Source organism: Geotrypetes seraphini, chromosome 4, assembly GCF_902459505.1.
Source record: "Geotrypetes seraphini chromosome 4, aGeoSer1.1, whole genome shotgun sequence".
In the NCBI taxonomy this organism is placed as follows: domain Eukaryota; kingdom Metazoa; phylum Chordata; class Amphibia; order Gymnophiona; family Dermophiidae; genus Geotrypetes; species Geotrypetes seraphini.
The window spans coordinates 23,230,789-23,374,967 of NC_047087.1; the positions used below are offsets into that span (position 1 = coordinate 23,230,789).

The 144,179-nt window shown below is 44.7% G+C and overlaps 4 protein-coding genes across 16 annotated transcripts in view; 2 read left to right on the plus strand and 2 right to left on the minus strand.

Moving 5' to 3' along the window:
• Positions 1 to 7,368: 7,368 nt before the first annotated feature.
• Positions 7,369 to 35,977, plus strand: C4H16orf46 (chromosome 4 C16orf46 homolog). 6 transcript variants are annotated; one of them, XM_033942030.1, is made up of 4 exons: positions 7,985 to 8,102; positions 13,243 to 13,452; positions 23,859 to 24,854; positions 35,323 to 35,977. In XM_033942030.1, the coding sequence occupies exons 2-4, from the start codon at positions 13,279 to 13,281 to the stop codon at positions 35,341 to 35,343; spliced, it is 1,191 nt and encodes a 396-aa protein (XP_033797921.1). In that variant the 5' UTR covers positions 7,985 to 8,102; positions 13,243 to 13,278; the 3' UTR covers positions 35,344 to 35,977. The 6 variants fall into 6 exon arrangements, with proteins under 6 accessions (XP_033797919.1, XP_033797921.1, XP_033797916.1 ...); XM_033942028.1 differs by lacking the exons at positions 7,985 to 8,102; positions 35,323 to 35,977 and adding an exon at positions 7,369 to 7,390 and having other exon boundaries at positions 23,859 to 26,129; XM_033942025.1 differs by lacking the exon at positions 35,323 to 35,977 and having other exon boundaries at positions 23,859 to 26,129.
• A 4,240-nt stretch (positions 35,978 to 40,217) lies between these two features.
• On the minus strand, positions 40,218 to 82,104 carry ATMIN (ATM interactor). Its single transcript, XM_033941162.1, has 4 exons — positions 81,839 to 82,104; positions 70,329 to 70,454; positions 66,526 to 66,725; positions 40,218 to 42,398 (listed from the first exon to the last, which is right to left on the minus strand). Exons 1-4 carry the CDS (start codon positions 82,025 to 82,027, stop codon positions 40,583 to 40,585), a joined length of 2,331 nt encoding a protein of 776 aa, XP_033797053.1. The 5' UTR covers positions 82,028 to 82,104; the 3' UTR covers positions 40,218 to 40,582.
• A 6,082-nt stretch (positions 82,105 to 88,186) lies between these two features.
• Positions 88,187 to 141,021, minus strand: CENPN (centromere protein N). Of its 3 annotated transcripts, none has more exons than XM_033941165.1 (11): positions 140,892 to 141,021; positions 135,398 to 135,613; positions 128,371 to 128,416; positions 126,727 to 126,786; positions 121,328 to 121,404; positions 120,223 to 120,393; positions 117,956 to 118,057; positions 117,050 to 117,107; positions 116,286 to 116,398; positions 103,642 to 103,768; positions 88,187 to 90,461 (listed from the first exon to the last, which is right to left on the minus strand). In XM_033941165.1, the coding sequence occupies exons 2-11, from the start codon at positions 135,569 to 135,571 to the stop codon at positions 90,373 to 90,375; spliced, it is 1,017 nt and encodes a 338-aa protein (XP_033797056.1). In that variant the 5' UTR covers positions 135,572 to 135,613; positions 140,892 to 141,021; the 3' UTR covers positions 88,187 to 90,372. The 3 variants fall into 3 exon arrangements, with proteins under 3 accessions (XP_033797056.1, XP_033797054.1, XP_033797055.1); XM_033941163.1 differs by having other exon boundaries at positions 140,773 to 140,911; XM_033941164.1 differs by lacking the exon at positions 140,892 to 141,021 and adding an exon at positions 140,639 to 140,773.
• CMC2 (C-X9-C motif containing 2) overlaps positions 140,998 to 144,179 on the plus strand; it is a 17,898-nt gene continuing 14,716 nt past the window's right edge. Inside the window, exon 1 of one of the 6 annotated variants that reach the window (XM_033941171.1) lies at positions 140,998 to 141,134. The gene's annotated coding sequence lies outside the window, so the exon portion shown is untranslated. Of the gene's footprint in view, positions 141,271 to 141,482; positions 141,662 to 144,179 lie in introns of those variants that run through there. The other 5 variants (XM_033941166.1, XM_033941169.1, XM_033941167.1 and 2 more) reach the window with 5 other exon arrangements.

Sequence of the window (144,179 nt, forward strand, 5' to 3'; positions counted from 1 at the left end):
CTCAAAAGGAGAAGAGCAAGAAGGAATTTCTAGACAAGGAAGGATGATTTTGTCAGACTGGAGGAATTTGCATGAAGCTAAACAGGAATTACAATTGAAATTAGAAGAGCTGGAAAAGAAAAGGTATAATCAACAGCATGCCATTAAAATGCTACAATGTCAGAATAAGTTGTTAATGGATAAGGTAGACTCCTATCAAAATGTAACAGGAAAGAAAGCTGTGCAATGTGCACAATATCAATACAAGAAACGGAGGTGGAAAGTGAGTGACAGAAAAGTTAAAATCTTAATTTATCATCTGCCGGATAATTGGAATCCAAACAAACGGGATGGGGAAATTTGGGATTCAAATTATAATAACAGTGAGGAGGATATATGTGTTGAAGGAGAACAGGCAGAAAGTTTAGAAGCAGAGCCTGTGAGGAGACAAAGATTACAGGGAAGTCTACAAACAGGAGAAAATCTAACTAGAAATAATGTTATGGAGGATGTTACTCCACATGAAATCATGGATACGATGGCACGTTTTACACTGCAGCCTGGGGAACCACTAATACAATGGGTAATTCGGGTGCAGGAGATGGGCGCAGCAGGGATTATGTGGGATGCCACAGATGCCCCTAAATTTGTTAAAATTAGTCAAGAAGTAGTACAAAATGCGTTATGGGAGGATCCTTATCCTGCAAATAATGCCCAATGGTCTTTATTAGAGATAATTAGTAGGGGTGTCACGAAGCGATATCCACTTGAATCTGATTGGCCCTCAAATGATAAAATTTGGTATACATTAAAAGATGCTCAAATGAAAATTAAGGAGGAGACTATGAAGGTAGCCTTAGTAATAGGTCACACTGACATATATATGTCATTACCTTTTACTGTGTCCATGAGAAATAAAATTATTAAGTATGCTGCACCAGCATACAAACAGGTAATGATAACTTTGTTGATCAATCAAATAGACAGGACTATTTTGGAAGCCTTAGAAGCGGTCCGACAGTTAGGAGATTGGGGGGACTGGGGACCTCAAAATACTTTTGATAAAAAGAGAAAAGGACAATCCAATTCAAACAGGGCTAAGCGGGTATCTCGGAGGAATATGTTTTTGGCATTAATAAAAGATAGTGTAAAGAGGGAAGAAATAGAAGGAAAAGATACAGGGACATTATGGGGAATGTACAAAAGTAGAGGACTGGGAAAGAAATCTATGCCACAAGCACAAGTGAACAAAGGAGAGAGGGAGGATATTTTGGTGCCAACGGCCCCCCCTGAGGAAACTGCTTCCATTCTTTATCCTGATTTAAAAGGGTGGAAGTGTTGGGAGGATCAATAATGTGAATGCCGAGCCTCAGTGTTTGCCTGGACCAAATTAGAACAGCGTCCACAGGTAGAGATAAATATTTAGTAGAAATCTGGGGAGCAAAAGGTACAAGCTGTAATGGACACTGGGGTGGAGGAATATAAATATCAGGATTGGGGGGAAAATTATACAAGCAGGAAGAATATTACAAATTTTAAAGGTTAACATTACAGCTTTCCGATGGAATCTATAGTTTTGGTAAATTGCCAGACATTCCTATGAGAACCAATGCATTTTTACTATTCCTATAGTGGAGCAATGTCCAGAACAATTTGCATCCACTTGGCAAGGGAGGCAATATACATCTACCAGACTACCACAAAAATACTTACATAGTCCCACTTTCTATCACAAGATTATAGCAGAAAGTGGGCAAAAGGATGCCGAGAGGTGATAGAGAAAGTTAAACAGAAAATTGTAAACTTCCCTTCTCCCCAAAGTAAAAAACAGACTTGGGCCTTTTTGGATTGTGGAGGCAACATATTTCACATCTGGGGTAACATATGGGGTAGGTTGGACAATAAAAAAGTAGAAATATTGCTAAGTGACCTTTATAATGTATAAAGTTTTGTTAGATAGTATAAGGAAGTTGCACTCCAAGTAATTTTGCAAATGTGTCTTTTACCTCAAACATTGTGAACCACTGTACCTGCACGTAAACCTCTCTTGTATATTTTATAGATTAAAACTTCCCTGCTTGCATTCACTTACGATTGTGTGACAGAGCTTTGAAATGGAAGAAAATAGAAAAGAAGACCAGTAAAACTATATAGAGCAATTAACTTAAGTTTCTATCTCTCTTTCTTTTAGAAGCTTAGTATCCAGACATGGTCCGGAGAACCAATTTCACTGTGCCACATTTAAAATACTTCCAGCACTGTGACCTGATAGTGGGAATCCAATGGATACCAAATTTGTTTATGACTCTTTTGATTAATAGTGTGCTTATTTACAGATTAAATTCAACCCTGAATCATTACCGATGGAAGAAAGCATGCCGGAGCTCTGTGTTTATCTGTTTCTGTTATGTGTTGTCTGTTTTAGCTTATGGGGTACCCCAACATTGCACATTGGCCATTTCCAGAGTTTATTCCACCCCTTCTATTAGTCCAAATGGTACCATATCCCTTTCCAAAAAAGATTCCCCCACATACAAGAAAATTTCTTATGAAAACCATGCTCGCAATGATTTTATGCTATAGCTCATACAGCCCAATGATAATTTAGTTAGGGGTTATATTATAAGAGGATATCTGAAGAGAAAAAAATTAGAAAGCTTTATACCTGGTAAAATGGTGTTCATTGGTATTTGATATTTGCTAAATAAAATAAAAAAATGGTCTCTCTTTATTTAACTTACCAGGTATAAACAGTGCAGTGCACATCTCTGACATAAGTTATTTTGGTATTACAATCAGTACGTGTGTATGGTCTCTCTTAAATGACATAATAATTATGTCCAGAACATAAAAAGGTGTATTTTCTGAATGTCCTACAGAATACCTTTAAATGCATTAGTGTTGTTTCTCTTATCTCACACAAATACTACCTTACACACAAGTATTGTGTCAAATGTTATCACATTCTGTACGTGTGTATGGTCTCTCTTAAATGACATAATTATGTCCAGAACATAAAAAGGTGTATTTTCTGAATGTCCTACAGAATACCTTTAAGTGCATTAGTGTTGTTTCTCTCATCTCACACAACTACTACCTCACCCACAAGTATTGTGTCACAGGTTATCACCTTCTGTACATAAAGTGGTTTTTCTCCTTTTTTTCTTATCTTCTCTTTTACCACTAGGGGTGTTTATTGTAACTAAAGCATTGAAGCTAAACAGTCATGATGAAATATTTTCCTTGAAAAATCACGTACTGGGAAATGTTATTCCATATAGACTTTCATCCTTTTGTGATAAAATTGGTCAGCTCTGCTCTCTCGTTCTGATGATTTGGCTAACATGCTAGATTAAGAGAAAATTTCACCAGATCGAGAAGATGACACGCAACCAGACATACAGTCCCGTGCCATGACGCTATTATGTGGCACCGACTTGGGAATAGAAGTGAGCCTATATCCTGCCACTTCACATTAGGGCTGGTCTCTGGGGGTGGTGCACGTGAATCTTACGTGAGTGAAGGCATGTGAGTGGCATAGCAAGCCTATTGAAAATGGAGCATAGCCAGACCCTAACCAAAGCTACTAAGAAAAACGGGATACCAGATAACTGCAGTGATCGATGGTGAATATGAAGCTACCCTAAATGTATGTAAGCCATGAGTAAGAGCACAAATATAATATTAATAAGATTATTAATTTCCATAATTCCCGAGCAAGAAATATTAGAGAATGCAAACATACCAGTTGATGGAAAATTAATTTTCCTATTTTACCTAAATGTAGATAGTAAATACTATTGTTTCTGAAATACTGGCTGGCAAACAAGCATATTTTGGCTCCAGAGGAACAGATGTGTTTAGATGGGAAGGTGAATGGGTGCCAAATACTGCACATAATCATGAACTAACCCTACGATATGATCAGTTAATGTTACGTGTTGTTAATGATACTATCATACAGCAATATACTTTAGATAGTAATGTTTCTTCAGCCTTACAGTGGACTATTTGTGAGATTCGTGTTTTGTCTTTTATTGAATTTTTGATTCCTGCTATGCAAGCTCCCTTTTCAGTATGTTTACAGAATGTTAGTGTGTTGCAGTGGGCAAATAATGCAACTTATCATTTTTATGATTAATTTTTCTTTTGCCGAGGTACTTACTCCAATTGTTTTATTGCTACCTGTAAAGAAAGCCTAGCAATTCTACTAACTTGCATTCTGTGGCAGATCATATTGAAGCTACCACTGCACTCCATGGGTGGGATGCTATTACTAGAGGCAGTGATATGGCACAAAAGGTGTTTCTTCATTTTGTACTCTATAATTTTATTTAGCTATCTTTATGTTAACATTTCTTAATTGTGGGTTTACCTCTTGTATATACAAACGGACACTCTCTCCCTTAATTCGGAGGACTTCTTAATTTGGAGGAGCAGACTTGAGTATCCAGGGGTGGAATGTTATACCCAGGGGGTAATCAGCATAATACGTGACATGTCTCCTCAAGTCTGCTTATCTGACCTCCGTGTCCTGAGTGTTACCTTAATCTCAAAAGGGCAGTAAAGTTTGCTCATTTGAGAGCCTGACTTCCTTTGCAGGCAAGCCGCTCAAATAACATCAGTAAAGACAGATGGGAAACTACATCAAAAGGAAGGAGACAGTGACAAGTATCTGCTAACTTGACCTTTTTGACCTAGGAGTTGCCCAAACAGCATCAAAGGGACAGTGACAAGTATCTAACATCCTGACCTCCTTGATCTCCAAAGGGACAGTGAAACCAGTCTCATGGGAAAACAATCTCTGCAAACACCTCCACAATAACATCAAAAGGACAATAAAGACAGATGGGCCGGTCTCTGCCACACCTCCTTGACCTAGGTGTTGTCAAAACAGAGAACAAAGGAGCAGGACCAGCTGTATTACTAATAGCAGGACCAGCTGTTTATGAACTCCGCAGTTTGCATCCTATATAAGACCGGGATTCTGACCCTGACAGACAGAATCCATAACGTCTGAAGGGAGAAGCCACGATGTCTAAAGGGACAGTCCTTTGGTCCCCCCGCCTATCAATTGCAAGGATTCCCAATTGTGAAGGTGGTCTGTGTATGGGGTCCAGGTGATGCTATTTTATTCTTATATTTATATATATATATATATATATATATATGTATAATAAAGTGTTATTGTTTATGCTTTATATTGTCTGGGTGCTTTTCTGAGTGTCACTGATCATCCCATTTGACAGAAATTAGTGGCGGAACAACAGACAAACAGGATGTCATGGACACAGTTAAGGAAAACGGTTAATCAGCTGACTGGGTTGGAGGGCAGAGGAGTAGGGTTAAGGACTGAAAGCTAATTGTTTTCAGGCTATTCAGGACTGGATGTGCGAAAATCAGTTGAAGTTGAATACGGCAAAAACAGAGGTTTTGAGCATTGGCCGAGAGAAACAATTATTGGCATGCCCTTCTGAGATAGTTTTGGTCAATGTGGTGGTGACAGTACTTCAGCAGTGCAGATATTTGGATGTAACTCTGGACTCAACATTATCATTTAAGCCACAAGTAAAATCAGTGGTGTCGAATGCATTCTTAAAGATTGCTGCGTAGATTAAGAGACGATGGGGCTCATAATCAAAACTTTAAAATGTCCAAAATCCAGCCTATTAGCAGGGACGTCCAAGTGCCGATAATCAAAACTAACTTTCTGGACGTGCAGTAGCACTTCTAAGCTGCTGTGCGTCCAGAGAGCAAAGGGGCATGTTGAGAGGTGTGTTAAGGGCGGGAATCAGGCAGGCTTCAACCTGGATGTACCCCAGTCATAATCAAAGCCTTTCCTACAGGGAACTTAGACACCAGCAATTAGACCTGTTTGAACTGCATCTAAGTTCCACAAAGGTGCCCAAACTGACAAGATGGCCACTGGAGGATTTAAGACATGACCCGCACCCCCCCTTACTTCCCCAGTGGTCATGACCATCTCCCACCACCCAAAGAGCAAAAAAAAAAAAAAAAAAAAAAAACACCTCTGTAGGCTTTCCATGAGCTAGGAACCCCCTTCCCCTGTACCTTTGGAAGGGCAAATGGCAGGAGGGAAGCTCACTGCCTCCTGCCTACATGGCCGCGTGCTATAAATGATGGGGCTTCCCCCTCCAAATGCATCTTGGGATGCAGTGGGAGGGGGCCTTCAGACTCCTGCCTCCCTTCCTTGTACTTTGTTGTGCCGTATGCCTGGAACAAACTGTTCAACTCAGTAAGTCAGGCTTCATCTTTGCCAGTATTCAAATCTGTACTAAAAGAACTGTGTTTAAGTCCTATCCCCAACCCACTTGTAAAGCATCCTTATGTCACACCTTCTATAATTTCCTACTCTACTACGTATAGGGTTACCATATGGCTCCAGAAAAATGAGGACGGATTAAGACATCCGGGTTTTACTTCCATTGCATTCAGTGGAAGTAAAACCCAGATGTCTCAATCTGTCTTCCTTACTTCCATTGCTTTCAATGAGCTTAAAACCCGGAAGTCTCAATCCATACTCCTTTTTCTGGAGCTATATGGTAACCTTAATTATGTGGTGCCAATGGATAGAGGTACTGGCGGAATAGAAATCCCTAATGTAATGTAATTTACCATACAGCTCCAGAAAAAGGAGGACGTTCTGAGACCATCTAACCCTACCAATGCATGGAACAAAATACACTGGCTTCTAAGAAGGTGGCAGCCACAGATAACCCCTTTGAACATCAGCAGGAAAGCTTTCTTCTGCAGCAGTAAGACTGCTTTAACGAGTCTTACTGCCACGAAAGCTTTGGAGCATCGAGGCCCGACATTTTGGCGTCCTTATCACCAATGGCCAAGGGGGCCTCACGTGGTTACATAAGTCATCTATTGAAAATGCCTTGGGGAACGGGTAAAACGCGGACCTCATAGATCTAAAACCGCACGTCCTTAAAAAGCTGAGGTCCGTGCCCCTTTCTGGCTCTGACAGACCTTGATGACAATTGAGCTCTGATGGAACCGTCTCACATGCCCATCGTATATTCCTCATGGTTGTAATGTATCCACATTATCCTAGGGTTTTCATGGGTCCTTGTTTATGTTCTGTATTGGGTATGTTTTCACCCTTTTTTTTTTGCATTTAAATTCCTTAAAGATACCCAGACTTAAACAAATGAGTACCCGCACTCTGGTTCTCGCTTGCTAACATCCTGCTAGCTGTCATTATCTGCTCCATTTCTTCCCACTCCTTAGATCGAATTCAGCGCAAGTCCTTCTAAGGCTGCGGACCTGGGAGAGCAAGGGCTGCAGGTGCCAGGGGGGAAGAGAATCAAGGGTGGCGGGTAACGATATTAAGCACGCGCATTGGAGCCCCCAATCGGGGCAGAGATCGGGTAGCTCGGAGCAGGTAACGGAAGCGGTTCCCTCGACTTGGGCAGATTTCATGGACTGGATGGTGGGGTGGGGGGGAGCCCTAGAAAAGCGAGGCGGGCAAAACTTTTCCGATCCACCTTAAGCGGCGGCAGTCGATTCCCCCCCCCCCCCGCTGGGATTCTCCCCCGCTGGTGACGCAGCGAGGGTTCTGCGGTGAAAGTTGCTGTGTCGGGGCGGGAGCCTCACGTGCCACTTGCATTTGCGCGAGCCTCATTAGCGGATCTGATGGATCCGTCAGAGCTCAATTGCTATCGAGGTCTGTCAGAGCCAGAAAGGGGCACGGACCTCAGCTTTATAAGGACGTGAGGTTTTAGATCCGCGAGGTCCATGTTTTACCCCTTCCCAATGCCTTGTCCTTTTAGCATGTGGCTAATCCCCCCCCCCCTATACGTTTCTCTCTTTCTGTCCTGAGCTTTGGTAGAGAGACAGGGAATAACAGAAAGAGTTCCCCTCCCCATCATAAATGGCGACCCAGGTCCGTTGCAACACCGACAAAGCCTCTCAAAACGCTAACGCCATGCCTATGGGGTTTTGTTTTTTTTCCCCGTCCGCCAGGAGCACGTGACCGTGCGTCACTTCCGCGCGTGCGCCCCTTCACCCCGAGGCGTCAGCGTCGTAACCCCTAGCAACGGTCACGCTTTGTCTCGCTCTCTCCCTTCTCCTCTGAGTGAGTTCCGGGCGGGCGGGTGAGTGAGACGGAGAAGGGGAAGGGGAGACACTTGGGTCTCGCGGCGCCTTCAGGATATTCCGTGGCTGTGCCTCGAGGTCTGCTTAGTGTGTTTGGGAGGCAATTCAGTAGCAGCACCTGGAGCATGGGAAGATACCGCCATTCTGCCCCCCCTCCTTCATTCAAACTGGATGAGATTTCCAAGATTGATGGAAACGGTTGAGAGATTTCATTAGATAGATGCAGGGCGGTTGACTGAGCTGCGCCCTAAAGAAAGCATGGGGGGGGGGGGAGCCTTTTGGCAAGTCTCAGTGCCCCCCAGGTGTGGTGACTTCATTAGGGGGCAATCGGTCTTCCAAAGCAGAAGCATATTTACACATTTCATACCTTGCTAGTAATTCTCCCCTGCTCAACTATTGGTTCTGTTTGTCCGGCTGTATTTAGTTTGTGATTGTATCAAAATTGTTTGTACGTCCTAATTTTTGTAACCCCCCCCCCCCCCCCAAATTGAAGATCAGCAGGACAGATGCTCACTCCCTTCTGCCCCAGTGACCTGCCCCCACCAAACTTAACCCCCCATCCAACCCTTACCCTTCATTAAAAAAAAAAATTGGCAGGAGGGATGCCACTCACTCCTCAGGGGGCATCTGCCACCAGATGCCCCCTGAACCTCCCCCATACCTTGTAATTTGATGACAGCAGGAGGGATGCCCAGACTCTCCTGTGCCGCAGATTGCCATTGAAAAATGGCAGGCCTTCCCCTTCCCAGTGCATCCTGGGAAGGGAAGGCTCACCCTTTTTCAGTGGCGGCCTGTGGAGTAGGACGGATTGAACATCCCTCCTGCTGTCATCAAATTACAAGGTATGGGGGAGGTTTTTTTTTGGGGGGTGGGAGCATCCTTTCTGCCAATTTTTTTTATTTTAACAGAGAGAAGAGGACGACTCAGGGAGGGGCAGTCCTGGTGTGGGGAGGTCATCCCTCTTGCCAAATTTGGCTGGCACAGGGATTTTTTACAGTGGCAGGAGGGAGTGGGCATTCCTCCTGTCTTTCTGGGTGTGTCACTTTCATGGGGGTGGCCATCGGGTTCGTAGACCCGCAGTTGTCATTATCGGGGTGGGACTTGGCTCGTGTGAGTTTTTTTTTTTAGTGGAGCAGATATTACGCATGTGTAACATAGGCATAGCATCTATGACCATTAAAAAAAGGTACGGTATGTTATATTAATTTCAGGGCTGAACTATGGGTAGAACAGGTAAGCGACTGATCTTGACCAGATGCTTTTTTTCAACTCATTAAAAGCGATCACTTTTTTGTGTATCGGGAGCCATGTTAGAGTATCAATCGCTCTGCTAGTTTACATAACCATGGCATTTCATTATTAACAACCTTATTTACATGGCTGGATCAGAGAATGAGCGATCATGCACAAAACCACGTGGTGAGCTGTTTTGTGCATCAGGTCAGCAAATCCAATCATTGCTAAACCAGTTAAAACCAGTTTAGCAACAATTGCTGACTTTAGTGCATCTGGGCCTTGATGTTTTCACATAGGCGCTAATGTGCCAGACCTCTGTTCAGGAACACTTGTTATTTTTAATCACAGTTCTTATACTCCTACCCTTTTGTTGGGCTAGAATCTAGAGAGTTTACAGATCCAAAGTGATCTTAGTTGATAATTTACAAACTGTTCAGGTCCTTGCAAAGTTCAGGTGTACTTTTAATGCTCTTATAGCACATTTTCAAAGAGATACTGTGGTGTTTCTCCTTTGGAAAATAAGCAAGTAGAGAGGATCCATGTACTTTGGACTGTTACAGGTATCTACATGCAGGCTATATTTCTTCCCTGCTCTAAATATGCTTTTTAATATGGCAAAGTATGTTTGCTGTAGATGTACATTTACTTTAGCTATATTGTATTTCAGACTATTTTACCCTGATAATGATGATAATGTCTGTAGAGAGGGTGTTGGTTAAACTTCACCTAGAATGGTATCAAATGCTGAAGGAAGTGGGAACGGACAATGAGCACTCCACTGAAGAACACTGATGGAAAACCAACTTGTTTATTTCATAAAAGGACACAAGCAGAAGAAGCTGTGGACCCGACACAGTACTGTGTTTCAGCGTCTGAGGAACGCCTGCATCGGGGGTCACTAAAAATGGAACCAAACTTGTGGCGTATATGTTCACAGATGACAGGTCTATGGAAGCTTTTCAGTGTTTTTGGTTACTCTGGTATGTTAGTTGAACTGAGCTTTGTTTTATCCCAGACCTGTCATCTATGAACATATACGCCACAGTTTGGTTCCATTTTTAGTAACCCCCTGATGCAGGTGTTCCTCAGACGCCGAAACACAGTGCTGTGTCAGGTCCACAGCTTCTGCTTGTGTCCTTTTATGAAATAAGTTGGTTTTCCATCAGTGTTCTCCAGTGGAGTACTTATTGTCCGTTCCCACTTCCTTTTGTAGTGTTTATACCCATGGGTTCTCTGTCCAGTTGGACTATCAAATGCTGAAGGCCGGAAGGATGCTAAGCTAGAAGAAGAGATTTGTTAATGCCCTCTTCAAGTCTTTGATTAAGCCCTATATGGAGTATTGTTCAGTTTGGAGGCTGGATCTTGCTAAAGACATGAAATAGTTCAGAGAAAAGTGATGTCTTGTAAGACTGCTGCTTTATTCATATTCAATATATTAACAATATATTAACAAAAAAAGCCCCAGATTATAATTTCAATGATCACAGAATAAGCATGTAGCTACATATTCCCATAGAATTCCCTAGGCTCCTCTTATATCCCTAACTCAGCCTATTTCCCTCTCTCCCACCTCCCACTACTGCATCACCAGGTATTATCACTAAGGTTCATAAAAGTCTTGAGGACAGGACCTCCGAAGTGCACACTGTGCAATCAGTCCGCTAGCCCTCCAGTTTATTTTTTGCCATTTCTGGAATGGCTGCCACATTTTTAGAAGAGGCAATTTGGTTATGTCGTAGTTCTGTTAGCTTTGTCATCAGATACATGTAATGCAGTTTAGCCAAAACATGTGCTATCATTGGCAACAGTGAGTGAGGATTGCTCATGCCCCGACTGCACTACCAGACCATCAAAGCTTGTAAGGTAGGCCCTGGAGTGAAGAAGTTATAAGTGATGGTGGGGAGTTGCTTCTGCTCAGGGAGAGGGGCACCTCACTGATTGGGGGGCAATCAGTTACTGTTACTGCTGAAATAAACAAACAAAAAAGTTTTGATCGTCCCCTAAACTAGGATCTTTAATGTTGTGCTAGGATAGAAACTGGGCAGAGTAGACAGATGATAGGCTTCTCGTATACCATCATGTTCTATGTTTCTGTTAATATAATTGGGATAATATTCAGTCGGTAGCGATCGATGTCAATGTTTTCATAAGTTATTACTGTTTGCTGATGCTTTGTCAGCTTAAATTTGTATTTTAGCTAAAGTCTGTTTTTATGATTTTGTACACCGCCTAGGTTGATTGGGTGGTATAAGAAATTTTAAATAAACTTGAAACTTGAATGTTTTGTTAAGAGATGGCTGAATTATGTCTACATATTCAGTGCTAGGTCCTCCTCAGGGTGCCAGCAGTTGCTGGGGAGTTACCCAGACACTACTGCTATTGAATGGTGGTACCTGGTTAACTTAGGACAGCCTTTTTGCTATCCTACGTGTTGATAAGTTGATAGTTATATAAGCACCGCAGCTGAATATCAGCAGTGCCTGGCTAACTCCCAGCTCCATCCATACTCTTACCTTCAACCACTCTGGCACTATGTAAATAGTGCTGCAGTGGTCTGCCTGGATTTTCAGTGGCAGGCTGTAAACAAACCACTGCAGATTGTCTTAATATCCAAGACCTCAAACACCCAAGACACTACTAGAACATATTTTGTGTCCTTGCTGGGGTGAAGTGTTCATCATCGGTCTTGTTTCAAAATTTATTTATTTAGTGCAGGCAAAACCCAAATTCACCTATGTGGTGCTATAATTAATATTAAGAAGAGCACTTAGCTTGTGGCCCGACGGCTACCCAGCCATTTCACTGGCATGTTTCCTCAGGGGCTGATGCTCTTCAAAATTTCATTTATTATCTTTACTTTTCTAAGCCGGTATTCATGGAGGCTCTCCTCGCACTGGGTGGTCTTGGATACTAAGACATTCTGCAGCGGTTTGTTTACAGCCAGTTATCTGTTTATGTACAAGTTGAACAAACTGTTTTTCCATTAATAATCTGGAGCATCCAATTAAATGCCATTAAAAATGTAGTTGGCACTACTTAACCATGTAAGAGTGGCTCCTACAGAAGTAGGGCTAAATATCAGGTCCAGTAATTTTACATAGAACTATGACACCAGATAAAGGCCAAATGGTCCATCCAGTCTGTCCATCCTCAGCATCCACTCTCTCCTCCTTTTTCCCTAAGAGATTCCACATGCCTGTCCCACACTTTCAGTCTTTGTCTCCACCACCGCATCTCTTGCGTAGAATAGTCTCCCGGATCTACCACCCTTTCTGTAAAAAAAGTATTTCCTTAGATTACTCCTGAGCATATCACCTCTTAACTTCCTATGCCCTCTTATTCCGGAGTTTCCTTTCAACTGAAAGAGACTCGCCTCATGCGTATTTATGCCACATAGGTATTTAACTGTCTCTATCATATCTCCCCTCTCCTGCCTTTCCTCCAAAGTATACATATTGAGTCTGTCCCTGTACGCCTTATGACCATTTTAATAGCCTTCCTCTGGACCAACTCCATCCTGTTTATCTTTTTGAAGGGGTGGTCTCCGGAACTGTACATAATATTCTAAATGAGGTCTCACCAGAGTCTTATACAGGGCATCATTACCTTTTTCCCTACTGGCCATTCCTCTCCCTATGCATCTAAGTATCCTTCTAGCTTTCACTGTTGCCTTTTCAATGCTGTTTGGCCATCTTAAGATCATCACATACTATCACATCCAAATCCTGCTCCTTTGCTTATCTGCATTCAACTATCATATTTAATCATTTTTAAAATGCTCTCTAAAGCTTTAAAAACAGATGATACCAAAATATATTCAGTTGAAATGAAGTCAAATTTTTTGACTACAATTTACTTGTTGATGTTATATACTTTAAATTTCTTAAATATTTTGAATTGCAGCTCAAATAATAAACTGAAAAAGAAGTGAAAACCATTATGAAATCCTGTGATGGAAAAGATGAGAGTCAACAAGAAGAAATTCAGTGGAAAAATTCTTATATAAGTGAAACTGGAAGAAACCTTGTTTTTAGTCTTCTAAGGATTAGTGAAAAAAATTCAGAGGAAGATGAAAATTGTATGGAGTCTATTGAAACAGGATGGGAAGGAGCAGTAAGTTTGTCTTAATATCTTGAAGCATAGCTTATTAAGAACAATTTCTTGACAACAATTTAAATCTAGCTGCATATAAAATAAAGTATATGTATGTTTCCTATATGCCTCCTCCTCCTATTTATTATTTCTATAGCGCTACCAGATGGATGCAGCATTGTACAGTAAACATGCAAGAGATGGTCCCTGCTCCAAAGAACTTGCAATCTAATTATCACAGGACCAAGGGTGAATCAATATATGCTGTTCATGAAAGGAAATATAAAGGGATGAAGAGGTAAGAGAGGGTAGGGGCTGCAGAGGGAATGAGAAACAGATTTAGTGTATTACAAGTTAGAAGGGTTAGGACCTAGACACAATTTCAAAAAGCGGGCTTTGAGTACCTCCAGAGATAGAGCCTAGCGTATTGATTCAGGCAGGTCGTTCCAGGCATACGGCACATCAAGACAGAAGGGGCGGTGTCAGGAGTTGGCAGTAGAGGAGAAGGGTACAGATAAGTGAGACTTACGTGAAGAATGGAGTTCCCAGGATAGGATGTAGGGAGAGATGAGAGATATTGAGGAGATGAAGAGTGAATACATGTGTAGATCAGTAGGAGGAGTTTGAACTGTCTGCAGAAACAGATAGGCAGCCAATGAAACGACTTGAGGAGAAGGGTAACGTGAGTATAAGAACACTGGCGGAATACGAGGCATGCGGCAGAATTCTGAACAGACTGAAGTGGGGGGGGGGGGAGATGGGTTAGCGGGAGACCTATGAGAAGCACATTGCAGTAATCTAGGCGTGAGGTGATGAAGGCATGGATAATGGGCTTGGCAGCATGTTTAGAAAGGAAACTTTGGATTTTAGCAACGTTGTGTAGAAAGAAGCGACCATGTTTTGGTGGTTTGTTGGATATGCAAAGAGAAGGACAGAGACAGATGAGTCAAAGATGACCCCTGGGGTTGTGAGCTGACGTGACAGGGAGGATGAGAGCATTATCCACCAAAAAAGAGAATATAGGGAGAGGAGAAACAGGAATAGGAAAAAAGATAATGTTTAGTCTTGGCCATGTTTAATTTTAGATGGCAGAGAGACATCCATGTAGAGAACGTAGGGCGAGGAGAGGCTGTTTTAGGAGGAAAGATAAAGAGTTTAGTCTTGACCATGTTTAACTTTAGAAGGTAGCGAGACATTCATGTAGCATTGTCAAGACTGGATAATTTCTTCCTTTATATGACATTCCATATGTGGAATTTCTCTCTTATATGGCAAACTGGCCCTGCCTGGTGCATCCCCAGGATGCATCAGACTGGGCAGAGGCTGCCATTTTGGAAATGATGGTTTTCATGCAGGAACAAGTAGTCATTGCTCCAGTCTCGTTCAAGGTACAGGGGTCTGGGGAGGGCTTGGAAAGGGGGTTTGGGGGAGTGGATGGGGTATCACGAAGGAAGGGAGGGGGATGGCCATGTTGTGGGATACTTTCTTTTTTTTTCTCCAAGGACAAGCAGACATAATATTTTCACAAATAGGTGATGTTGTCCGACGGAGCCTGATGCAGACATTGTCGAGTGCACTGTTTCTTTAAATCTTTGAGGCAGTGCCCACACCACTCACATACAGCTGCCTTCCTGCCTAATGTCTCAAGTTTTCTGTGGAGCTAAGAGGCTGCAGCCTTTGTCTCTCCGTACGTCAAACCTTATTTTTGTGCCTTCCCAGTATATTTTCTGCTTTTCATAATTTTTCAATTTGTTATATTAGCCTTTTACTAGATTTTGGTTAATTCTTTGACAACTTTTCATTTTTGGGCCTTTCCTTTTCCCATGCCTGTGAGCCATCAACGTTTCCCAGGTTCTTTGTCAGCCGTTTTTCCTTCTGTCTAGGAGGTGCTGAGAGGCTTTAACAAATGTACGAGGGTAAATCAAAAAGTAAAGACAAAATAAATTTTCAGTGCAATAGGTGGACAAGCAGGCAATCTCCCCATGGCTGCGAGCTTCTGCAGAAAGAATCCACTCTGGAATTTTTCTGTAATCTTCCTACTTCATAGAGAGCTCTACTGCCACCTACAGTTTTTCCCTTCTGCATGCGAGCCGGAAGGAGTGTTTCTGTTCATCTCTGCCTTTTTCTTCTTTATTTTAGTTGGTCTTTCATCTTTTTCTTCGGGTTTCGGTGCTCAGTGCTTCCCATTTACAGGGTTCGACTCTGCCTGCATGGAGAAGCAACAAACTGTGCTCTGCAGCTGACAGGCCAATCCTTTGTAGTACCTGTTAGCCAGCCTGCAGAAGTGTAGATATTTTTGGGAGCTCGGGGCCATCCCGGTTAGTATGGCTTACCTACTGCTTTGCATGAGTTGGAGCACCGGTTGTTAGGCATCTGAAGGAGGCTCAGCGGTGTCTCACAGGGTGCTGGCTGCGTTTTTGCCTCTCTCCTTCTGGTTTGTGCATCCATCAGTCCGTGGGGGTACAGTCAGACGCCATGTCCGACTGGCAGCCCGAAGATCAGCATTGGAGGAGATATTCTTCATGAGGTAGTGATTTCTTCTCCCTTCCAGCTACTGTTGAGGGCTGGCTGCAGCACATTGCCAACACAGGTCACAGTAAGTAAGGCTCAATCGGGGTGGGGGATGAATGTCCTTGCACCACATGCCAAATGGAAAGAAGGGATGGAAGCATCAGGCTTAGCCTTTCCTTTGCGCTCTCGGGCTGAAGAACAGCCATCCTGGGTCAGACCAATGGTCCATCTAGCCCAGTAGTGCATTCTCATGGTGGCCAATCCAGGTCCCTGGTACCTGACTAAAACCCAAAGAGTAGCAACATTCCAGCATCTCAAAGAATAGCCAGATTCCGGAACCCCAATGAGAGCAACATTCCAGAGCTGAGATTGTGATGTTATAATGCCTCAGAGCCAACCTCATCAGTGATGTTACAATGGCTTGATTGTCCTATACTTGGCACAGATAAAAACAGCCATACTGGGTCAGACCATCTAGCCCAGTAGCCCGTTTTCACGGTGGCCAATCCAGGTCCCTAGGACCTGGCCAAAACCCAAGGAGTAGCAACATTCTATGCTACAGATCCAGGGCAAGCAGTGGCTTCCCCCATGTCTTTCTCAATAACAGTTATTTACATTACATTACATTACATTAGGGATTTCTATTCTGCCATTACCTTGTAGTTCAAGGCGGATTACAAAAGAATTATCCAAGATGTATTACAACAAGAGCTTACAAAAAAAAAAATTGGTCATTTTCAAAAAGAGTGAGAAATGGGTAAGGTTATTTGTTTGGGGTAGTTGGCTTTAGTGAGAGGTGGAGTTTGAGACTTGCGGTATTATTTCATTATGTTACTGAATTAAAGGCTCTTTTAGAGATCCATTTAAAATAAGCAAAGACACTTTATTAATTTAGAGTCCCAGTAGAGAGTTTTCAATAATGGTGAAAGAAAGCCAGGAGGGTTTAAGAGGAAGGCAGAGTGAACGATCCAAATTTTCCCTGTCATCTCAGCAGTCTGTAGTTACAAGAAAAAAAACCAACACAATTTGAAGTGTCTGTATACAAATGTTAGAAACCTAAAAAATAAAATAGGAGAGTTAGAGTATATAGCACTGAATGATGAGGTAGATATAATAGGCATCTCAGAGACTTGGTGGAAGGAGGACAATCAATGGGACACTGTATTACCTGAGTACAAATTCTATCGCAAGGATAGAGTAGATAAAATTGGAGGGAGGATTGTGCTATATGTTAAAGAGGGAATTGAATCAAATCAAATAAACATTCTGCATGACAAAGATAGCAGTGTGGAATCCATATGGATAGAATTCCATGGGTAAGGAAAGGAATATAAAGGTAGGGTTATACTACCGCCCCCGGGACAAAATGAGCAGAAAGATGAAGAAATGTTTTCAGAGATTAGGAAAGCTGGAGAATGGGTGATTTCAATTAGAACAAGTAAGTTCGCAATAACAATGTAATCTATCCTTACTTATATAAATAGAGCGGCAAGAGGCTTTTTACTACTTTAGAGACCGTATTTCATATCTGCCTCAATAATCTCAAAACTCAGAGCAAGCCCAAACATGAAATGGTTGTATCAAAAACAGTCAGATATGTAAAAAACGGCTCACTGTAGAAAAATTCCCTGCCAAATATAATGGCACTTAGTAGCAAAACTAATGTCACTTAGCTTTTGTTGATGATTAGTCATTCTCCGTTAGTACTGCATTGGCTACACTCGCAGCACTTCTTTCATCTACTTATCATCTTCCAGTGTGGAGATCCCACTTTTTTCTTCCACTTTTGGGTGTGTGATGTTTGTGCTTGCTCTGAGTTTTGAGATTAGTGAGACAGATATGAAATACGGTCTCTAAGGTAGTAAAAAGCCTCTTACCGCTTTATTTATATGGATTATAGATTATATTGATTTCAATTACCCCAACATTGGCTGGTTTAATGTTACATCAGGGAGTGTTAGAGAAGTAAAATTCCTAGATGTACTAAGCCAAATCGACAAGTTAAAAAGTGATAAATCACCTGGACCGGATGGTATACATCCCAGGGTACTAAAGGAACTCAAACATGAAATTGCTGGCCTGCTTTTAGTGATCTGTAACCTACCGCTAAAATCATTTGTAATACCTGAAGATTGGAGGGTGGCCAAAGTTACACCAATTTTTTAAAAGGGTTCTAGGAAGATCCGAGAAATTACTTCCCGGTAAGCCCAACTTCAGTACCGGGCAAAATGGTGGAAATAATTATAAAAAATAAAATTGTGGAACATGTAGACAAACATGATTTAATGAGACGGAGTCAGCATGGGTTCAGCCGAGGGAGATCTTGCCTCACCAATTTGCTTGACTTCTTTGAAGGTGTGAATACACATGTGGATAAAAGTGAGCAGATTGAAATAGTGTATCTAGATTTTCAGAAAGCTTTTGACAAAGTTCCTCATGAGAAGCTCCTGAGAAAATTAAAGAGTCATGGGATAGGAGGCAAAGTTCAGTTGTGGATTAGGAATTGGTTATCGGATATAAAACAGAGGGTAGGGTTAAATGGTCATTTTTCTCAATGAAGGAGAATAGATAGTGGAGTGCCACAGGGATCTGGACTGGACTGGTGCTATTTAACTTATTTATAAATGATCTGGAAATTGGAACGAGTGAGGTGATTAAATTTGCAGATGACACTAAACTGTTCAAAGTTGTTAAAACACATGCAGATTGTGAAACATTGCAGGCAGACCTTAAGAAATTGGAAGACTGGGCGTCCAAGTGGCAGATGAAATTTAATGTGGACAAATGCAAAGTGATGCATATGGGAAGAATAATCCAAATCACAGTTACTGGATGCTAGGGTCCACCTTGGGGGTTAGCGGCCAAGAAATGGATCAATATGATGAAACCTTCCGCCCAATGTGCGGCGGCAGCAGCAGCCAAAAAGCAAATAAGATGCTAGGCATTATTAAAAAAGGGATGGTTAACAAGACTAAAGATATTATAATACCTCTTATCACTCCATGGTGCGACCTCACCTGGAGTATTGCATTCATTTCTGGTCTCCTTATCTCAAGAAAGATATAGTGGCGCTAGAAAAGGTTCAAAGAAGAGCGACCAAGATGATAAAGGGGATGGAACTCCTCTCGTATGAGGAAAGACTAAAAAGGTTAGGGCTCTTCAGCTTAGAAAAGAGAAAGCTGAGGGGAGGTATGATTGAAGTCTACAAAATCCTGAGTGGAGTAGAACGGGTACAAGTGGATCAATTTTTTACTCCGTCAAAAATTCCAAAGACTAGGGGACACTCGAAACTGCAGGGAAATAATTTTTAAATGAATAGGAAGAAATATTTTTTCACTCAAAGAATAGTTAAGCTCTGGAACGTGTTGCCAGAGGTTGTGGTAAAAGCAGATAGCGTTGCTGGTTTTAAAAAAAGGTTTGTACAAATTCCTGGAGGAAAGTCCATAGTCTGTTATTAAGACATGGTGGAAATCCTCTGCTTGCCCTGGATCGTAGTAACATAGTAGATGACAGCAGATAAAGACCCGAATGGTCCATCCAGTCTGCCCAACCTGATTCAATTTAAATTTTTTTAATTTTTTCTTCTTAGCTATTTCTGGGCAAGAATCCAAAGCTCTACCCAGTACTGTGCTTGGGTTCCTACTGCCAAAATCTCTGTTAAAACCTACTCCGCCCATCTACACCCTCCCAGCCATTGAAGCCCTCCCCAGCCCATCCTCCACCAAACGGCCATATACAGACACAGACCGTGCAAGTCTGCCCAGTACTGGCCTTAGTTCAAGATTTAATATTTTCTGATTCTAGATCCTCTGTGTTCATCCCACGCTTCTTTGAACTCAGTCACCGTTTTCCTCTCCACCATTCCAGGCATCCACCACCCTCTCCATAAAGTAGAATTTCCTAACATTGTCTTTGAATCTACCACCCCTCAAACTCAAATTATGTCCTCTGGTTTTACCATTTTCCTTTCTCTGGAAAAGATTTTGTTCTACGTTAATACCCTTCAAGTATTTGAATGTCTGAATCATATCTCCCCTATCTCTCCTTTCCTCTAGGGTATACATATTCAGGACTTCCAGTCTCTCCTCATATGTCTTCTGGCACAAGCCTCCTATCATTTTCGTCGCCCTCCTCTGGACCGCTTCAAGTCTTCTTATGTCCTTCGCCAGATACAGTCTCCAAAACTGAACACAATACTCCAAGTGGGGCCTTACCAATGACCTGTACAGGGGCATCAACACCTTCTTCCTTCTACTGACTACGCCTCTCTTTATACAGCCCAGCATCCTTCTGGCAGCAGCCACTGCCTTGTCACACTGTTTTTTCGCCTTTAGATCTTCGGACACTATCACCCCAAGGTCCCTCTCCCCGTCCGTGCATATCAGCTTCTCTCCTCCCAGCATATACGGTTCCTTCCTATTATTAATCCCCAAATGCATTACTCTGCATTTCTTTGCATTGAATTTTAGTTGCCAGGCATTAGACCATTCCTCTAACTTTTGCAGATTCTTTTTCATATTTTCCACTCCCTCCTCTGTTACAAATCTTGGTATCATCTGCAAAAAGGCACACTTTTCCTTCTAACCCTTCAGCAATGTCACTCACAAACATATTGAACAGGATTGGCCCCAGCACTGAACCCTGAGGGACTCCACTACTCACCTTTCCTTCCTCTGAGCGACTTCCATTAACCACCACCCTCTGGCCTCTGTCCGACAGCCAGTTTCTAACCCAGTTCACCACTTTGGGTCCTAACTTCAGCCCTTCAAGTTTGTTCAACAGCCTCCTATGAGGAACTGTATCAAAGGCTTTGCTGAAATCTAAGTAAATTACATCTAGAATATGTCCTCGATCCAGCTCTCTGGTCACCCAATCAAAAAATTCAATCCGGTTCGTTTGGCACGATTTACCTTTTGTAAAGGATCGGTAGCATGGAATGTTGCTACTCTTTGGGTTTTCGCCAGGTACTAGTGTCCTGGATTGGCCACCATGAGAACGGGCTATTAGACTTGATTCTTATGTAAATATAAATATCCCAGCTGATGAGGACCCTCAAGCTATGTCAGCAGAGGACTTACTCTGAAGGTTGGTGGGGGTCCATTTTGCCAAGCTTTGCAGGCAGTAGCAGAATCCCTGAGTCACAGATGCTGTCAGCGACTGCTGCTATGATTTCCCTTCCCCCCAAGGGCCTTCCTTGGCACCGGGTCCAGCGGGGAAATCTTGGGGGCAGGAGCATGGCCTTCTGAGTAATGCTGCCAGCTCAGCCCTAAAATGCCCTCGTCCCCATTCACTCCACCATATTTAAGGTAGCCCCCACCGGACCTACCGAGGTACCTGGTAGTCCAGCAGGGGTCTTTGAGATAGGAGCATGGCTCTTTTGCTCCTGCCTCCTCAGGGCTGCCTTCTAAAATGGCTGCCAGAACCTTTCCCGGGTGCTTGCGGCATTTTCAGTAATACAGCGAGAGGTTGTGGCAGCCATTTTACAAGGCAACCACGAGGAGGCAGGAGCGAAAGTGCCACATTCCTATCTCGAAGACCCTCACTGGACCACCAGATACTTCAGTAGGTCTGGGAGGCAGAAAAGATGTAGGTTGCTGATCCTGCCCTAGCCCATAAAGCAACTCTTCCCTTCTGCCCCACACCCCTTCCCAACGCATACAGCATCTTTTTTTTTCTTCTCTTCCTACCCATTCCGAGCCCGTGCAGCGTCTCTACCGGCACATTGCCTTCCTCTTTTCAGGCCACTGGCAGCGTTCCTTGCTTCTCCACTCTACTGGCAGCTGACCCAAAGTCTTCCTAGAGCAGTGTTCTCAAACTTGCGGCCCGGGGGCCACATGCGGCCCGCCAGGTACTATTTTGCGGCCCGCGGCTTCTACTAGTGCTGCTCGCTCTTTGCAGTGTCCTCTGGCCTCCCACTCTTACCTTCATATAATTACCGCGGCCTGCAGAGAGGATTGCCGGTGCTGCAGCGATCCTTGCAGGCTGCGTGGTCCTCGGCAGCATGTTCCCACTGCCGCAATCCTGCCCCTGACGTCAGAGGAGGGGCGGGACTGCGGCAGAAGGAACGTGTTGCGGAGGCCGATGGCAGTCTGCAAGGAACATTACAGCACCGGCAATCCTCTCTGCAGGCTGCGTTAATTAGCTGAAACTAAGACTGGGAGGCCAGGGGGAAGCTGGAGGATGCTGCAAAGAAGTGGAGAACATGCAGGCCTTCAGGGGAGGGGGGGAAGATTTATAAACTTTAATAAGACATTAACTATTTTTTCTGCGGCCCTCCAAATACCTACAAATCCAAAATGCGGCCCTGCAAAGGGTTTGAGTTTGAGACCACTGTCCTAGAGGGAGTGCTTCCCACTGATTGCATCAGAAGGAAGCCCTCCTCCATCTGACGCAAAATGTGGCAGAGGGAAAGTTTCCAGGTTAGCTGCCGGTAGGAAGGAATGCTCAGAGGAAGGAATGCTCCCGGCGGCCTGAAAAGAGGGAGGGAGTGTGCTTGAGGTGGGATCCCCAAACAGAGACCCATCCCCACAGGGGGTCCCGCAGGATCCTTGAGGACCTGGAGTGATTCCCATGGTCCCCGTTCAGCTCTCTAATCTAAAACCAACTTTATCCTGCAATCATACCCTTTTATGTTCAGTCAGATCAAAGGTGATGTAATCTTCCATTCTTCTATAAAAATCCATACACCCAGGATGCAGGAATTCAGGTCTCAAGTGCCACAAAACATGTCAGGGTTTCAGGATATCCCTAATGAATATGCATAACACATTTAGAAGAACTGATACATATATGCACACAACATTAATAATTTATTAATCAAGCTTACTTTTTTCATAAATATTATAAATATATTGAATTATACCACCCTCTGACTTATAACAAACACCTATTTCAACAGACATCCCAGGCAAATGCCCTTGTTGCCCCGAAAACCTGGATAATCAGTTCCACATTGTCCAGTGTTTTATTTAAAATGTCCTTGCCAAACTGGTGCTGCTAGACCAGAACGTACGCAGGTAAGACTAGACTCAGTTAGGGCTCAGGGCCTTGACCTAGGGCTGCCGCGGGAGCGCATTGCTGGGCACGATGGACCACTGGTCTGACCCAGCAGCAGCAATTCTTATGTTCTTATGTAACTCACTCTTAAGTAAATGTTTGTGGATCTGAACCTGGAGTTATGTATTAGAAGAGGTTAATTATTATGCCAAGATGCAGTCTTCACCTGCCATATCTTTGTATTCCTTATGCTCCTTTCAGCCTCTTCCTGCTGCTTTCTGTTACCTTTAACTAGGAGATGTTAGTGATTTAAAGCCATCCACTAACAGAGCAGAGAGGACCTGGTCTTCAAGCCAAATGAGGGTTTATAAATTAGCAACCATACAAGTAAAAATCAAGCCAGGGCTCAGCATGGACCGTGTTTCTTCCAAAAGCCTGCTTCAGAAGTCCTGTAAATCATCCATTATACAATTAATGAGAAAAGGATGCAAAATGAAACCAACACAGCGTCTAGGCGGCAAACCAATGACACAATGATGGTTCAAACGTCTGAACCATCATTGTGACATTTGTTTGCCATCTAGACGCTTTGTCAGCTTCATTGTGCATCCTTTTCACACTAGTTGTTTAATAGATGTTTTACAGGATTCCTGAAGCAGGTTTTGGAAGAAACACGGTCCATGTCGAGTCCTGGTGTGGTTTTTACTTGTATGGTTGCTAATAAAGACTCATTTGTCTTGAAGACCAGGTCCTCTCTGCTCAGTTAGTGGATGCCTTGCTCTTGGGCAGAGATTGATACTTCCTTTATTGTGGGCTGATTTAAAGTCAAATATACTGTGACTAATATAAGGAAAACCTAAATCATTTTGATTTTCTTTTTCTTCTGTTGGTGGTAATGTAAACTGCTTTTGTGTTCACAGGTACAAGGCTGGGGAAGAGCCTCTCCATTTGCTTGCCTTCAGCCCTTCCTCAAAAAAGCAAGAAAAGCAAGAGCGGGGGAGATGGTCAACAACTGCATATTGTGTTTAGATATGTTACAAGTCACGGACAAAAATTTGACTCTAGAACCGAAAGCTACAGCTCCACAATCAAAACCTGCAGGGAAGTCGCCTACTGCCACTGTGATTTCCTCACCTCAAGATGTGTTTGGACCTGTGGAAGGATTACCAGCAGAGACTTCCAAAACCAACAGCGTTCTGGTGGGTGCTAGGAAAGAAATGCATGTGAACAAATCGTTTACTAATGCCAGCCAAGGAGAGCAGAAGCAAGCAAAGGAACACAGTGTTTGGTTTCAGGAGAAGCAGAAGAATGCCATCAGTATAGCATCCCTTGCTTACAGGGACTTAAAAAAGGGCTTGAACCTTGAATCTTCCATGCCAAATTCTTCTGTAAGTTCTGATGAGGATTCACTACTTTTAAATACATTTCAGGTTCTGCCACCAGTGGGATCAGTAGTGAACAGTGATTCTTCAGATACATCACTAAGAAAGAGTAAAGGCGTTGTGATACAGTCCCAAGAGAGAGGGTTTGGCAGAGCCTTAATGGAGAATCCCTTGCCAGGCACCATGATAAAAAAGTTCGAGCAACCGAGTGAAAGAGGAACTGCCGAGAAAAGAACTGATCTATCGAGCAAAGAGATAAAAGTGCAAGAAATTGCACCTGTTTGTGCTTCAGGAATATCAAGGGCCCCTGGGTTGCGAGAAAATGAATATTTTTACTGGCAGTGCTCTTTTGTACCTAATAAAACCAGTCCTACCCCATCAACTGTTGGAACTTCAAAGCAAAATGATCATCTTGCTGTGAAACTGCTGCAGCCAAAGACAGCACAGAAAGGACAGACTATAAAGCTAGATGAGTCCAAACCTCACCATAGTAACAACATGAGAAGCGAGACTAAAGCACGAACCAAAGCCAAGGTAGAGATGAATTCACTTCTTTCAGAACCTAGGCTGCCTGCTCTAACTGTTACTAGAGTAGAAATACCAGTGTCCTCTTACAGAGCACTGTAATGTTTTAGATGAAAATGAATAGCTGATGGCCAAAGGCTGTAGTTTTGCATTCTGTGCAGTTTCCAGATCAATCTTTCCTGTTGTAGTAGGGTGCTGCTGCATGGAACCTTCTGAGCTGCCATCCATGCACTAGTCATCAATGCATATAGCCTTAGTCCAGTCCAGGAGAGCAATTACCTCAGCTACACACAACTGTAGCATTAACAGTTCAGCAGTTGTGCCACGAAAATGCTGAAATCAGCCTACACAGCAGGTTTTAAATAGTCCCTACTTTTAGCTAGTTGCCTTTTGAATTCCTAACTCTGCAATCTGCTTCCAGTTACTAGTAAGAGAAGACATATCATTTTAAGTCTGGTTCTTTTGAAAAATATTTTAGGTAGCAGATGAACCTGATACATTAGTATGTTATAACAGGCAAGTTCATAAAATCCCAGAGCCACACTTGCTACAGTATTGATGTGTGGCTCAGCTCCTAGTATTGCTAGGGGAGGATTTGTCTTTTGGATATTGTCTTTGACAAATTTGGAGCAACAGAACAATGGGCTAGATTCACTAACCTGACTCTCTGTGGCTGATCCGTGCAGGCCCGACCAATTCACCAAACAAAAAAATTAAAATGAGGGCGTTGGAGGCATGCGCAGACCATCTGTAGATGGTCTGCGCATGTGTCTAAGAACTGTGACTGTTAAAAAAATTTTTTTACTAGCCCAGCGAGCCTGTGGTTTTAACCGCTTTAAACCCACAGCTTAAAACCATAGGCTCGCACTGTGGGGGAAGGCCAGAGCAGCGCTTGGGGCAGAGAGCTGCGCAGGAGATTTGGGGCAGAGCAGGGCGGCAGGAGAGGAGATTCGGGGCAGGGCAACAGGAGAAAAAGGTAGAGAGTCGGGGCAAGGAGAAGGAGAGCAGATTCGGGGCAGAGAGCTGAAAAGTTAGGGTAGACAGCAGGCAGAGCAGGAGATGGCAGTCGGAAAGCAGTGAACGACTGGTCCCCAGCAGTCGCTTGTTTGTGATTGGCCAGCCCAGTCGGTGTTGAAGAGTTTTTATTTGTGAATCGCTGTCTGCCATCATTTCAATGCCGTTCCCCCTCATTTGCATGCACAGATTGGAGGATGATTGGGACAGAGGTTAGTGAATTGGGTCGGAGGGAAATTGGGTCACAAAGGGTTCGCAAACCGATTGGTACACAATCAGTTTGCTTAGTGCAGTGATTCCCAACCCTGTCCTGGAGGAACACCAGGCCAATCGGGTTTTCAGGCTAGCCCTAATGAATATGCATGAGAGAGATTTGCATATGATGGAAGTGATAGGCATGCAAATTTGCTTCATGCATATTCATTAGGGCTAGCCTGAAAACCCAATTGGCCTGGTGTTCCTCCAGGACAGGGTTGGGAATCACTGGCTTAGTGAATCTAGTCCAATGTTTCTTAAGGTGTTACCAGATGTACACATAAAGACTCGCCTTTGATAGGAAGCACCAGTTAATTCAGAAGTGGCTTCTGTTCTTAAATGACCAGTGGGGGAGTCAAGAATCCTTTTCACTCTTAGTAGTTAGACCAGGAGTAGGCAATTCTGGTCCTCGAGAGCCAGAGCCAGGTCAGGTTTTCAGGATATCCACAATGAATATGTATGAGATGGATTTGCATTCACTGTCTCCTTGAGATGCAAATCTATCTCATGCATATTTATTGTGGATATCCTGAAAACATGACCTGGCTACGGCTCTCGAGGACCGGAATTGCCTACCCCTGAGTTAGACCTTTATCTTAACTTAAACTGAATTGATGTGCCTATAGGAAGAAGAGAGTTTGCTTTTTTTAACACTTTAGAGAGCCTTTCTACGTATTTTCATAGTTTGAGGACAGTGTGGTCTATACTTATGATACTGTTTGTTATTTTCTCCAGAACAGGGGTCTCCTAAGTCCCTCCTTGAGGGCCGAATTCAGTCGGGTTTTCAGGATTTCTCCAATGAATATGCATTGAAAGCAGTGCATGCACATAGATCTCATGCATATTCATTGGGGAAATCCTGAAAATCTGACTGGATTCGGCCCTCAAGGAGGGACTTTGAGACCCCTGATTTAAAACATGTTTAGACATTAAATTGTTAGTTAAAATCTGTGCCTGATTAACGGGATAGAAGCTCCTAAGAACAGAAAGTCTCTGGCATCTCTGGTACTGCATCGGAAATAAAATGGGGCAGACTTAATGGACCTTCCAGCCCTTATATTCTGTAATATTCTTTGTATTTATATTTTGCCTTGGCACATTGTCATCAAAGCATCGCAGGAGGCCAGTGCTAGGTTACATAAGAATAGCCTTACTGGGTCAGACTAATGGTCCATCAAGCCCAGTAACCTGTTCTCACGGTGGCCAATCCAGGTCACTAGTACCTGGCCAGAACCCAAGGTGTAGCAATTTCTTAGGAAAGGGACCAAGGACAGAATTGTCATGAAAACACCACCACACACTTAGTGTTTGTTCTTGCTTCTAGAATAAAGGTGGACAACCATAGTCTTCGCGGGCTACAACCTAGTTGACTTTTCAAGGTTTTGACTGTGAAGCTAGCATAGGCAGAAGCAATTGGGGTCGCTCCTGCCCAATAGGCCTCAGCTGAAATCAAAACAAGGCTGAATTTTGAAATTCAGTCCAGGCTTGGCACCACAACTGAAAGTTAGCTGGCATCTAATTGAGGTGCCTGAGGGTTCCTGGAAGGGAATACATAAGTATTTGAGTGACTGAGTATTTCTGAGAACATTTGTGTATGTAGTAATATTTGTCAGGCTCTGCTTTCATTTTGAAATGAAAGCAAACATCCACATTGATTTTGTTTAATTTTGAAACAACTGAATCTCATTTTTCATTTTAGCACAAGCTGAAAATGCTTCTCTAATTACTAATGAAACAAGCAGTTCATAATAATGCACATTAGTGGCTAAATGCAAGTTAATAACTCTGTTCATCTGTATTACAATTATTTAGGACCTTATTTAATAAGCCTTTTTCTCTTAGTTACTGCTAGAATAGATGTGTAGACTTTTAGCACAGTGGGGTGCTGAGATGTTTCTTTCTGTCTTTCTTTCTCTCTCCCTGCTTCCCCCCGTCTTTCTCTCTCCATTCCCCCTGTCTTTCTTTCTGTCTCTCTCCCAGCCAACTGTCTTTCTCTCTCCCTACCCCCTATCTGTCTATATTTCTGTCTCTCCTGCTCTGCAACGATTTCATTTCCTTTCCAATCGGTAGGGAGGGAGGATTCAGCCTTTTTGCGTTTTCCAGCTGGTGTAATTGCGGAGGTAGATAGGATGCGTCCCTGAGATGCAGGCAAGATGTCCAATCGCAGCTTTCTTTCCTTTTACCTCCGGCTCCTTGGCTTTCCGGGCAAGCAAACTCAGTCACAACACCCGTTCCGACCCCCTTCTGCCTCTCCGCTCCTTCACACCGGGATTCTCTCTCTCCCTCCCCCCACTCACACATGCGCACTCTCACTCAAACTGTGACCATTTCTGTCAACTTCGCCCTCACAGGGCCAGTCTCATTCGCCTCTGTTCCTGGACCGTTCCGACCCCCTCTGTCACTCCCAAATGGAGGCGGTCTGTTCCCTCAGAACATGACCGATTCTCCTAGGCAGTCTCCCCCTTCCTCTTTTGCTCTCAGAAGACACAGCGGTGTACTGCACATGCGGAGGCATGGACGCAAGGAGTTTCAAGTACACATGCATGCTTATTATTGATAAAATCATTTTCCCTACCTTTGTTGTCTGGTGACTTTATTTTTTTATGCTTTTAACTATGTTTCCAGGGCCTCCTGCATGCTTCTCCTCTGGTCCTCCTTCCCTCCCCCATCTTCTCCCTTCCTTTTACCTCTCCTCCCCCTTGTCCAGCAGTACCCCTTCTCCCTTCCTTTTACCTCCCCCCCTTCCCTGCTCCTCCTGTCCAGCATCCATTAGCTTTAGTTTAGCCATGCTTTCATTAGGGTGCCTCGGGGCTTTTGCTAAGCCGGCCTGCCTCACTTCATCAACGTGGGCCGGCCTAGCAAAGGCCCCTTGGCTGCTTGATGAAACCGCAGCTACTGCCGCTGCTGGTCCGGGGGTGAGAAGAAGAGTCCCGGCAACAGGAAGTCAGCCGGTATCGGGGAAGAAGGCAGGAAATTAACTGACGCAGGCATGGGTCATCAGCGGCAGAAGGCAAAGTATTCTACTACGCATGCGCTAAGGGTTTTATTATAGTTGATAGGTTCTCATTGCATAAAATAGGATCCACTATTAAAATGTGTAGCATCTTTTAATAAGCTCTTACCACAAGCCAAAATGAAATTATTTGAAAACTCCACAAAACTCCTACTATCTTGTGCAAATACAAACCTTTCTGTTTGTTTTTCAGAGCCAAAATTAATTTGGGTGAATTGTGCCCAAGAGTTTGAACTATTGTCTTTTCTGCTGCCTGGTTATCTTAGAACTTGTCTTTTTACATTTTCTGACTCCTAACGTGGCAACATCATTTATTTCTAGTGGTTATTGACTGGAAGAGAAACACAGTGTCCATGTACTTGGCAAACCCACAATAAATATCCTAACACACACTTGCACCTACCCTCCTACTTCTGTGTGCCTGTAAAAAGCAATGATGAACCAGCATGTACTTGAATTTGCTGTGTATATTTGATTTATTTGCGCGAGTACTTATAGGACAGCTTTGAGCAACATTTACAAACACAAGACACAAGGTGGATGTTGTCTGTCATTCTGTGGCTCTATCCTATGATACTATATTATTGGAATGTCAATGAGGAAGAAAAGTCAAATTTCTGCAAATAATAATATGCTATTACTTATTATGACAGGAGTTGCCATTCAGCAGATTACATTTAATTGGAAAAACTGGAATAGATTAAATTATAGTTTTTTGGTGGAATTCATTATGTCATATGTACAAGATGGAAAGAATGTTAGCCTTGCAGAAAGGTAATTTTTAATAACTTTCAGGAGGTTTGGAGGCCATTGTATATTGTAATGAGTAATTATTGGATTATCATTTTTCCCTAATAGGTATAATTGCAAAGTATGGGGGGGTGGGATTTCTGATTTGATATTTAATGATTAGATTAATAGGACAGAATATATAATATATTATATGATATGTACTACATATGAACTTGTAGGGTTGGGAGGGAGGGTTTAAATATTATGATTTAAGTTAAATTGATAGAGAATCAAGTGATATTGTATAAGTTTCAATGTTATTTTATGATACACTTGTTGTAAGATGTAAAATGAATAAAGATTTTTTTTTAAAAAGATAAATTGTTCTTAAGTAGTGTGAATGCCACTCATAGCACATGAAAGCAGAGTTCTTATGTATTGTAATTGTATTCAAAATTCTATGTTTTAGTTGTTCAACCAAGTCTTGATGAGAGGATGTAGTTCTATATTTGTATCCAATCATAGTACCAGATTTTGTGTATTAACCTGTTAGAACAAATGTAAATTTACTAGTCTGTTATTCTGGATATATGAAGCTAGACCTTCACAATATTATTTTACATTTATTTAAACTGATTTACAGTAATCACTTTTAAGGATAAATGTTCTGTTAAATATACTGTTCATTTATTATTGTGATTTCTGCATTAAAACTGTAGCTCTCTCTGTATCAATGAGATCATCATTTATCCCCTAAGTCAGGGGTAGGCAATTCTGGTCCTCGAGAGCCAGAGCCAGGTCAGATTTTCAGGATATCCACAATGAAAAAGTATGAGATGTAATCTATCTCATACATATTTATTGTGGATATCCTGAAAACCTGACCTGGTTCCGGCTCTCAAAGACCGGAATTGCCTACCCCTGCCCTAAGTTAACCATCAAAAGTTCCTATGATTACTTATCCCACACCAATTATAAAGGTCTTCAAAAGAGTTGCTCCCTTATCCAAGATGGTAGTGCTGGAGGTAGGGTGATTTGATTTAAATCATGCCCTGTGCCATTATGAATGGATAAATGGAATTCATTTACCAAAAAATTTAAATATTGCATGAATATACAGCCTCATGCTAGATAATTAAAAGCTAATCCTTATTTCATGATGAATAACTTTAGGACTATATGGTATTTTAAATAGAAAACCTATCTATAGATCAGTTTTCCTCAAGAAAGCATTTTATCTAAAAAAAAATCCAATTTTTAAATCATTGATTTTTATAGGCCATTATTGAGATAGCTTGAAGAAATGCTAAGATAAGTAGCATAAAATCTGTTTTAATATTTTGGATCTAGCTAGGTATTTGGGACCTGGATTGGCCACTGTTGATAACAGGATACTTGGCTTGATGGACGTTCTTGTGTTATGTTCAGCCAAACTGAAATAAAAATGTAACCATGACCATAAATATCCATCCTTTGTGAAACGAAGCCTGTATAGTGTGCTGGGAGTTAAGTAATTTCGGCTTTATTTAATTCACAGAGGATAAGAAATTTCAGACTAGCTGGTTGTGCCCCAAGGGTTGAGCACTGGCCTGAAGAGGGAGGTAGGGAACAGCTCCCCTCTAGCATGCCAGGACAGTTTGCAGGCTCTAGAGTAGGAGTTCTCAACCCAGTCAGCTTTTTTCAGGACGCCTCCTTCCTCCAATGCAACGCAATGGAGGAAGGCCACATAACCTCATGCCTACCTAGAAAACCTGACTGTGCTGCTATGTCCCAAGGACTGGTTTAAGAACCAAAACCCTGTTCCAGAAAAACTGCTTCAACCTGTTGCAGTCAGTTATACTCATATCTCTCTCTTTCTGGGCAATTTCATAAAGAACGTTCCAGTATGAGCAAGGAGCTGGTGCTGGGACTAGAAACAAGCAAAATGTTTCAAATAATTGTTTGGTACAGAACTCCAGGGCTTTTACCTTAAATGGGAAGGAACACAAAGTGAATACATAGAGCAGGGGTGTCCAATGTCAGTCCTCGAGGGCCGCAATCCAGTCGGGTTTTCAGGATTTCACCAATGAATATGCATGAGATCTATTAGCATACAATGAAAGCAGTGCATGCAAATAGACCTCATGCATATTCATTGGGGAAATCCTGAAAATCCGACTGGACTGCAGCCCTCGAGGACCGACATTGGACACCCCTGACATAGAGGATTAAGGATTCTAGTTACATAGAAACATGAGGCAGATAAAGGCCAAAAGACCCATCCAGTCTGCCCATCTGCAGCACCCACCATCCTCCTCTCACTAAGAGGTCCCACATGCCTGTCTCATGCTTTCTTGAATTCAGACACAGTCTGTCTCCACAACCTCTACAGCAGTGGTCTCAAACTTAAACCCTTTGCAGGGCCTCAGAAAAAAATAGTTAATATCTTATTAAAGAAATGACAATTTTGCATGAGGTAAAACTCTTTATAATCTTTCCTTTTAGCTAAGTTTTAATAATAATATTGTAATTTATAGCTAAAGAGACATATGCTCAAGAAACTTTGATTTTACTTTTGTGATTATGATAAACATACCGAGGGCCTCAAAATAGTACCTGGCAGGCCGCATGTGGCCCCCGGGCTGCGAGTTTGAGACCACTGCTCTACAGGGAGACTATTCCACCCATCTACCACACTTTCGGTAAAGTATTTCCTTAAATTACTCCTGAGCCTATCTATCACCTCTTAACTCCTATGCCCTCTTATTCCTGAACTTCCTTTCTAATGAGACTCGCCTCATGCGCATTTATGCCACGTAGGTATTTAAATGTTTGTATCATATCTCCCCCTCTCCTGCCTTTCTTCTTCAGGTCTGTCCCCATACGCCTTATGATGAAGACCACCAACCATTTTAGTAGCCTTCCTCTGGAGCAACTCCATCCTCTATATATCGTTTAGGAAGTGTGGTCTCCAGGACTGCACACAATATTCTGAATGAGGTCTCACTAGAGTCTTATACAGGGGGCATCAATACCTCCTTTTTTTTTTCTACTGCACCCTAGGAAGAAGAAATGTACCTAACAGCTAGTCTTGTTTTCTGTAATCCATGGTCAGTGGAGTAGCTGCCTAGTGGGCTGAGAACCCAGGTAACTGGGTTCGATTCCCACTACAACCTAAACGTTAGTGCAGTGGGCTGAGAACCTGGGGAGCTAGGTTAGATTTCCACTGCAGCACCCCGTGACCCTAGGTGAGCCACCTAACCCTCCACTGCCCTAGGTACAGAACTTAGATTGTGAGACCACTAGGGACAGAAAAAAGTACCTGCATATAGTATATGTAAACCCACAGAAAGGCGGAATATCAAGTCTATGACCCTTCACCCTTCCTGAAGATCCTAAAACCAGAATGATTCCGCTTTACTTCACCATCCTATATTCTTATAAGTGCTCCTGATAATAATAATAACTTTATTTTTGTATACCGCATTACCATGTATCAAGACAGTTATTTTCTGACCATTAAAACACATACAAACAGTCCTGAAGGCAGACTGGGGGACTGACAAGGCCTTTATTTTGTATTCTCAAGTGCTTTGTTAGCAAACAAGAATATGATAATACAGTTTTGCATTGCATGTCATGGTAGTTTTAAGTAATACTATATGAACATACTTCAACACGTAGTCCTATGTTGCATTTTATTCTGGGGGGAAAAAAAAAGTGTTAGAACATTTTATCTTCCACATACTACTGTACTAAAACAGTTTCACAGCTGATGTTATAAAGAAAACATTCCTTCCTTGGCAGAGATGAGTATTTAAAAATGAAAACAACCTCCTTGCTATTTAATTGTAGTTGGACTGATTAATGATAACTTCAAGCTCAAGCACAGGCCTTAATTTTCAGTCCAATACAGTAGCGCAGAGCAGCAGGGGTCCCAAAGCCTGCCCCGGTTGTGTTTTCAGATATGACATTGGAGATCTAACATATGTAAATGTCTCCTATGCATAAAAACGCAGCTTGCTCCGAGACCAAGGGGCCAAGTTTGGGAACCAGTTTTTAGAGAGACAAAATAATTACTCTGAACGTACCAGTGGCCTTGCGGTAATTTCACATTCTGAAACGGTCATCACCAGTTCCGATTTGACAAAAATGTTTCAACCGTGATGCTGACTTGCGTTCTGTAGCTTGCAGCATTTGCACATTCTACTTCTGAAACCTGCTCACAAGGCACATGTAACGGTCCGCGATGACTGTGCAAAAAAAACAAAACAACAAATGCTCATCTCGCACCGAGAGCACAGTTAAAAAATACAAGGCCAAACAAGGAGACGTCTGGGAGTGCTCATGACAAAAATGCACGGCTGCATTTCTTTTTTCAGCATGCTAGTTCTTCAGACTGGGTATTAAGAATATAAAGGATCATTTTCATACCTATATGCAGCTGTCCAGTTAACATTTTGAGAAAACACGAGTTCTCCCTAGAGTTGTAGTGAAAGATGTGAAAAAGAAGTCGGGCCCTTCCATTCAGGAAATAGTGCCGATCCAGCACTAGTCCATGCAGCATTTCAACAGGAAAAAGTCTTTACTCTTAGTCATGCCAGCTGAGAAAAGATCACTAGACCAATAAGCATATGATGCCCAAGCAATTTAGCACTCTTGGAGTGAACACAAATGACCTCATGGTTAATACCAGCCTTCCAAATTGCTTGAGTGAGCTGCAACACTTGAAAGCCTTATAGCTGCAACTAGCTACATTACTACTAATATATTCTGAAGTTACTAACCATCAAAAATACCAGTATTAAAGCTAAAGCTGTCAAATTCACTATTCTATTAAGTTTTGAATTCTTTCCCAACCCAGGAATATGATTATTTCTGCACTGTTAAACTGGAAAATCAAATCATATGCACACAAGCTAAGGTGGGAATTTTGCTAGAGGATTAAAACAGTCAACCTTATTTCAGTGTCTTCTTAGACAATCTCTTCCTCCCTAAGAGTGTATTATAATCATAATTTCTCCATGATTAGACATGTTGCAAGAGAAGAGCCATCACCAGTCATTACCTAGTACATGCCCACTCTCAGTTTCATATCATCCCACATATGAGTGCTTTGCTTTCAACAGGACAGTGGCACCTGGTTGGTTAAAGAGGTGGGGAGGCAAGTACGAGTCTCTCTCCATTTACTCTCACCACTACCTGGTACTCTTTTGTCTCCATTGCTCTACTCCTATCAAACCCCCTCCCCAATTCATTTTTTTCTACTGCTTTTCTGCATATCTGGTCTTAAATGTGTTTCTGGTCGTGCATTTGCATTACCGAATTCACGGTTATGAGCAAACGTGTTGGCACCAATGGTCAAATTATATTTTCAATGAATCCCTGAGGGAAGAGAAGCTAATGCAACCTCTATAGAACTAAGTTAAACACATAACATCTTTCTGAAAATGCTAATACATAATTATTTGTTTATGTTAACAGATTGAAAACAATAAAAAGTGAAATACGGCAGGTGGAAAGTTTGGACACCCTTCAATTGATTCATTACTACCATTATTTCTTTAAAGTTGCTAATAAGGCCTACAATTGGTTATGTGAAGACAATTCCACAGTTCAACAAAGATCTGATCCTTTTAAGCATTTAGCTTGTGACTGTTTTGTCTACTTTCAAAACCATGGGCTCCTCTAAGTAACTGATAATTCAGATAATGTACTAAGCCTATAAGAAAAAAAACCTTAGTGCATTAACACGCTATGTCTTTAAAGTTAATTAATAAAATTAAGCGTGATTAACACAATTACCTTGTGTGCGGGTGCTCCGGTCCCTTCCCCATGCTGCCACCTACAATCTTTGGGCTGCCGGAAGCTTTATCTCTGCAAGACAGGAAGTCAAAGCAGAAGGAAAGCTTCCGGGGCCACCGAAGGCAGCTTGTTCAGCTGTCTGATGCTGCCAGCAGCCCGAAGATTACAGGTGGCAGCATGGAGGAGAAGAGAGAAAGAGAGGTACTCATCCCTTGGGGGGAGAAATGTCACAACTGATTGGGGAAAGGGAAGAGTAAAGGGGAAAGCCACCAAATTGGAAGGGAAGGAGGGAGGGAGAAAGGAAGGGGAAAAAAGGAAAGGGAGATGAGGGAGGGAAGGGCAAGAAGAGAGAAATGCCAAACCACAGGGAGAGGGGAGAGAGATGGAAGGGCAGGAGACAGAGATGACAGACCATGGGTGGGGTTGAGTTGGGAGGTAGGGATGGAGAGTGGGAAGGAAGGAAAAGAGGAGAGATGCCAGAGCATTCAGGAGAGGAAAAAGGGAAGGAGAAATGGCAGGGAAGACAGATACTAGACCATGGGGTTGGGCAGTGATGTACCAAGCACAGACACTGGCTGGAATGGGTAGAGAGAACAGTCACTGGATGGAGGAAAAGGGCAGAGAAATAGGGCAGGAACTGGATGGAGGGAGAGAGTTGCTACCTTGAGGGAGGCAAGGAGAGAGCAAAATGTTGGATTTGGGACAAGGAGAAAGAGGTGATGCATTAAGAAGGAGCAAGGCACATAAAGAGAAGAGTGAGCAAGAAAGGAGGTATGCTGTATGGGGGCATGGAAGAGTAAAGAACCACTGAACTCGGGGGGTGGCACGGTGGATGAGGTGCTGCACTGGGGGGCAAGGAGGGAAAGAGATGCTGAACTTGGGGAGCAGGTGGAGAGGAAAGAGAAAGATCCGTTGAGGGGATTAAGGATGAGAAGGGGGTAGGAAGAGATATACTGGATATGAGGCGTGAGTGGGAAAAAGAAAGAGGAGACACACTGGCCTGGAGGTAAGAAAAAGGAGAGACCAGGATAGAGCCGAGAGGGTGAGTACAGACAAAGGAAATGGAGGACTAGGTAGTAGATGAAACCTAGAGGAAACAAGTGGTTTATGCTTGATTTCAGAAATTGTTTTCTGTTTGTTGTGTTTTCTTTAAAAATATCACAAGTATCAATTGTGAATTTTAATCTTCCCACAGCCGAGGGTAGGAGGCACCCAGGGTAGTGGCGTATCCCCACCCTCTCTGCCCCCCGGCCACACATGCCTTCCCCTTTCCCCCGTAGCTCTAACTTTTTGCTGCACGAGCAGCATCTCCAACCTGCTGCTTGTGCCGACCTCAGCTCTCCCTCTGATGTCACTTCCTACTCCTGCAACCAGGAAGTGATTTCAGAGGGAGAGCCAAGGCTGGCGCAAGTAGCAGACTGGAGATGCTGCTCGTGCCGAGGGTATGGGGGGGGGGTCAGAAAGGAGGACAGGTGCCAGCGCCCTTATCAAGATGGTACGCAGGATGGTCTGCCCCCACCCTTACTACGCCACTAGCCCTACTAAAAATGTTTCCAGTTAGCAATTTTAACTGCCATAGACATTTAGTTGTAAGCAATTATGGTACATAGAATTATGAAGTTAAGGCAAGATTTGGAAAGCCATGAAAATTCTCACAGAATTGCCTAAAAATGGATCTTATCTGTAAAACAGAATCCAGAGATGAACAACTGACCTGCTGAAAAGTTTAGGGGACACTGGAGTGGACATACACAATGAAATTTATGGGAGAATTGTTCAGAAAGAAAACTTTGCTACAACTTTATCACCAAAAGACATTTTCTGAAATATGCGGGGGAAAAAATAAACCCTCTACTAAACCTGAAACTTTGGACCGATGAGACAAAAAAATGAATTGTTCAGCTACAACATAAGATACATTTGGTGAAACATTTAAAGAAGAAAACCCCCCCACAACTCTTGCCAACCATTAAGCAAAGGGGTGGATCTATTATGCTACGGGTTGTGTGGCAGAATATATATTGCATAAGTGAAGGAAAAATGGATTCAACTACCAACATATCACAGAACTTACTATCTCACAGTTTGCAAAGAAACTGAAGTTGAAATTAGGATGGATATTTCAGCAAGATGATGGATCTAAAACCTACCTCAAAATCAACCATGAAATATTTACAGGAAAGAAAGATGAATGCATTAATGTGAACTTCAGTCCCCAGACCTGATTATTGAAAATCTATGGGGATCTCTCTAATATGTGGTGCATGCGGCAAGACCAATAATACTTCTGAACTAGAGGAGTTCTGGCAAGAAGATAATTCCAAAAGCAGACAACTCTTAGCTGGCTAAAGGAAACGTCTGGAAGCTGTTGCTTCTGCCAAAAGGAGGTGTTACAAAGTAGACAATGATACGGGGACAAATTTGTCCCCGTCCCCACAGGAACTCAATTTCCCTGTCCCATCCCTGCGAGTTTTGTCACTATCCCTGTCAGCTCTGTCTTAACCGCAGAAGCCTCAAACACTTATGATTTTAAAGGGTTTGAGGCTTGTGCAGATGAGGACGGAGCTTAGGCATTGGTGGAATGAGGCATTATGACATCACAATCTGAGCTCTAGAATGTTGCTGCTTGTGTTTGAGCCTTGTGCAGATGAGGACAGAGCTGGACAGAGCTTGCAGGAGTTGGGCAATGACAGGAAAAGAACTCACGGGGACAGGAAAATGAGTTCCCAAGGGGACGGGGAAAAATTTGTCCCCACATCATTCTCTATTACAAAGTTCTAATTAAAGGTGTGTTCAGACTTTTACACCAGCCATTTTCATTTTACTCTATCATCAATACACAGTAACTATATATTAAAACTTACAGAAAGATAGATGTTGTTTCATTTTGTACAGGTACACAATCTCTTATCTGAAATTCTAAAAACCAAAAGGTTCAGAAAACCAAAATTTTTCTCAAGAAGGTATGCTCACAATTGATGCCAAGCATGTCCTAAAGTGACAGACACCAAGTCCAAAAGAGCAGCAGATTCCCCTGTGGGTAACAGTGAAAAGCAGAAAAAATGAACAATATTTACCAATTATTACTGCCAACCTGTGAAATATTTTTACAAAGCTCCTATCCTTCCTGACCACTATTTCAAAATCCCAAAAGTTCAAAAATCCAAAATGCATCTGGTCCCAAGGATTTTGGATAAGAGATTGTGTACCTGTACTATGTAGAGGAGATTTCAGCTTTCTTGACCATCCAATTTGTCCAGGTATGCTTAAACCTTTGCACACAAGTCTAACACTCAAGCTACAACTATGACACTACCATTCTAACGTATGTCATATAGTCTGACTGCAAACTGTTTACATGGTTTGGGGAAAAATAAATCCTGACTAAGGAAGGGCGGTGGTGATGTTGACGAGCTTCTTTGTAAAGTTTATCATGTCAATTGTGATTCATCTTACTTGGATTTTCTGGATCACTCATTTTAAACATTGCATAGCAAAGACACCATCCATGTGTTTGGTCTCATTCTGGACCACAGAGCTTAAAATCCAAGAAGTTAAGTGTTTTGGTCCTACAATAAACTTTTTATTAACCTGACAATTATCCAAAGATGATCTACACAGATGCTTTCTGGGCAACTGTCAAGCTGGCCCAATGAAAGATATCCTGGCCTGTACAGGATCCCAACCTGTGCTCTGCAAATGGGTTTTTAAGTTTCATAACAGTGCAAAAAAAGAGTCCTTCAGCCATGTCAACTCCCTTTAAATGCCTTTTCCATTTAAAAAGCACAGTAGCTTATTTTGACATAGAATAAAATAAATGTGTTCTCTACTAAATACTGAAAAAAAACCAGATACCCCCAACAGTTGTAAACAGAATGACGTGATCAAGGAAAACCGAGTATCATATTTGACAGGTCTCAAACAGTAAAATCCAGGTCTTCCCTGTTGATACAAAGTCACAGCTAAATGGACACCACCGCCAGATAAGGCATACTTTTCTACTTCATACTGATTGCCTAAAAAACTCAAGGCTGAAGCTGAGCTCACAAGGTTTGTAACAGATTTACATTACTTCTGTCATGTGAACGACAAGACAGCAGCACACACAAAAAGTCTTGGGCTGATTAAGCTAGCAACAGAAGAGCACAGGGCTCTCAGGCCAGGCATGACCACTAGGCCAGTGCTGTTTTAACTGCAGTCGGCAATAAGGATATTCAGTTTCCAATCCCTGCTTTTGCATACAGCTGCCGAGAGTCGCCTCTGAACCGCTTACAAATAAAAGTTGGTCAAAAGGTGACTAAACTTTGGTCTATAATCATTGGTGCAGCTCACAGTTGTGAATTCATTTTTACTGCATTTCTGTTTGGTTTGTACAAATTAAAGAACCACCACGATTGGATGGATGGAATTACGAGACCATATAAGAGAATCAGTCATCTGGATTAAGCTAAAATTGGTTCACTTTTCACTGCTCTTACTTGCATAAATGAGTCTCCTATTGGTTCTTTTAAATATAGAGGAATGTTACGTTTTTCCAAAGCCCAAAATCCTTCAAGTCAATAAAACAAAGTAAATGTCTGTCATTCATATATTAATTTAGCATAATGAAAAAAATAAATATTTCATAACAAAAGAAAGTGCTTAAGCCAACTTGACAGCTCAATCCCCCCACCAAAACACCCCAAAACAAGCATTTACATCAACCCTATATACAAACATGCATTCCTCTTCTGAGGTAACCTTTGCAATCGCTCAATACTTATAAAACTTTTACTTTCGTTAAAGCAAAACTCAAGTTATAGGTGTTTGTATCTTGTCTGTGTATAAGAGTCAAACGTGTCATGGCTCATAAGACACAGATCACTGCTTTTACCACGAACATTTTAATTCCAAGTCACTTGGAATTCATTCTTTGGGACTCTATTACATTCCAAGACGTTCAGCTGCTTGATTTGTCAGAGGTCTGAAACAAAGAGAACAGCTCGTCACTTGTCTGTGTCTCTACAGAACTGAACTGAGAGTCCATGGTGTTCCATGCTAAATCAGCCATCAGGAAGTCATCCATAGCCGTCTGCGTCTCATTGCTAGTGAGGAACAAGTTTCCAAGTGTTTCAAAGCCACTAGCCATTGTCTGCGTTTCAGCACTATTAAGCTGAACTTGGCTTTCCAGACTGTGGCTAGGACCGCTTTTGGCTGTGGAAGGCATTTCTGTTTGAGTTTCTGTATCAGAGGAATCTGTGCTCATGGAAAAGCTGGACTGCTTGAGAATACTTCCTAAAGGCAAATGAGCACCACTTGCAAAGAAGACATTCAAGTCGGTCTGAGTCTGAGTATCGAACATCTCCATACCCAGGAAGTTGGGATTCCCTCTACCACTGTATGGCTGAGCGGCACCGTCAGAAAATAAAGAGTCTGTCTGTGTTTCATTGTCTAGGGATTCACAGTTCATGTTGCCTAGCTCAGTTTCTTCTGTCTGAGTCTGAATATTGGAAGCCGAGAGAAACTCATCAATGTCAAAATCAATGCCCGTACTCTGTGCTGAGACCGCTGATAGGTGTCCTTCTGCACCACCATTAGCCTCAGACAAAAGACCATGATTATCCAGTGCCTGGCTGGGCGAGTTAGCCGATAAGATATTTGCTAGATCATTTAACAGGTCCATTGTTTGAGTCTGATTATCTGTCATGTTCTGCTGTGGCAGTATACTGTTCTGGCTATTGAAGCAAAGAAAAGGAGCTGATTTCAGTGTCTCTTCATTTAACACCTTAATGTCATTTTCAACCAGCAGTCTTTGGTCCATGCTTTCAGTAATGAGAGCATTCTCTCCTAGGCTTGTTTGTGTCGACACAGTGTACGATGGATGAATATTGCTAAAAAAGTCACTACACATCACAGCTTGGTCCACTTGTACTCGGTGGTCTGTAAACATTGGGGTTTCATTGGTCTGAGTCTCCCTAGAGACGGCGTACAACGGGCAACAGGCATTGCCAAAAACGTCGGTCTGAGCAGCGATAGACGACATCGCCTTGGAATCTGGCAGCCAAGTCTGAGTCTCAACACTGATGGGTAATGAAACCTGAGCACTGAACGTGAGGTCTGTCTGAGAACAGGATGATACTGGAGGCTCGCTGATAGGCCAAAGTTCGGGTACCAAATTCTGTGAAACGTATGGTAAATCAGTCTGCACATTTGATGCAATTCTATTTGTGTGGCATACGTTCTCTTGCAAGATGTTCTCACATACAGCTTTATCCACATTTACTTGTACACATGTGTTAGACAGATCTATAGGACTTGAATTTGCTATTTTTACGAGGGGCTTGGTATTCTTCACCCCAAATGTCTCCGTATCTAATGAGGGCATAAGAGTTCCTATAGTTTGAGGAAGTACATGAACCGGGTTCATAACAGAGCCTTGATTAGCAACAGTAACGACGATAGGCTTGAGAGAATAATCGGCAACAGACACAATGATAGGTACATGGGCAAACTGCATGACAGGAAGCTTGACCAAAGCCATTTTAGGCTTTGGGAGCAACAACTTGTGGCTGTGTTTTGGTTGGATGAGAATTTGTTCAGTGATGTTACTACTGCTGCTGCCTTCTAATGCAGCCACTGGTGTGAGCTCCGATGACCCCAGGCCCTGAGCAGTTGTGCTGCTGAACAGCTCATGGGTAGATAATCCCCCTGCTTGTGCCAAATGCTGCGTACTTTGCACCAATTCTTCCATCTTCCTTTTCTTCACAGGCGGATCCCTAAATCAAACAAAAATAAAAGAACAATTTGATACTGGTAATTGTTATTAATCTAGCTTTCCAACAAAGGCAGCATTTTATATTCTTAATGAGATTTAGAAAATGCCAATAGAAATTTGATCCTGAGATTTCTTAATTTTCCTGTATCCAGAATATTATCTCCTAGAGAACTTTTTCATTCTTTTCTGACTTCAGTTCTAAAATTTTCAGAGACCAATATGCCACCATTGCAAAAATTATACTATCTTAATATAGTCGAAGAGGATAAGGATAAGTCAACTACTCATCCCGGAGAATTAGACCTCACTGGGATGTTGGAATCCTCACGGATTGAAATTTCAGCGAGAGCTACTTTGTTAGTGACTTTCGTTTTCTTACACGATAAAGAAGCTCTTCTTCGTCTTTTTTATAGAACTGAAAATGTTGAATTCTACAATCACAAAATTGCAATTTTTCCTGATGTTTCAAAGTGGACGCAGCTTAGACGCAAAAAATTTTTGACATTTCGTCAGCCAGTTTTGGCCTTGGGAGCAACCTTTCAATTTAGGTTTCCTTGTAAATGCTGTATTACCTATCAAGCAAATAAGTATATCTTTTATGACCCAGAACAATTGCAATTTTTCTTGGAAGGAAAGGCTGCCATTAAGGCTCCCGACCCCTCTATAATTCCAACTACTTAGGCCTTAATGTAATTAACCAAAAGAACCCTGTATATTTTGAGGCATATGTTAATATGACCGAGTATAGTTTTCCTTTAATTCAACTCCCCTTGATTGTGTATGGCTTTACTCTCTTCCAATGTGGACTATGATCATTGTACTAGGAATTTGTGATTTGATAATAATTTCTTTGAGTATATTTAGTTTCCTTTATTAAAGTGTTTCTGATCTTTGATGTGAAAATGAATAAAACAGATTTAAACATATACTTAATGAGATAGTTATACATTACATTACAATGTACTTGTTAACCGCATTACCAAAAGTTCTATGCGGTTTACAAAAAATTAGTCAGTTACAAAATTAGTCAGGGGCACTATTCAGGCAATTAAGCCTGATGGGCCACCGCGGGTGCGGACCGCTGGGCAAGATGGACCTCTGGTCTGCCTCAGCGGAGGCAACTTCTTATGTTCTTATAACATATTACATAGAAAGAATGGATTAATTAGTCAAATATTTAAGGAAAAAATAGGTTTTCAACTTCTTCCTAAAATATTTGTAAGAATCAGCAATGAATGAAATTCCTTTTCATGAGAATGCTAGGACATGACTGAGGAATTTCTTACTTTTACAACCTTTTACAGGAGGGAAATTGAACAAAGTGTGTGTTTTTCTACTATTGTTATGTGTAGCTATAATGAAGCTATTAATCAGATAAATTGGGGCTGAGCCATAAAGAACCTTATAAGAAAAACAGCCCAGCTTGAACAAAATCCCAGCCTCCATAAGCAACCAATGAAGTTCATAATAAAACGGAGTTACATGATCATATTTTTTCAGTCCGTAAATCAGTCTAACGGCTGTATTTTGAATTAATGATAGTCTTGATAACTCTTTCTTAGTGACTGATAAGTAAATGATATTACAGTAGTCAAGGAGACTCAGTAAAAGTGATTGAACCAGTAGCTTAAAAGTAGAAAATTCAAAGTAAGGTCCCAACATACATAAGCAAAAAAGGAGATGCTCAGAAAACACAGAGTTTACCTTTTGTGATATATCTGCAGCTATTCCCAGGGGCAGGGAATGGACAGAATGAGAGTGGGACAGGTACTTATAAAATACAGGCTTCATTTCCAATGGCATGTACAGTTGTACAAACCTGCCCTGAAGCAGATGCAACTATGTAGCAGCTATTTGGGGTGGGGGGAGGATTTTATAGAAGTACAGTGGTACCTCGGTTTACGAGTGCACCGGTTTGCGAGTGTTTTGCAAGAGAGCAAAACATTTGCAAAATCGGCACCTTGGAAACCGATCGTAACTCGATTTGTGAGCGGCGCTCCCCGCGATCCGGCACCCCCCCCCAAAAAAAATCTGAAGTCCTCCCAGACCCACCCGAACAGGCTTCTTACTTCCATCTCAGCCTCGGCACCGGCATGTCCTGTGCGTTGGTGCCGATGCCCAAAGATCGGCCTCCTCTTCTTTGCTGGGCCTTGAGCATCTGTGCATGCTCAAGGCCTGTGAGTTCATGCTCTCTCCAAGATCTCCGAGATGGAAGTAAGAAGCCTGTTTGGGTGGGTCTGGGGGGACTTCAGATTGCGGCAGGGGGGGGGGGGGTGCCGAATCGCGGCAGGGGGTGCTGGATCGCGGAGGGGGGGGAGGGTGCAGGATCACACTCGGGGGGGAGCAATGCTGGTTCTCGTGGGGGGATAGAGCAGCGCTGCTGGCCTCGGGGGATGGGGGTGGGTGGGAACGAATCAAGCGAGTTTCCCTTAGTTCGTATGGGGAAACTTGCTTTGATATACGAGTATTTTGGTTTACAAGCATGCTTCTGCACCGAATTATGCTCGTAAACAAGGTACCACAGTATATACTGCCTACTATGAAAACTCAGATAGATGCTGTAGTGCGTAAAAGCTATTTTACTCTTTGGAAACTACAAACTATTAGATCTTATTTTGAATTTGCTGCTTTTAGATTATTGGTTCAATCACTTTTACTGTCTTCTTGATTATTGTAATATTATTTATCTGACAATTACTAAGAAAGAACTAGCAAGACTTGTATTAGTAAAGAACACCTTTTTACTGTGAGTTGAACTGGCTGCCTGTGGAGGCTCGTGTGCTTCTGTTACAAGGTTCTTTACGCCACAGCCCCTCATTACTTGCTTTACAGATTTTCCTTGGCTTCATACAGATATAGTAGAAAAACCCATTCTTTGTTTAATTCTCCTTCAATCCAGGGTTGTAAAAGTATAAAATTTCTCAATCACACTTTGGCATCCCAGGCGGCCCTCCATAAGGAGTTCCGAGCTTTGTTGCTTGCAGCTCACTCTTATAAAGATTTTAGATCTCAATTGAAAACCTATCTATTTTCTAAATACTTGACCAATTAGCTTTCTTCATCCCATTTATTATGATTTTCATTAGTAATTTTTTGTAAACCGCGTTGAACTAATGGTTACGCGGTCAACAAACACAATGTTATGTTATGTTAAAATAGGTTCAACTTATAGATCCATGAATATAAGTGTATCCCACAACATAATTTAGGCAGCAGAATTTGTGTGTGTGGGGGGGAGGGAGGGGTAGCACTAGGATCATGGCCCTATTAAGATTTTACTACACAGGAAAAAGGAAAACTCAACAAACAAACAAACGTAATGTATTAGGAACAATCATAAGGTAAATCCAAGCCTAATATAGAGTCCTTTTACTTTTATCTTTGGACCCAGGGGATGAACTTGTAATTCAGTAGATGGCGCCGAGACAATGTGTATCTAAAAGAATGACTCCAGGCTTCTTATACAGTACTAATGAACTTAAAAGACTCGATCCAAAACGGCACAGGGAACTGCCACACATGACATTGGCAACTAGGAAGCTTTGGAGGAGGGAAGGGAGGAACACTTTCCCACCCCACCAGCAGGCAGAAGTAAGTTCCACTGCTCCTAGCAAGGGGGATCCTTTCTTAGTTTCTAGAACCGCAATGAAATATAGTTGTGCTTGGGACAGATATTGACAGCAGTGGTAGAAGATCTAATCTAATCTAATGCTTAGTTTTGTATACCGAGACTTCAATCCAGGAAAGCTCGACTCAGTTTACAATGATTAAGTTAGGCCAATAAGGGCATAGAGAGAATTATCAAGAAAGATTAGTTTCCAAAACAGAATGGTTTTCAGAGACTTACGAAAAAAGGGAAGGGAGCCAGAACTTCTTAAGCGAAGTAGAAGGTCGTTCCAAAGTCAATTTAAAAGATGGAGATTGACCAAGAGTCTTGATTCTTTTAATACCTTTACTAGATGGACAGGACAGCTTGAATTGTTGATCACCCCTTGCAAAAGAGAATTTATAAGAGTTCCAAGATAAAGGAACTAGGGGAGTAAAAATACCACAGAGCAGGATTTCCCCAATGAATATGCATTGAAAGTAGTGCATGCAAATAGATCTCATGCATATTCATTGGGGAAATCCAGAAAACCAGACTGGAATACGGCTCTCGAGGACCGGAGTTCCCTACCCCTGCCACAGAGGATTTTAAAAGTGACACAGGCACATTGAAACTGGATTCTAAAATATACAGGGAGCCAGTGGAGATTATAAAGCAGTGGAATCACATGATCAAACTTGCATTTCCCAAAAATCAATCTAGATAAGACATGTGAAGGCAGAGTTTAGAATGTATAAATTGGAATTGAGACATCTAGGTCGGGACATTTATATTTCCGGTAGTACTTTAAGAACATAAGTAATGCCTCTGACCAGAGGCCCATTATGCCCAGCAGCCCGCACACACAGCGGCCCATTAGGTCCAGGACCTGTATAGTAATCCTCTATCTATACCCTTCTATCCCCTTTTCCTTCAGGAAATCATCCAATCCCTTCTTGAACCCCAAAACCGTACTCTGTCCTATCACGCCCTCTGGAAGCGCATTCCAGATGTCCACCACCCTCTGGATGAAGAAGAACTTCCAAGCATTGGTTCTGAATCTGTCCCCTCTTAATTTTTCCGAATGCCCTCTCGTTCTTGTAGTTTTCGAAAGTTTGACGAATCTGTCCCTCTCCACTTTCTCTATGCCCTTCATGATTTTGTTAGTCTCTATCATATCCCCTCTAAGTCTCCATTTCTCCAGGGAAAAGAGCCCCAGTTTCTCCAATCTTTCAGTGTATAAAAGGTTTTCCATACCTTTTATCAAGCTTGTCGCTCTCTTCTGAACCCTCAGGAGTATCACCATATCCTTCTTTAGGTACGGCGACCAATATTGGACGCAGTACTCCAGATGCGGGCGCACCATCGCCCGATACAACAGCAGGATAACTTCTTTCGTTCTGGTTGTAATACCCTTCTTGATTATACCTAGCATTCTATTTGCTTTCTTAGCAGCCGCTGCACACTGTGCCAACGGCTTCATTGTCTTGTCCACTATTACCCCCAAGTCCCTTTCTTGGGAACTCTCACTGAATGACAGCCCTTCCATCGTGTAGCTGTACCTAGGGTTTCTGTTTCCTACGTGCAAGACTTTACATTTCTCGACATTAAATGTCATCTGCCATCTCTTCGCCCACTCCCTTAGTTTGTTCAAGTCCCTTTGTAAATCTTTGCAGTCTTCTATAGTCTTTAGAAGACAATCTGTTGATATAGAGCTTTTTATAATGGAATGGAAGTATAAGTGCTATGTGCAACATTCAGCTGCAGTCGTCAAAGACTAAATCTTCAACAGCAGCAACACATGTCAAAGTGTCGGCATTTCTATGTTTCTATTTCGGATGTTACTAGTGGCGTGCCTCAAGGTTCAGTTCTTTTTAACATTTTTGCAAGCGATATTGCAGAAGGGCTGTCTGGTAAGATTTGCCTCTTTGCGGATGATACCAAAATCTGCAATAGAGTAGACATCCCAGATGGTGTGGATAACATGAGGAAGGATCTAGTGAACCTTAAAGAATGGTCTGAAATTTGGCAGCTAAGTTTTACAAGGGGGTGCTGAAAAGTTCTCAGCCCAAACAACCAAAATTCTGAGCATTATTTTGCCACTGTAGCTGTTATTTTCATTAAGTGCCAATTTGCAGAAGCAAAATTCTATGTTTTTACATTGTTTCACATCATTGATTCTCTTCTTGGATGGGCTGAGAACTTTTCAGCACCCCCTTATAATGCTAAGAAATGCAAGGTCTTGCATTTGGGCTACAAAAACCCAAGGGAACGGTACAGTTTAGGGGGTGAAGAACTTTTGTGCACAAAAGAGGAGCGGACTTGGGTATGTGATGATCTTAAGGTGGCCAAACAAGTTGAAAAGCCAATGGTGAAAACTAGAAAGATGGTTGGGTACATAGGGAAAGGCAAGGCCAGTAGGAAAAAGGAGGTACTGATGCCCCTGTATAAGACTCTGGCGAGAGACCTCATTTAGAATATTGTGTACAATTCTGAACACCTTCAAAAAGATATAAACAGGATGGATTCAGTCCAGAGGAAGGCTACTAAAATGGTCAGTAGTTTTCATCATAAGGCATATGGAGACAGACTTAAAGATCTCAATATGTATACTTGGAGGAAAGGCGGGAGAGGGGAGATATGATAGAGACATAAATGCACATGAGACAAGTCGCTTTCAACTGAAAGAAACTCTGGAATGAGGACGCATAGAATGAAGGTGAAAGGGGATAGATTCAGAAGTAACTTCAGAAAATACTTTTTCACAAAGGAAGTGACGTCATCGTGGCTGATGGCAGCCTAGAGCGATAGCTCCGCGGACCCCCGTGCTGTTTTTGGCGATCTTCGCGCGAGTTCGCGTGCCTGCACTGTCTGCCTCCCTCAGCTTGTTTGTGAAGCTGCCTTGCTGCGTCTCGATGGCGACGCGAAAAAAACAAACGGATATTAAAGCGTTCTCCTCACCGATCCCGAATGGGCCTCTTAAACCTGGCTCCAAAATGGCACCCGATCCGGCCGCGGCTGCGGAGGGCCCACCTGCTGATGCAACGCTGCCGACTCTACAGCTGGAGATGCGTGGTTGGTTCCAAGAACTGAAATCTGAAATCTCTGCAGTTCGAGCTGATATCCATGCTGTTGTTGCTGAGCTAAAACGAGAGGTGGGTGAAATCGGAAATCGGGTGGGAGAGACGGAGGTTGCAGTGGAAGCACATGGCTCTGAAATAACACAGCTGAGAGGCAGGATTGCAGCGCTGGAGGAAAAGGCTGATGTGAGCACCCTTAAGCTGGAGGATCTGGAGAATCGCTCCAGACGGTGCAACCTTCGCTTTCGGGGTGTGCCAGACACTGTTTCTGACCCTCGCTGTATGGAGGTGATTGATCATATATGTATACAGGCACTAGAGACTGCTGGCTTGCCTGTGGAAGTGGGTAATCCATTGCTGGATAGGGCACACCGCATACCTGGCCCTCGTGATGTGAACCGCCCTCGTGATGTTGTGGCTTGTTTCCATCGCTATATGGATAAGGAGCATGTGCTTAGGGCGGTGAGGCGCTCGGGGGGAACTGTGAAATGGGAAGAAGCGGACATTGATGTCTATCCTGATATAGCTCCAGCAACCCTGGCCCGCCGTCGCACGTATAGAGACTGCACCCGTATACTGCAGGAGCGCAGTGTTCGATATAGATGGATTTATCCCATCGGACTGGCTTTTACACATGCAGGCAAGACCTACACTGCAATAACTGTGGCGGATGTTCAGGCTCGAATGGTGGAAGCAGGTTTGATGGCAGCTTCAGAAATGGCACCACTTCCTCAGAGGTCTCCTGTGCCCAAATCAGGAAGAGGGCTGGGATGGCAGAGAGTGGCTAGATCGGCTGCAGCTCGTCGCCCTTTGGAGACAGCTGCCCCCTCACCCACTTGAACATTTATATTTGTGCACTGTGATTAAGAAATTTTGTGCTGTGACTGTTTTTTCTTCTCTTTGCTGAGCGACATCTGTCGCGAAGATTGTTTATAGGGCTTGTTCTGGGGGTCCCTTTGTGAACTGTTTCTCTACACTTCCTGTACCATGGTTACCAGGTGCTTCGGTGGCTGGACCATGTGGGGTATTGTTGGGGGGTTGGGGGGAGGGGGGGGTGGTGGTGCTGGGAAAAGTGGTGACCGAGTGCTTTCTTGTATGATTGTAGGGAAGAGTGTTTGTATAATGTTTCTCTTAAGGTTACGATTGCAGGGGTTGGTTGATTTGGCTGCTTTGGAACTAATGGTTGATTTGGTAATGCTGTGCTTTTTCTTTTCTGGTACAAATGGATAAACTCACTTTGCTATCTTATAATGTACATGGACTGAATTCTCCACAAAAACGACGCTTGTTATTTAAAGAAATGAGCCGCCTGAATAGTGCGGTTGGATTTATTCAGGAGACCCATTTTCAATCTCATTATGAGAAATTGCTTACACACCACAACTACCCACACGTTTTCCTTTCTTCTAATAAGGTTCGGAAAAAGACCCAGGGGGTGGGCATCTTAATACATAAACGTGTCCAGGTGGTGTTGAGAGAGGTGGTGCGGGATGTTGAGGGCCGCTACATATTGGTCAAGGCTGAGTTGGATGGCACCTTGTATAGTTTGCTGAATGTCTATGCCCCAAACGCTGGTCAGGGGGCCTTCTTTACGTTGTTAGAACGTGTGCTGTTAGATCATGTAGAAGGTACACTCCTTGTGGGTGGAGATTTTAACCTTACTTGCTATCCTCAGGAGGATAATTCAAATTCATCCATCCGCTACGCTAGAGGCGACAGAAGAGCTTTGCTGCGCTTCTTGCGTAGGCATGATTTGATAGATGTGTGGCGTTATTTACATCCAGGCACGCGAGATTACACATTTTATTCATCGAAACATAATTCCTATACTAGAATTGATATGTGGATGCTACCTCGTATTGCTTTGCCTCGAGCCCTGGCCTCCAGTATTGAGCCCCGGGTGTGGTCAGATCATGCTCCTTTGACCCTGGAGTTACAGATTGGACAGGTTAGAGGCGGCCGTCGCTTGTGGCGTATGAATGACTCTTTGTTAAAAGATCCCAATACCTTGACTCTTTTAGAGACTGATGTCGAGGAATTTTTTGCATTCAACGACATAGCTGGCATTAATGTTGCAATTCTTTGGGAAAGTTTTAAAGCTACCCTTAGGGGTTGTTGTATCTCGAGGGGGTCGTACAGAAATCAATGTCGAGTGGCACGCAGATTAGAATTAGTGTCTCGCCTTCGACGCCTAGAGAATGCTCACAAGAGAGCCCCGTCGGTGGCTGGGGGGGTTGCGTTGACGGAGTGCCGGAGAGATTTACAAGAACTTGATTTAGAGGGCATGGCTTGGGCCCTGCAGAGGCGGAAACAACAGTTTTTTGAATGGGGTGGTAGGGCAGGCCGCTTGTTAGCTGCACAGATCAAGCAAACTCAAGCACAACACTCCATAACTCGGATTCGTAATGATTCGGGTTAGCTTTGTGTGGATGATGGGGACATCCATCAGGCTTTTTTATCCTTCTATCAGACTCTGTACACTCCGGAAATTGAATCCACGGAGGGGGAGATTGAGGCTTTTCTATCTAACGTTACCTTGCCTTGTTTGGCGGAGGTTGATGCGGAGTGGCTCTCTTCCCCTATTCAACCCGCTGAGGTGGTGGCTGCCATACGTCATCTGGCTGCTTCCAAGGCACCGGGTGTTGATGGCTTTTCCCCCCTGTTTTATAAGAAAATGGAGGCCCATATAGTCAATCCTCTGACTAGATTGTTTAATTCTTTTTTGGAGGGGGATTGTCTGCCGTATTCGTTTCGTCAGGCGGCGGTCTCCCTTCTTCTTAAACCTGGGAAAGATCCCCTCCTTTGTGGGTCTTACCGCCCTATTTCATTGTTAGGAGTTGATTATAAGCTGTTTACCCGTATTTTGGCAGTCCGGTTACAACGCTTTCTGCCTTACCTAGTTCATGGAGATCAATGTGGCTTTATTTCAGGGAGGCAACCTGGTGATAATATCCGAAGAGTGTTAGATCTTATTGGAGTGGCCCATCAAAATTCTGTTCCGGCAGTCCTGTTATCAGTTGACGCTGAAAAAGCCTTTGATAGGGTTTATTGGCCGTTTATGTTAGCGGCCTTGAAGAAAATGGGCATTTCGGGTGCTTTTCTACACTGGGTGACTTTATTATATGCTGCCCCGGAGGCTTGTCTAAGAGTTAATGGAAGATATACTGCTAATTTTATGATCCGTAGAGGAACTAGGCAGGGGTGCCCTTTGTCACCACTGATTTTCGCGCTGGTCATGGAACCTTTAGCAGCCTCTATACGTGCGAATGCTGACATTCGGGGAATTGTGGTAGGTGGTGAAGAGCATAAGATTTTATTGTATGCTGATGATATTTTGTTTACCTTGACCCACCCACTTCGTTCTCTGACGGAGGCGCTTCGTGTTTTGACTACATTTGGTGTGGTAGCTGGCTTTAAAATTAACATTGAAAAATCTGAATTGCTCAACATTTCCCTTCCGGACTTATTGGTGACGGACTTACGTACTAGGTTCTCGTTTCGATGGGCGGCTAAATCCATTAGATACCTTGGTGTGCGTATATCTCGAAGACTTACTGACCTTTTTGAATTGAATTACCCTCCGTTGCTAAGAACTGTATTTGCTGATCTGGACCGATGGGAGGGATTGAGATTGTCTTGGATGGGTAGGATTAGTGCTTTGCGTATGAATGTGCTGCCTCGTTTTTTGTATCTGTTCTCCTGCCTACCTCTCTCAATTCCTAAACGGTTCTTGCTTAGGCTACAAAGGCGGGCCTTTGCTTATATCTGGACACGTAAACCCCCTAGGGTGCGGAGGGAACGTATGTACTGGGACAGATTACATGGGGGAATGGGTGTTCCTGATTTTTCTACATATTACTATGCATCCCAATTGCAGGGACTGTTTCATTGGGCATATCCCTCCCAGCGCTGGGTCTCACTAGAACAGGCCTTACAACCTACTTACCCTTTAGCAGCAATGCCCTGGCTGTCTTTTGATATCCTTCGGGATCTGCAGACTGAGACATCTTATGGGATGGAATGTACTTTGCATGCGTGGAGCCGGGTTCGACGAGCTTGGTTCCCACGTCAGCGCTATTTTTATGCTACTCCCATTAGATTTGCCCCTGATTTTCTGCCTGCTAAAGATACAGGGATTTTTCGGCGTTGGGAAATGGAGGGTCTTAGGGTCCTAGGTCAGCTGGTAGTGGGTGGACAACTGGTACCCTTTGCTGCCTTACAATCCATATATGATCTCCCCTCGACTGACTTTTTCGCCTATGTCCAACTTCGAGATTTTATGGTGAAGAGGGTGATCCCGGAGTGGGAAGGGGCAGACTCTGCTTTCTTACAAGTTTTTAGGATGGGATCTGGGATAGGCCTTATTTCCCGTCTCTATAGGGCTCTTTTATACACTCGACCACAGGCCCACACGTATGAACATCGTTGGGAACTCTTGCTAGGGAGGGCTTTGGATTATCGACAATGGGATTGTCTTTATGGTACACTGCTGAGAGTCTCCTTGGCATCTCCCTTAGTGGAGCAGGGGTATAAAATGCTATTTCAGTGGTACCTCACGCCTGAAAAGGTGCATCGTTTCTATCACTGTGGGAACGGGCACTGTTGGCGCAACTGTGGGTGTCTGGGCTCCTTTGGGCATGTGTGGTGGGATTGTACTAAGATTGTACCTTTTTGGAAGATGGTTCAACGACTGCTGATTGATGTGTTACGCTTACCCATCCTAATGCGTATGGAAACATTTTTACTTAACTATCCTTTGGGAAGTTTGGATGTGGATCAGAATCATTTTGTGGCCCTGGTTGCTACAGCAGCCAGACTTTTAGTGGCTACATATTGGAAGCGGGACTCTTTGCCTTCTCGTACTGAACTGTTACATAAGGTTGACCAAATTTACTTAATGTCCAAATTGACTGCTCTAAATAATGATTCCTGTGGATTGTTTCATCGACAGTGGTCTCGATATAGCTTCTGGCGAGGTCTACTTTGAAACTTTTCTTATTCTTCTTTTGCATCTTCCTTTGTTTTAGGCTTATATTGTATCACTCGGTGGGGGGGGTGGGGGGGGTTTTGTTGTTTCATGTGGGCAATGTACATTTGCTGTTGGCATACTGCCGGTGTACTGTTTTCATTTTGTTTAATAAAAAAATTTTAAACTTCAAAAAAAAAAAAAAAAAGAAAATACTTTTTCACAGAAAGGGTGGTGAGTGCTTGGAATGAGCTCCTAGTAGAGGTGGTGGAGACAAAAAGTGTATCTGAATACAAGAAAGCCTGGAACAAGTATGTTGGATCTCTAAGGGAGAAGAGGGGATAGTAGATGGCATGGTTAGGCCATGTGCTCTTTATCTGACTTCATTTTTCTCCATTTCTATTTACATGTGCTATATGGGAATTTCAGGATAAGACACAGGTATGTGGCAGCAAAGGCAAAAAAGAAAGCGAGGCTTCAACAATCAAGGTACGGATGATATAAAAGTAGAAAATATTTATAGGGTAATCTCAAATCTACATGTTGATAGGACTCAACAAAACCATGTTTTGGCAACTAAGCCTGAGTCAGGAGTCTTGCAACTTACAGAAATAAATAGAACATAAGATTATCATACATTCAAATAATAAATCTGATATAAATGCGTATGTCTATCCTTTCAGAAACCTAGATGTCTATGTTCTCCCATTTAGCTATAGAGCCGGCAATCATATGGCACTAGGAAATGTGTGTGTAGGAAGGAAGGAAGGCAGGTGGATGAAGTGCCCAAAACAAGAACTTTTACAAAGCCTAGACATCCTGGGAGCAGGTGCAAATCCCAATGACGATCTTGGTGCTCATTAATGTGCACCCCCCCCCGACTGAAATGGGGAATTACATTACATTACATTAGTGACTTCTATTCCGCCTGTACCTTGCAGTTCTAGGCGGATTACAACAGAAGAAAACTGGACATTTCCAGGAAAAATTACACACTAGGGGCTGGTTACATAGTTGAGTCTTAGAGGAGAGGTTACAAGATGGGTAGTGAGCAGAGGAGAAATTACAATGTGAGTAGAAATCAGGAGACAACTGGCCGGTTATAGAATCATAACAATTTAGGGGCTGGTTTCGTAGTTGAAACTTTGTGGAGAAAATGCAAGATGAGTATCAATTTGAGGGGGAGTTATTTTGAGGGCGGGGGAAGGGCATGGGGAGAGTTAGGATAGCTGGATGTGTTTTTTGAATAGCCGGGTTTTGATTTCCTTTCAAAATGATTAATGTGCCTATTTTGGCTCCCTAAAATTAGGTTCTACATTTATTCAATATGTACATGTATATGCTAGTACTTACACATACAAATAATCACAATAAGGTTTTAAGTGTTGTAATTTGTACAAGGTGGGCCAAAAGTAGGTATACAGTATTTATTCATTATTTCTATTTATTTTACAGGTGTCATGAATAACATTCTGTGCTTTTACTTTGTTATCGTTCAATACTGTATTATACCTATTCAATACTTGTAAAATAAAAAAATATAAAAGTGAACAAATACTGTATATCTACTGTCCACCCTGTATGCCAGTGGTCTCCAACTCAAACCCTTTGCAGGGCCACATTTTGGATTTGGAGGAACTTGAAGGGCCGCAGAAAAGATAGTTAATGTCTTATTAAAGAAATGACAATTTTGCATGAGGTAAAGCACAGTTACTTACCGTAACAGGTGTTATCCAGGGACAGCAGGCAGATATTCTTAACGCATGGGTGACGTCACCGACGGAGCCCCGGTACGGACACTTTTAACTAGAAAGTTCTAGTTGGCCGCACCGCGCATGCGTGAGTGCCTTCCCGCCCGACGGAGGAGTGCGTGGTCCCCAGTTAAGATAAGCCAGCTAAGAAGCCAACCCGGGGAGGTGGGTGGGACGTAAGAATATCTGCCTGCTGTCCCTGGATAACACCTGTTACGGTAAGTAACTGTGCTTTATCCCAGGACAAGCAGGCAGCATATTCTTAACGCATGGGTGACCTCTAAGCTAACAGAGAGGGAGGAGGGATGGTTGGCCATTAGGAAAATAAATTATGTAACACAGATTGGCCGAAGTGTCCATCCCGTCTGGAGAAGGCATCCAGACAGTAGTGAGTAGTGAACGTGTGAACTGAGGACCAAGTGGCAGCCTTCCAGATTTCCTCGATGGGCGTGGAACGGAGGAAAGCCACAGAAGCAGCCATAGCTCTGACCCTGTGAGCCGTGACAGCACCTTCCAGTGAGAGACCGGCCCGAGCATAACAGAACGCAATGCAGGCAGCAAGCCAGTTGGAAAGCGTCCGTTTAGAGACAGGGTGACCTAGACGGTTAGGGTCGAAGGATAAAAAGAGCTGAGGGGACGAGCGGTGAGCCCTGGTACGGTCAAGGTAGTATGCAAGGGCACGCTTACAGTCCAGCGTGTGCAACGCCTGTTCCCCAGGATGAGAATGGGGCTTAGGGAAAAAGACAGGCAACACAATGGATTGGTTGAGGTGGAAGTCCGAGACCACCTTGGGAAGGAATTTAGGATGGGTACGCAGAACCACCTTGTCATGGTGAAAAACAGTGAAAGGTGGGTCGGCAACCAGTGCATGCAGCTCACTAACCCTCCTGGCAGAGGTGATGGCAATGAGGAAAAGCACCTTCCATGTCAGAAATTTGAGTGAAGTAGTGGCAAGAGGCTCAAACGGAGGTTTCATGAGGGCTGATAAAACCACATTCAGGTCCCAGACAACTGGAGGAGGCTTCAGCGGTGGTTTGACATTGAAGAGGCCTCTCATGAACCGGGAAACCAGGGGATGAGCCGTAAGCGGTTTTCCGAGGATAGGCTCATGAAACGCAGTGATGGCACTGAGGTGGACTCTGATTGAGGTGGACTTGAGGCCAGCATCGGATAGAGAGAGCAAATAGTCCAGTACAGTTTCCACCGCCAATGAGGTGGGATCGTGGTGATGCAGTAGACACCAAGAGGAGAACCTGGTTCACTTCTGATGGTAACATTGGAGGGTGGCCGGTTTCCTGGAGGCATTCAAAATGCGACGGACAGGCTGAGACAGATTCTCTGGAGAGGTCAGCCCGAGAGAAACCAAGCTGTCAGGTGGAGCGAGGACAGATTGAGATGTAGTAGAGACTGATGCTGCTGCGTAAGTAGAGTAGGAAACACAGGAAGAGGAATGGGCTCCCTGGAGCTGAGCTGGAGCAGGAGGGAGAACCAGTGTTGGCGAGGCCACTGAGGAGCGATGAGAATCACGGTGGCTCTGTCCCTGCGGAGTTTGAATAACGTCCGCAACATCAGAGGCAGTGGAGGAAAGGCAGAGAGGAACCGATCCGTCCAGTCGAGCAGGAATGCATCCGGGGCCAGACGATGAGGAGAGAAGAGTCTGGAACAGAACTGGGGCAGCTGATGGTTGTGAGGAGCTGCAAAGAGGTCCACCTGAGGAGTGCCCCAGCGAGCAAAGATGGAGCGGAGTGTGGGAGGATCCAGAGTCCACTCGTGAGGTTGAAGAATGCGGCTGAGATTGTCGGCCAGGGAGTTCTGTTCGCCTTGGATATAGACAGCCTTGAGGAAGAGACTGTGGGCCGTGGCCCAGGTCCAGATGCGGATGGCCTCCTGACAGAGGAGGGGAGATCCGGTGCCGCCTTGCTTGTTTACTTAGTACATGGCGACTTGGTTGTCTGTGCACAGGAGAAGAACCTGAGGGTAGAGAAGGTGCTGGAAGGCCTTGAGAGCATAAAACATGGCCCTGAGTTCCAGGAAGTTGATGTGATGCTGACGCTCCTGATGGGTCCAGAGTCCCTGGGTGCGAAGATCTCCCAGGTGAGCTCCCCATGCATAGGGGGAGGCATCTGTGGTTATGATCATGGAGTGAGGGGGTAGATGAAAGAGTAGACCCCTGGAAAGATTGGAGGAGTTCAACCACCAGTGAAGAGATTGCTGAAGAGACGATGTCACAGAGATGGGATGAGAAAGAGGATCCGTGGTCTGTGACCATTGGTTGGCCAGCGTCCATTGAGGTGTCCTGAGGTGGAGTCGCGCCAGAGGAAGCACATGGACCGTCGAGGCCATGTGGCCCAGGAGGACCATCATTTGCCGAGCTGGAATGGAGCGACGAAGGAGCACCTGACGGCAGAGGTGGAGCAGGGTCCGTTGGCGGTCTGAGGGAAGAAACGCCCTCATCAGAGTGGTGTCGAGGACGGCTCCAATAAACTGAAGTCGCTGTGTGGGAAGCAGATGCGACTTGGGGTAGTTGATCTCGAACCCCAGGAGGTGGAGGAAGGAGATGGTGTGCTGAGTGGCTTGTAGCACAAGAGGAGACGTAGGTGCTTTCACTAACCAATCGTCCAAGTAGGGGAACACCTGGAGGTTGTGGGACCTGAGAAAGGCCGCCACCACAATGAGGCACTTGGTGAACACCCTGGGCGATGATGCGAGGCCAAAGGGTAGCACTTTGTACTGATAGTGACGGTGCTGTACCTGAAATCGAAGGTAGCGACGTGAAGTCAGATGGATTGGAATGTGAGTGTAGGCCTCTTTGAGGTCTAGAGAACATAGCCAGTCGCGTTGAGAGAGAAGAGGGTAAAGCGTGGCAAGGGAGAGCATTCTGAACTTTTCCTTGACCAGACACTTGTTGAGGTCCCGGAGATCGAGGATGGGACGGAGGTCTCCTGTCTTCTTGGGAACCAGGAAGTAGCGGGAGTAGAATCCCTGACCCCTTTGGGCTGGGGGTACCTCTTCGATGGCATTGAGAAGAAGGAGGGATTGAACCTCCTTCAGGAGGAGAAGGGATTGGGAGGAGTGAGAAACAGACTCTATGGGAGGATTGTCTGGTGGAAGAGTCTGGAAGTTTAGAGAGTAGCCGTGGCGAATGATGTTGAGGACCCACAGGTCTGATGTGATGACCTCCCAACGGCTGAGGAAGAGTTGAAGGCATCCTCCGATCGGCTGAGGAAGAGGCAATGATGGTGGGAGACTGGCTATGCCCTGGAGAAAAGAGTCAAAAGGGCTGAGATGGCTTTGACGGAGGGAGAGGCTTGGCAGGTTGGTGAGACTGTGAGCGAGCCTGAGTTTGATGTTGTTGCCGAGGCCGGCGAGGCTGTTGTTGAGGCGGGTTGAGAGGTCTGGCCGAGAACCTGCGTTGGTAGGAAGACTGCTGTCTGTAGGGGCGAGCAGGTGGAGTCTTCTTCTTAGGTTTTATCAGAGTATCCCACCTGGTCTCATGTGCCGAGAGTTTCTGGGTGGTTGAGTCCAGGGACTCCCCGAAGAGTTCATCACCAAGACAAGGTGCGTTAGCCAGGCGGTCTTGGTGATTAATGTCGAGGTCAGAAACTCTCAGCCAGGCCAGGCGCCTCGTGGCAACAGCCATGGCAGATGCTCGAGAGGTCAACTCAAAAGAGTCATAAATGGAGCGCACCATGAATTTCCGGAGTTGGAGTAGACTGGAAATTTGTTGTTGAAAAACAGGAACCTTACGTTCAGGGATGTATTTTTGTAAGGAGGAGAGTTGTTGCACCAGATGCTTCATGTAGAAGGAGAAGTGGAAGGTGTAATTATTAGCCCTGTTGGCAAGCATTGAATTTTGATAAAGGCGCTTGCCAAATTTATCCATCGTTCTGCCCTCTCTGCCAGGAGGGGTGGAGGCATAAACACTGGAGCCCTGGTGGACTCCACTAGAAGAGATTCATGGGGTAGTTGAGGTTTGTCGAACCCCGGGATAGGAATGACCCTGTACAAACTATTCAGTTTTCGAGGGGCTCCCGGTACCGTGAGAGGGTTTTCCCAATTTTTGTAAAAAGTTTCCCTTAAGATGTCGTGGACGGGTAACTTCAAAAATTCTTTGGGGGGGTTGTTCGAAGTCTAAGGCGTCGAGGAAAGCCTGGGACTTCTTAGAGTCGGATTCCAATGGGATAGAAAGAGCTGTCGACATCTCCCTTAGAAATTTAGTGAATGAGGACTGTTCAGGTTTGGAACCGGTATCGACCATCGAGGGTTCCTCGTCCGTTGATGAAGCCTCATCATCGGTACCGGGTGGGGATTCTTCCCATAAGTCCGGGTCCCTGACGTCGGTGTGTGCAGGACGGGACGGTGGTATGGATGGCTCAGCGTGGCGAGTCTTAGAGAGAGATTTGCCAGAGCGCATCGAGATGGTACCGGGGAAGGAAGACCGGTGCCGGTCCCGGTGGGACCGGTGTCGGTCTTCATGTTGGGGAGGGTCAGCATCAGAGCGTGGTTGCACAGGAGGATTGAGTGGTTCAGCCGCGAGCACCGGCATGGACGTGTTCAACGGTACCGATGGGGTCGACACCGGTGGTATGGTGCGAGGCTCGGGCCGGTCCGGTACCGGAAGGAGTGGGGCCAACATTGCTGGCAACAGGTGTTGGAGTTGCTGCTGAAGTTGCTCCTGCAATTGGCTTTGGAGTATGGCCGCAATGCGATCGTCCAGAGGAGGCACCGGTACCGCTTTTTTCTTTTTCGGTACCATAGGTGCCGCTCCATGCCCCGGCGATGAGGAGGCCGATGACGAGGCACTCACCGAAATCGTGGCGGAGCGTTTGCGGGGTCGGCGTGATGTCGGGAGGACCGGCGTCGCCGCTGTGGCAGGCGGGCGCTCAAGGGAAGTGGAAGGCTTCTTAGCCGGCTTACCTGGTGCTAGCGACCCCGAGGAAGGATCAGGCATCGAAGTAGTCGGTGCCGACTTTTGCGGTGCCGTCGACGGCACGGCCGATTCCATGGCAGATCCGGTACCGAAAAGGATATTCTGTTGGATCTGTCTATTTTTTAATGTACGTTTTTTAAGAGTAGCACAGCGGGTGCAGGTGTCAGCCCGATGCTCTGGACCCAGGCAATGTAGGCACCAATTGTGCGGGTCGGTGAGAGAGATCGGGCGTGCACACCGCTGGCACTTCTTAAAGCCCGGCTGAGGGGGCATGAAGGGAAACACAGCCTCCGCAAAATCAAAACCGGAGGCCTGTATGGTGGCAACAGGCCCCACCGGGGCCGGCCTGAAGAATAAAGAAAAAAGAAAAAGCAAAAGTTTTTGTTTTTTTTTTGAACGGAAAAGAAACCCGAAGGGAAAAAGAACAAAAAGAAGAGAATTTCGCGAGCGGGAAGGCAAAAATCAGATTTTTCAACAGCCGTTGAAAACACATGCGTCTTCTTTGCTCTGCGGAAATGAAGAATCTGGGGACCACGCACTCCTCCGTCGGGCGGGAAGGCACTCGCGCATGCGCGGTGCGGCCAACTAGAACTTTCTAGTTAAAAGTGTCCGTACCGGGGCTCCGTCTGTGACGTCACCCATGCGTTAAGAATATGCTGCCTGCTTGTCCTGGGATAAAACTCTTTATAGTTTATAAATCTTTCCTTTTGGCTAAGTTTTAATAATAATACAGTATTGTCATTTATAGCTAAAGAGACATGATCAAGAAACTGTTTTATTTTACTTTTGTGATTATGATAAACATACCGAGGGCCTCTAAATAGTACCTTCTGGTGAAGGGCTAGGTTAATATAGTAGGTACATTACTTCTCAGCCAGTATGCTGTGCAAGATTCTGCTCTCTCCCAATAAATGCTCCACAGCCTGTTACTGAGACTTATTCACCACTGTAGAGCTTTCTTGTACCGACACGGTAGAAAGGCTCCCTTCACAGAATCTCAGGTTCTGCCTCAAGCGACAAAAAGGCTGCCTCTTCACTGCTGCTAATGCCCTCACATAGTGTCTGATCCTGCCCCAGCTACCAATACTGGTAAAAAGGATCCCTCCTCATAGCTGCCCTCAGATAGCCTCCAGTCCTGCCCCAGTTGCAAGATGACAGAAAAGGCTCTTTCCTCGCTGATGCTGAAGTCCTCACAAAGCCTCTCTGATCTTGCCCCAACTAGTGATGCTGACAAAAATGCTCCCTCTGACTGCCCAAGAAGAATTCCTGTGCACTGCAGAACAGGTAAAGATGGAGGGAACTGCTTGAAAATTGCCTGTGAGGAGAGGGAGAACAAATGCTGCCACTGGAAGGCGCTAAAAGGAAAAAAAAATAGTTATGCTGGAGGGATAAATGGGAAGAAAATAAAGTGTTAGCCAATGAAGAAAAAGAGAAAGGGATAGGCTGGCTCTAAGGAACATGGTAGCTGTGTGTGTGTTTGGGGGAGGGGTGGCATGAGTGACATGTTAGCAATAGGTGTGTGAGTGTGTGGAACAGAAAGATGAGGGAGAGACGAAGGGATAAGGGGTGTGTGTGGGGGCTGAAAGAGATGGCACCATACATAAGGGGTGGGGGGCAAGAGAGGGATGTGTTTATTTATTTAAGCATTTTATATACCACTTATAGTCTGGTTTACATTCAAGTTTCAAGTTTATTCATATTATTTGATTAACCGCTTTTCCAAATTACAAAGCGTTGTACAAAAGATAAAAATATGATTTTAGAGAAATCACTTATACATAATACATTGATCAGACCTACATGGGTAATTGCTTTTAAAACCACGGGAAACGATAGGAAAGAGGGGAGGAAATACAATTTTTGAAGAAAAAGTACATATAAGGGAAGTACATTAGGAGGGTAAGAAGAAGAGGATTGCTGGCAGAAGTGGGGTCGAATAAGAGAGCTATTAGAAATCTAGTTTTGGAGATGGCAGAAATTGTAAAGTATTACCTCTTAAATGGACTTTATATTTTCAGTTAAAGGCTTCTTTAAAAAGAAGGCACTTTAAACTACTCTTAAATTTCTGCAAATCTTGTTCGAGTCTTATATATAAAGGAAGAGAATTCCAAGTCATTGGAGCAGTTACAGAAAAACTTTTCTCTCTCTGTCCTGGTGGGCTCACACTCTATCTAATGTCCACTGTCTGTATTTTTAAGTCTGCATGTTATATCTATACTGCAAATGCTGTAATCTAAACCCCTTTGTACATACTGTAAAGTCTGTATTTCTCACTAAAATCTGTCCTACCCATACTATGAATGTATTCTTGTAGCCCGTTCTGGGCTCCTTTTGGGAGAACGAGCAAAATAAATAGGCACAGAAACCACCAACCAGCACAGGAGGTTGCTGGAACTATGCGTTAGCAGAAGTTGTTTGAATGAGATGTTTATAAGGCAGCAAGAGGCACCAAAAGGGAGGGAACAAAGCCCCCCCCACCCCAAGTCATAGCAGAGAGTCTTGAAAATAGGTACCATCTGTCGTTACCACAGAAAGGTACTCAAAATGGGTGTTCAAGAGTGTAAACAGGCATATGAAATCAAAGTAAACCACATCCTTCTACTGCCCTATAAGAGAGCTGAAGAAACCGCTCAGGTCATGGGACCATTAAACAGAGAAGCCAGGCAATGAAACAAACTCAACCAACCAATCTTGTGGACGAATAGACAGAACCTTTTTACCCCCGTTAAATATGTTCCACAGGATTGTATCCGACGTCATCAAGATAATTGCAGGAACTTGCTGAAAAGAATAACTGGAAGCAGCCTAAACAAAACCCATATTAGATGTAGTCAGGATAAGAAATAAAGTCAGCAGGATACGCCAGAGACTGTTGGGAGGGGAAAAAAAAAAAAAAAGAGGCAATGACCTTCCCATAAAAATTTGGTACTGTATATATTTGAATATAAACCAAGATTTGGGGGCCAAAAAAATGGCAGTCTCTGTTTATATCTGGGTCCACCTTAAATCCTGGTGGTTCAGGGGTGTGGTGAACCAAGCCGGGATGGGAGCGATCCCTCCCTCCCTGCTGTAGAATCATTGCGTGCACCCTCCCTCAAAAAATTGGCATAAGACTTTCCCCAGGCCTACCTTAATCACTGGTGGTCCAGGAGGTGAGTCGAGGCAGGAGCAATCCTCTTATGCGCGTAGTCTCGCTGAAAAATGGCTGCCGAAAGTTCCATTAGCAATTTGCTAGACTGCTTCAAGTCTCGTGATTTGCTGCAGGAATTCATCTGCATGACTCATATTCCGGGAGTCACTTTACTCTCATTACCCCTCTCCTAAAGTCACTTCACTTCCATTTACGAATACAATTCAAACTCCTCTTACTGACCTACAAATGCACTCACTCAGCTGCCCCTCACTATCTCTCATCACTTATCTCCCCCTATGACACCCCTCCCATGAGCTCCGCTCATCTGGTAAGTCCCTCCTATCTGTGCCCTTCTCAATTGCCAACTCTTGACTCCGTCCCTTCTGCCTTGCTGTGCCGTATGCTTGGAACAAGCTACCCGAATCCCTAGGGCAGGCTCCATCTCTGGCAGTGTTCAAGGCCCAGTTAAAAGCCCAACTTTTCGAGAGTGCTTTTGACTCCTAACTCCTCTCACCTTGGGTTCTGCATCCCCAACCCTATATGTCATGTTTGTCTGTCCAAGTTAAATTGTAAGATCTTCCGAGTAGGGACTGTTTATAAATGCCACAATGTACAGCGCTGTGTAAGCCTTTCAGTGGTATATAAGTAGTAGCTCAACCACCAAATGATTAAGGTAGACCCTGGGGGGGGAGGAAAGCGTATGTTGCTTCTCAGAGGAAGCACACTGATTCTACACCAGGGAGGGGTCATGCATTGATTCTACAGCAGGTAGGGGGAGGGGGCACGTATTGATTCTACAGCAGGGAGGGAGGGAGGGAAGAAAGGGGAACATGTTTATTCTACAGCCAGCTGATGGACAGGATAGGACCCGACACCTCACTTTGGGGGAGGGAAGGATCGCTCCCATTCCAACTGGTGGATCAACACACCAGTGGACCACTAGGATTTAAGTTGGACATGGAGAAAGGTCAGCACAAGGTTCGGGAGGGACAGGTGGGTGTACAGCTGGGCAGCACTTGAACATATCCTCACCTGACCCCTTGAGCTACCTCACAGAGAAGGAAAGCATGTGGGAGGGGAGTGACTTGGAACCACTGGGTGTCACCCTAACTGGAGATTGAGGAACCCAAAACCACTTAGTAACTGAGTCTTTTTAAAGAAGATTGAACAATTGGAAAATCATAGTAGAAGACTTAATTTTAGAGTTATAAATTTTCCTAAGTCTTTGTCTATTACTCCACTTGATATGTTTAAAAAGTATCTTATTGAGAATTTGAAATTTCCTCTTGAAGCAATTCCTCCTATAAACAAAGTATTCTATCTTCCAAGAAAAGTTGAATCTTTTTCACCGGACAAACAAAATGATGGATCTCATTCTATGGATTTAAATAATTTGACTGATATATTGGAAACCACTCAAGAAAATATTGAATATCATGGTATATTAATATTGTCCTTGGTATTCGAACAAGATATAAATGCTATGAGAACCTTCTTCCGACACTCTCAGGACCTGTTTTTGGGCCCGAGAATCTGGATTTTTCCAGATGTGACAAAATCTACACAAGATCAGAAGAAGTTGTTTCTTGCTATGTGAGAGAAAGTAAAGAATCTGGGGGCAACTTTTTTGCTTAGTTATCCTTGCAAATGTTTGATAAGATACATCGGAATTAAATATATCTTTTATATGCTTGAACATCTTTGCAGCTTCCTGGATACTAAGAAAATGCTGTAAGGGTAGCAATAATTAATGACCGGAAGTTCTAATGCACGTTAAGCCATTTCTTTTACTATATTGATTATTGTTTCCTATTAATGAGATCTCCTTATCTCTAAAATTTTGTCTCTCCCTGTACAACTGAAGTCTTCTTAAGAGATGAAAAATTTCTTTTGAATGTTTTCAATTTAAAATTTAAATACTGGAAGGATTTTCCTTGATTATTATGTTAATATTGGAACTTATTGTGTGTTATTATTCGAATACTCTGATTTGCTGTAACAAGTGGATACTTGTGATATTGTTTGAAAAAGGATAAATAAAAAACCCAAAAGAAAACAAAAACTGAGCTTAGATGATAAACCTCAGAAATTGAGCACAATTAAATAGAAGTAACCCTCTGCTTGACTGATACCAGAAACCACAGGGTTAGGAGCATCAAAAGGAGGGATGAATGAACCATTCATCCTCCACTTGAAGACAAAAAAAATACTGAACAATATCCTTAAGGGGGTAAATGACTTGGACCTACTTTTTTTTTTATTTGTCTCCATCTGCAGATAGATGGCCATAACTTATTTGTTCTAAACTGGTCTTGCCAAAAAATAAATCTTCTTGGTTATGGAGAGTTTAATGAACTAATTTGATTATAATTTCAAAAACTGAATGAAATCAGATATAAGCATTCAGAAAACAGCAGAAATGGTTTTCCTTTAACTAAACCCTCTTTTGAAGGGACAGCTCTATGGGGAGACAGAATTGTTTCTTTGGTTTCTTTCCTACCTCTGTACTACACAATACACAATACACTGTACTACACAATACTATATTGTACTATATACTGTACTATACACTGTACTATACACTGTACTACACACTGTACTATACACTGTACTACACAATTTCTTAAGAGCGTACAGAGGTATAAATTTCATGAAATGGGTCTCTTCAGAGTCTATCGTTACCTGTGCTCTTCAGGGATTTCATGCCCCGTTCTGTAGATGTGAGACAGTAATGCTGTTCTGCTAATGTAAGGACAACCGCATGTACACTGGAAGGTCTTGCCACAGTAGCCTGCATGCCGTTTCAGGTCCCATTCGGTGCCATACGAGTTCTTGCATCTATCACATTTATGCTTCTTCTCTGCGTGCATTTTCATAAAGTGCTGGGACATGACCAAAAAGAGAGAGAGAGGTCTATGGTCATTCCCAAATCAGAGCAGCAGGATGTTTAGATAGAAACATGATGGCAGATAAAGGCCAAATGGCCCATCCAATCTGCCCTTCCGCAGCATCCCCTATCTCCTTCTCCCCCTAAGAGATCCCATGTGCCTGTCCCACGCTATTCAACACATAGAAACATGATGGCATCTCCCACCCTTTCTGTAAAAAAGTATTTCCGTATATTAGTCCTGAGCCTATCGCCTCCTAACTTCATTCTATGCCCTCTCATCCCAGAGTTTTCCTTCATAATTCAACTAAGACTGGTTCTCAGACTCTCAGTTCACAGCACTCTTAAGTGTTTATTTTTTCACGGCATCTGTAGGTGCCCCATGAACGCTTACTGAAGAAACTGTGGAGTCACGGGGTGGAAGGGGATGTGCACAGATGGATCAAAAATTGGTTGGCGGACAGGAAACAGAGGGTAGGAGTAAAGGGGCACTACTCTGACTGGATAGGGGTCACAAGTGGTGTTCCGCAAGGGTCAGTGCTGGGACCACTGCTGTTCAATATATTTATTAATGATCTAGAAACGGGGACAAAGTGCGAAGTTATCAAGTTCGCGGATGACACAAAACTCTCCAGCAGGGTCAGAACTGTTGAGGAATGCAAAGAACTGCAGAGCGACCTGAACAAACTGAGTGAGTGGGCAAAAAAATGGCAGATGAGCTTCAATGTGGAGAAATGTAAGGTCTTGCACATAGGGAAGGGGAACTCCATGTACAGCTACGCGATGGGAGGGAGGGTACTCGGGGAAGGCAGCCAAGAAAAAGATCTGGGGGTATTGGTGGATAACACAATGAAGCCGGCGGCGCAATGTGCAGCGGCCTCAAAAAAAGCGAACAGAATGTTGGGCATTATCAAAAAAGGTATCACTACCAGAACGAAGGAAGTTATCCTGCCACTGTATCGAGCAATGGTGCGCCCACATCTGGAATACTGCGTCCAATACTGGTCGCCATACCTCAAGAAGGACATGGCAATACTCGAGAGGGTCCAGAGGAGGGCAACGAGGATGATAAAGGGTATAGAGAACCTTTCATATGCCGAACGGTTGGACAGGCTGGGGCTCTTTACCCTGGAGAAGCGGAGACTGAGAGGGGACATGATAGAGACTTATAAAATCATGAGAGGCATAGAGAAGGTGGAGAGGGACAGATTCTTTAGACTAGCAGGGACAACTAAAACAAGAGGTCATTCAGAAAAACTGAGAGGAGACAGATTCATAACGAATGCAAGGAAGTTCTTCTTCACTCAGAGGGTGGTGGACACCTGGAACGCGCTTCCCGGAGAGGTGATAAGACAGAGTACAATTCTGGGGTTCAAAAAGGGACTGGATGACTTCCTGGAAGCGAAGGGGATTACAGGGTACAGATAGAAGTTTACCTTACAGGACATTGAGCGAATAGGGTATGGATATTTTAGGTTAGGTAGGGAACACTTTCAGGTCATGGACCTGGGGGGCCGCCGCGGGAGCGGACTGCCGGGCACGATGGACCCCTGGTCTGACCCAGCAGAGGCAATGCTTATGTTCTTATTTCCTCTCAAGTCTTCCCCCCTCCTCTGCTGGCAACAAGGATAGCGGCAGCTTGGAGTCCTACCTTTGCTGGAGGGAATGTTCACCTTCCGCCAGGTGAAGCTGTCTGCTGGTGAAGGCCAAAACTCCATGCTGCCTGAGGAAATCAGCAACATACTTCAGACACTGACACCGGCACTACCATGCATGCCAGTGTCAGGGTTTCAATACAGCATCCTGCCCAGAACACCAAAATTACATTATAGAACAATTGGGCGAACAGATGATTAACAAATGATGCTTCTTACAAACTCTGCTTCTACACACACACAGTATGATTTCTTTTTAGTGAAAGTAAGGGAAGGAGGTATGTGTATAAATGATTAAAGCGTCGCCTCAGGACGCGGACCTGGTATAACATATGGGTTATAGGAGGTCCTATGATCTGACCCCCTAACGACTTTATGATATACTTACCTTCTAGATTTACGTTAACTCAGTAGGAGTACTTTGACGATCATTTGAGAGAGCTATACATAAATATATGCTAAGTGTTACATCATGATATGGCAATGAAGTAAAGTTTGTAAGAAAAATCATTTGTATGTTAATCATCTGTTTGTCCAATCGTTCTATAATGTAATTTTAGTGTCAGCCTATAAAGCATGCAGCCGACTTCCTCGGGCAGCACTGAGTGTGGGGCTGTTACTGGATCACTTCAGCAGATGGGGCTGGGCCATTCCACAGATGCACAATTTTGAAGGGGGCTCCCCTGGGAGTTCGCTGCAGTGCTCTGGGGCTAGGGTGCGCGCAATTTTCCAATCTTGATTTCACAAGCTCTTTCTGTCTGGCCACTTCCACCACTATGAATATAATGAAACCTGGGCAGTGATCAATATTTGCCCCTATGTAAGCACAAATACAGCATGAGCTAAAATTGAGACCACAAAAATGGCACAATATACACCACTGCAAACAAAAATGCTTAAAAAATATACTGGGCAAGTCACTTAATCCCCTCATTGCCCCAGGTACACTAGATAGAGTTTAAGCCCACCAGGAAAGATAGGGAAATATGATAAAGTACCTGAATGTAAACCACTTCGGATATAAGTGGTATATAAATAAAATAAAAAGTGACTCAACGGCACATTTGCCCTTTCCTCCGTTCGTAGACTAAGGCAGGTCTGTGTGTGGGCTCAGTTGAATCAGCCATGGTTAAGTGTGACTCAATAGAATGGCAGGGGATGTTTGAGTGAGCTCTCTCCCTCCTCTGCCACCCCTACCCACCCCCCGCCACTCTTCCATCCCCTTCCTCTTCTGATTCCCTTTCCTTATGCTCTTCCCCTAGTCTTCATAATTTTTGAAAGAGCAAAAAAAAAACCCCCCACAAAAAACATCAATTCACTTGTTACCCATTCTACACCAGTCAGGATTTTGTAACCTCAATCGTATCTCCCCTCAGCCGTCTGCACTTGGAATTCCTAAGGATCCAGGAACTCCTGCTGGCTCTTCACTGCTGCTGCCCCCCCTCTTTAACATGAGACCCCAGGACTCCTGCTGGCTCCTTGCTGCCGCTCTGCCCCGCTCTCTGTTAACTGAAGTGATGCCTTATGAATCTGCTTATTTGGATATGTGCAAACAGATGCATGCAGACAGGACAGACAGATGGACATAATCTTCCTAAAAGGTGCTACTGCTTAAGTAAAAAATGCATCTAATATGAAAAACAAATAAGCAGATAGTTACCAAGAGACTAGAACCAAAAAAATGCAGCAAATAAGTGCTTTTTAATGTGTTTATCCATCATGTTATTTCTATTTGGAGTCAATTTGCTCATCTCCAACATTACCTCATTTTACTATCGCTATATTGTTAATAAAATTGTTAAGTTTAATGCAAAACTATACCTGTTGTCCACTGCCCTCGGGTGCATTTCTTCATGAATGTGGTTAATAAATCCCAAGAAATTAATACCCACCCACTTTCCTTCCACACTCGACTTGTAGTAAAACTGTGAATTCATACCCACCTGTTTTACAAGAGAAAACTGAGAGAACGGCCTGTTTGGTCCTCTAGGACACCCTTCGATGGGACAGCAGTACAGCTTCTGTGCTGTTTTCAGATTCTTTTTAACCGTTGGATTTACTATTCCCTGCTGCAAAAACAAAAGGTAAATTAAGTTTAATATGAATCTTACAGTTTACTCATGTGACCTGTAAAACTGAGCCTCATTCTCACAGATCGATGCGAGATGTTCAAAGCACAAAAATACAGATTCTCAGCACATATACCGCCTGTGCCAAATAAGGATATAAGTAAGCGGTTTACATACTAAAATTAAGAAACATGGAAAAAACTCCAGTTTTTAAAAGGCTAGATCATACATCCAGTTACATGCATATCAGAAAGGACCCTGACCAACCAGCCTGTCGTCCTTCTAGGACCCCCCTCGCCCCCCCCCCCCCGCAAACCTTTGGGTCTCTGCTAACTGAAATGGAAGGCTAATGAGAAAAAAATGAGTTTTCAACAGCTGAATGAATGTATGATGGGAGAGAATTCCAGAGTGAAGGGACAAGAACATAAGAATTGCTGCTGCTGGGTCAGACCAGTGGTCTATCGCGTCCAGCAGTCTGCTCACGCAGCGGCCCCCAGGTCAAAGACCTGTGCCCTAACCGAGACCAGCCCTACCTGCGTTCGTTCTGGTTCAGCAGGAACTTGTCCAACCTTGTCTTGAATCTCTGGTAGTAAAAAGCTGAACCCCTAGTAGACTCTACATGGGTCCATTTTGGGCCGGGAAGAACCATCCAAAGAGAATCAAGAGAGCGTAACGAACAAGATGGAATACAGGGATGAGAGATATGAAGAGATAACTTAATGAAAGACTTTGGGCTCCTTTTCTGAAGCCGCATCAGCGGCTTTAGTGCGCGACTTTTAATCACGCACTAACCCTCCGCGTTAGCCGAAAAACTACCACCTGCTCAACAGGAGGCGGTAGCAGCTAGCACGTCTGGAAGTTTAGTGCACGCTATTACGCGCGTTAAACCGCTAACGCGGCTTTGTAAAAGGAGCCCTTTGTGTGTGAGGATTAAAATCTTGAAAGTAAACCTGAATTGGAAACCAGTGAAGCTGAGAAAGGAGTGGCAAAGTCTGTCATGCAAAACATTTTGGCAACTGGCCAGACTAAATGAGCCTTTTGGTTCCTGACATCAGAGGAAGATCACAAAAAAAAAAAGATCTTAAATACCATAAATACTTCTGTTGGTACTCAGACTAGGAGAAGAAGTTAAAGCACCAGGGTGATCACATTACCGGCTATCAAGCTGGTAATATTCAATGTATTGACATAGCTGTGTCAGTGCATGAGGCTATAGAACCCAATGGAATATATCCCAGGATAAAGGAGCAGCTCAACATTGCCAAGTCTAACTTATCACTTGAAAGAGGAGAGCTTCCACGAGACTGTAATTCTATACCATAAAGCAGAAAACTGTAGCGCTGTTTAATGTCAGTGGTGAATAAAGTGCTGGAAATGCTGCAGGTGAACTGAAGTGTAAGTATCTTAAAGCTAGTGGTTTACAATATCAGTCTAGTCCAGGCTTTCCAACCTACAGCTTGTGGACTAGAAACCGGCCGCCAAGTGCTTTTTTCTGGCCCTTAGAAGCTTGGCAATTTTTTTTTTTTGTTTAAAAACTTTATTGAGTTTCCAAAGCTAACAAAAAAAATGCAATACAGTATTTATACAAATACTATTAATCATATATGCATTTATATTCAATCAAAATCCACACAACATAAAAAAAACCAACCCAACCACTATTTCATAAGGGAATGAAACCATACGACAGAAATACCGTCCTCCCACCCCCCTCCCTCTAGGTCAAGGATCTCAAAGTCCCTCCTTGAGGGCCGCAATCCAGTCGGGTTTTCAGGATTTCCCCAATGAATATGCATTGAAAGCAGTGCATGCACATAGATCTCATGCATATTCATGGGGGAAATCTTGAAAACCCGACTGGACTGCAGCCCTCAAGGAGGGACTTTGAGACCCCTGCTCTAGGTGTATGCATTATACCAACAGAAATAAAGGAAAAGACAACTATATTGAATCCATAAAAGACGTCAGAGGGCCCCAAATTAACTTGAATCTCTTAGTATGCCCCAGCATATCCGCATTCAGCTTCTCAAATTTATAACTTAAACATAAACTTGCCCACCAAAAATTAAAGTTAAGGCGATCTCATTCTTCCAATTGCGAGTAATCATTTGTATGGCTATCCCGGTCATAATAAAGAAAAGCCGACCTTTACATCTGTCCAATGAGGGCTTCAGATGTAATATCGTCCCACATATGACTGTCTCATATGTCAAAGGAATTGATGCCTCAAGTATAGCATTAATCTGTCCCCATATCGACTTCTAAAAATTGAGTATCAACGGACAATAGAACAGCAGATGATCCAGTGTCCCTATAGCAAGATGACAATGCCAGCATCTATTAGATTTAGAACTATCTAACTTTTGTAAACGAACAGGGGTCCAAAAAGTTCTATGCAACAAGAAGCGTGGCAATTCCTGCTCCCCACCACAACTCAGCTCTTTGCGACCTTGAGCCATGCGGGGTCAGAAGTTTGGCTTGCTCTTGCGGTTTTCAAGTCTTGTCAGACTTGGAACTGAAAGCTCAGCCTGAACTTTTGGCATGACGTGGCTCAAATTTGCAGAGAGCTGTGTCACAGTGGTGCAGAAGGAATCCCCATGTTTCTTCTGCAGCTGAAGATTTTTACAATAAACACATTCACAAAGGTTGTGTAGAAGGCATAAAGAACTAGAACATGAGTCAGACGGGGTTCTACTGGGAGGAAAAGCCTCAGACAAAGCCCTCCCACCACCACAGCTGTGGCTTAAGGCGTTTAGGTGGAGAACCTCATCAGCATAAAAACCTCCCAGAAAGCCAGGTAAGGGGGAAAGAAACTGGGAGAAGACGAGGCTCAGGGAGGGGGGTACATGATGGAGAGCAAGAGACTGGGTGAGGGCTGGGGGCGTACATGAGAGAGAGAGAGCACAAGACTGGGTGAAGATTGAGAAGGGGGCAATACACCGTTATGGCCCTCCGAATGTTACCCAGTATAAAATGTGGCCCTTTATATAAAAACGTTGGACAAGCCTGGTCTAGTCTATCAAAGAAGTTAGTCAAATCAGTTAAGAGAGCAGAGCAGACGTGTGCGCTACAAGCACCTTTGTTTGGGAGCTGAAACACATACTAGAAATTGGACGAGAAACTGATTAAGCAACAGAACTCAAAGGTGGAAATTTGTGGAGTTTTTAAAGTGACCGCCAGGGTGTCCTTAGGGTCGGTGCTACGTAGGTTGATCAATGTTGGGAAGGGTTAGAAATAAATTGTTTCTATTAAAAATGAAATAAAGAGAGTAGACTTCTTAGAAGGGATAAAAAGGAAAGATTATTTAAATAAACTGGCAACGCAGTTATGCTTCTGTCCAAGAAATTGTAAAATCATTGATATGGGATGCAGAAAGCCAGTGGCCAAATTCCATTTTGAAGTTGAAGAAATAACTGTCCTGAGAGGGTCATAATAACGTAGTACCATACATACGGCACAGAAAGGCCCACGTGGTCCATCCAGTCTGCCCAAAAGTCACATTCATTTTTGAGGCAATGTTAAACCAACAACCCAGAAATTATTCATTTTACTTGTTAAGTTCAACTATAAGATGTTTTCCCCCCCTCTCCCTTGAGACAGCCAAAACCTGTACACAGACCAAATGAATGTGGTAGAAATGTGCATTTTTTGCTCCTGATCCATATTGCTGCACACAGGACACAGGCCGTAGAAGTCCACCTGGCATCAGTCACACTGCTCCACCGCTGGAGTCACCATCCAAGCTTACTCCAGCCTATCTTGATCCACCTTGCCACATACTGGACCTAGAGTGTAGAAATTCATCTGGCATCGGCTTCACTGCTGGGGCTGCCATTTAAGAACTACTGCTCATCATAAATTAAGTTGTAGCTCTTGATTTCGAGAGCTTTGTATCGCTACTATCCTCTTTTTATTCAGGGATCCTTTGGGTCTATCCCATACATTTTTGCCTCTACCACCTCTCCAGGGAAGGCATTCTAGGCATCCACCACCCTCTCCATGAATGGAAGATTAGGTTCTTACCTTTGCTAAGCTTCTTTCTTGTAAACAGGAATATCAGCCTTGACCAATGGGTTATTTACTCAATTTACATATTCCTCTGCTTCTTCTCCTATCTCCAAGCTGGATTTCTTCACTATGTATCAAAGCAGTTAGTTAGCCCTAGAGTGGGTACAATGAGAGGGACAGAACACGGGGATTCTCCCCCAAATAAAACAAGTCTGTTCTGCTCAACAAAGACAGCATTGATTAAAACACATTGCAATGCATAATGAGGAGAAATTAAACTTGTATGAAACCTGCATCAACAATTCAAAAGATACTCAATTTGCAAATACCATGATAAAATTTATTTTCTTCCCTGACCTTAACCCTTTCAGGACCATAAGGATCGTAGGCCAATTTTTGTGGTTTTGACGACATTTTTATGGTAAAAAGGGCTTGCAGATGCCAAAAAATTGATTTTTTTTGTGAAATATCATTATTTTTTTTTTTAAAAATCAAACTTCTGGCTTATGGACAGTGTGGCAAGTGAATCTTCTCGTCAATCTGGCAACGACGCTAATGAATGAATGTCGGAACCAGTTTGTTTACATAAAGGCAGTATCATATGGAATCCGTACATATCAAATTTAGAACTGTAGACTATCCCAATCAAAATTTATAGGATTTTAAAGTTACGGGACAAATATGTCCCTTGGTCCTGAAAGGGTTAAGGGACAGTGGAAGTTAACAAGATGTCTGACCCTCCATACATGTCTGAGACAGAAGCAGGCGAATGACCTGACAGGGTGGGCATCAAGACTGATATTCCTGTGTACAAGAATATTAACAACGGTAAAAACAGAATCTTCTATTCTAGTGCAACAGGAATATCAGTCTTGACCGAAGTCTCAATGCATGGTTGAGACGATGGTGTAGAGTTGAGGAATTTAGATTTGTTAAGAACTGAGCTACTTGCTGGAAAAGTGGGAACCTATTCCAAAAGGATGGACTCCACCTTTTAAACTAAAATTTGTGTGTGTGGGGGGGGCAGGGGGAGGAGGAAGCCGACACTCACCCAGGAGCAGATGGTTCGGTGTGGAGTATCCTTGAAGGATACTGTTTAATCAAAACATTTAGGGTGTCCCAACAGAGAGGTTTCAATAATGGTGAAAGAAAGCCCACTATCCTGTTTCCAACAGTGGCCATCCCAGGTCCCAAAGTAGCAAAACAGATTCTAGGCTGCTTATTCCCAAGTCATCTCAACCCACTGATCCAGAAGATTATGTATCATAGGATTATACCAATAAAACTGAATGCAATTCGCCCTGAATGCCAATGTGGAGGATTTGACGGAAGAGAGGGACTTGGGTGTGATTGTATGTGAAGATCTTAAGGTGGCCAAACAGGTTGAAAAGGTGATGGCAAAAGCTAGAAGGATGCTAGGTTACATAGGGAGAGGTATGGCCAGTAGGAAAAAGGAGGTATTGATGCCTCTGTATAAGACTCTGGTGAGACCTCATTTAGAATATTGTGTACAATGTACAGTCTGAATAACCTTTAGAACAGGGATGTCCAACCTTTTGGTTTCCCTGGGCCGCACTGGCTGAAAAAAATGTTTCTGGGGCCACACAAATGCGCAAATGTTGCAGCAAGACAGAGGAGGGAGCTGGCAAGACGGTAAACACCCGGGGACAGCAGAGGAAAACACTGTATCGCCCTCGACCGGGGCCGCACAAAATACTTCACGGGGCCGCAGGTTGGACACCCCTGCTTTAGAATATACTGAGAAGATAGATTAGAAAAAATGGGAATCACGAGGGTTATATCATCAGCATAACTGAAGATTTTTATATCGACATAAGTCTCAAACCCAGAGAAGCAGATATTGAAAAATACCGGAGAAAGAGGAGATTCCTGAGGCACTCCGCAGGGGTTACTCCAAGTATCTGAGAAATCACCATTAAAGCCGACTTGGTAGGTATGAGATGTTAAAAAATCCTGAAACCACTGCAGTAACTTGCCAGAGATGCCAATAGAGTCCAAACAATTAAGTAGATCAAAAGCACTGCTTAAATCGAATTGCAAGATCACTGTGGCGCAGTGGTAAAAGCTACAGCTTCAGCACCCTGAGGTTGTGGGTTCAAAACCACGCTGCTTCTTGTGACCATGGGCAAGTCACTTAATCCCCCCATTGACCCATTCACATTAGATAGATTGGGAGCCCACTTGGACAGACAGGGAAAAATGCTTGAGTACCTGAATAAATTAATGTAACCATTCTGAGCTCCCCTGGGAAAACGGTATAGAAAACTGAAAAAAACAAAAAACTAAACAAAATGCACAAGTAATACAAAAGTGAAGTAGTGTCTCAGTACTGTGGAGAGGTTGAAATCCCGATTGGAAATTGTTCCAAATAGTCCAGGAGCTGTAAATAAACAAGTCCTTCCATCAATTTAACACGAATATGGCTGCGTTTTAGATGTGGAAAGCCCTTCTAAAATGACCCTCTTGGCTGCCTCAGTCCTTGAGGTCTTGCTGAACTATCCAGCCGCATACAACTTTTCAGTACTCACATGGTTGGTTTCTAGGGAGTGCTAGCTAGTGCTGCCCGATTCAGGGAAAATTTTTTCGATTTGATTTTCCTGCCCAATTGGGTGGGTTTTGGGTTGGTTTTTTTTCAAACATCCTGGCGGGTTTATTTTGTTGCCTTTCCACCCACCCCACCCCTCTTTTCCCTCTCCAGTCCCACAATGGTGCTGTGGTGTAAACAAAATAAACAAAAATACTTTTCCTCTCTCTGTTAGGTCCTAGCACACACTCGCTGTTTAACACCAGCTCTGGCAGGATATACATTTCAAATCTGACATATTATAATCACAAAATAGAAAATAAATTTTTTTTTTCTACCTTCCACTTCCATATCCAACATTTTCCACTGTCTGCCATCTCTCTCTCCCCCTGCCTTGTGCCCTGGATCAAACCTCTCTATTCCCCTCCATGCAGCATCTCTCCCTTCCTCCCCTCCATTATGATGTGTAACATTTCTCTCTCTCTCTCTCCCCCATGCACCATTTCTCCATGCCCTCCACCCTATGCCCAACATTTCTCCCTCTCTTCTCCATGCATGTCTCCCTCCCCTCCATCATATGTAAGATTTCTCCCTCTCACCCCTTTCCACTTCTCTCCCTTCCTCTCCTCCACAACAATTCTTCCTCTCTCACCCTATGTGCAGCATATTTCTCCCCCCCCCGGCATTCTCCTGTGTAGCAGCTTCCAATCCCTTCCACCCTCCCATCCCCGTGTGGTAGTTTTCCATTCCTCCCTCTCTCCCATCCCCCTGTGCAGCAGCACCCCACTTTGACTCTCCTGTCATGAGACCTGACACACCTCCGGGGTTTCCTAAAGCAGCGGTGGCAATAGATGGTCAGTAGCTGCATCACTCTGAAAGGGCTACTTGCTGCCTGCCCCGCTAGGGCTCCCTCTGCCGTGTCATTAGTGACAGCAGAGGGAAGGCCCCAGCGGGGCAGGCCGTGAGCAGCCAGTTCAGAATGGTGCCACCACTGGCTGCCGCTACTTTAGGTGGCCTCAGAGATATGTCAGGTCTCACCAGGAGGGTGTGGGGTATGTTGGGGGCAGTGTTGGTCGCTGAGTCCAGTTTTCTCAGACAACAAATCATTCTGAATCAATTCACTAAAGTGAAATTGGTGAATCAATTCGAATCAGCAAATTGGGCAGCACTAGTGCTAAGCTGCTGGTTTCAGTCTGGCTCCCCCGCAACTTACAGCATTACTACTAATAATAATAATAACTTTATTCTTCTATACCGCCACAATCTTGCGACTTCTAGGCGGTTTACAATCAAGAGTGCTGGACATTCAGCGAAATACAATAAGTAGATATTCAGAGGAAATACAGAGATCAGAGACCTCAGGAGGCAATAGTATAGAAATACAATTTGCTGAGCGAAAATGTAATATGTACATTTTAGTAGGTAATGTCCGACAGGACCTGTTGGGGATAAATAGCAACATAAAGTTACAATAAGATGAAGATAACAGATTATATTTATAACAGTGCTGTAAGTTCAGGTGGAATAGGGAGGGGGAGGGAGAGTGGGTCAATTCTGGTAGGTATTTCTGGAACAGGTTTGTTTTTAGGCGTTTCCTGAATTCCCCGTATGTAGTGGACAAAAGCAGTTGGTCTATGTCTTTGCCCCATAGGACTGCTTGGTGAGAGAGAAGGTGTTCGTGGTGTTTTTTTTCATTTTGCAGCCTCTAGAACTGGAGGGGAAATGAGTTTTGGGTGTGTGTTTCTCTTGAGTTTGTTATTAGAAAATGCGAAAAGGTCCGTTATGTACTTGGGGGTCAGGCCGTATAGTACTTTGAAGCAGAGGCAGGCAAATTTAAACCTTACTCGGGCTTCCGTTGGTAGCCAGTGCAGCTGCCGATAGTACGTGGTCAAATTTCTTTCTTACTTACTAAGTCACGCTTTCTTTTGATCCCTCAACAGGATGGCATCTGGTCACCACTCACTTTCCTGGCATGAAACCAAAAGTTTATTTTGTCAAACCTACCTATAGTGCTTAAGAAAAAGAGGTTCATATTTATTCTACATAGAACACACCCAGGCTCACTGACCTGAAACTACCAATTTATCAGAACCTTGAGTCACTAGTATAGCAATGAAATCCTCTCCATGAGTCACCAAAGATACGAAAACAGTGAGCACGATCCACATTTGAGATAAATCAGAATATGCTGTACAAATGTACAAGTTCAATGATGCATTTCAAATTATGTTTCATAGTAATAGAGTAATGTCTCTTTCCTTCAGCATCTTATCAAACTCTGATTTTCGTTCTGCCAGATGTTTTTTTAGCTTTGCTATAAAAATTCTCAATTCAGGAATATCTGTAGGTTAAGATTCCTCTTGATGCAACATACAAATTAGCAAAACATGGTACAAGGGACCCCCTTAAGAACATTTATATATATTAAAAACTCTTGGACAAGGTGTATTAAGTGGTTTACAATCAGGTATTAAGCATTTTTCCCTCTCTGATCTGGCTGGCTCACAATCTAATGTACCTGGGGTAGTGGAGGATTAAGTCACTTGCTACGGAGCATCATGAGATTTGAACCCACAACTGATTCTAACCAATAGATGGTATGTGGGATCAACAAAAACAATCCAAATGTACAGGTCCCACACTAGGATATAAAGAGTGTTAGAATTAAGAGAAAAGAGATCGAGTATCTCAGAAACCGACTTGGGAATAGGTAAACGAACCTGATACCAAAACTGACTGGTTCCAAGTTTCCATGGTGGATCCTCTAAACCAGTGGTTCCCAACCCTGTCCTGGAGGACCCCCAGGCCAGTCAGGTTTTCAAGATAGTCCTAATGAATATGCATGAGAGAGATCTGCATATAATGGAGGTGCCAGGCATGAAAATCTGCTCCATGCATATTCATTAGGGCTATTCTGAAAACCCGACTGGCCTGGTGGTCCTCCAGGACAGGGTTAGGAACCACTGCTCTAAACCACCTCCTCCTCCCTATTCTAAATTTCTCTTGCTGTATTCCATAATTCTTTATTCATCTTGGATATCTGCAATTTTAAGTCTCTTTGCTGGTTTAAACTTTACATTAGTGACTTCTATTCTGCCTTTACCTTGCAGTTCAAGGCGGATTACATAAGAATTGTTATGATCTTAATACATAAGATTATAAAAGAGCATTTTCTAATTAGCTAAGGAGTGGATTGGTAATGCTGGTGGAGTTTGGGACTTTATTGGTAAAGCTATATTGGTTTTATGTGTTTTTTGAAGAGTAAGGTTTTTGTTTCTTTTTTGAAAGTTTTGTAGTCTGTGGTTGAACTCAGCAGATTGGTGAGTTGTCGGTCCAGTTTTGCTGCTCTGGTGGCCAGAAGGTTGTCATATATTTTTTTTGTTTGACATTTTTGGTTGGCGGGTGTGTGAATATTGTGTGGGTTCTCCTGTGTCTGATTGAGGTGGAGTGAGTTAGTCGATTGTTCCAGTAGGAAGGGCTGTTTCCGTTTATAGCTTTGAATAGTAGGCAAAGGAATTTGAAGTGTATTCTGGCTTGTATTGGGAGCCAGTGTGAGTCATGGTAGGCCTCCGTGATGTGGTCGTATTTTTTCAAAGAGAAGATGAATCTTAGGGCTGTTTTGTATTGTTTGGAGTTGTTTCATCTGTTGTTGGGCAGGGGAGATATAGTATGTTGCAGTAGTCTATTAGGCCTAGGATTAGTGATTGAACCACAAGTTGGAATTGTTTTCTATCGAAGAATTTTCGGACTTGTCTAAGGTTTATCATAGTGGCGAATGAAGTTTTTATTATTTTGTTGATTTGTGGTTGCATTGTACAGCCTCTGTCTATCAGCACTCCAAGGAGTTTTAGCGTGGGTTGAATGGGGTATGAGATCGAGTTAATTTCTATGTTTGTCAAGGTTGGGGTTTTGCAGTTTTCAAGAAAGTTTGTTTTGTCTGGGTTAAGTTTTAGTTTGTGTTCTTTCATCCATGTTGCTACTGTTTCAAGTGTTTCATGTATTGTGCCTATCATGGATGGTTCAAGTTGGTAGAAGGGGAGGAGTATGGTGATGTCATCTGCATAGCTGTAAGAGGTGATGCCTAGTTTATCTAGATCGGAGCTTAGGGAGGCAATGTGTGGGAGATAGGGGAGATCCTTGTGGTACTCCACATGGATTGGACCAAGGCTCCGATTTTTCTTTGTTTGTTTTGACTCTATAAGTTCTGGATTGTAGGAATCCTTTAAACCATGTTAGAACTTGTCCTGTAATTCCTATTGCATCTAGAGTTTGTATGAGTATGTCCTGGTTTATTAGATCAAAGGCTGCAGAAAGGTCTAGTTGTATGATCATCATTTTTTTTCCAGTGCAGAGGTGTTGTCTTGTGATGTCCATGACAGTTCCTAGTAGGGTCTCCGTGCTGTAGTTGGTTCTGAATCCGGATTGCGTGGGGTGGAGTAAGTTGTGTTGATATAGGTATATGTTTAGGGCTTTAGCTACTAGGCCTTCCATTAAACTACAAATTATACAATTTGAAATGAAGATTGAAGAAAGATGAATGAAGAATTATGGAATCCAGCAAGGGAAATTTAGATTCGGGAGGAGGAGGTGGTTTAGAGGATCCAGGATGGAAACTATCAGGTTCGTTTACCTATTCCGAGATCCTCAATCTCTTCATACCGGAGTGCGGGATTTGAACCCACTACCTGACTCTTACTGCTCACCCTGCTGAGCTCAATTCACATCCCTGGCCTCCACCTCTATCCTGCCCTGTACCCATCCCCTCCAGCTTCGACGGCCACGCGGGCAGTTTTCCCGCGCACCCCCACGTGCCCCTCCCCCTCCTCCGCACCTGGACGCCATGAGCCTTCACCAGGTGCATGTTGAGCGCCGGGGGATTGGGCAGCACCTTGCCGCAGCCCGTCACCGTGCACAGGATGTTGGTGCGCACCTCCCGCCCCAGCTCCGTCACCGAGGGCCTGATCAGCATCCAGGACCGCTTCTCGGAGGAACCGCCGCTGCCCCCGTCGCCGGCCGCCATGGCGTTAGCGAAGCAGCGGCGCAGCCCGCCCACGACCCGCAGTTCCTTCGCCCCGCCCCCTCCGGGTGACGCCACTTCCGCCGACTCCTGATTGCACCGGGCGCCTCCACGCGCCCCGGCTTCTCCCACCGTCAGGCTCCGCCCCCTTCTCCAACCCCAAAGACCCGTAGGAGCCGCCCGGGGAGACTAAGCTGGCGGAGCCTGAGTAATAGCGTGCTGTGATTGTGAATCCGCTTTCGGAGCAGGATGGGACCGGAGGCCCTGGCACGGACCAAAGAAAGACGGTTCTGACTCTACTGTCTCTGTGGAAAAGAATCGGGACATTTTCTGTGAGTGCTGGAGACGAACATAGAAATGAGGACAGATAAAGACCTCCAGTAGCCATCTCGTGTCTATAGACTAGAGAATGACAGGGGGACAAATTTTTCCCCGTCCCCGCAGGAACTCATTTTCCCGTCCCCACGAGTTCTTTTCCTGTCCCTGCACCATTCCTGCAAGCTCTGTCCTCATCTGCACAAGCCTCAAACTCTTCAAAATCCTAAGTAGCAACATTCTAGAGCTCAGATTGTGATGTCATAATGCCTCATTCCACCAATGCCTAAGCTCCGTCCTCATCTGCACAAGCCTCAAACCCTTTAAAATCCTAAGTAGCAACATTCTAGAGCTCAGACTGATGTCATAATGCCTCATTCCACCAATGCCTAAGCTCCGTCCTCATCTGCACAAGCCTCAAACCCTTTAAAATCCTAAGTAGCAACATTCTAGAGCTCAGATTGTGATGTCATAATGCCTCATTCCACCAATGCCTAAGCTCCGTCCTCATCTGCACAAGCCTCAAACCCTTTAAAATCCTAAGTAGCAACATTCTAGAGCTCAGACTGATGTCATAATGCCTCATTCCACCAATGCCTAAGCTCCGTCCTCATCTGCAGAAGCCTCAAACTCTTCAAAATCCTAAGTAGCAACATTCTAGAGCTCAGACTGTGATGTCATAATGCCTCATTCCACCAATGCCTAAGCTCCGTCCTCATCTGCACAAGCCTCAAACCCTTTAAAATCCTAAGTAGCAACATTCTAGAGCTCAGACTGATGTCATAATGCCTCATTCCACCAATGCCTAAGCTCCGTCCTCATCTGCAGAAGCCTCAAACTCTTCAAAATCCTAAGTAGCAACATTCTAGAGCTCAGACTGTGATGTCATAATGCCTCATTCCACCAATGCCTAAGTTCTGTCCTCATCTGCACATGTCTTTAAAATAAGTGTTTGAGTCTTGTAGGTTAAGGAAGAGCTTACAGGAATGGGGCAAGGACAGCAACTGCGAGAAAACTCACAGGGATGGAACGGAGAAATTGAGTTTCTGCGGGAACAGGAAAACATTTGTCCTCGGGTCATTCTCCATTCCAGACCGTTCCTTTCATTCTAGCTGTGCTCTATGCCTGGAATAAATTATTAGTTTGTCCGCCAAGCCCCTTACATTGTTTAAAAGCAGAATATATAGCCTTCAAAACATAACCCCATTCCCCACCAACTTAGCCAACAATTAACCATTCTCCTTAACTGTATCAATGGCATCCTATTTGTCTTGTATGTTTTTAGATTGTAAGCTCTTTCAATCAGGGACTGTCTTCATGACTCTGTACAGTGCTGCATACATCTGGTGGTGCTATAGAAATAATTAGTAATAGTAGTGATCTGTCCAAAAGGTGGTTAGATTTGTACCTGCTGCTCAGTACAGCTAATAGGCCTTTGTTTTGCCAGATTTTAATTTCCTATACTCATTCCGATTGTGTAAATCACACAGAAAAAGCAGCTATCAAGTTCTAACCCCTTTACAACTGGTTGCTCAACAGCAGTGGCTAGTGAGGGTGAGAGGCACCCCTGCCCTTGTGGTGCAGTGGAGAGGGGAAGGCCCATCGTTTTCCATAGGCAGGGTTTGGAGCTGGAGGGACATGGTAGGAGGGGGTGAGGTTCAGGGGAGCATGCGGTGGCAGGAAGGAGTAGGCATCCCTCTTGACAATTTTCTGTCATGGGGGTGGTGGGGACGACATGGCAGAAGGGAGTGGGCATTGCTCCTGCCAATTTTCTCTGGGAGATGGACTTCCGGTGCCACAATCATGGGGGTCATTGGGGAGGGCCGTTATTTGCAGTGGGGGACTTTTTTTCTGGGAGATATTTTGCGTGTGTGTAACTCATGCAAAATATCTGCTTTTGAAAAAAAAAAAAAACCCCAGGCAGACCTGTCGGTAACAGTTACAGACAGGTCTGTCATTTTTTTTCTGATAGCTAAAATCCGTTTTTTGCATTGCCAAGCGATGTTAGTGCATCAATCGCCTGACTAATTTGTATGGGATTTTAGCTAATTTGCAGGGCTGGATCAGAAAAAGGACAACTGAGGGGAAAAACACATGGTGAGCTGTTTTGTGCATCGTGTCAGTAAAAGCAATCGTCGCTAAAGCTGTGAAAACAGCTTTAGTGGCGATCACTGACTTTAGTGCATCTGGCCCTTATATTGTTACTTATAAGAAAAATTATTTCCTGCTCTCAACTTAACTTTCACTTCGATCGCCACTCAGTATGCTTTAACGGTCCACCAATGATGGCAAGCCAGTGTTTCACTCGATGATGCATCAGGGTTTAGGACCACTAAAGACAGTCGGTAATACTGACTAGATCACTGTTGGCTGATTGTGGAACAGTAATCAATGTGCTACCAAATTTGCATGCAAACCCAACAGATCAATCACGTTGTGAGTGATTGACACATATGCAGAGCCCTAACAGCAGTGACAGGGGAAGCAGCCTCCTGTTACTACTGTTAGGGCTTCATTTTTTAATGGTACAGATGTCTTGCCCCATAAAAAAAAGGCCCTTCGAACTGATGGCTCTTCCCAATGAACCCCTCCCAAAAACTGGCACTGCAATTGCCTCATGGCAGCGAAAGTGGCAGGAGGGATGCCTACTTCCTCCTGTCTGGCCAAATACCCCTGCGCCATGCCCCCTACCTGGTCCTGGATCCCCGCGCCACTGACGTGTTTCCTGACCCAATTCACTAAACTGCTGTCCGATAAATCTCTTACCCGATTCAATCCTCCCATGCAAATAAGTAAAATCCCATGAAAATAGGCAAGCGACTGATTCACTAACAATTGCTTGGCTATTTTGAATCAGGTTTTACTATCCTAAAACCCAACTGCTGCAGACCTGTCGGTAACTATGTTACCAACAGGTCTGCCTGAACTTTTTCTTTCTTTTTTTAATGGACCAGATATTTTGTGTGTATTACACACGCAAAATATCTGGCCAATAAAAAAAGAAAGGAAAAAAAAAAGCCTCCCCCAACAAAGCACTCCCTCCCTTCCCCCCTCCCTGAACCCCCTAAAATGTCAGGAGGGATGGACTCCCTCATGCCATCATCACTCTCCTCACCGCGCTCTAAAATATGGCAGGAGAGATGCCAACTCCTTCCCCCCCCTCCCAAAACAAATGGCAGGAGGGATGCGACTCCCTCCTGCCACCAGACACCCACTCCCCATTTTCCTAAAGTTGGAAGGAGGGGTGCTCAGTCCCTCCTGCTCCTCCGAACAACTGCGGGCCTTAGGTCCCACCTCGGTGCATCGTGTGATACATGGGGAGGGGCCTAAGACTTTCATTGGCTGAGGCACCTCAGGCTCCTCCCTTGGGAGGGGACTGAGTCAATCAGGGACTTCCTTAGACTCATCCCTAAGGAAGTCTCTGATTGGCTCAGGCCCCTGAGCCAATCAGGGCCTTAGGCCCCTCCCCGTGCATCACATGATGCACTAAGGGCGCCTCAGGCCTCTCTCAAGGGAGGAGCCCAAGGCACCTGACCCAATCAGGGCCTTAGGCCCCTCTCCATGCATAACATGATATACCAGGGCGGGGCCCACAATTGTTTGGAGTAGGCCAGAGGAGGAGGGACTGAGCACCTCTCCTGCTCCCAACTTTAGAGGTACGGGGAATGGGCATCCTTCCTGCCCTTTGGGTTGCTTTTTTTTTGGGGGGGTGGGGAAGGAGTCAGCATTCCTCCTGCCATATTTTAGAGCGCAGTGGGGAAAGCCATGATGGCAGGAGGGAGTGAGCATCACTCCTGCATTTGGGGGAGGTTTCTCGCGGGGGGAAGGGAAGGAGCGCTCTGCCCCCAACTCAATCGCTCACTGAGCAATTAAGTCAGGGAGTTTGCATACAAATGATCTGCACCTCTATGCAAATCATTTGCATGCAAATTTAATAGTGAATCAATCGCTGTTGGAAAATCGGCAAAAGGATCAGCCAACAGCAATTGAGTCGCTATTGTTACTGAATCTAGGCCTAAGACTTTAAAAACAATCAAAACCGTCAGAAGTAATTATTGCTTTTTATGGGGACAGGCAATTTTTAGGGGGGGACAGACGGGGATTCCTCACAAGGTCGGGTGGGGACAGAAGAGATTATGGGGGGGACGGGCAGGAACAGGTGGGATGGGTGGGGACAGGCGGGATTTCTATCCTCGCACAACTCTACTGCAGACCTCCAGTCTGCTTCTCTATGCAGGCAGAGCTTCCCCCCCCTAACCTGGAGAGTTCTGAGCACCGAAACCCGCCAAAAATCGTAAGAAACAGAGAGAGAAAAAAAAAAGAAATATACAGAACAAATCAGAAAGACTCCCCCCAGCTCGCAATCAAAAGAAAAAACTGAAGGGGCAGCAGAGTCCTTTGGTGAAGGAATTGAAAAGCTGGAGTGGATTCCTTCATCATGGCCCATAAGCATGGGGAAATTAACCTAGCATTCACCATGACACACCTATTGCATTGGAAAATACAGTAGGGATAAGTATAAGTGGGAGCCCACCCCTCTGACACCCCCCCCTTTGCATTTATACACTTGACACCACAGGTGCTATTTGCAAGCTGAAGTCAGCATGGGCAGGAGCAAGTGGGTATCATTCCTACCCATCCTATTCTAGACCAGAAGTTCCCAACCCTGTCCTGGAGGACCACCAGGCCAATTGGGTTTTCAGGATAGCCCTAATGAATATGCATGAAGCAGAGTTGCATGCCTGTCACTTCCATTATATTCAAATTTCTCTCATGCATATTCATTAGGGCTAGCCTGAAAGCCCGATTGGCCTGGTGGTCCTCCAGGACAGGGTTGGGAACCACTGCTCTAGGCCCTTGAGGACTGTATCCAGTTGGGTTTTCAGGATTTCCCCAATGAATATTCATGAGATCTATGTGCATGCACTGCTTTCAATGCATATTCATTGGGGAAATCCTGAAAACCCGACTGGATTCGGCCCTAAAGGAGGGACTTTGGGGACCCCTGCTCTAGACCACCAGGATATTGTTAAAAGCCTGCGGGATGGGGAGGGGGTATATCTAGGAAGAGATTTTTGAAGGGAAGAATACCATATCTCCCCATACAGTCCAAGGACATGTTGTGTTTTTAGAATGGCTCAACCTGGACATCTCAATTCTGATCTCTATAACCTATGCAAAATGAGTCTTCAAACAACACAAAACAAACAAATGGGAGAATTGGCTTCATAGAACCTCTATAGAGCAGGAAAGTTTATTTAGAATGTCAAAGATAAGAATCTGCAATTGATTAAGAACTGATATTTTTAAACACAGAATTACCAGCTTAACTAATCTTGTCATAATAAAATTTCATCCCTTTATTTTATGAATACATATATTTGATAGTTGTGTAAAGCAGAAAAGTGGCAAACTCCAGGATCAATATTAACTGATTAAGATAAAATTACCTGTGTGAGAGTTACCCAAATATATTCAGTGGCACTTAACTGGATGGTGTCACTGAAAATCTCCTCTAACCACTATAGCCAAACCTGGATATGTTGGAGGTGGGACGGGGATGGAATTGGCACGTGCAAGGTTAAGTGTTGATATTCAGCACTTAACTGGAAAAACTAGTTGGACCGCATAAAACACAGTCCTATCTTTGTCCAGTTTCACTTATCCTATTAAGGGCTGCATAAGTGGCTTTAACCCGATGAATATCAGGGTATGTGTAAAAGGTGGGTACTCGACACTGATGCCCAGACAAAAGGTCAGTGTTGAATAGTTAGGCACAAAGCTTGCAGTGGCTACAAAAATCACTCACTGGCATCAGCTGAATGTTTAACTCTTCAACTTTATACCTACATCCATGACAATAAATAGATCATCAAATGCAATGTGGTATCAGATTTTTTTTTTTTTGTAGACGTTCACAACTACAATTTTTTCCCCAAACTATTAAAAAAATCTTTAGACTAAATTCACTTGAGGAAGGTTTTAGTCTCAGCAGTAATTCAGATGCCCATTCACAGTGAACAATGCAGCGGTGGATTTAATGTCAAACACACTCAAATGGGGTTATTTCTGTCCATGGTGCTGAGAAAAATGACATCTGACATGTGTCAATCATGTTCAGGCACCACTTAGAGCAGGGGTGGGCAACTCCGGTCCTCGAGGGCTGGAATCCAGTCGGGTTTTCAGGATTTCCCCAATGAATATGCATGAGATCTATTTGCATGCACTGCTTTCAATGCATATTCATTGGGGAAATCCTGAAAACTGACTGGATTCCGGCACTTGAGGACCGGAGTTGCCCACCCCTGACTTATGAGAATCATGAATACCGACGCCTAACAACAAACTTAAGCGCTAGTAATGTAGGCCACGGTTTTAAAAGGCCTACATTTCCTGTACAGGTTCATCACAGAATCATGCCTAGTAGTACTTAGTGATGCCTAAGGCCAATTATGCCCCTAAACTCACCTACTCAGGCATTCAGCATCACTAAGAGCCACTAGGCACTTGAGTGTTAGTTGCTTGTCCTAGGAGGTGCCTAGATTTTGTTTTTTAATTGACTTTTAATGGCGTGATCAATTATTGTGCCGATTAAAGCAATTAAGTTAGGCACCTGCCTAACTTTAGGGAGTCCTTACCAGAATGTCCCTCAAAATGCATCCTCTGGGGACAGGTATTTGCTGCTCAGGTTTCTGTGGAAGAGTTCTCCCCCCCACCCTCCCAAATTATTACTGTGAGATTGATTTAATTGTTCCCAAAATAAACCAAGTAAAAGTATTTCAAGAAAAGCAGTGACCTGTAATCTAAAAACAGGTTAACACAGACATGGGCAACTACGGTCCTTAAGGGATGGAATCCAATCGGTTTTTAGGATTTCCCCAATGAATATGCATTGAAAGCAGTGCATGCAAATAGATCTCATGCATATTCATTGGGGAAATCCTGAAATCCCGATTGGATTCTGGCCCTCGAGGACCGGAGTTGCCCATGTCTGGATTAACAGCTCTTCTATGTGGCTCTACACCAGTGTTCAATCTGAGATATTAAAACCATTGTGCAGAGTAAATTTTTGGGGGTATTATTTAAATTGTTTCCCGGTCTGTCTTAAAAGTTCCAAGTTACTGCTCATCCTTAAGGTCTCGTATTTCTATCACAGCAGAAGCAGAACTGCAAGTCAGCAACCCTCGATCAAATCCTGGAAACACACTTTTCAGGTCTTTTGGATAGCCACACTGCAAATTCATTTGCAAAATTCACAATGTATGCAAATCACTCACAAATATTTCATTAGATAGTGCTAGGAAAGAGTAGGAAACCACCACTTACAATTTATGTATCCTGCATCGATGTAGTCTTTTTTATGGCATTTATCACCAGTTACAGAATTTTTGTCTTTTAAAAACATATCGCTGATACAGCAGTGTTGGTTCTGAAACGAGCAGTAAATTGCACCAACCCCATTGGAAGTGCTGCGCTCTTCTCTGTAACTCAAGTCAATGACCCCTTCACATGCTGCCTCGTATCGGGTTCCGATCCGGCCATGGGAATGCTGCTTATCTCGGTAGCATGGCAGTAATTGGTAAAAAAAGGTTCTTTCCTTTCTAAAATTAGTGGGCAGACTTTTGCTGCTTTGTATCTTTAAATATAATAATCATAATAAATATTGTTTGATGCTTTTGCCCAGAGCCACTGTTTTAGTATTTCCTAATACTGAAATTACAAGTGTTTCTCAAACTATGAGATTTTATACTGCATAGCTTCTCAGATCAGTATTTGCTGTATGCTAAATACTATGTCCTCAAAATCATAGTTAAGGCAGAGAAAGAAGACGAGCAGGTCTCTTGGTTACACGTCTGAACCCCTGAAGTCTAGCATTGCTCAGGTATGCACACTGCACTGATGTCCTTTGTCTAATCAACTTCCTTCAGGTTGCTAAATGGTACTGAAATCACAGGAGGGCTTAATTTACAGGCCATCACACAGCAAGTTGACGCAATCTGGTAAGACACCAAGGACTGGAGTAATCTCTGAAATTAGTTCCTTTTCTCTCCAATTCTGAACAAGTTTCGGGCCTTATGGGGGATGCAGGTAAGTAACTGCGACAGCGGTGCTTCTGCAAAACCTAAAACACAAAAATAAAAGTTACAGCCTAGATCTCCAAACATACTATTCAAACAAAAAAAACCCCAAGAGTTGTGCAGAAATAAACTGAGGTTGGCAGCAAATCAGAACTAGGAGGATCATGTTAAAGCGCTCATGGTATGCCAAAAAATTCTTGAGGTGCTGACCCAAACTGGGCACCATTGCTGTTGTCAAGCATTAAGCTGCAGTAAGTGCTAGTCATGCTTAAAATAGCTTGCTGCTCTGTGATAAGTTCCAAATATGTGCGCGCTATCTGTGAACTAAGAAAAATTAAGAAATTTGGTTCTTACATGCTAATTTTCTTTCTTTTAGTCCCTTTAGACCGGCACAGAACAGATGGGTTTATATTCCTCTGCCAACAGGTGGAGACAGACATTGACTTTTGGTTACAGTACAAGTGGGCTGTGCAGTCCCTACTACACTCAGTCTGACAAATAGCCAAGCAGAAACTAACTAGGCTGAATAATAACATACCAACTCCACACTCACACGGAGAAGAGAAAGGAAAATGTCCAAATCGGACCAGAACACACTGTTGGATACCGATTAGAACAAGAACCTTCCTGAAACGCCCCACAATTTGCCTACTGAACCAAGTACAGATGCCCTTAATATACTCAACAACCAAGACAACAAAATCCCGCAGAAAAAAACATAACTCTTTGTGAAAAACATCAAACAAAAACGACAGGGTGGGAGTCTGTGCCGGTCTGGAGGGACTAAAAGAAAATTAGCAACTAATTTCAACTTTAGCATCCCTCCAGACCAGCACAGAATAGATGGGACGTACCAAAGTAGTACCCACCATGGGTGGGACCCCCGAAGAGCCGCCAGAAGAACACGCTCACCGAACACTGCGTCCTGACATGCCTGAATGTCCACACAGTAGTATCTAAGGAATGGAGAGAAGACCAAACTGCAGCTTTACAGATATCTACCGAAGGCACATGAGAACTCTCAGCCCAAGAGGCCGCCAGACCCCGAGTGGAATGGCCTCTGTCAGGTTGAGAGAAGTCAGAAATTCTCCAGGCTGGCAGCAAGAATTATGGATTTCAGGGTTTCCATACAAAAAGATGGAACCCAGAGAGCTCTGTTGACACCTTTCAGATCCAAAATGGGTCAAAAAGACCCCTCTTTCTTGGGCACCACAAAGTAAAATGGAGTACCTGCTGGTGCGAATCTCCCGAGGAGGCACTGGGACCACCGCTTTGAGGTTCAGCAACATGAGCAGTGTATGCCAAAAAGCCCTCTTCTTCCAAGTTGCCTGACAAGGAGAGAAGAGAAAACAATCTGGCAAAGGACAGCACAGTTACTTACCGTAACAGGTGTTATCCAGGGACAGCAGGCAGATATTCTCGACATGTGGGTGACGTCATCCACAGAGTCCTGTCACAGACAGCTTTTCAAGCAAACTTGATTGAAGATCTCAAAGTTTGCTAGTGCTGCCCACGTATGCGTGTGCCTTCCTTCTCCACTAGAGGCCGCATCCCCTCCTCGTGGTCTTCAGTTCAGATAGCTAGCAAAGAAGCCAACCTCGGGGAGGTGGGAGGGTTGCGAGAATATCTGCCTGTTGTCCCTGGATAACACCTGTTACGGTAAGTAACTGTGCTTTATCCCAGGACAAGCAGGCAGCATATTCTCGACATGTGGGTGACCTCCAAGCTAACCAAAAAGGGACGGAGGGAAAGTTGGCAATTTATGAAAACAGATTACGCAAAACCGACTGGCCAAATTGGCCATCGCGCCTGGAAAAGGCATCCAGACAGTAGTGAGAGGTGAAGGTATGAACCGAAGACCAAGTGGCAGCCTTGCAGATCTCCTCAATAGGCATGGACCTGAGGAAAGCGACCGCCGCCGCCATCGCTCGGACTCTGCCCAGTGACTCAACCTTGCAGCGAGAGACCAGCCTGAGCGTAGCAAAAGGAAATACAAGCAGCTAACCAGTTGGATAACGTGCGCTTGGAAACAGGACGGCCCAACCGATTAGGATCAAAAGAGATGAAAAGTTGAGGAGCCGTCTGATGAGACTCGGTGGTCGCAGGTAAAAGGCCAACGCCCTTTTACAATCTAGAATGTGAAGCGCCACCTCCCCAGGATGAGAGTGGGGCTTCAGAAAAAACACTGGAAGAACAATGTACTGGTTGAGGTGGAAATCCGAAACCACCTTAGGCAAGAACTTAGGATGAGTATGAAGGACCACCTTGTCATGATGAAATACAGTAAAAGGCGGGTCTGCAACCAGAGCTTGCAGCTCACTGACTCTGTGAGCAGACGTGAGAGCAACCAGGAACACCACCTTCCAAGTGAGGTACTTCAGATGAGCCCTATCAAGGGGTTCAAATGGAGGTTTCATCAATTGAGCCAGAACCACATTAAGATCCCAAACCATCGGGGGGGGGGGGGGGGCTTAATCGGAGGATGAACATTGAAGAGACCCTTCATAAAGCGGGAAACCACCGGATGGACAGAGAGCGGTTTCCCATCAAGCAGTTGATGAAAGGCAGCAATCGCACTGAGGTGGACTTGAATAGATGTCGATTTGAGGCCAGACGTACACAAGTGGAACAGATAATCCAGCACGGACAACAAGGAGGCAGAGAGCGGCTCCATGCGGCGTGCAGCACACCACGCAGCAAATCTGGTCCATTTCTGGGAATAGCATTGCCGAGTGGAGGTCTTCCAAGAGGCCTCAAGAACATCCCTCACTGACTGAGAAAAACCTAAGGAGGGAGGCTGTTAAATGGAGAGACTGCAGATTGGGATGCAACAGTGAACCTTGACTCTGAGACAGCAGAGAAGGAAAAACAGGTAGAAGCAGAGGCTCCCTGATACTGAACTGGAGGAGCAGGGAGAACCATGTCTGCCGGGGTCACCGAGGCGCTATCAAGATCAGGGTGGCGTGGACCGACTTGAGGTGTACCAGCGTCCTGAGAATCAGAGGAAAGGGAGGGAACGCATAGAGTAACCTGCCTGTCCAATCGAGAAGGAAAGCATCCGCCTCGAGACGATCTGGGGAGTACATCCTCGAGCAGAAACGAGGCAACTTGTGATTGAGGGGTGAAGCGAACAGATCTATCTGAGAAGTTCCCCACCGAACAAACACCTGCCGCAGAGTGGCTGGAGTAGGCAACTCAATTTGTCTGCCAGACAATTCTGCTCTCCTTGGATATACACCGCCCGAAGAAAGATGTTGTGGCGCAACGCCCACTGCCAAAGACGAAGGGCTTCCCGGCAGCGCGATAGGGAACCCGTACCCCCTTGCTTGTTCACATAATACATCGCCATCTGGTTGTCCGTTCGCACTAGGACCACCTGATCCTGCAGCAAATGCCGAAAAGCTACCACAGCATTGTAAATGGCCCAGAGCTCCAGGAGGTTGATATGGCAGCGACGGTCCGCACTCGACCAAAGACACTGAGTCCAAAGGCGTACGCCGAGGAGTCCGTCGTTAGGATCTGCCGAGGCGGAGACACGAGAAAGAACAAACCTCTGGAAAGATTGGAAGAGTTGGTCCACTAACGGAGCGAGCGTCTCAAGAAGGGAGTCACCACAATGCGCTGAAAGACGGGATCCCGGATCCTGCCATCACTGAGGCACCTGAAGGTGCAGTCTGGCAAAGGGCATCACATGAACGGTAGAGGCCATGTGCCCCAAGAGGATCATCATCTGCTTCGCCGAGACCGAAGCCCTAAGGGAGACCTGGCGACTGAGCTGAACGAGGATGTCTAGCCGAGATTGAGGCAGAAACGACCGGAGGCGAACCGTGTCCAGCACAGCTCCAATAAACTGCAGGGACTGAGAAGGACACAGCTGGGACTAGGGGAAGTTGATCTCGAACTCCAGACTCTGAAGGAAGAGAATAGTCTGACGGGTCACTGCAAGAACCTCCTCCCTCGAACGGGCCTTGATTAGCCAGTCGTCGAGGTACGAGAACACCTGAAGACCTCGGGACCTCAGGGCTGCCGCCACCACTACCAGGCACTTTGTGAAGACCCGAGGGGACGAAGCCAGCCCGAACGGGAGGACCTGGTATTGCAGATGAAGGTCCCCCACCCGAAAGCGAAGGAAGCGCCGAAAAGCCGGGTGAATCGGCACATGGGTGTAAGCCTCCTTCAGGTCCAGGGAACACAACCAGCGCCCCTCTTCCATCAATGGATATAAAATGGGAAGAGAGAGCATGGAGAACTTCTCCCTGGTTAGAAACTTGTTCAGCCCCTGAAGATCAAAATGGGGCGAAGGTCCCCGGTCTTTTTGGGAACCAGAAAGTACCGGGAGTAAAACCCCAAGCCCGCAGGCAAAGGAGGGCCTGAGCTTCCCGGAAAAGCAAAGGAAGCTGCGCGCCGCTCGACGGACACTCTGTGGGAGGCCTGTCCAGAGGCAGTGACCGGAAGTGGAGCGAATACCCCTCCTTAATAACCGAGAGGGCCCATTTGTCTGTAGTGATCAGGGCCCAGCGGGGAAAGAAAGCGCTGAGATGGCCCCCGATAGGCAGATGAGAGGGTCTGAGGGCGGAGGAGGCCAGCCCCCTCCCGCCCAGCCAGTCAAAAGGTCGGCACCAGCTTAGCCGCAGCTGGGGTCTGTGGTTTCGGCTGTGCCCTCTGCTGCTGTTGGCGCCTCAGAGGAGGCCTGGAGAACGCCGGCGTCGATTTCTGCGGGTAGTGCCAGGGCAGCAACCGATACGATTTGGGAGGAGCAGGTTTTGCCCTGGCCCGGACCAGGGAGGCAAAGGAGCGTCGTGTTCCGAGAGGCGCTTGGTAGCCGCCTCGATGGAGTCATCGAAGAGTTTGTTGCCCAAGCATGGAAGGTTGGCCAGCCGGTCTTGCAGGTTCAGGTCCATATCAACTATGCGCAGCCACGCCAAGCGACGCATGGCTACAGCGAAGGCAAAGACCTGAGAAGAAAGCTCAAAAGCGTCATACGAGGCTTGGAACATATAAAGACGCAGCATTGACAAGGTGTCCAGAAGCCGGTGGAAATCCGCACGGCGATGGGCCGGCAGATCATCCTGAAAGGAGGGCAGAGACTTAAGGCGGTGCTTCAGATAAGACGTGAAGGTAAAGTTATAATTAAGCACCCTGTTGGCCATCATAGAATTTAGGTACAGGAGCCTACCAAACTTGTCCATAGTCCTGCCCTCTCAGCCCGGCGGTACAGCCGCGTAGACCTTAGAAGGGTGGGACTTCTTGAGGGAAGACTCCACCACCAAGGACTGGTGGGAAAGTTGAGCCTTCTTGAAGCCCTTATAGGGGACCATCCGGTATCAGGACTCCATTTTAGATGGAATGGCCGGGATAGCATACGGAATCTCCAGGTTGCGAAAAAAGGTCTGCTGCAGCACCGGATTCAAGGGGGGCTGCAAGGACTCCTTAGGAGGATAGGGATGTTCCATCTCCTCTAAATACTCCTTGGTATAGCGGCAATCCGACTGTAGATCCAAATTCAACGCCTTCCCCATGTCCAGCACAAATCTGGTGAAAGAGGAAGGCTTGCTCTCCGACCGTCCCTCAAGGGGGGAGGTCGAGCGAGACTGAAAAGCCGCAGAAAAGGAGGGGGAAGCCTCCCGAGAGTACTGTGCCGGCAAGTCAGTATCAACAGGCAGGGACATCGAAGAAGCCCCGCTGAAAGAACGGGGGGGGGGGGGGGGGAGAGTCGAGGACAGTCGGCATTTAGAGGGCCCCGCAGGCGAGGACCCCGGGGTCCGAAGCATCGAGGAAGCCCCCCTCAAGGGTCCCGTGAAGGTGACACGCGTCAGGAAAAAGAAGCCGAAGCGCCCAACGTTGGTGCCCCACGGGATGGAGTCTGAGACCACACTGGTGACCGCCGGAGACTCGGATCAGAGATGACCAGGTCCGAGGCTTTAAAGGACCCCGTAGTACGGGGACCCGGCGAGCTACCTCGCCTCGGGGAGACATCCCTGGACTTCTTAGTGGGTCTCCTGGACGAGGGAGAAAAACGCCTCGAACAGTGACTCCTGCTGCGAGGGAAGCGGGGAAGAGTCGGACGAGGACAGCCACCGAGACCAATGTCCCCTGCCTTAAGAGCCCTCAAGCCAGCAAGTCGAGGACGGGGTAAGCCGAGCCAAAGCAGAGGAGAGCTGCGAGGAGATGATAGCCTTGAGCATATCCTCGAACATCAGCACCGAGACCATATTCAGCCCTACAGGTGCGGCAGTGCACTCCACCGGGGGCGACCTCGAGGAAGAGTATTCCCTTAAGGTGGAGGCACGCTTGGAGGCCTTAGGAGGCGGTTTCGCCGAGGCAGTCCCCGCCTGGGCAGTAAGAGGCTCCGAGGATGGCTTCTTGGGTAGCTGACCAGACCCTTAAGAAGGAAGAGGGGACTTACCCACAGCAGATGACTTCGAGACCAGAGACATCGAGGTCTTCGATGTCGAGGGTGATTTTCCCGGGGCTGAGGTCTTCGAGTCCGACATCGAGACCGAGGCCGGGCCCGCTGGTAGATCGATCTCCATGGTGAAGAGCTCCGCAATCCGCGCACGCCGCCGCCGGAGAGCCTGAGGCTGGAGGGTAGCACAACGAGGGCAAGAGCCTGTAGGATGGTCGACCCCGAGGCACAAGATGCACCAACGGTGCGGATCGGTGATCGAAATCACCCCAACCGCACTGAGTGCACTTTTTAAACCCGGTCAAGGGCCGGGACATAAGTCAAAAAGAGGGCCGTGGCCACGTCAAACCGGGAGCCCCCGATTTGCTGAAAACACAAAGTAGTAGAAAAACAAGAAACGAGCACAGCGACCCCAAAAATAAAACAAAAAAACAAAAAGCTGCAGTGCAAGAAAGGCACGATGAACGCAGAGAAGAGAGACAGGGCTTTCTGGCTCCGCGGAAAACTAAGAACTGAAGACCATGAGGAGGGGATGCGCTCTCTAGTGGGCAGCACTAGCAAACTTTGAGATCTTCAATCAAGTTTGCTTGAAAATCTGTCCGCGACGGGGCTCCGTGGATGACGTCACCCACATGTCGAGAATATGCTGCCTGCTTGTCCTGGGATAAGGGATAATTCTAGAGCATAGCCATCCCAAATCACTTTTAGTACCCACTGATCTGTTGTGATCTCAGCCAACCCCCAGAAAAATTCCCGCAACCGGGGCTCCAACTGGCACTGGGGGAAGGATCAGCAGTGAATCATTGGGCCGAATGATGTTCAGTCTCATGATGTTGTCGAAAGCCTGTTTGGTGTGGATGTAAAGCTCCAGTTTTCTCGATGAATTCCAATACCTGATTAAAGACTATTTTCTCTGTCATCTTTGCTAGGAAGGGTATTTTTGCTATCAGTCGAAAATTGGTACAGTTGTTAAGGTTTCCTTTCGAATCCTTGGGAATTGGGTGGATAGTTGAGTGTTTCCATGTTTTGGGAATGGTCCCTTCCTCCAAACTAGTTGTGATAATTGTGTGAATGTATTTACATTACATTACATTAGAGATTTCTATTCCGCCATTACCTTGCGGTTCAAGGCGGATTACAAAAGAATTTAAGTTTGGTCTGTTACAAGAAGAGATCAGTGGTCATGACAAGTGAAGGTAGAGGAGAGGGCAGGTATTTTCAGAGAGTGAGGAAGAAGATAGGTGGAAGGAAGTATTCGAGATGTTAAGATTTAATCAGTGATTTCTTGAAGAGTATGATCTTTATTTCTCATCTGGATAACTTGTAGTCTGTGGTTGTTATCAGTAAATTGGAGATTTGGTTATCTAATTTTGCTGCTTGAGTGGCTAGGAGGCCGTCGTATTTACCAAAGATAGTGCAGAACTTTTTCAAAATAAATGGCGGAAGTGAATCTGCATCTCTACTTTCTGTATTCATCATTTGAAACAAAACGCTGAATGTCGGGTAATGCAGGTAGTGTGAATTGAGTACATTTTGAAATTGAGCCAAGGGGTCTTGTGTTAAATGATCTAAGTCTGTGATTGAATTCACCTCAAATTGTTTTCTAATCCCCTGTATTTTTTCTACGAAATAGCCAACGAATCTCCTGACTGACATGGAAGACAGAAATCACCTTCGGTAGAAAGGAAGGTACCGTCCGCAGAGAAACACCAGATTCCATAAACCTGAGAAAGGGCCCTCTCCTGTAGACAACCCTAACTCTGATATCCACCTCACCGTGACTATGGCAACCAAAAACACAGTCTTAACTGTAAGATCCATGAGGGACGCATCTGGCAAGGACTCATACAGAACCCAAGATAGGCCCTTCAAAACAACATTAAAGTCCCAAGATGGGAACGGTCAATGCAGTGAAGGACACAATCTTAGCACCCCCCCTCAATAACTGAGTGAAGTCTGGGTGAGATGCCAGTGACTGCATGCCTCTCCAAGTCCTAAAGCATGAGAGGTTGGCTACCTGTATCTTGAAAGACAAAACTGCTAGGCCCTTTTCAAGTCTGGCTTGCAGGAATGCTGGGAGCCCTCTCAGGCTCCACCTGCTTCTTGACGCACCATAACTGGAAAGCCTTCCAGGTCTTCGCATAAGCCTCAAATGTCACAGGCTTCTTTTCTCTAAGAAGAGTCATAACAACCTCCGAGTAACCCTTACGAGTTAGAGCTATATGCTTGAGCCATGCCATAAGACCAAAGCGCTCTGAATTCTCCATAGGAACTGGACCCTGATCGGGATTAATCAGCAGCCTGAGAGATCCACCTCTTTGGAGGCATAACAGATATGCATACCAAGGCCGACGGAGCTAGTCCGGAGACACCAGAATCACCAGCACCTGGTGGCTCGTTATCCTGCAGATGATCTGGCCCACCATGGCCCACACTGGAAACACAGATCAGGTGCTCGTGGGATAGGGCTGAACGAGGGCGTTCAGCCCTGCGCCCCCTGGCTCGGATCTTTGACTGAAGAAGCAATCTGCCTTCGAGATCAGAACATACCTTCTGAATTCGCTTACAGAAGGAAAAACTGAAGGAGGAGCTGTTCTCCACTGCAGTAGGAGAGGAGTTCGGAGTTTTTAAGTGATACCCTTCTGCAGATTCGTCACTAATGGGAAGCAACAGCTATGATACAGAATTCTATTTCTTTGCTACAGAAGCTCTGATATGACATCCTGTTTCTGGATTAGAGAGAGCCAGCGGCAGCATGGACATGCTGATGCTAACACTGAGCTTCTTTCAGACTCGAAGCGGCAGTGGGTCTGACACAGGAGCGTCAGATCAGTTACATCGGTGGGGTGGAGTGAAAGAAGCAGAGAGGTGATAATGGAGTGGAGGAGAGAGTGAGCAAGAAGGGAAAGAGGTTCTCCATTGGGGGGCAAGAAGGGAGAGAGATGCCGAACTTGTAGAAGGAGTGGGGAGGGATCCAGTGAGAGGATTGAGAATGAGAGGGGGAAACTGGATGCACAGAGGGAGGAAAAGATACTGGATATAAGGGATGAATAGAAAGAGGAGACACTGACCTGGAAGCAAGAGAAATTAGAGACCAAGATGGAGCTGAGGGGGCGAGTACAGAAAAAGGAAATGGGGGATTAGGTAGTAGGTTAAAAATAGAAGAAACTATAGATAAACAAATGGTTTATGCTTGATTTCAGGAAGTTTTTAATGGGTATTTTCTTTAAAAAATCTTATATATTAATCATTAACACAAGACATGATTAATCACAATTAAAATTTGCTCCTATAGCCTCTAATTGCTTCCTATAGCCCCTAATAAAAATTACTCTTATACACTGTAGAACTTATGTTTATGCAATATTTTATCATCAATAAAGGTTTTTTTTAGGATAGTAAATAAATTATTCAAACCACTCTTTTTACACACTCCTTTTACAAAGCCGCGCTAGCGGTTTTATTGCACGCACTGGATTAGCACTACTGCCGCTCAAAAAGAGGCGATAGTGGCTAGGACACGCAGCAATTTAGCACACGCTATTCTGTGCGTTAAGGCCCTAGCGCGGCTTTGTAAAAGGAGCCCAGTGTCACAATTTCTAAATATCTGAGTACGAAAATATGTAGCTGATATATTGTTTAACTCAATGCATCGCTGCTGCAATGATTATCCGTATAATTATTGAAGCAGTGGCTGGCATGTAGCTGAAAATGCTCTGCAGAAAACAGAGCGTTGGGTATTTGTGGAAATACCTACCAACGCTAGCTCTGGCAAATGGCCATCTAGATAAGTGTTGCAGTTTCTTTTTCTGATATTCTTGTACATATTTTTATTACCATTTTTTCTATTATTTTTTCTCCTATTATCTTGAAAATAAACAAAACACAAAGTAAAAACTTTTAACCCTAGTTACAAATAAACTAATAAAAAGTTATGGAAATTTAAGGATGGGATGGAGGATTGTCGTAAACAATTATACGGCTCTGTGCCCCTCAAGATCATGAGGGGCATAGAGAGGGTGGATAGGGACAGATTCTTCAGGCTGACAACAGGTACGAGGGGGCATTCGGAGAAACTGAAGGGAGACAGGTTCAAAAAAAATGCAAGGAAGTTTTTTTTCACCCAAAGGGTCGTGGACACTTGGAATGCGCTACCGGAGGAAGTGATCAGGCAGAGTACGGTACAGGGATTCAAACAGGGAATGGACGGATTTCTGAGGGATAAAGGGATCGTGGGATACTGAGAGAGGTGCTGGGATGTAACACAAGTATAGAAAGCTAACCAGGTAATAAGTATAGAAACCCAATAAGGTCGTGCATGTGCAAGACCGGAGGGTTAGGACTTCGATGGGAAGATAGGACTTCAATGAGAAACCAAGGTGGCAAGGGGGCCCCTTCTGGTGACTCAGACAGGCCGTGACCTGTTCGGGCCGCCGCGGGAGCGGACTGCCGGGCAGGATGGACCTATGGTATGACCCGGCGGAGGCACTGCTTATGTTCTTATGTATCAATCCAGGATAAAGACCTGAAATAACATTATAAGAGGTTCTATGTACTGAGCTTATGGCTTCTGTATGATACGTCATCCTCCTAGTTTATTCATTACTTGGAAAAGTTGATATATGTTGGGGTGCTGTACGATCAGCTTAAACAATATATTGGCTACATATATTCGTACTCAGACATTTAGAAATTGTGACACTATGGGCTCCTTTTACAAAGCCGCGCTAGCGGGTTTAGCACGCTTGACGTTTAATCATGCGCTAAGCCCTGCGCTGGCCGAAAAACTACTGCCTGCTCAAGAGGAGGCGGTAGCGACTAGCGCGGCCGGCGGTTTAGCGTGCGCTATTACGCGCATTCAACTGCTAGCGCACCTTTGTAAAAGGAGCCCTATATGTGCAAAAAGAGTGGTTCGAATATTTACTATCCTTAAAAAAAAACCCTTTATTGATGGTGTTATTTCTGTGGGTTGGATATTTGATGAAGTGATCTGTGTTGTTCTTATGGTTATGCAATATTTTATAGCATCATTTTTTTATAGATACATTTTACTGCAACTACTACAGTTTTGTGGGTTTTTAAAAAACATTTAAAAGAAGATTCCAACTCAGTTCCTCATGTTAACCATAGTTTGAATGATGGAAAGTAGAGAATGACACGGTGGCGGTTACCCGCGGCTAGCCGTGTTTAGCCGCAGGTAACCTGCCGAAACGGGGAAAGAAAAATAGCAGTCGCTGCGGGGACGGGGACAAGGCCATTCACCGCCCCATGGAGCGGTGAATGGTCTTGTCTCCGCAGTGAGGCATCAAGGATCACGCGGTCCCCACAGCCCCTGCCCACCCGATCGATCGTAGCGTTTAGCCAGCTCCCTCCCTTCGCCTCACCTTAGTTTGCAGGCTTTCTTTTTCGGCGACGCGCACACACGGCTGCTCAGTGTTCAATCTTCTGCTCTGACGCAACCGGAAACAGGAAGTTGCAGCAGAGCAGAAGATTGAATACTGAGCAGCCGCACGTGCGCGGCTCTTTGAAAGCGTGCTGGTCGCCGCAAAAGAAAGCCTGCAAACTAAAGTGAGGTGAAGGGAGGGAGCTGGCTAAACGCTACGATCGATCGGGCGGGTGGGGGCTGCGGGGACCGCCGCGATCGCGCGTGTTCCCGGCTCACACTGGAAGGAGGGAATGAAAGGGAAAAGGATTCTGGGCCAAGGGGATGAAGAGGGAAAGAAAAACCCACAGCAGGAAAGAAAGGGGAGGACAAGCAGGTGAGCCAGATGCTGGAAACAGGGGGGGGGGAAAGAGGGAAAGAAGCTAGATGGGGTTGAAAAGAAGAGACACACTGGTATGGAAGAGGAAGATAGTGGAAATCTGGACACAGGAAGGTAACAGAAAGAGGGGAAATTATGTGCATGGGGCATAGGGACAGAGACATAAAGGGGCATGCCATGGGAATGGTATATGGACACGGGGGGGGGGGACAATGGCAGATACATAGGGGAGATATTAGAAATGAGGAAAATAGGAGCACAGATGGTTTGTGGGGATGGGACAGGGACCGAGCTCGCAGGCTCCAGTGGCGTTGCACAAATTACACTGTAACGTGCCACGAAAATAAGAGGGAGGAAGGTAGATAGATAGGCCATGCGAGAGGAGCTGAAGGGTGGTAGTGGAAAGGATTAGAACATGCATTGGAGGAGGGTGGAGAGGAACAGACCCTGAAGGGAAATGTGGAAGAGAGTGGGGAGAAGATGCTGGAAGGGAAGAAGACAGATGCCAGACTGTGGGGGAGCGGAGGGAAGAAGATGGGTGCTAGACCAATTGGGAGGGGGGGGGGGGTGAAGGGAGAGGCACAGTAACAGAGCAAATGTAAGACGCAGAGAGAAGCCACACAGTGGATTGAAGGAATTGAATGAGAAGATGTGGAAAGCAGAAACCAGACAACAAAGGTAGAAAAAAAAAAATTCTATTTATTTATTTATTTTTTGCTTTAGGATAAAGTAGTATATTAGTTGTGTTGATAAAAATTTATAAACAAAGCCCTGCCAGCTGAACATCTCTTTCTCTAGTTCAGCAGCAGGAACTTTGATTTATAAGAAAGGAATAAGCTATATATTACAGAACTAAGGCTTATATGGATGCTACGGGGACAGTGATGGGGCAGTGAATGGGATGGCAGTGGCGGTGACGGGGCGGTGAAAGGGATGGCGGTGACGGGGCAGTGCAGAGGATGGTGGGACGGGGACGGGACGGTGACAGATTTTTTTCCCCGTGTCATTCTCTAATGGAAAGCTCACTCCTTGAGAAAACACACAGTAAGGACTCACCAGATGGTGCCAAGGATCTTAATCCCTCCAAAAGATGAGGACTGGAAAACCTGACGACACATCTGAATGGCTCCTCTCTCCCTGCGAGGATACCTGCTTGCAAGTCACCTCTGAACATTGTATCGAGCTGAGGATGATGTAAAACAGTGAGCATGTGATTACAGATAATCACTAACACATATGACTTTACATTGCAGGAAATTGTACTGCGTTTTGGCACTTTTAAGACAGAAATGGTACATCCCAGATTTTATTTCTGGTCTCCTGCACTTGTCTTAGATCAGTGGTTCTTAGGATGGCTGTAAGTGCTAGATGGGTGTCTCTTCATTGTATATGATGGAGTACTGCTGTCTAAGAGAGCGAGTTTTTGACTTATACCAGCTGTAGCACTACTGTCTGCTCTCTACCCCACCACCGTACCTCCTCAAATCTTCATCAGCAGTGAGCAGCATTCTCCTGCCTACTGTTTGTGCTGGCCTCGGCTCTCCTCCAACATCACTTCCTGGTCCCGCGAACTGGAAGTGATATCAGAAGGGGTATCGCAAGCCATGAGGAGCAAGCAGGTGATGCAGGTTGCCACTGGCTTCAAGCATTTTCTCTGGTCACAATGTTCAGAAAGCCCTTTAGAATGGCCCCAAAGCATAAGATGCTGGTAGTGTTTCTAAGCCTAAAACAGGGGTAGTCAAACTCAAATACACAGTGGGCCAAAATTAAAAACTTGGACAAAGTCGCAAGCCAACTAAATAATAACCTCCAAAAGGAAACTGTAGACAATATGTTTAAAAACCAATATATTTTTTTAAAATTATATGTTTAGAAAACAATGACTTTCCAGGTGAAGAGTCACACTCCTTGTGCCCCCCCCTGCTAATTGACATATGCTACTGCCATCACATTTTCTGAGAAAACTGCACAGCGTTGTTCTGTAGTTCGCATCTGAATGCCTGCAGCACCAGGTGGATGGCTCTCAGTTCTAACCAGTTGATCACCCACTTCTGGGAGGGGGACCAGCGCTCCTCACAATGTGCTGCCCAACTGTAGAGATTGGCATCTGTAATCAGAAATCATCCATGTGATGATAAGACTGAGGCTCCAGCCACCAGTTCAGATTGAGCCGTGCTTCCGCTGTCCAAGTGCATGCATCTGCAAGACATTCCTTTGCGGGCACCAGTGGGGAAAGTGCATTCTGGAGAGGATGTAGGTGTGCTCTTGCCCAGGGGACCACATCTATAGTTGCTACCATCAACCCCAACACCTGCAAATAATGCCAAGCTGTCAGGACCGACCTGTCCCAAAACTCTGTGATCTGCCATGTAAGTTTTGCTCTATGGACTTCTGGCAGAAAAACTTTGTTCTCCTTTGTGTCGAACCGGATACCCCAAATACTCCAGGCACTGTGTCGGCTCCAGGTGGCTTTTCTGAAAGTTGACCCAGCCCAGGTCTTGCAGGAGCTGAACCACCCACTGCATTGATATCTTTTCTTTGGCTTCAGATGGAGCTCGTATCAGCCAATCATCCAGATACGGGTGCATTTGTATCCCTATCTTGTGGAGATGTACCTACGCTACCACCATTACTTTAGAAACATAGAAACATAGAAAGATGACGGCAGAAAAGGGCTATAGCCCATCAAGTCTGCCCACTCTACTGACCCACCCCGATAAGTCTAGATGCTAGTGATTCGTGCTATGTAGGGATCCCACGTACATGTCCCATTTACTTTTAAAGTCAAGCACGCCGGTGGCCTCGACCACCTGCACCGGAAGCTTATTCCAGTGATCTACCACCCTTTCCGTGAAAAAATACTTCCTGGTGTCACTATTAAACTTTCCTCCTCTGAGTTTAAGCGGATGCCCTCTTGTGGTCGAGGGTCCCCTGGGCAAGAGGAAGACATCTTCCACCTCGACCCGTCCTGTGATCGAGGTGGAAGATGTCTTCCTCTTGCCCAGGGGACCCTCGACCACAAGAGGGCATCCGCTTAAACTCAGAGGAGGAAAGTTTAATAGTGACACCAGGAAGTATTTTTTCACGGAAAGGGTGGTAGATCACTGGAATAAGCTTTGGTGAAAGTGCATGGCCAGACCAAATGGTAGGGCCGAGAAATGGTAGTGCAGCTCCAGAATATGGAACTGTGGAAACCTCCAGTGCTACAGAAAGATGGGAATGTGCAGATAGGTCTCTGTCAAATCCAGAGTGGTGAGAAATTCCCCCAGCACCACTGAGGAAAATGTGGAAGCGGGGTATCTTGAGATCCAGAATCAACTGCAAGTATTCCAAGGCCCTAAGCACAATTCTTCATCTGGTTCGGGCTCTATGACTGCTAGATCCAGCAGCCACTGCACTCTTGAACTTGGATGCTTTTTCTGGTCTCCCTGCTGGACAGTCCACAGAAAGGTCCAGGAGGGGATGATAAAGCTCAAGCTTGTACCCCTCCTGAATAGTCTCCAGTGATCCCTGCTCACGCTGCCCGGTAAGCCTTCAATCTCCCTCTGGCTTTTGGAGGTCCAGCTGCTGTCTTGGCTTCATAACTGCTTCTTGGGAATGATAGTGTGGCGGGATCCTGATGACTGAGGGTGCCTAGCATTCCAAAATCTCCGCCTCACGCCTTGAGATGATCTCTGGAGCAATGCATTTCTCAAGTACTGGTGAAAACGCCTAGCACTGCAAAAATTACCTGACAGCAGACCGAGAACCCCTAGGGGGAGGTCAGGTCAGGATAAAGACTTTGGTTTGCAATCCTGCACATTTGCCATAAGGTCATCTAGACCTTTCCCAAGAAACAATTGTCCTTTGAAAGGGAACTTGCTAAGTGTTGCCCTGGAGGAAGAGTCCTTACACCCACTTTCTAATCCACAGCATTGTTTGGTAACTTTGTTCCATATTCTAAATATATCATAAAGAGCATCTGTTACATAATCTACTCCGGACATGAGGAACCACTGATCCCTTCTGACTTCAGCCTCCAGATGGCAGCGCAACTTGGAGTGACAAGCGCATGCTACATATGATGTTGTTACCTTTAATCCCGCAGCTGCGGCCTCAAATTGCTTCTTGAAGACAAAATCTTGTCTGCAGTTCCGAGTATCTTTTAATACCACTCTGTCTTCGCTGAGGATAGAGGTACACTTGGTTACCTGCGCCACCAGGGAAACCACCTTAGTTGGGACAAATAGTTGGTTAAAATCCACATCCATTGGGACAAGCTTCTCCATGGCTCTCACCACCCATGGGGTCCCTCTGGGACCTCCCAATGTCCGTTAGCATTTTACTAATGTCCTGAGCCTTAGTGCTGCTCATAAGTGAGCACTGCGCAGCTGAGGTCTGTGGAGTCTCTGTATTTAATTCTTGCAGAGACTCTGTAATTATTTCCAAAAGCACTGAGGGCCTGAACAGCCTGTGCACAGTCGGATCTTCTCCAAGATCCAGAGCCTCCACTCATTCCGGATTCAACTTTTCTAGATGTGATGCATAATCCCCTGCTACTGAGGAGCCAGCCTGGGAAAGTAAAGGCATGGAAATTGAATCCATATCATCCCAGTAGTCCTCTGACTGAACCCACATCTCTTCTGCATGGCTCTGCTGGGGGGAATTGCAATGCTAGTGGGAGACCCCCCCCCCAAATGCCAGTATTGCCATGAACCCTGAAGGTTCCATGCAGTTGCAGTTAAAACAAATATGCTTCAGACAGCATATTGATAAATTCTGTAGCAAAATCACACCCAGGATGCCCTGAGCTCCTTTGCGGTTGCTCCTGTGTCCCTTTCTTGGGTTTTGTGGCTGGTGTGTGGCTTAACTTCACATGGGGATGCATTTTCACTTTTTCCTGGCTTTAACCAGAATTTTTGGCCTGGAACTCGAGCCATCTGGGATCCCAAACCCACAGGGAAACTAGAAGGAGCTAAGCTCGAGGCCACCGTCGCTCCCCCCTCACATGTCACACTGCAAATGAACACGGATGGTTCTCAGCCTGCCATTCAGTGCAAATCTGGCATTAATCTGATGTATCCTGACTTGAGGAGTCCATCCCACCTGATTTTAAGCAAAATCGAAGTGTTTTGAGGCAGATGGGAGGCTTTTATTTTCAAATTGGGAAAATCCAAGATGGCTGCTGCAGAAGCGATTTTACCGCCAAAAAAGGCCTGTGGGAGCTATACTAGGGGGGTCAAAAAATAGGGATTATAGGATTTTAGATGTAGGGGACCATAGCTCTAGCCCCAGAACAACAACAACAAAAAATCAAATCAATCACTTTTCAGGACACCCCCTGCCCTTGATTTTTTTCCCAAGGCTGTGCTGGGAGCTGCCTGGACTGAAACTGCAGCCAGAGAAATGATAGAATATCTGCCACATCAAGCCTGGAACCTGGAGTGCATGCTTCTTCTGACTACCACTCCAACCGGCCAGCGACCTCAACTCCCAGTGAAACCTGCACGCGCACAGCAGGGGGAAGGAAATGCAATAGGTAAAAAACTGCCAAAGGGCCACTCAACCTGCGCTCTAGTCCAGTGTTTTTCAACCTTTTTTGGGTAAAGGCACACTTGTTTCATGAAAAAAATCACGAGGCACACCACCATTAGAAAATGTTAAAAAATTTAACTCTGTGCCTATATTGACTATATATAAAGTAATTCTCTTGAATAGGAATCAAATAAACACAAAGAAAGTATTTTATAATGCTGCCACCGCCAACAACACCGTTGGCGGCGGTGGCACTCAAGTGGCTAAAGAGCCGCAGTTTGCCGGCCTAGGGACAACACTGGAGGGTGGCCAGCTGTGCACCCCCTTGGGACGTAAACCCGGGGTGGGGCAGACCGCCCCCCCCCCCACCCTGGTATGCCACTATCTGTACCTCACTCCCTCCCTATGACCAAAAATTCTTTCTTCTATTCCCCGTGTACACAACCATCTCTTTCCCTCCCTTCCTCTCTCCAAAGTCCATGCCTTCTGTGTCCAAACACTCATTCCCTCCCCCACTTCAGCATCTCTTTCCCTCCCTTCCTCTCTCCCAAGTCCATTTCTTCTGTGTCCAAAAACGCATTCCCTCCCCCACCTCAGCATCTCTTTCCCTCCCTTCCTCTCTCCCAAGTCCATGCCTTCTGTGTCCAAAAACCCATTCCCTCCCCCACCTCAGCATCTCTTTCCCTCCCTTCCTCCCTCCCAAGTCCATGCCTTCTGTGTCCAAAAACCCATTCCCTCCCCAACCTCAGCATCTCTTTCCCTCCCTTCCTCTCTCCCAAGTCCATTTCTTCTGTGTCCAAAAACCCATTCCCTCCCCCACCTCAGCATCTCTTTCCCTCCCTTCCTCTCTCCCAAGTTCATGCCTTGTGTCCAAAACGCACTCCCTCCCCCCTTTTGTGTTCCGTGTTTGCCTCCCAGCCCATCTTTGCAACTTTCTCAGCAAAACGAAGCTCAAGCCGAGAGGCTTGTCTTCTGCTTCCTGTCTGCCCTGCCGCACACAAATAGCCGAACGGAAGTATTCTCCGACGTCAGCGCTGACGTCGGAGGGCAGGCTTTGCTTAAGCCCTCCCTCCGACGTCAGCGCTGACATCGGGGAACGCTTCCGTTCGGCTATTTGTGTGCGGCAGGGCAGACAGGAAGCAGAAGACAAGCCTCTCGGCTATATGTTAGCTGCAGGGCAGGCAGGAACAGAAGACGAGCCTCGCGGCTCGAGATGTATTGAACTTCGCGGGTCCCCCGTCCAGCTCTCTCCTGTCCACGTGGGGCGGACCGCCCCTCTCCCTAGACTGGTGGTACTGCCCTGATGGTGGCCCTGACCGTACGGCACACCAGGCAACATCTCGCGGCACACTAGTGTGCCGCGGAACAGCGGTTGAAAAACACTGCTCTAGTCCACTGCAGACAGAACCTGGGGCGAATCTTGCTCTCAAGGGACTGGTTCCTGAGCTCCCAGACTGTTAGTGCAGGCTGACTAAGTGGGTGCACTGCAAAGCAGTCTGCCCCTTGGCTATAGAATTCTGACCTCAGTCTGAGTTCTTCCGCAGCCAGAGATGTCCCAAACTGGGAGTCTCTGCAGAACCAACAAAAAGCCTCATGATCGGATGAAAACCCAAAAATTAAATGAAAAATAAACTTGATCAGAACAGACATGCTTCTACCATCTCATGTGTAGAGAGACAAACTAAGGAATCACAGGACAGCCCAGAGAAATGGGAGGCAGAACGAATAAAATATATGGGATAAAAATATGGGAGCCATTAACATCTTTTTGTCATGATTAAATGCCATTTTTCTATTAATTATACACCACTTAGTGTTGAAAGAGGGGAAGGGTTTATTAGGAGGGTTTATGATCTTATAATGAATAATGAGCTTAGGGGGAGGGTGGCATTTATATTTATAAGATACAACGATAAGATGTTCAAGTGGTCTAATTAATAATGTTTATTATGAATTTTGTACACTTGATGAAAGTTTATAAATGAATAAAGAATTAAAAAAAAAGAACAAATAAAATGCTAATGAGGCCATCTACTCAAGTCTTATGGGAAGGGATTGACTACCCCATAGTTCAGAAATGATTTGCCTATTGCACTAGAAGATGGAGAAATTAGGTTCTTACCTGCTAATTTTCTTTCTTTTAGTCCCTCCAGACTGGCACAGAACAGATGGGTTTACCTGCCAGCAGGTAGAGACTGAGACATGATGACTTTTAGCAGTAGTACAAATGGGCTGTGCAGTCCCATTTACAATCAGTCTGACGAATAGTCAAGCAGAAACTAACTAGGCTGAAAACATTCAAATATACCAACTCCACGCTCACATGGGGAAGACAAAGGAAGTGTCCGATCGAACCAGAAAACACTGTTGGATACTGATTAGAACAAGAACCTTCCAAAAACATCCCCACAGTTCGCCAGCTAAACCAGCCTAATCAAATACCGCTGCTCTTAGGGCTAGATGCACTAAAGTCAGTTTCACAACTTTAGCGACGATCGCTGTTAACAAACCGATACACAAAACGGCCCACCGTGTTTCCCCCCCTCGATTGCCCATTTTCTGATCCGGCCATGAAAATTAGCTAAAACTCCATGCAAAATAGCCAAGCGATTAATGCACTAACATCGCTTGGCTATTCCAAATGGGGTTTTAATGATCGCAAAAAACGATTTGTCTAGACCTGTTGGTAACCATTACCAAAAGGTCTGCCTGTTTTTTTTTCAATGGCACAGATATTTTGCGTGCATTACACATGCAAAATATCTGTCCCATTAAAACAAAAAGAAAGAAAAAAAGTCCTCCATCACTGATGATGACCCTCCTCGATGACCCGCTAAACACGCCTCCACACCGAGCCAGGCAACCCCGAGCCACTGTCCGCCCCGCCGAACCCAAAATAAATTGAGGGATGCCCACTCCCTCCTGCCATCCCGATGACACCTCCACGGCAAAACTGCAGAAGGGATGCTCACTCCCCTCTGCCACCGGAAGCCCCGCTCAACCCCCCTTATACCTTTTAAGTTGGGAGCAAGAGGGGTGCTCAGTCCCTCCTTCTCCGAGGCCACCAAGTCATGTGATGCACAGGAAGGGGCCCAAGGCCCTGATTGGCTCAGATGCCTCAAGGCCCCTCCCCTTCAGGGGTCTTAGGCATCTGAACCAATCAGGGACTTCCTTAGGCTCCTTCCTCAGTATCCCAAATACAAGGGGGAGGAGCCTAAGGCCCTGATTGGCTTGACTGGCATTGATTGCTGCTGGAGAATCAGCCAGAGAATCAGCCAACAGCGATCAAGTTGGTATCCTTAGTGTATCTAGCCCTTAGTATACTCCCCAACGACCAAGACAAAAACCATACTCTAAACAAAAAAACATCAAATAACACAACAGGGCGGAGTCTTTGCTGGTCTGGAAGGACTAAAAGAAAGAAAATAGCAGATAAGAACCTAATTTCTCCTTCTTTAGTGTCCCTCCAGAACAGATGGGACGTACCAAAGCAGTACCCATCATGGGTGGGATCCCCAAAGGGACACCACAAGAACACGCTCACCGAACACCGCGTCCCGATGCACCTGAATGTCCACACGGTAGTGGCGAACAAAGGAATAGAGAGAAGACCAAACCGCAGCTTTACAGATATCCACCGGAGGCACAAGAGAACTCAGCCCAAGAGGCTGCCTGACCCCGAGTGGAATGAGCTTTGAGAAAATCCGGAACAGGTTTCTTTTGAAGAAGGTACGCCGAAGCAATAGCCTCCTTGATCCAGCGTGCAATTGTAGCCTTGTAAGCACCGTTCCCTTACGAGGGCCCGCTAAAAGGACAAAAAGACAATCCGACTGACAGAACTCCTGGGTCTGCTGAATATATGCGCGAAGGACCCTAAGGACATCCAATTTGCACTACTGCCTCTGCTCCAAAGAGCCCCTTGGCTACCCAAGACCAGAAGGACAAAGGACTGATTGTAGATGGGACTGCACTTGTACTATTGCCAAAAGTTATTATGTTTGTCTCCACCTGCTGGCAGAGGAGCATAAACCCAACCGTTCTGTGCCGGTCTGAAGGGATGCAAAAGAAGTGTTTGGTTTTCACTACTTGTGACTTCTTTGTAGTAAGCTGTCAGATTACAATATAAAGACTATGGATAACCATTTAATAAAATTAACTACTTGATTGCACATTTTAAAAATCTGTACATAAGAATTGCAACTGTTGGGTCAGACCAGTGGTCCATCATGCCCAGCGGCGGCCCCCAGGTCACTCTAAATGAGTCCAGTGCTCTAAATGAGCCCAGCCTCACCTGCGTATGTTCAAGTTTAGCAGGAACTTGTCCAACTTTGTCTTGAATCCCTGGAGGGTGTTTTCCCCTAAAACAGACTCTGGAAGAGTGTTCCAGTTTTCTACCACTCTCTGGGTGAAGAAGAACTTCCTTACGTTTGTATGGAATCTATCCCCTTTTAACTTTGGAGAGTGCCCTCTTGTTCTCCCTACCTTGGAGAGGGTGAACAATCTGTCTTTATCTGCTAAGTCTATTCCCTTCAGTATTTTGAATGTTTCAATCATGTCTCCTCTTTTCAAGGGAGAAGAGTCCCAGTTTCTCCAATCTCTCACTGTAAATTACTTTGGTATAGATAAGAGGTGGGCAACCTGCAAGCGGCTCACCACTGAATTTTATGTGGCCTGCAAATCCACACAGAACAGCCTGCACAAACATTAACCAGAGTTTTGATAAAGCACTATTACTTACCGTAACAGTTGTTATCCAGGGACAGCAGGCAGATATTCTCAACAGTGGGTGACATCACCGACGGAGCCCTGCAGTGGACAGCCACCTGGAATCGTAGATATTTGCGAGAGGCTGGATGAATCGGGATATGAGTGTAAGCCTCTTTGAGATCCAGAGAGCTTAGCCAATCTCCCTGATTCATCAGGGAATATAAGGTTGGTAAAGAAAGCATCCGAAACTTCTCTTTGACTAGAAATTTGTTGAGGGCTCTGAGGTCCAGAATGGGTCACAAATCCCCCGTCTTCTTTGGGACTAGAAAATAACGGGAATAAAAGCCCATGTCCCGTTGGTTTAAGGGAACTTCCTCAACAGCTCGAAGGCGAAGAAGAGCCTGAGCTTCCTGAAGAAGAAGGGGAAATTGTGACAAATTTGAAGGACACTCTCTTAGAGGGCGATCTGGAGGCACCTGAAGAAAGTGAAGTGAGTATCCCTCCTGAAGGATGGTGAGAACCCAGAGATCTGAGGTGATCATCTCCCACTGGTGATAAAAATGGTGAAGACGACCTCCTATGGGCAGAAGAGAAGTCTGATGAAGGGAGGTTGGTATGCTCAGACTGGGAATGTCAAAAAGACTGAGCTGGTTTAGCCGCAGTAGGAGTCATTGTTGCTGTGGAGGCCTTCTAGGCGGAGGCCTGGAGAAAGCTGGCGTTGTTTTTTGAGGATAACGACGTGGTGGTTGTTTGTATGGCCAAGCAGGAGGAGTCTTAGGCTTCGGCCGAATCAAGGAAGCAAAAGAGCGCTCATGTTCAGAGAGACGCTTTGTAGCAGCTTCAATAAAAGTTCATTTCCCTGGCAAGGCAAGTTGGTTAGACAGTCCTGCAAATTGGGATCCATATCAACAATGTAGAGCCAAGCGAGGCGACGCATGGCTACTGCAAAAACAGAAACTCTGGAAGAGAGCTCAAAGGCATCATATGTGGCTTGCAGCATGAAGAGTTGTTTGAATTCCGGAAGACACTGCTCCTCAAGAGCCGGGTAGAACTTAGGCATCAATTTGAGGAAGTAATTAAAATAAGTAGTGAAAATGTACTTGTAATTGAGAATTCTGTTAGCCATCATGGAATTCTGATATAGCCCACGGACAAACTTGTCCATGGTACGGCCCTCCCTGCCTGGAAGGACCGCAGCGTAGAGCTTAGATGGTTGAGCTTTCTTTAAAGAAGATTCCACAACCAAGGACTGGTGAGACAATTGAGATTTCTCAAATCCTTTGCAAGGTGCGGTGCGATACCTGGATTCCAGCTTGGATGGAATAGCTGTAATGGAATAAGGAGTTTCCATATTCCTGAAGAAAGTTTGCTTTAACATTGGAGTCATAGGAAGTCTCAAGGTCTCCTTAGGTGGATGAGGTAACTCCATGTCAGCCAAGTACTCTGGAGTGTATTTGGAGTCAGAATGGAGATCCAGCTGAAGAGCTTTTCCCATGTCAATGACAAACCTGGCAAAAGAGGCAGACTTCGAGGTCAAGGAACCCTCAGGTAAAGGAGTGCGAGACTTAGGAACCATGGAATAGGAAGGAGAAGCCTCTCTGGAATACTGAGAAGGAGGCTCAGAATCCAGGCGCAGTGATTGAAGAAGCTCCACTACCTGCGACAGGAGGAGTTAGAGAGTGCTTGTGCTTCAAAAGCCTCGATGGTGAAATTCCTGGGGTTCGAGGAACACAGTGGGTCGAGGCCTGAGGCGGTCTCGATGGAGGAGTCTTCGACCTCGATGGACTGTGAGGAGAAGCAGCCAGTGTAATAGTCTTGCGAGATTTATGTTTAGATTTAGTAGAAGTCTCGATAGCCTTTGATAAACCAGGCATAGAAGACTCAGTATCCGGAGGAGGAGAGGGTTTCTGATTTAGAAAAGACTCTTGGCTGAGCTTGGAAGCGAGATGCCTCGAGCGATGCCTTGATCGAGGTTCAGGAGACTGTGTCCGAGTAGTAGGTGAAGAGTCACTGGATGATAAGCGGTGAGTCTTCCGAGGCTTGCCTCGAGGTGCTTCAATTGCGGTCTCAGACTGCCGTTCAGGCTGGCTCGTAGGAAGCAGGGTCGAGGATGGGAGGAGCTGAGCCATGACCGAGGAAATCTGAGTGGTCAGAATGGCTTTCAACATGTCCTCAAACATAGGCACCGAGACAAAGGGATCAGGTCTCGAAGGTGCAGCAGTGCGCTCCAAGGAGGGTGACCTCGAGGATGAGCATTCCCTATGCTTGGGGGCACGCTTAGCTGGAGGTCTGGAAGAGGCTGGCAGGACCATAGACACGGCCTGGGATGCCTGAGACACTGGAGGAATGGTACCTGAAGGAGAAACAGGAGACTTACCCACTGAGGAAGACCTCAGAGGAACTGCAGGCAAGGCCTTTGAGACCGCAGGTGTCGAGGTCTTGGTGGAGGCAATCGTGGGTGTCGGGGTTGAGGTCTTGGAAGTCGAGGCCGTCCCCGAAGCCGAGGTCGAGGCCCTCTCAGCAGACTGTTCCATAATGCCAAATAGTTGAAGAAGCTTGGCACGTCGTCTGCGAAGGGCTCGAAGTTGAAGGGCAGCACAACGCGAACAAGCGTCGGGGCAATGTTCAGGACTCAGGCAAGCAATACACCGACGATGAGGATCGGTGATTGAAATAGCCTTGCTGCACTGGCTACACTTTTTGAACCCGGTAAGAGGCCGGGACATAGAAAAAAATAAGGCCGACGAACGAACGAGGTTGAGCGGCAGGCCTAGGCCAAAAGGCCGCTGGCCGTAAGAAAGAAAAAATAAAAGGTTTTTTTTAAATGAAAAAGAAAAGTAATGGGAACGCGAGCACAACGACTAACAAAAATAAGAAAGCCGCGGTGAGAGAAGGCAACGAAGGGCTGCAGAGCTGAAGTGAAGAGGACTTCTCGGCTCCACAGAAAACATTGAACTGAGGTACCTCACAGGAGACGCACGCCCTGACTCGGGCGAGAAGGCACTCACGCATGCGCAGTGCAGCACTCGTAAGCTCTTATAAAGATCTTCAAGCAAGTATGCTTGCGAGGCTGTCCACTGCGGGGCTCCGTCGGTGACGTCACCCACTGTTGAGAATATGCTGCCTGCTTGTCCTGGGATAATATTAAATACTGTATTTCACAAATATTTTAGAACAGATCATTAAACTTAAAGTAATGACAAAAATATATGGTAACAGACCATTCTGCTAATAATTTTTGTTCATTTAGTCATCACATTAAGTTTTGTTGGCAGAGAATTATAAAGGCACATTAGTCAATATTCAATGTGTGACCCTCTAGGGAAAGTAGACATTCATGAGACCTGCTGTGTATAAAGATTGCACACCCTTGGTATATAGGCTTATGAAGGTCAGTCTAACAAGCTCCAATAAACTAAGCTTTATAATGTTAAAGTCAGAAGATGGGAGAGAGTGAGAGAGAGAAAAAACATGCATACCTTATACTGAGCAAATTCTAGTTTTGGCTGAGGTCGATCACCAAAAGTTTCCCGGTTCAGAGTCCAGATGCGCTCTTTTTCCTGCTTATTTTCATAAATCACCCTTGGATCAACTGCAAAAAAAAAAGTAGAGAGTTCTACTCTCTTTAATCCAACCTTATCATCCATTTTTGGGAGTTAACTTTCCTTTCTAAAACAGTGACCCCTTCCCCATCCTTTATGCTTGAAACTAGGGCTGTTCAGAATATTTGTATTTGATTTCATTCGACCCAAAAGCATTTATTCGTTTTTGGCCAAATAGTGATTTGAATTTGAATAATCTGGTGCTCTGTGCTAAATCCTACTGAAATAAACACTTGATTTCACGTTTTTTCTTTTATTATTTTATATTACTCTAGGTGGAATTCTACGCAAAAATAATCCAAAGTCTGCGCCCGAAATTTACAAATTCTGCAAGTTTTATTTGACAACATTTTTGTCAAATATTTTTGCTAATTATCATCCAGAATTTCAGAACAATTCAGTATTTTGGGGAAATCCACTGCTTATTCCAAGGATAAGCTGCATAAAATCTGTTTTACTACTTAGGATCTTGCTAGTACTTGGGACCTGAGTTAGCCACTGTTGGAAACAGGATACTGGGCTTGATGGACCTTCAGTCTGTCCCAGGATGGCAATTCTTATGTTCTTAAGTTAACAGGGCATTGCAGCTGCTGGTTGTGAAAAAAAAGATGGAATTCATAGCTTAAAAAATTCTGTAATACCTATTTCTGAAACCACATTCCTTTCTTGGAGAGGCCTTGGAAGATATGTCTGAAAAGACTGTAATAAAGAACAAACAAAAAACACAAAACCAACAAACATTAAATTTCTTAGATATTAACCTCTGAAAAACATTGGCGAACCTTAAATTTAACTCAGACATGCTTCTGTTTACATAAACTGCTCTATTTTGATGCCAGTAGGAACTGTTGCCATTTTAAGGGTGCTTCTCCTCCCCCCCTCCACCCAGGGCAAAAATAAGTTGGTGAAAGGAGTCTGGGACTACTAAAGAAACATTTTACACCTGGAATAAGAACACTGGGTGACTTTGGGACCCTTTCCTTGATCACAAAGGACATGGGATGGTTGTTGCAAAGGGCAAGGAAACATTACATGAAATGGCTCATTTATTTCTACAGTAAGAACATAAGAACATAAGCAGTGCCTCTGCCGGGTCAGACCATAGGTCCATCCTGCCCAGCAGTCCGCTCCCGCGGCGGCCCAAACAGATCACAACCTGTCTGAATCATCTGAAGGGGCTCCCCTGCCACCTTGGCCTCCCAATTTGGTCCTGCCTTCCCATCGAAGTCCCAGCCCTCCGGTCCTGCACATGCACGACCTGGTTGGTTTATACTCATTACCTGACAAACTTTCTATACTTTTGTTACATCCCAGCTCCTCCCTCAGTATCCCATGATCCCTTTATCCCTCAGGAATACATTCAACACCTCTCCTCCCGAGAAGTGAGGAAGGTTTCTCAAACAGATTTGGGCTGTCTGGGTGTTGTTACCTTATTTGAAAAGACTGTACACATCAATGAAGTAATGCACCATTGTAACATGATTTCCCACCTACCCCGAAACAGAAAACCAAGACTCAGAAAGTTGCTGCTGGGAACATGAGCTCACCCGATTATACTGTTTAAAAACAATATCTTTAAGGGAGTCCAGCGAATGGCCACGCAGCTCCATCTCCTGGATCTCATTGTGCTGGGCAGCAATAACTATGGCCTTGAAGGGAAAAGAAGCAATAAGTCAAATACTTTTACCACTGAACATCAGCCCTGACTTTTCACAAATTGGAGAAAACACATTTAGCACTCTTTCTACCAACAAAAAGCTGCAGTCTTTATGAGGTTTTCTTATATATATATATATATATATATATATAATATATATAAATATAATATATATATCTTGTATAATAAAACCCTAGAGCGCACATGCGCTCTTGAAAAATCGTGATCCCTGGCGCCGTGTTTTCTGATCCGTGGCCGCATTCCATTTTAGAACGCGGCCAGGGATCACTCTGACCACTCCCCTCATCACTCACCAATCCGAAGCAAGCTCCTCACCAACCGGAAGCAAGCACCTCACCTCCCACCCTCGCTCACCGCTGCTGCCGCCGCTGCCGCTGATCCTTCTCTTCGGGGCAGCCTGTGATTGTGGCTGGCTTTGGCGGGCCTCGCGGGCCGCTTTCTGGCCTCGGTGGCACGTTCCCTCTGATGCACGGGATCGCGTCGGGAGGGAGCATGCTTCCGTGTTGGGGAGCGGCCTGTGAGGTTCGCTGGGGCCGGCCACCATGATCGCGGCCTGGAGCAGGCCAGAAGACGCCGGGATGCAGGAAGGGTAAGCAGGGGAATCAATACAGGGGGCCAGAGGGAGAGGAAAAGGGGGCTGCTTTGGGGGGAGGGGTGTGCTGAGGGGAGACAGAAGGGGCCATGGAGAGACAGGGAGAGGGAAAGGGGGCTGCTTTGGGGGAGGGGTGTGCTGGGGAGAGACAGAAGGGACCATGGAGAGATAGGGAGAGGGAAAGGGGGCTGCTTTGGGGGGGGGGGGGAGGTGTGCTGTGGACAGACAGTTTTGCACTGGGGGGAAGACAGAAGGGGCCATGGAGAGACAGTTAGGGAGAGGGAAAGTGGGCTGCTTTTGGGGGTAGGGGTGTGCTTAGGGCAAACAGCTTTGCTCTGGTGGGGGAAGACAGAAGAGGGCCATGGAGAGACAGTTAGAGAGAGGGAAAGGGGGCTGCTTTGGGGGGAGGGGTGTGCTGGAGGCAGACAGCTTTGCTCGGGGGGGGGGGAAAGACAGAAGGACATAGACAGCGGCCAAGGAGAGAGAGATAAAGAAACACAGACAGACAGACACACATATATTCTAGCAACCATTAATGTAACGGGCATAACGACTAGTATATATATATTTTTTTAATATATATATATACATATATATTTCAAAAAAGACATATTTAACAACATGATATACAACAATAAATTTACAAGGATGCCGTAAATAAAAAGTGGCACCCAAAGATGTAATTAACAGAAATTCACGGCAATGCTTCTGCGTCTCTCGTGTCAAATCAGGAAACATTTATATTTTAAGACCTATAAATTCTTTTTGTGTTTTTAAAGAAAATTTCAAGGTATAAGGATAGCAACAACACAGTGTGCAGGGAGATGCAGTCGCTGTGTCCCACTTTAAAGACTCCAGCTTTGATTGGCTTTGTCACACCCCGAGGCAGCAGAATTGTGAAACACTGGCCATCGTTGGTGTACCGATTGTTCTGAAGATAAGTTGATTCATTCATCTGTTTTTTACACATTAAGTTTTATCACTGCACCGCATAGAGCTTTTCCAAATGCCAGGGGAGGTTTTTCTTTATGTCAATGAGGTTAATGCCTGAACACCTTTAAACCACTATTGTGGGGTGGAAGTGTTCGTTTCTGAGTCTTTTTCCTCCTCTGTGTTTTTGTTTAGCCTGTGTTGTTGCTATCACTGCACCTTGCACCATACATGTGAAAGAGTTATTATTACTAGTGGATTTTCATTGTATCTGTGTTATTCAGGCTATACAGTACTCCACCGATATTCACAGGGGTTCCATTCCAGGAACCCCCACAAATATGGTTTTTTGCCTGGGGAGGCAGGAGAAGGCAGCTGGAGCGCCGGTGAGTGAAGGAAATCACTCGTAGTATGCTTCAACTGCCTCTTCCTGTACTAAAGTCGGGCTACACCAATCAGGAGCTGCTATGACACGCAGCTCCTGATTGGTGTAGCCCGACTTTAGTACAGGAAGAGGCAGTCGGAGAATGAGTGAAACTGTGAATTTGTGGGGGAACACTGTATACTTAACAATTTTGCATCTTTCATGATAAGTAAGCTGAACTGTCTGGTACCTGACACAGTGCTGGTCTGCAAAGCTTTGAAAGGTTGCAGATGAAGACATAGGACGTCTGAGAGTGATAAACCACGAATGTTGGCTTGTATTGTTGTGGTTTCTTGTAGTGTGTTCCCCAAGCTATTCGAATCCACACTGCGCCATCTAACTCTTTAAAATGGATCGATATCTAGGAGGAGGGGAGGAAAAATGTTACAGATGGAAGTAAAAAAATATACTAGGTCTAGGCGTATGGCAAAAATCTGTAGAACAAAGAAGTGATAAATTAAAAACACTTCTGTAAACTTAAGCAGGTCACCTAAAGACTAAAGAGATTTAACTACTTAATGAGTTCTGGTGTGTTATGTTTATTTGATGATTTGTTATGATGTACGTGATGTTCAAATGATTGTTTTTAATTTAGTGTCATAATCTGCTTTGAATAAAAGTGGAATATTATATCAACAGACAATGAATTTAAGAACATAGTAAAAATGTGCTTAATTTTCAAAGCCTCACAATTGATTCAAAATTTGGTCTTTTTTTTCTTAAACCTTTTCATTTAAATCAGGGGTGTCCAACCTTTTGGTTTCCCTGGGCCGCATTGGCCAAAAAAAATGTTTCTGGAGCCGCGCAAACGCTACAGCAAGACAAAGGAGGGAGCCAGCAAGACGGTAAAAACCCAGGGGCAGCAGAGAAAAACACTGCATTGCCCTCGACCGGGACTGCACAAAATACTTTACGGGGCTGCATGCGGCCCTTGGGCCACAGATTGGATACCCCTGATTTAAATCATAGGGCCACATATGGGCCAAATGGCAGCAGGCAACATTTTATTCAAGCTGTACTGAAGTAGCAAACTTACATTGACTGAAGGCATAAATGTTAAGTGGCAGCAAGCTACAGATAGCTGAAGTCTACGGCTGCACAATGTTCGAACACTTAAAAATTCTCAAAACTTCCATTTTTGTTTAGAGAACTTTTCACCCTATATTCAAAAGAGTGATTTCGGCAGGTAGGAGAGGCTCCTGCCTAATTAAATCCATTTGGCCTGCCCAACTTCAGTCTAAGCTAGTACATGTAACTAACTAAAAAGATGCTGAATGGTGTCTCCCCATCCTTACATTTTGAAAAGTTGACTTTAAATTTCTTTTAAACTGAGATTTGAATTCTGCCATGTCAAATAATTCCATCTGGTAATCTGCAACAGAAGAAAGAGCACAGTATGGGATTATTTTAATGAAAGGGGTCATTCAGCCTCTGTCCCTTCTCAAACCTCACTTCATTCTCTGACACGGCAATCAAATTATCCAACTATCTTCATACCCTAACTTGAAGGCTTCCGAGATATAAAGTAAGTCCAGACAATATCAAATTATGGCCAGAATCTAGGGGGAGATGTTCAATAGCTTGCTGTGGAAGCAAGACTGGTTGTAGCCAGTCTTGCTTGCAAGGCAGCTCAGCCTCCTATGGCTCAAAGGGCTCTCAGGGGCTTTTACCAATTGTGGTAGCATCTACCGAGAACCCTATGCAAATGTATTAAAATAAGCACTCCTTGTAATACACAAAGGAAACACCCACCTCTGATCAGGGCTGTGGAGTCGGAAACAATTTTAGTACCTGGAGTCGGAGTCATGGGTACCAGAAACTGAGGAGTCGGAGTTGAAGGATTTATCTACCGTCTCTACAGCCCTGCCTCTGACTGTGTAACATCTTCTGGCAGGACTGGAGCTACTGATAGCTGTTTGTACGAGTGTGTCCCCCATACCTATGGTCAGAATGCAGCTGTTAGGCACGGGACACACACTCACACAAAACACGCACAACATGTGTGTCCATATCGTGGCTGAAACAAAAAAAAAACCAAAAATAAACTTACTGCGAGCTCTGGCGATTGGAAAACAATACTGGGCCTGTGCACAAAAGCTGTGCCTACCATTCATTTCTTGTGTGTAGGCACCAGGCACAGTTCCTCCCCCTTTCACCGGGATACTTAGCACAAATAGCATGCATATATTTGCATGCTATTTGTGCTGAGCATACCCCAGCAAAAGAAAAAAAAAATCACTCCCACCCTAGTATTTTTTACCATATTGCTAGAGCTTTGTGCATCTTACCCCTATTTAGGTAATGGATACAATCTTTACTCACAGATGGACATTTCCCACAAGACCGCAGCAAAATCATCATAACTCCGATACTAAAAGACCCCAAAGGAACAACAGACCAACCATCCAATTTCAGACCCATAGCCTCAATCCCACTTTACATCAAGCTGATGGAAGGCCTCATAGCTAAAACCTTAACCTCATGCCTAGAAAACCACAACTTACTCCACCCCACACAGTCTGGATTCAGAACCAACTACAGCACTGAGACCCTACTAGGAACACTAATGGACACAACTAGACAACATCTCTGTACAGGCAAGAAAAGCCTGCTCATATAACTAGACCTCTCTGCAGCCTTCGACCTGGTAGACCATGGCATCCTCCTACAAACACTAGACTCCATAGGAATCTCAGGCAAGGTACTCTCATGGTTTAAAGGTTTCCTACAATCCAGAACCTACAGAGTTAAAACAAATAAAGAAAAATCAGAACCATGGTCCAACCTCTACGGAGTTCCCCAGGGATCACCTCTGTCTCCCACACTATTCAACCTATACATAGCCTCCCTCAGCTCCTGCCTAGACAAACATGGCATAACCTCATACAGCTATGCAGATGACATCACCATTCTCCTCCCCTTTGACCATCCAGAGCCCACCATGACAGGCACAATACACAGAACTCTAGAAACAGTAGCAACAAGGATGACAGAACACAAACTAAAACTTAACTCTGACAAAACAAACTTCATCCTCCTAGAAAACAGCAAAACTTCAACCTTAACAAACCTAGTAAAACTCGATCTCATACCACATTCAACGCACACTAAAACTTCTTGGAGTACTGATTGACAGAGGTTGTACCATGCAACCACAAAATCAACAAAGTAATAAAAGCATCATTCAGGACTATGAGAAACCTAAGACAAATCCGAAAATTCTTTGACAGGAAACAATTCCAACTTTTGGTACAATCTCTTATCCTTGGACTAATAGACTACTGCAACATACTATACCTCCCCTGCCCAGCGACCATGATAAAGCAACTACAAACAAGACAAAATACAGCCCTAAGACTCATCTATTCATTAAAAAAATATGATCACAAGAAGCATACCACGACTCACACTGGCTCCCAATACAAGCAAGAGTACACTTCAAATTCTACTGCCTACTATTCAAAGCTATTAATGGAGAAAGCCCAACCTATTGGAACAACCGACTAACTCAATCCACCTCAACCAGATACAGGAGAACCCACTCACTATTCACACACCTGCCAACTAAAAACGTCAAACGAAGAAAACTATATGACAACCTAATGGCCACCAAAGCAGAAAAATAGACAGACAAATCACCAATCTACTATCTTCGACCACAGACTACAAAACATTCAAAAAAGAAACTAAAACCCTACTCTTCAAAAAATGCATAAAACCTATTTAACATGACCAGCTCCTTCCCAAACTCCACCTACCACACTTTCTACCCCTATCAAATCAAAAATGTTTCTAATTACCCAACATGTATCACCTTAAGTTCTCGACAACTCTTATGTAATCCGCCTTGAACCGCAAGGTAATGGCGGAATAGAAATCACTAATGTAATATAATGTAATTTTTAAACAGACCCCTTTTTTACCTACAAAGTAGGTTGCTATCCATGTCTCAAATCTTTGGTGGAAATGTTTTAATATTGTACTAAACTGCAGTAGACACTGAGACCTGGGTTCAAATATCAAGCTTCTGATTCTGCTGCTCGGGACTGACCAATGCCATGGAGCCAGTGTTAATAATCACTATATTAGTGCTGGTGAGGAAGGGGTGTCAGAGTCCCAGTCATCATGCAGTGGTGATAATTACAAGCCAGAGTGCGGGTGCACATAACCCATGTTTCCAGAGAAAGCTGCATAGCCCCCGACTCAAGACTGTTACATAGTAACATAGTAGATGACGGCAGATAAAGACCCGAATGGTCCATCCAGTCTGCCCAACCTGATTCAATTTAATTTTTTTAATTTTTTCTTCTTAGCTTTACCCAGTACTGTGCTTGGGTTCCAACTGCCGAAATCTCTGTTAAGACTTACTCCAGCCCAGCTACACCCTCCCAGCCACTGAAGCCCTCCCCAGCCCATCCTCCACCGAACGGCCATATACAGACACAGACCGTGCAAGTCTGCCCAGTACTGGCCTTAATTCAATATTTAATATTATTTTCTGATTCTAGATCATCTGTGTTCATCCCACGCTTCTTTGAACTCAGTCACAGTTTTCCTCTCCACCACCTCTCTCGGGAGCGCATTCCAGGCATCCACCACCCTCTCCGTAAAGTAGAATTTCCTAACATTGTCTTTGAATCTACCACCCCTCAACCTCAAATTATGTCCTCTGGTTTTACCATTTTCCTTTCTCTGAAAAAGATTTTGTTCTACATTAATATCCTTCAAGTATTTGAACGTCTGAATCATATCTCCCCTGTCCCTCCTTTCCTCTATGGAAGCAAACTATTATGGTTTGCTAAGTGCAAAATTACTTGTTAAAATACAAAGAAATGTACCCAGCGTATAAGTAATGCAAAGAATTCACACTAATAATTCTCTGTGCTGGCGAGTTTCGCCAACAGCTGCGTCAGAGAACCCTGAGTGATAAGTTTAAATTCGGCTCTTAGCCTGTGGTCTCTGCTTGAGTCCTCACAAGATTTGAGAACTCAAGCAGGCTAAGAGCCGAATTTAAACTTATCACTCAAGGTTCTCTGAAGCAGCCGTTGGCAAAATGTGTAAGAACCCAGAACCTGTCACAAGGACACCAGCTAAGTTTTCATTAATATTATTATATTTTTGACATTTCGAAAATGAAGCACGTATTGAAGTTTTACAAAGCATTCTACTATTAATGTGCAATGACTGGGAAATGAAACCGATTATTAGTGGGCTCAACAACCCCTTCAGTGGTCTCAATGTCACTCTGACTCTGAGCACTGAAAATTATTAGTGTGAATTCTTTGCATTACTTATACACTGGGTGCATTTCTTTCTATTTTAAAGATTGTTACTGCCAAGGCACCCAAAGCAGATGAGGATTAGAGAATGACACGGTGACAAAATTCATCACTGTTCCCGTCCCCGCGGGAAATAATCCCATGCCATTTTCTAGTGTCTATTTCAACCTCAGTCCTTCTACACCAGCATTCTTCAAAGCAAAGCTTGTGGGTCAGTGGTTGTGGCCATTCATACTCTGATTCTTATGTGAGCCAAGTATAGGATAATGAAGCCATTGTGACATCTCTGATGTGATTGGCTCTTAGGCACTGGTGGAATGAGGTATTATGACATCACAATCTTAGCTCTGGAATGTTGCTGCTCAATCTCAGCATTCTTCAATGCAAGGCTTGAGGGTCAGTGGTCGTGGCCATTCATACTTGGATTCTTCCCTCTCTCCTTAAAGAATGACATGAAGATGGTTTCCCGCGGTTATCCGCGGGGATGGGAACGGTGATGAATTTTGTCACCGTGTCATTCTCTAATGAGGATTCCTCTTCATGGCGGCTGATGCACTTCGTGCACACGCCCGCAGCATCAACTGTGCACTTGGAACACAATGAGCACTTTTTAAGGTTCTTAAAAGTGCTCATTGCTTAAACCGCTAAAAGAGAAAAAATAAAGTGCCGGTTAGTAAAAAACAAAACCCAATTAAAGTTAATTGTAGGCTTCCCTTCATACCAGCACTGACTCAGGATCTTTTTTTTTTTTTCAATACAACTTTAAATTGAACAGACCCCACTGGCTCTCAAAGCTCTATGCCTTGAGGCACCTCTAATGTAAAAAATTGGGGGGAGGTGGGGGAAATGGGGGGGGGGGGGAGAGGGACTCGACCCGTCTAGTGTGGCGCCTCCGAGGTCAGACAGATTCCCAAAAGGATCCCCCAGCTCAATCCGGCACCACAAACAGGGACAAGAAAACCACTAAACAAATCCAACAGCCCTACACTAAACCAGGGAAAGACTGCACAGACTTACCACCTCCACCTGCTGGAGACTGAGAGCAGACTGATTGTACTTGGGACTGCACAGCCCACTTATACTACTGTACAGCCAAAAAGTCAGTGTCTCAGTTTCCACCTGCTGGCAGAGGAATGTAAACCCATCCGTTTCTGTGCCGGTCTGGAGGGACGATAAAGAAGTTTGAATTTACAGCATATAGCAGCTTTAAAACAAAACCACAATTACTTGAACAATAATCAAAAGGGGGAAAAAAAGTTTCAGATATTTAAGAGACCTGGCTTTGACGTGCTCAAAGGTTTTTTCCTAATTTTTTGTTTAAGGGGAAAACATTCAATACCCCTAGTCCTTTAACGAAGATTTAACAGGGCATTGAATAACAGATTTTTATTTGTAGGTAAACTATGCTTACGTACCTAACGGTTTGACCATCTGATACACACTCCAATTTCTCTTTTCTCGAAATATATGATTATCTAGAAGGAGATAAAATATTGACAGAATATGAATGATATGAATGGGAAGAGGAGTATATTTGGTGCATCCACAGCTAATGTTAGGAGGGTGCTGGAAGGCATGGGGCAGAGCAATTGCAAGTTGAAAATTGTGACAAACAGAAGCCATGTAGCTTGTGTAGAAAGTCATATCCATGAAAGTAGGTATATAACCACTGTCCCCGTGACTCACATAAACTAACAAGAAAACAAAGACAAAAAACAGAAAAATGAAGGCAGATAAAGACCATATGGCCTGCCTATCTAATAATAAATATTCACATTTGCTATACAACTATTACTGCACGAGGCAGATCAATGGTTTAGAGTATAAAAAAAAAAAAGAGTTCGGAAAAGAGAGAAAAGAATGCCAATGTGTAGATCATCCAGACGCTTTTCAAACATTTGTCCTTTAAAGGGAAGCCTGCTGAATGTAGTCAAGGTTGAATGTCCCGCCCATTGCCTGATCTACAGCGGTGTTCTTCAACCTTCGGTCAGTAGACCGGTGTCGGTCCACAGAAATTTCCTACCGGTCCGCAAGGCCGGCACGTGCATCGGGCCCGAGACAGTGTTCTTCAACTGCCGGTCCGCGGTGCGATCGATGCAGTGTTATCTTCGGGCTGGCTTCCCTCTTCCTTACTGCCGCAGTGCACAAAGCCGCGAGCGGTGGCTCCTACGTGCATCCTGCGCTTGGGAGCTGGCCTGAAGATAACACCAGGGGCAGCATAAAACGGACAGGCGGGAGCAGGCCAGAAGGGAAGGCAAAGATGTCAACACTCCTCCTGGCCCCTATCGCTCTACTTTACAGCTGTGATGATTAATGCTGTCCTACTTCCCATCCTGGGGGGGTCTACTGCTATTTTACTTTATGCTGTGAGCAGTTGTCGGCACTCCTTCTGGCAGCTGCTACTCCATCTTACAGTGCACTATACCACTTTTCATCCTGGGTAGCTACTCTAGCAGCAGTAGGGAACAAGCAGGATGAAAAAGGGCAGAGCATGAATCAATAGAACTGTAAAGTGGAGTGGCAGTGGCCAGAGTACTGACAATAGCCACCTGCAATAGGAAGTGAAGGCGGAAGCTGGGGCTGAGAGCAGCAGCTGACCTGTATAAAAAGGGAGAAAGGCTGGAGGGAAAGGGAACTGCAAAAAATAAAAAATAAAAAAGCAACAATAAAATTCAGAGTAAAAAAAAAAAAAAAAGCACAACAATAAAACACAAGTCTAATAAAGCTATACTTTACCCCAGCACCTATACTAGAGGCTACTTCTTATTCTGACTTTAGAAAATCAATAAAGACAAGCCTGTTTAATATGTTTACATCTTAGTTATGCCACTGTTTACTTCTCTTGCTTTTCTACTTTTAATTGATGCATTTTTTTGACTGTTTTAATGTACTTAATATATATTGATTGTATGTATTTTTTACTCTGTTGTGAACCGCTTTGGTATAGTGGTATACAAAAAATAAATTATTATTATTATTATGTCTGTCAGAAGAACCAATAGAAACTGGTAACATCTGATGCTGATAGCAAAGAGGAAGATTTTTTTTTCCCCACTTACAAGTGATGTCCAGAATGGCTGCATGTTTCAGCGTCATCTGCTTTCCCTGAAAAATCACAATGTAGGTATGTTAGGCTGTAGCAAACATAAATGAAAATAACAAAGGAAGACTGAATTTCTTCTACAAAGGCCCCCTTTAGTCAAGCTGCGTTAGGGTTTTTTTTTATTGCTGCATAGGATTTCTATGCACATCAGAGTTTTTACTGCAGAGGCCAACGATAAAAAACCTTAATACGGTTGATTAAAGGGGGCCAAAATGAGAAAGATCATCAGATATCTAATCTAATCCAAACAGACTGCACATACCCCTAAGGGTTCTGAGTGCTTTATGACGTATTAACCAAAAAAAGACCAGGAATTAACAATTTTTTTTTTTCAAATTCTTTATTCATTTTTTCATCTTACATCAAGTGTACAATATTACATCAATTGAATCATACACAACACTTGAAATCCTTTTCTATTATCATCATAATTACACAAATTAAGTCCACTCCCACCCTCCCTTTCCATAATTATTGTAAGTCAAGTAAATCATACAGGAGTTATACAACAAAAATATTGAATAAACCAATATTATAACTAAATATCCCCCTTTCCCATTATTATAATTATACTTTTAGTGTATAAAGGTGTCTAATCATTACAATATGTTATCAATGGCCCCCAAATCTTTTTAAAATTATTATAGTTCCCTTTTTGTATGGCAATTGTTCTTTCCATTTTATATATAGGGCACAACGAATTTCACCAGAAAGTGTACCGTATTTTCGCGGATATAACGCGCGCGTTATACGTGATTTTACGTACCGCGCATACCCCTCGCGCGTTATATGCCTGAGCGCGGTATACAAAAGTTTTTAAACATAGTTCCCACCCCCGCCCGACGCCCGATTCACCCCCCCAGCAGGACCGCTCGCACCCCCACCCCGAACGCCCGCTCGCACGCGCTCCCACCCGCACCCGCATCCACGATCGGAGCAAGAGGGAGCCCAAGCCCTCTTGCCCGGCCCCCCCCCCGACGTCCGCTACATCCCCCCCCCGGCAGGACCACTCGCACCCTCACCCCGAAGGACCGCCGACTCCCCAACAATATCGGGCCAGGAGGGAGCCCAAACCCTCCTGGCCACGGCGACCCCCTAGCCCCACCCCGCACTACATTACGGGCAGGAGGGATCCCAGGCCCTCCTGCCCTCGACGCAAACCCCCCTCCCTCCAACGACCGCCCCCCCCAAGAACCTCCGCCCGTCCCCCAGCCGACCCGCGACCCCCCTGGCCGACCCCCACGACACCCCCACCCGCCTTCCCCGTACCTTTGTGTAGTTGGGCCAGAAGGGAGCCCAAACCCTCCTGGCCACGGCGACCCCCTAACCCCACCCTGCACTACATTACGGGCAGGAGGGATCCCAGGCCCTCCTGCCCTCGACGCAAACCCCCCCCCCCCCCAGCCGACCCGCGACCCCCCTGGCCGACCCCCACGACCCCCCCACCCCCCTTCCCCGTACCTTTGGAAGTTGGCCGGACAGACGGGAGCCAAACCCGCCTGTCCGGCAGGCAGCCAACGAAGGAATGAAGGCCGGATTGGCCCATCCGTCCTAAAGCTCCGCCTACTGGTGGGGCCTAAGGCGCGTGGGCCAATCAGAATAGGCCCTGGAGCCTTAGGTCCCACCTGGGGGCGCGGCCTGAGGCACATGGGCCAAACCCGACCATGTGTCTCAGGCCGCGCCCCCAGGTGGGACCTAAGGCTCCAGGGCCTATTCTGATTGGCCCACGCGCCTTAGGCCCCACCAGTAGGCGGAGCTTTAGGATGGATGGGCCAATCCGGCCTCATTCCTTCGTTGGCTGCCTGCCGGACAGGCGGGTTTGGCTCCCGTCTGTCCGGCCAACTACTAAAGGTACGGGGAAGGGGGGTGGGGGGGTCGCCAGGGGGATCGCGGGTCGGCTGGGGGGCGGTCGGAGGTTCTTGGGGGGGAGGGGGGTTTGCGTCGAGGGCAGGAGGGCCTGGGATCCCTCCTGCCCGTAATGTAGTGCGGGGTGGGGTTAGGGGGTCGCCGTGGCCAGGAGGGTTTGGGCTCCCTCCTGGCCCGATATTGTTGGGGAGTCGGCGGTCCTTCGGGGTGAGGGTGCGAGTGGTCCTGCCGGGGGGGGATGTATCGGACGTCGGGGGGGGCATCAGGCTTTCAGGATGGGGACAGACCTTCAAGGGGGGACAGGACTTCAAGGGAGGACAGTGCACGGAAGTCAGGGGGGGTGAACGGAGAGTCGGGACAGCGCACGGAAAGTCAGGGCGGGCGAAAGGAGAGTCGGGCAGCATGCGCGTTATATGCCTGAGCGCGGTATAGAAAAGTTTTTGTACATATCATCGTGATTTCTGCGCGCTATACCCCTGTGCGCGTTTTACAATGGTGCGCGTTATATCCGCGAAAATACGGTAATTAAGTCTGGTGTAATTTTTCCAGTTTCTGTTGATATGTTGAATGGCAACTCCTGTCATTATTAATAAAAGTTTATTATTACTTGATGAAATTTGACTTTTCATAGACGTCCCAAATAGAATTGTATCATATGATAGAGCTACATGGTTTTCTAATAAACAGTTAATTTGAGACCAAATTGATTTCCAAAAGGCCATGATACAGGGACAAAAATATATTAAATGATCTAAAGTCCCTGCTTCCAGATTACAATGCCAGCATCTATTAGACTTAGAGCTATTCAACTTTTGTAATCTAACTGGGGTCCAAAATGCTCTATGTAACAAAAAGAACCAAGTTTGTCTCATAGATGCAGACATTGTACATCTCATTCTCCAAGACCAAATTCGTGTGCATTGAGATGCAGAAATTTGATGCTTAATCTCAATGCTCCAAATGTCTCTAAGATCAGTCTTTGGTTTTTTATTCATAAATCCAGATATCAATTTATACCATTGTGCGGCCTGGTGTCCCAAGAAATCTGCCTGAAAGCATAAGAATTCCAGACTATACTGATTGCTAAGATTTTTTCCATTCAGGGAACCCCTCCTGAATAGCCTGCTTCAGCTGCAACCATTTAAAGCTTGGTGATTTATTTAGACCATATTTATGTTGCAACTGTGAAAACTCAAGCAGTTTACCATTTGAAATAACATCATTTAAAGTTCATATACCTGCCATAATCCAATGCTTCCATACGATTTTAAAACCGCCAATTTGAATCTTGGAGTTTAGCCAAATAGATTGATTTAATGATTTGTGTATTGGGTTAGGTGATAAATTGCTGACATAATGTAATGTTTTCCATGTAATCATCAAAATTCTATTCTCTTTATATATTCTAGGCATTTTTATACTGAGAACATGAAATAAATGTAAAGGAAACATGAGTCGCCATTCCAAATACAGCCAATCTGGGATGTTTTCCATGAGCTCTGGGAGGAATAATTAACAATTATTTAACAAATACAATCATTGAAACTAACAGCTTTCCAACCTTAGATTTAAAAAACAAAAAAAGTTTTAAAATACTTCTGGAATAAAAGAAAGAAGGCAGTCCTTTTACAAAGGGAGGTAAATGCATTCCAAATTTGGGCCAATTAAAAAAGTTTTTTAAAGATTTTCTTAAAACATACACTCTTTTTTTGTTGAAATCTGTTTTTATTAAACAACAAACCATAACACAGGCAAACAGCAGACAAAAATATATAGCAGTTTCACCCCAACCAAGGAAAACAGGGCTCCCCACCCCCCAAGAGGACGGACAAAACATACACTCTTTAAATCAAAGGAAAAGAAAGTAAAGGCGATTGGACATCCAAAATTTGTGGCCAGAAAATGACATAGATAGAAAGATTAGGCTCTTATCACCTTCTTTCTTGTAGATGTGTCTAGTGATCCTGAAAAAAGAATGACACAGTGACCCGTTCCTGCGGGTAGCCATAATAAGGCAAATAGAATGTTGGGCATGATAAAGAGAGGAATCTCGAGTAGATCGGAGAAAGTTATAATGCCGCTTTATAGGGCAATGGTCAGACCCCACTTGGAATACTGCGTCCAACATTGGTCTCCCTACCTAAAGAATGATATAAAACTGCTGGAGAGGGTGCAGAGACGAGCAACTAAACTAGTGAAGGGTATGGAGAAACTGGAATATGAGGATCGACTTAAAACACTGGGATTGTTCTCCCTTGAGAAAAGGAGACTGCGTGGGGATATGATCGAGACCTTCAAAATACTGAAAGGAATTGACAAAATAGAGCAGAGAAGATTATTTACAATGTCCAATTTGACACGGACAAGAGGACATGAAATGAAGCTAAGGGGGGGCAAGTTCAGGACTAATGTCAGGAAGTTCTGCTTCACACAGAGAGTGGTTGACATCTGGAATACTCTCCCAGGGGAGATTATTGCGGAATCGACAGTCCTAGGCTTCAAAAGCAAACTAGATGCATATCTCCTTGAGAGAGGCATATAAAGATATGGTTGGCTATAAAATAAGCCAGGTGAATACCTAGCAGGGCCTCCGCGTGTGCGGATCGCCGGACTTGATGGACCGAAGGTCTGATCCGGAGATGGCGCTTCTTATGTTCTTATGTTCATAATAAAACCACAGGAACAGGTACAATCTATATCTGTTCACCGCTGGCAAAGGAAAAAAGCTTTTCACCAGTCAGCGGAGCAATAAGGAGAAATTAGGTTCTTACCTGCTAATTTTCTTTCTTTTAGTCTCTCCAGACAGGCACAGCTCACTGATGGGTAATAGCTCACTATGACCAGCAGGTAGAGACCGAGACAAACTTTTGGCTGTAGTACAAGTGGGTTGTGCAGTCCCAAGTACACTCAGTCTGCCAAATAGCCAAGCAGAACTAAAACTAAAAAATGTGAATTATAACAGCAACAATACTCCCCACAGGAGGAACAACAAACAGAGAAAATACTGTTGGAATTTGAATAGGAGAAGGACCTTCAGAAACGTCCCCATAGCTCGCCAGCTATATCAGCTGAGCCAAAAGCCACTGTTCTTATAATCTCCCCTAACTTATCAAAAACATGAGATCCTGCAGAAAAAACTGCACTCTTCACTCAAATCCTGAAAGAACAACAGATAGACAGGGTGGGGGTTGTGCCGGTCAGGAGACCAAAAGAAAGAAAATTAGCAGGTAAGAACCTAATTTCTCCTTCTTAAGCGTCTCTCCAGACTGGCACAGCTCACTGATGGGACATACCAAGATCAATCTGGCACCACAAACAGGAACCAGAAGGCCACTAAACACATTCCAACAGCCCTACACTAAACCAGGGAAGACTGCACAGGCTTACCACCTCCATCTGCTGGAGACTGAGAGCAGACTGATTGTACTTGGGACTGCACAGCCCACTTGTACTACAGCCAAAAGTTTATGTCTCAGTCTCTACCTGCTGGTCATGATGAGCTATTATCCATCAGTGAGCTATGCCAATCTGAAAAGATGCTTAAAGAACACACTTTTTCTGCTTTTGAAAAAAGTGCTTATATCATACGTGCAGGAGACCTACACACAAAATCACCAGACATGATTCATTTTTGAGGGCAGTCAAATTGCTTCGGCCTCATGCCCTTTTATTTGTTCTTTTCTGTGATATTCTTTCCCCCCCCCCTGAATCTCACAGCCCACAGCTGCAAAGACCAATAGAGCACCCCACAGGCTCTTTAAACTGTAGTCTGTACCTGAAGGGTGGCCAGGTGTACAGTTGAGGATCCTCTAAAGAAATAAAATTTGGGGAGGTGGGGGATATGGAGGGAGGGACTCGACCCTTTTGAGTGTGACACCTCCCGAGGTCAGAAGGACCCCTGAAAGGGTCCCCCAAGCTCTGTCCGGACAACAAAAAAGGACAAGAGAAAGGTCAGTAATCAGATCCAACAGGCCCTAATCAACCAAAGGAAAGACTGCACAGGCTTACCACCTCCACCTGCTGGAGACTGTGAACAAACTGATTGTAGATGGAACTGCACAGCCCACTTGTACTACTGCCAAAAGTCATTATGGCTAAGTCTCCATCTGCTGGCAGAGGAGCGTAAACCCATCCATTCTGTGCCGTTCTGGAGAGACAATAAAGTAGTCAGTTTGGATGCCTGATTCCAAAGTTCCTTGAAAACTGGATCGTCATTTCTTCAGGAATATTACCGCTTTCGTTGATCTTCCTTCAATCAAGAGATCAAAAAAATGACTGGTTTCTCTGTGTAGGAGACTCTGGTGTCCAATCACCTTTATTGTATCTCAAGACTCGACACGAGTCTTGAGACACAATAAAGGTGATTGGACACCAGAGTCTCCTTTACTTTTTGTTCTCTCTTTCCATTTTTTGGGGAAGTTGTCATCTCCTGTTTCTCTAAGAAAATGTGTTCTCTATGTCAGTGATTTCCAACCCTGTCCTGGAGGAACACCAGGCCAATCGGGTTTTCAGGCTAGCCCTAATGAATATGCATGAGAGAGATTTGCATATGATGGAAGTGATAGGCATGCAAATTTGCTTCATGCATATTCATTAGGGCTAGCCTGAAAACCCAATTGGCCTGGTGTTCCTCCAGGACAGGGTTGGGAACCACTGCTCTATGTTACAAGACTTTCAAAGGTCACAGGTTCCGTTTCATCTGTATGCATGAGACGTCGTGGAATGTCTGGCAAAGGTGGACGCTGTGAGTTTTGCGCCATTTGTAGCTTTGTTTCTGGTGCGATTCTGCCATGAAAAAAGGTAAGTGCTTCTAGGTGCAATCACTATATACACAAAACACAAGCAAACAGTGCATGCTGGGTGACCTGTAAATATTATCTAATCGAGCTGAAATTTGACACATGAGTAAGCCACCTAACCACCAAGTGGACAAAAGTAAGTCTTGTGGAGACAAGATTTGGCAAGGTTGATTTTTGTGCATACTACCATAGACCACCCTATTGACACAGCAAAAGCATACAATTATCTTATATAATTGCCCGTGTAGTAGAATAGCTAAAAAAATCAGGTGTGGCTTTAACCATATCAGTGGTCCATAGATAGATCAGATTTCTTACCTCACAGAGATGCAGCACATCCATGATGATATTCTCCTTGGACTGCTGAAGGTTTAACTTTTGCAGCTCTCCTTCAGTCAAGAAGCCCCAAGCTCTTAGAACAACCTGCATCTTGTGAAGTGGGATTTTCATAACTGTCCTTTTTATAAATTCAGCAAGAGCATCATCCATCATAATGGTGAACCAAGCAATAAAACCAGAGTTGCTGATCCAGATCTATAAAAAACAAAACAAGTCACAGTCAGTTTGGCTCACTAAGCCAGAGTACCTTTTCTAGATTACTGACCTCAATTTTGTTGTTCGGTAAAACTCTCAAAATGTTAACATATAATAGACCTTCAAAGGCAGAACAGAATTCTTGCAATTGTACTGGTGCTGGAGAAAAGTCAAATCATTTCAAGATGCTGATGCCTTTCTTCAATTTTTTCTTAGGTTTGTCTAATATAACAAGCAAAGGTATCAATTGTTTCTGGGACCAATATTTAATTTATTAATTTTTATCTTGAAAATTTATAGTCTGCCTATCCAACAATTCTTTCCGTATTACAATGAAACATCCATAATAAAAAGACAGCAACGTACACATAACACAGTGATATCACAAGTACCAGACACTCCTCCCTCTTAAAGGTGCATCAAGACTGAGATAGATAACTGTTCCTTCCAACACCTGATCAACTGTGGAGTCTTACCCTCCTCACTACTGAGTGCCAAATGGACTGAGCGAGGTAACTGTTACTTTCCTTTCAACACCTGTATCATCCAACTTTGCTCCCACAGCACCACCTGGGTGAGCTAATCTCAGGAAGCCAATGGCAAGGCATTAAGCCCCATCCACTGTGACATCACAAGTACCAGACAATCCTTCTTAACGGCGCAACAGGACAGAAAGAGGCAATTGTTCTTTTCAACACCTGCTCTTCTACGGGAACCTTACCTGTATCATCCACACTTGGTGAACTAATCCTTTCATTCTGGCATATGCACTAAATCAGATACAATGAAATAGGTACTACTAATATGCATATGGCTGGCGGCCTTCAAAAGCTTATTAGGCTATAATTATAAATTATCAAACCTTGATGCTAAGAACAGGATCCTAGTTGTTATATCCAATGTCAGAAAGTTACAGTCAATTTCATGGAAAAATACATCACACAGACAACTGATAAAGTGGACTGATAGGATGTAACACAATATAGAAATGATCACCCCAAAGAGTAGAAAACCTAGGAACAGAAATTCCACAACAATACCAGCAGAAACTTGAAAACCATCACTTGCGAAAAACCTGAATCCAATTCAGCAATACTACCAATATTATGCTGTTATATAAAATGCAAGATCTGTATGCAATAAAACCTCGTTGACCAGAGATATGATCATGGAATCTGAACTAGGAATAATGTTTATTATAGAGACAAGGGTAAAGAACAAATCTGACCCTGTAACACTAGGGATTTGCCCAGAGGGCTGTAAGATGATGAACGGACAGAGAAAAAAGGGAGGGGAGTAGCAATGATACTGTATATAAAAATTTCCTAGAAATTGAAAAGGTTTGTTCTCTATGTGAACCAGAAATAGAGGTGTTATTCTGTCAACTCAAGAGACCCTGCCCAACAGCCTCTAGGCCAGAGGTCTCAAACTCAAACTCTTTGCAGGGCCACATTTTGGATTTGTAGGTACTTGGAGGGCCTCAGAAAAAAATAGTTAAAGTCTTATTAAAGAAATGACAATTTTGCATGAGATAAAACTCTTTATAGTTTATAAATCTTTCCTTTTAGCTAAGTCTTAATAATAATATTGTAACTTATGGCTAAAGAGACAGATAACCAAGAAACAGTTTTATTTTACTTTTGTGATTATGATCACAATAAAATGATCCAAAACTATTGTCTTTCATTGAATGGCCACCACTAGTCTGGTCAGATTACTATACAGGTAGGGCTGGTCTGTTAGGGGCTGCCACGAGAGCGGACTGCTGGGCATGATGGACCACTGGTCTGACCCAGCAGCGGCAATTCTTTTGTTCTTATATATGGATTCACTTTAAATAGCAGAATAGTGCACACCCACCCAGGTCCAATAAGTAAATCAATCAAATCCAGACAGAAAAAAATTGATGCTTATACGTTCTGGGAAAAGCTGGGACCCTCCCTACAAACAATGAACCTAAACCTGGAAAAAACCATATAGTGTGGACGAAAGTAATAGAATTCACATTAGAATCTATAGCTCCTTTAAGCAGAGAGAAAATTACCTAGAAGCGATTAAAAAAAAACCCCAAAAACACAGTACTCAGCAGAACTAAAAAGCTTAAAAAGAGAATGCTGAAAACTAGAGAGAGATATGGCCTTTAGGTTGAGGGAGGGCTTTAATGGCTAGGAGGGTGTAGATGGGCTGGAGTGAGCTTTGACAGAGACTTCAGCAGTAGAGCTTTGGATTCTTGCCCAGAAATAGCTAAGAAGTGAGATGGACAACCTGGACATACAGGCCTACCTTGTGGACGACTACCTTGTGTATGCTGGACACTACAGACCTATATTTTCCCATAGCCAGGCCCGGCCTGTACCTTGCTGTCTGTGAACACATGTATCCTTTGCAATGCTAACCCAGCTGACCTCTGCTACAAAGTTTTTGTCTCCATTCCCTGCTGGGAGGATATTTCTCCAAGGTTCTGCTGAACTGTTATCAGTGCTGTATGACTTCATATGCCAGGCACCCTGGAAAGCCACAAAACATTTATAATGAGCAAGGATCCCTGCAGGACGATGTGGGTGTGCAAGATGAGAGAACTTGGTACCAAAACATTCTCTGAACCAAGTTATGGGAAACAAGCAGCTGGATTGTTGAATGGTCTCCTTTGCCAACTTTCAGCATACAAGGAAGGACACCATCTCTGAAGATGCACAGAATTGTAAAACAACTAATTAGCATCTACAAAGTGATAATGATATCAGAGCTGGAAAAAGAAAGTTCACCAAGAGTTCTCTGTTTCTGCAAGCCCCCCCCCCTATGGGGAGGGGGTGGGTGGGAGTGAGAGAGGCATGGACTGAGAGAAGGAATAGTTAGGTGTACATTTTTCCAATGGGGGTCACATGACCAGAATTCGGGGATGTATTTTTTGGAACAAAGGAAGAATTTCTCTGTATAAAAAACATGTGCATCACAGATAGGGCCAGAGAGATTCACTTACTTATGCTACGGGGAACTGCTAGCCCCCTACTAAGCATATGGTGAAGTTCTTCTCTCCATTGCATATTCTGAACTGACAATATATTTACAGTATTTATTTCTGCTATGTTTGCTGCTATAATTTTGTAAGCCATTATACTAACAATAAACAAATATTGTCTGTTTTGGAAGATACAATGCCGTCTCGTAGTTATTCCAATGAGGTAAACAAAAGCAGCCTTTACTTCAGAAGGAAAAAATTAAAAAAAATTTAAACTGAATCAGGTTGGACAGACAGGATGGACCATTCGGGTCTTTATCTGCCCTCACCTACTATATATCACTTAGAGAAGGGGTAGGCAATTCCGGTCCTCGAGAGCCGGAGCCAGGTCAGGTTTTCAGGATATCCACCATGAATATGTATGAGATGGATTTGCATGCACTGCCTCCTTGAGATGCAAATCTATCTCATGCATATTTATTGTGGATATCCTGAAAACCTGACCTGGCTCCGGCTCTCGAGGACTAGAATTGCCTACCCCTGACTTAGAGACAAATAGAGAAAACAATCTAATATAATAAAATGCTAGGCTGCGCATGCGCACTAAAAAAACGTGTTCCCTGATGTCGGTTTTTTTTTAGTGCGCATGCGCGGGTTGTACGTCACCAAACTCGGCAACGCAAGCCATGTCCGCCGTCGGCCTCGAGCTCCTGGGGGCCGGCGGCTCGAGTCGCCCAGCCGGTGCTGAGTCCCCCCCACTCCCACTTCAGCTGGCACGGACGGTTTGAGAATGAGGGAGAGAACAACGCAGCCAGACGGACCGCGGGAAGGGAAAGGGGGGGAGGGTTTCGAGGGAGCCGGCTGGCCGCATAAATTATTTTAATTTGAAATCTGCCGCCGTCGCCGCGGCTCCTCTCTCATCTTCCGACATAATATAAGTGCAGCTCATGAGAGGAGCCGCGGCGGCGGCTTTGAAATCGGCTCCCTTAGTTCGCTGCATTTTTTTTTTTAAGTTTAAAACTGCCGCCGTGGCTCCTCTCACGATCCCGGCTTGTGTCAGAGAAGGCTTCCGACGCAGGCCGGATCGTGAGAGGAGCCGCGTAGGCATCTTTAAACTTAAAAAAAAATCCAGCAAAGAACTAAGGGAGCCGTTTTATCTCCATGCTGCTACGAAGGAACAGGTGAGGGGGAGGGAAATGCTGATGCTGATGCACAGGGAGCAGGCAGGCATGGCAGGCAAGCAGGGGAAGAGGGAAAGGGGCTGCTTTGGGGGTAGGGGTGTGCTGGGGGCACATAGCAGTCATGGGCAGGGGATCACAGAACAGGCAGGCATGGCTCAACAAGGGGAGAGGGAAAGGGGGCTACTTTGGGGTGAGGGGTTTCCTGGGCCAGACAGCAATCATAGGGGGGAAACAGAAAGGGGCCACGGAGCAGGCAGGCATGGCACAAAAGGGGGCAGGGGCATTGGGAAACGGGGCTGCTTTGGGGGGAAGGGTGTTCTGGGGGCACACACCAATCATGCCGGGGAAGAGAAGGGGGCCACAGAGAGATAGGCAGGCATGGCGCAAGACAGAGACACAGACAGAAAGAATGACAGACAGACATACAGCATCCAAGCACAGAGAGAGAAAGGAAAAAAAAAAACAGTCGTCTACTCTAGCACCTGTTGCACAGGGGGAGAACGAAAGAGATGCTGATGGACAGGGGGTTGAAGAAAAGGAACGGAGGACTAATGTTGGACAGGGGGAGAAGGAAAGAGGTGCTGCTGGACAGGGGGGAGGTAAAACAAAGGGAGAAGGGCTGCTGCTGCATAAGGAGAGCAGTGAAGGGGTGGTGGTGGACACAGGGGAGGTAAAAGGAAGGGAAAATGGACAGGGGGAGCAGGCAAGGGGTGGTGATGGACAGCCAAGGAAAAAGAAAGGCAGAAAGAAAAAAAGCGGCTAAGGAGAGAGAGAGAAAGAAATAAAGACAGACACACACACATATGTTCTAGCACCCGTTAATGTAACGGGCTTAAAGACTAGTATACATTATAAGAGACAAAACAACACAAATGAAAATATTACTCAGATATGATTGTGGTAGACAAATCAGACTTAAGGCCGATAGATGGAACGGAGAGTTCTGTCTCTCCCAGGAATTCCTTCCAGGGACTGTCCTGCCCTACTGGTATCACCGAATATTGGGTTGCTGTTTTTACCTCACTGTTCCAAAATCAGAAAACATCGGACCCGGGGGGAAAACCCCACTTGAGGAACGTAGACAGAAGCGCACAATAAGGAAAGAAGCAGGTCGACGCGCCCAGCGCTTCAAACCCACCAATCAGAGCCGGCGCTTCCGTTACGTCAGAAGCGCGACCGTCTCCAGGGTGAGAAACCAAGCAACCCCAAGCGAATCGCCGAACCAGGGAGGTCCCGATAGGGGATTGACGCAGACGTCGAGCCCGTCTTCGCTGTATGCTGATTGGCTTGAACGCTCAGAGCGTTTCGCTCGCTGATTGGCAAAGGCTTTAAGTGACAGCGCCGACAGCCTGCTGCTGGCCGAGATGTCTTTCCTGTTCCGGTATGAATGGTGGTGGAGACTGGCTAGAGTGATTAGAGGAGGTGGGTGGGTTCGTTAGTACTTGGAGGTTGAACCCTCCTGTTAGGTGCGGGCAAAGGTATTGGCGTGTCGGGCTGTACGTTCAGGACCAGCCGAGGTCAGATTCCTGGTTTACATTTGCATATATTTGCAGGGCCACATTTTGGATTTGTAGGTACTTGGAGGGCCTCAGAAAAAGATAGTTAATGTCTTAGTAAAGAAATGATAATTGCAGGAGGTAAAACTCTTTATAGTTTATAAATCTTTCCTTTTGGCTAAGTCTTAATAATAATAATAATGTCATTTATAGCTAAGTAGACATATGGTCAAGAAACTTTTATTTTACTTTTGTGAATATAATAAACATACTGAGGGCCTCAAAATAGTACCTGGGGGGCCCTGAGTTTGAGACCACTGTTATATAGGAAGCGGAGGACGAGATGTAGCATCTTTATGTTAATGTGATTCTGTCGCAGGAGCTAGTGCGGAGGGCAGTGAGCACGCCTCAGGTAAATAAGCTGTAACAGAGTACAATCCCTGATGGGGTGGATTGACATGAGGAAAGACCAAAATTTGGTAGCTAAGGTTTTTTTTGTATTTTTAGACTGTATGTTTTATTGAAAGTTAAAAAATATTTTTTTTTTTTTTTTTTTACAAAAACATTGTAGTCTGCTGAATTTACATAACAAGTACTGTATTGTTGTTACAATAACTATGAAGAAAAAGTAAAAGTTCCAATATGAACAAAGAGAAACCTAAGACAATGTGGAACCTAAGACAATATAGACGTCATGTATATCCATATAAGTAGATAAAATAGACCATTTATCAATGTTTTTGGAATGTCATGAGAATTTTTTGGTTCATTAAGTTTCATGTGGCATGTTGCGATACACTGGTCTAGAGGAAGGCAGCTACATTACATTACATTAGGGACTTCTATTCCACCTATACCTTGCAGTTCAAGGCGGATTACAAAAGAGCTAACTGGACATTTCCAGTGAAGTTACAACAGTTTTGGTTTTTTTTTTTTTTGGTTACAAGGGAGGAGAGGTACCTGGATTAATTCTGGAAGAACTTGCAAATTGGATATTAAATTGACTGTATGTTAATGTGTGATATAACAAATAGTTTACAGTTAGAGTACAAATAAGATTACGTTATATTTCAGGGATCTGAATACTTGGTTGGTGTTTTGGGGAGGAAGAAATTATTTAAGTGGAGGTTTTGGGGGAGAATTTATCTAGGAGGAGGGGGAAGGGTTGGGTTAAGATATCTGGATAAATTTTTTGAAAAGTAGGGTTTTGATTTCGATCAGTGGTCTTTGTCATAAAGTTTATTTGGATAAACTTTAAGATTTCAGTATGTATACTTTGTAGGCAAGGCAGGAGAGGAGATATGATAGAGATGCTTAAATACATGAATGAGGGGGCTTAGATTGAAAGTGAATCAATTCACAGGTAACTTCAGAAAATACTTTTTCACGGAAAGGGTGGTAATGGTCTCCCAGTCGAGGTGGTAGAGAGAAAGGGCCGGATTCTGTATAGGACGCTCAGTCTCGGAAGCCGCCTAAGTGTGAGAATGGACTACTGGGCTTGATGGACATTTAATTTGACCCAGTAAGGCTATTCTTATGTTCAGCTTTCTGTTCTTAAGAATATACGAATAGCCATACTGGCTCAGACCAGTTGTCCATCTAGCCCAGTATCCTATTTCCACAGTGGCCAATTCAGGTCACAAATACCTGTCAGAAACCCAAATAGTAGCAATATGCCATGCTACTGATCCCAGGGCAAAAACAGTGGCTTCCTCCATGTCTGTCTCGATATCAGACTAAGGACTTTTACTTCAGGAACTTGTCCAAACCATTTTTTAAAACCCATCTACATTAACTGCTGTTACCACATCCTCTGGCAATGAGTTCCAGAGCTCCTATTGGTTTTAAAACTATTTCCCTGTAACTTCAAGTATTCCCTAATCTTTGTAATTTTGAATAGAGTAAAAAATTGATTCACTTGTACCTGTTCTACACCATTCAGAATTTTGTAGACTTAAATCATATCTCCCCTTAGCCATCTCTTTACCAAGCTGAAAAAACCTTAACCTCTTTAGTTTTTCCTCATACAAGAAGAGTTCTATCCCCTTTATCGTCTTGGTCACTCTTCTAATTCCGCTCTATCATTGGTGGACAGAGTACAGCTGGGAAGTCTTATTGGCAGCTATTGAGTGAACCCTGAAAAGAAATAGGGGTTCCCTGCCCTCAATCCTCTACTGCAACCTGGACACTCCTTCCCTACCTTCTCCTTGCCTTAGCCCCTTCGTTCCACCTCCTTAACACCATCGCTGTGCACCCAACACCCCTTCCTTTGGTCCATGACACACATACCTATCCTGCCTTAGAAGCATGCTCCACTGTTGCCCTAGATACCCTACCTACAGTTGATATTCCCTATATACCATATTTTTTGCTCCATAAGACACACTTTTTCCACCCCCCGAATACACCTCCCCCCCCCCCCGGTACCTTTTTAAAAGTTGCGTTGCTCTCCTGCCAGACGGCTGTCTTTGGAAGCAGAGCGGCGCGATGCAGGAGTGCGACTGTTGTGCTTCCTGCCGGGTCACATGCTGCTCAGTGATTGGCTGAGGTCAGTTCTCATTGAGAACTGACATCAGTTAATCACCGAGTGGCGCGGGACTCGACAGGAAGTGCAAAGGTTGCGTTCCTGCGTCGTGTAGCTCTGCTCTGCTTCCAAGACAGCCCAGGAGAGCACTTTAAAAAGATACCGGGGCGGCTTCAGGTGCGGGTGGCTTCGGATGGGCTCCTTCACTGTGACAGCTTCTGACTGGGCTGCAGGCCAGAGGCTTCACGTGTGGGCATCGTCGGGCGGTCTCCTTCACTGTGGGTGGCTTCGGGTGCAGGCAGATTCTGGCTGTGGGCTGGCTGCTTCGGGTGTGGGTGACTGCGGGTAGGCGGCTGTGGGTTGCAGGAGGGCTGCTTCAGGCAGTTTGGCACAAGATGCACCCCCC

Bases quoted from the DNA above. Each gene is read 5' to 3' on its own strand.
- C4H16orf46 (XM_033942028.1), top strand. From the start codon at position 13,279: ATGAAATCCTGTGATGGAAAAGATGAGAGTCAACAAGAAGAAATTCAG. The intron at 13,453-23,858 runs GTAAGTTTGTCT...TTGTGTTCACAG, and splicing joins AAACAGGATGGGAAGGAGCA to GTACAAGGCTGGGGAAGAGC.
- ATMIN (XM_033941162.1), bottom strand. From the start codon at position 82,027: ATGGCGGCCGGCGACGGGGGCAGCGGCGGTTCCTCCGAGAAGCGGTCC. The intron at 66,726-70,328 runs GTGGGTATGAAT...GTCATGTCCCAG, and splicing joins AGTTTTCTCTTGTAAAACAG to CACTTTATGAAAATGCACGC. The intron at 42,399-66,525 runs GTAACGATAGAC...TGTTTGATTTAG, and splicing joins GAAATCCCTGAAGAGCACAG to GGATCCGCCTGTGAAGAAAA.
- CENPN (XM_033941165.1), bottom strand. From the start codon at position 135,571: ATGATGGATGATGCTCTTGCTGAATTTATAAAAAGGACAGTTATGAAA. The intron at 120,394-121,327 runs GTAAGGATGGGG...CCCTCCTCCTAG, and splicing joins TAAAGTCAACTTTTCAAAAT to ATATCGATCCATTTTAAAGA. The intron at 118,058-120,222 runs GTACCAGACAGT...TTTCCCTTCAAG, and splicing joins GCAGACCAGCACTGTGTCAG to GCCATAGTTATTGCTGCCCA.